Source organism: Phyllobates terribilis, unplaced genomic scaffold, assembly GCF_046119375.1.
Source record: "Phyllobates terribilis strain yellow unplaced genomic scaffold, ASM4611937v1 Scaffold_1__5_contigs__length_1240528914, whole genome shotgun sequence".
NCBI lineage: Eukaryota > Metazoa > Chordata > Amphibia > Anura > Dendrobatidae > Phyllobates > Phyllobates terribilis.
The window spans coordinates 615,188,749-615,310,644 of NW_027362761.1; the positions used below are offsets into that span (position 1 = coordinate 615,188,749).

The 121,896-nt window shown below is 47.2% G+C and overlaps 2 protein-coding genes and 1 long non-coding RNA gene across 3 annotated transcripts; 2 read left to right on the forward strand and 1 right to left on the reverse strand.

Moving 5' to 3' along the window:
• The first annotated feature begins 7,405 nt into the window (after positions 1-7,405).
• On the forward strand, positions 7,406-33,870 carry LOC141153510 (uncharacterized). Its single transcript, XM_073638427.1, has 4 exons — positions 7,406-7,744; positions 10,054-10,236; positions 12,075-12,198; positions 32,293-33,870. The coding sequence occupies exons 1-4, from the start codon at positions 7,406-7,408 to the stop codon at positions 33,534-33,536; spliced, it is 1,890 nt and encodes a 629-aa protein (XP_073494528.1). The 3' UTR covers positions 33,537-33,870.
• Positions 33,871-52,739: 18,869 nt separating this feature from the next.
• On the reverse strand, positions 52,740-71,966 carry LOC141272828 (uncharacterized). The gene is made up of 3 exons (XR_012322033.1): positions 71,862-71,966; positions 70,059-70,298; positions 52,740-53,874 (listed from the first exon to the last, which is right to left on the reverse strand). It is a non-coding gene; the product is annotated as an uncharacterized lncRNA (long non-coding RNA).
• A 13,692-nt stretch (positions 71,967-85,658) lies between these two features.
• On the forward strand, positions 85,659-105,291 carry LOC141272797 (uncharacterized). Its single transcript, XM_073683869.1, has 3 exons — positions 85,659-85,751; positions 85,873-85,990; positions 101,735-105,291. Exons 2-3 carry the CDS (start codon positions 85,924-85,926, stop codon positions 102,517-102,519), a joined length of 852 nt encoding a protein of 283 aa, XP_073539970.1. The 5' UTR covers positions 85,659-85,751; positions 85,873-85,923; the 3' UTR covers positions 102,520-105,291.
• Positions 105,292-121,896: the final 16,605 nt, after the last annotated feature.

Genomic DNA, 121,896 nt, shown 5'->3' on the forward strand with positions numbered 1-121,896 from the left:
TTGTTCATTAATACCTCCAGGTGTTAGGGATTCAAGCCAGAAAATCCATCTGGATTCCCGCTGCAGAATTCTCCTATTCCAGTCTCCCTGGCGAGCTAGAGGGCTGACAACTTCAACTGAACGGAACACAATAGAATTTAAATCTCCTCCATGATGGATATTCACATGTTTAGCCAGGGGTGTGTATCTCTTGTTTCTAACATCCCCCAGATGTTCACCAATGCAAACTTTAAATTGTCTCTTAGTTTTTCCCACGTAGTCTTTTGGACAAGTGCATGTGCACATATAGACAACACCCATGGTTTTACAGTTGGCAAAGTGTTTATTCCTGTACGTGCGTTTAGTTACCGCACTCTCAAAAGTATCCGAAGGTGAGACATATTTACAGAAAATACATTGGCCGCATCGAAAAGTGCCTACCGACCTTCTATCCAGCCAAGAGCCCTCTTTTTTAGGGGGAACAAAGTGGTTATGCACCAGATGATCTTTAACTGATTTTCCTCTCCTAAAAGTAACGGATGGATAGTCTGTAATCCACTTAGATATATCAGGGTCAGTCCTCAGAATGCCCCAGTATTTTCTCAAAATTGTCATAACCCTTGGGTGTTGGTCATCATACGTCCCAATCAGTCTGGTAAAGGAGATCTGTTCAGACCTAGCTCGTGGTACGAGCAATTTAGACCTGTCCTGCTGTAAAGCATAATTGTATGCTTTATTAATCACCTTAGTGGGGTAGTCTCGATCAATGAACCACTCCTTTAAATCCTAGGCCCTATGGAGAAAGTCAGATCCAGATGAGCAGTTTCTCCTCAACCTTAAAAATTGGCCCTTGGGAATTCCTTGCTTCAGAGGGGTAGGGTGATAACTCCCCCATCTTAACAAACTATTTGCCGCTGTCGGTTTCCTAAAGATAGATGACCTCAAGGAGCCAGATTCATCGATTGATATAGTGACATCCAAAAAGGCAATCTTATTGCCACCTATCTCATAGGTAAATTTTAGACCTAGATCATTAATATTGAGACGCTGTATGAACCTAATAAAAGACACCTGGTCTCCTGTCCAGAGGATGAGGATGTCGTCGATGTAACGGCCCCAAAATTGTATATTTGGGCCTCCCGACGACATCCCCGTCCCCAAAGACCACGGTGTCTTCCCACCAGCCCAGGAGCAAATTGGCATAAGTGGGGGCACAGGAGATCCCCATTGCCGTGCCCCTGAGCTGGTGCTAGAACTTGCCATGAATAAGAAAAAAATTATGCTTCAGGACATAATCAAGTAATTGGAGAATAAATCTATTGTGTGGGATCAAGTGATTTCCCCTAGTGCCCAGAAACGTTTCCACTGCCAGTAGACCTGCTGCATGATGAATACTGGAGTATAAAGCCTCTACATCGATTGAAACCAGTATGGTACCTGGATCAACCGTGATACCGTCCAGCTTAGTTAGTAGGTCTGTTGTGTCCCTCAAGTACGACGGTAAAGCTGTAACAAACGGTCTAAGCATCCAATCCAAATAAATACTTGAATTCTGGCTTATTGCATCTATCCCTGAAACAATTGGTCTCCCCTTCAGGGGAGGGTAACCCTTACGCACCTTAGGGAGGGTGTAGAAAGTTGCAATGACAGGGAATTTCGGAAGGAGAAAGCTAAACTCACATGATGAAATTAATCCATCCATTCTAGCTTGTTGTAAGATATCAGATAGTATTCTAGTAAAATTCGATGTGGGGTCCTTCTGTAGTACCTGGTAAGTTGCAGTGTCCGAGAGGATCCCCATACACATCGACACATATTGGTCACAATCCATGAGTACTATATTCCCTCCCTTGTCGGATGGCTTAATGACAAGGAGTTATTATTTAATTCCTGTAATGCTCTCTGTTCATCAAACGTGAGATTAGGGTCAACCCTAGGTGTCCTAGGGTTGATTCTCCTAATCTCCTCAGTGACTAGTGACGAAAAAATGTGGATGCTACTGATCTCCCCTATAGGTGGCATTTTGACACTCTTAGGTATTAAATCCGAAAAAGGACCCTCCCCTGGTGTCCGGGTACCCTCATCCGCAAGTTCAGACAGTACATGAAGATCCTGAAGATCCTCCATTGAAATACCCAGTTGTTGACATTTAATTTTATCATTAAGAGCAAAAACCTTTTTCCATCTCAGCTTTCTCAGGAAAAGGTGAACATCCTTGACCCATACAAAGGGATCAAACCGGGTTGTGGGCACAAAGGACAAACCCGTCCCCAAAACTCTTCTTTCAATCCCTGTGAGGGTATGTGCTGACAAATTTATAATGCTATATTAAATTAAATGCTAAATTTATAATGCAGTGGCTGTTGATTTTGCGGGACATTTGATGGATAGATGTCCTTTTTGCCGGCAAGACCAACATTCTACATTGCTGTAATCTCTATTTCCTCCTTGGTGGTTACTCCCCCCCCCCCCCCCCCATCTTCCCTACCTGGGCTGCACAGGAGCCAACTTAACCCTTTTCTTTGACATGCTTTCTAGTTCAGCACCTTGGGCTATTTCCTTTAAATCAACCCATTGCATATTGCGCCACTCCGGGCGACTAGTGTGTTCGGCAGTCTGAAGGTAGGTTTAAGACCATTCATAAAACACTGCAACAATAATCTGCGATCCTTATCATCATTATGCTTATATCCAAAATCCAACCATGTTTGTTCTAATACAGAGGCATATTCTGAGACTGACTGAGCCTTATCCTGTTCTACAGTTTGTAACAAGTCTTGTTTTTTTATCCTGCTCTGCCCATGCCCAGTTTTGCATCCTTTGTATACACACCTGACCCGACTCTGATGTATTTTTAATGGCTGGTTCCTGGCCTGGCAGCATCTGAGTAATTTCCATAAGTAAGGGGTCACTGCCTTTCTGCAGAATGACAGAAACTAGATTCCATGTGGCCCGATATGCCTCCTGAACACCCTGGAGGCGCATTCTGAATGTTAAGGGTTTTTTTCGGGGATCTGGGAGCTGTGTAGCGAGGGCAATAAGTTCACTGGGGGACCAAGGCCGATATGTTTCTATTGGCCATACGTGGGGTGGATCGTGTACCTGAACATTATCAACCATCCTAGGAGGTTGAAAGTGTACATGACTAGTGGTCCTCATAGGGAACAGAGGCACCCTGGGTGTTGTCCCTGGGTGTGAAGACCCACAGGACCTGCAACAATTAACCCCAGGTGGATTCTGATGACCACAACGTCTGCAAGTCCATGCCATTGACCCAGCATAAGGCGGGGGTGCTGAAGGGGGTGCAGAATTTACATCAGGTACAGAGACTACAAGGGTTTGAGAGTTTTTCAAACTATCATAGATTACATAGACAGTTCCATGCCTGGTTTCTTCTGATTTATGTTCACTCATTGAGAGACGTTTTGCTACCTCTAACCACATCCTAGCCTGCTCTAGTTTGTTTTTATCTTTCAACCATCCTTCCCAACTGCAGATATATTTCTCCCATTCCTTCTCCTCCAAATTTCCCCACACCAAATTTCCTCAATATTATTTCACATCCCTCTACTGCTTCTTTCCCTTTCAGTCTCTCCACTATCTCACATGCTGGAACTGGGGCCACGCCCTTTAGGTTAGTCAATTCCTTACTGTTGCCAGTCCCCATGACTGCAATCACTGTGCCAGAGTTACCGCAGAACTCTCTTCAGCACACCTAGAGCCTCTCAGACTCTCAATTTGATCCCGTCCCAGTCTCCTCTGATCCTCGAAAGACGGATCTGATCCTGTCCCAGTCTCCTCTGAGCCTCGGAAGACAGATCTTTAAGGAAGTACTAACACAGATTTTCCAGCCCTGTGAGCTAGGGAGATTCTTACACACTTCCAAACAAATAACAATACCAAGCCTACTGCTCCACTTACTATTGCAATTATTTCTACATGATCATATAACATTTCCCAGCTCAAAGGTTTTCCTTCTACACCTTGTAAAGGCACTGTGTGACAATTATATCTGCAATAAGTGTTACTTGTTATACTATATGTTTCCCAGTCTGGGTATACAGCCTAACCCTAAGCAAGAACTTCAGCTACTATGATTTTCCCTCTCTTGAGCTTACACAAAACAGAACACAGACACTGAGGACAACGATTCTGATTAATCAAAAAGACTTAACAATATGTCAATCATTCATCTAAAAACCACATTGAAACATATAAGACAACAAATTCAATCACTGGCAAGGGTTCAAAAATGATTGTCTTGTTAGGACCACCAATTACCCATCTTGGAGCCCTCTAGGTAGCACTGAATTAGTAGTAATACAAGGGATTACTTACCGCAGATTTCATTCAGTAATTCCCAGAGAGATCCTTGTTGACGGGTCCAGAGGAGGTCCGGTTATGACAATCCCAGGTTTCAGGCACCATGTACTGTTATGGAGACCCTCTTTGTTTTAAGGAGAACTTTAGAATAGACAGCAAAGGGTCTTCACATTGCCAGCAAGATTCAAATTAAGATACTTCATCGATGAAGGAAGAGAGACAGAATACATGTGACATGCATTGTCAGCAGGTAGAGTCTTCCTCGTGTGGCAGCAAAGACTCGCCATATTTATTAGCTAGACAGAACAGAACTTCATTGTTACAGAAAACCGAAATAGACTTATTAGTAACAAATTTCCCTTGGCCCAGCGTAAACCTTCTTGTCAAGGACTTTTCAGGAAACAAGTATCTTAGTCAGACATTCCACAATGTAAAATTAGAAAACACTCAAGCAGACTTCAGGCATAGCAAAAATATAAATTGTTTTTATCTAAATTAATAATGATATCTAGATATTAAAAAAATTAACCACAACACCCTATATAAGGTACCTCCTCCAAAATGGAGGTGCTTGTGCAAGGTTATTGTTCCATGTGCTAAACACTTGCTCCAGCCCTCAGGTCCCGCCGTCTGTCAGTTCTGTCCTCCAGTCTGTCTACAGTTATGCCCACCAGCTTACTTACATGGAGCACCTGTCTGTTACCTATTGTGCCCGCCAGCCAGCCTGCCTGGAGCACCTGCCGTGGCAGCCAGCCTGCCTGGAGCACCTGCCTGTAACCTGTCATGCCCGCCAGCCAGCCTACCTGGAGCACCTGCCTGTAACCTGCTGTGCCAGCCAGCCTGGAGCACCTGGCTGTAACCTGTCGTGCCCGCCAGCCAGCCTACCTGGAGCACCTGCCTGTAACCTGACGTGCCCGCCAGCCTACCTGGAGCACCTGCCTGTTACCTGCTGTGCCAGCCCGCCTACCTGGAGCACCGGCCTGTAACCTGTCGTGCCCGCCAGTCTGCCTACGTGGAGCACCTGCCTGAAACCTACCGTGGCAGCCAGCCTGCCTGGAGCACCTGCCTGTAACCTGCCGTGCCAGCCAGCCTGCCTGGAGCACCTGCCTGTAACCTGTCGTGCCCGCCAGTCAGCCAACCTGGAGCACCTGCTTGTAATCTGCTGTGTCCGCCAGTCTGCCTACCTGGAGCACCTGCCAGTTACCGGCTGTACCCGTCTGCTTGCCTACCCGGAGCACCCGTCTGGCTATCTGCCAAACCAGCCTGCTTATCTACCCGGACCACCCGTCAGCCTTCCTGCCGTGCTCATCCACTGTACCGGTCAGTTCCTGCCATCTGACCCGTGGGAGTCACCTGCTCTCACACAAGGTCGGTCCCAGAGTGGCACCTGGTTCACCTGCCCGGTCCCTCCCTGGTTCACGGAGTCGACTAAGCCGCCGTGTGACCTTGGTCAGGCCAAGTAGGCACTTAGTTACGCTCCTCTGGTCCCTCCTTGCACCGAAGCACAGAGGTTTCACCACCCGGACGCGTAACACTCAGCGGGTAGAGGAGGCTCAGGTGGTGAGTGTACCTGCAGGTGGAGAAGGCTCAGGGGTTCGAGTGATCCCGCAGGTGGAGGAGGCTCAGGGGGCAAGTGATCCCGCAGGTGGAGGAGGCTCAGGGGGCAAGTGATCCCGCAGGTGGAGGAGGCTCAGGGGGCAAGTAATCCCGCAGAAGGAGGAGGCTCAGGGGGCGAGTGATCCCGCAGGTGGAGGGGGCTCGGCAGGAAGGAGGAGGCTCAGGGGGCGAGTGATACCGCAGGTGGAGGAGGCTTGGCAGGTGTAGGGGGCTCAGGATGTGAGTGACCTGCAGGAGGAGGAGGCTCGGCAGGTGGAGGAGGCTCAGGATGTGAGTGATCCCGCAGGTGGGAGGAGGCTCAGGGGGCGAGTGATCCGGCAGGAGGAGGAGGCTCGGCAGGTGGACGGGGCTCAGGATGTGAGTGATCCCGCAGGTGGAGGAGGGGGCTCAGGGGGCGAGAGATCCTGCAGGAGGCTCAGGGGGTGAGTGATCCCGCAGGAGGAGGAGGCTCGGTAGGTGGAGGGGGCTCAGGATGTGAGTGATCCCGCAGGTGGAGGAGGCTCATGATGTGAGTGATCCTGCAGGTGGAGGAGGCTCAGGGGGCGAGTGATCCCACAGGAGGAGGAGGCTCAGGGGGCGAGTGATCCTGCAGGTGGAGGAGGCTCAGGATGTGAGTGATCCTGCAGGTGGAAGAGGCTCAGCAGGAGGAGGAGGGGGCTCGGCAGGTGGAGGAGGAGGCTCGGCAGGTGGAGGAGGAGGCTCGGCAGGTGGAGGAGGAGGCTCGGCAGGTGGAGGAGGGGGCTCGGCAGGTGGAGGAGGGGGCTCGGCAGGAGGAGGGGGCTCGGCAGGTGGAGGGGGCTCGGCAGGTGGAGGCTCGGCAGGAGGAGGGGGCTCGGCAGGAGGAGGGGGCTCGGCAGGTGGAGGGGGCTCGGCAGGTGCTGGGGGCTCGGCAGGTGCTGGGGGCTCGGCAGGTGGAGGGGGCTCGGCAGGTGCAGGAGGCTCGGCAGGTGCAGGGGGCTCGGCAGGCGGAGGGGGCTCGGCAGGTGGAGGAGGAGGCTCGGCAGGTGGAGGAGGAGGCTCGGCAGGTGGAGGAGGAGGCTCGGCAGGAGGAGGGGGCTCGGCAGGTGGAGGGGGCTCGGCAGGTGGAGGGGGCTCGGCAGGAGGAGGGGGCTCGGCAGGAGGAGGGGGCTCGGCAGGAGGAGGGGGCTCGACAGGTGGAGGGGGCTCGGCAGGCGGAGGGGGCTTGGCAGATGGAGGCTCGGCAGGTGGAGGGGGCTCGGCAGGTGGAGGGGGCTCGGCAGGAGGAGGGGGATTGGCAGGTGGAGGAGGCTCGGCAGGTGGAGGAGCGGGCTCGGCAGGTGGAGGGGGGCTCGGCAGGTGGTGGGGGGCTCGGCAGGTGGAGGGGGGCTCGGCAGGTGGTGGGGGGCTCGGCAGGTGGAGGGGGGCTCGGCAGGTGGAGGGGGGCTCGGCAGGTGGAGGGGGGCTCGGCAGGTGGAGGGGGCTCGGCAGGTGGAGGGGGCTCGGCAGGATGAGGGAGCTCGTCATGATGAGGGAGCTCGACAGGTGGAGGGGGCTCGGCAGGGACAGGGGGCTGCGGCGCTCTCCTAGGCTGCGGCGCTCTCCGCCCAGCAGTCACTCATGGCCGGGCTCATTGGGGCTTTGTGCTGAGATTCTTATGGAGACACTTCTTGTACTGACCAGAGCTGAGGGGAAGAAGGGAGAAATGGTGAATATCCATCTCAGGAAAACATGGAAGAACGTCCTCAATATTCCTCCATATTCCCTGACACCCCAGACCTCAGTGTACAGCGACTGGCTGATACCAGAGAGAACAAGACGTCACCAGGGAGACAGAGCAGATCTGCTGCACGGTGTAGAAGGACCTGTGATGACGTCACCGTCATGTGATCAGTGCGGGAGGGGGCGGAGCTCAGGGGAGAACTGGTGAAGGACCTAGAATCATGCGGGGATCACATGGTACTGACGTCACCACAGGAACTCCACCACTTCTCTCCTGAGCTCCGCCCCCTGATCACATGGCGGTGACGTCACCACAGGTCCTCCCGCTCTCAGTGCAGCAGCTCCGTCCTGGGTGTGCGCAGCTCTTGCTCTCTGGTATCAGCCAGCAGCAGGTTTCCGCTTCCCGCCATTCCGGTGAGATTACAGGGAGGGTTTGTGGTGAATCTGTGAGAGGAGAGTGTGGGGTGAGATCAGAGCTGTTCCTGTGGAGGCTCCTGCTCCATGTGACTGCGGCTCCTCAGTGTTGTATGGGGGATGTGCAGCGGCTCCTCCTCACCTCACCGCCCCCGCTGGAGGTGGAGTTACCACGGTGACCGTCCCCCGCTGGAGGTGGAGTTACCACGGTGACCGCCCCCGCTGGAGGTGGAGTTACCACGGTGACCGCCCCCCGCTGGAGGTGGAGTTACCACGGTGACCGTCCCCCGCTGGAGGTGGAGTTACCACGGTGACCGCCCCCCGCTGGAGGTGGAGTTACCACGGTGACCGTCCCCCGCTGGAGGTGGAGTTACCATGGTGACCGCCCCCGCTGGAGGTGGAGTTACCACGGTGACCGCCCCCCGCTGGAGGTGGAGTTACCACGGTGACCGCCCCCCGCTGGAGGTGGAGTTACCACGGTGACCGCCCCCCGCTGGAGGTGGAGTTACCACGGTGACCGTCCTCCGCTGGAGGTGGAGTTACCACGGTGACCGTCCTCCGCTGGAGGTGGAGTTACCACGGTGACCGTCCCCCGCTGGAGGTGGAGTTACCACGGTGACCGTCCTCCGCTGGAGGTGGAGTTGCCACGGTGACCGACCCCCGCTGGAGGTGTAGTTACCACGGTGACCGTCCCCCGCTGGAGGTGGAGTTACCACGGTGACCGTCCCCCGCTGGAGGTGTAGTTACCACGGTGACCGTCCCCCGCTGGAGGTGGAGTTACCACGGTGACCGTCCTCCGCTGGAGGTGGAGTTGCCACGGTGACCGACCCCCGCTGGAGGTGGAGTTACCACGGTGATCGTCCCCCGCTGGAGGTGGAGTTACCACGGTGACCGTCCTCCGCTGGAGGTGGAGTTGCCACGGTGACCGACCCCCGCTGGAGGTGTAGTTACCACGGTGACCGTCCTCCGCTGGAGGTGGAGTTACCACGGTGACCGTCCCCCGCTGGAGGTGGAGTTACCACGGTGATCGTCCCCCGCTGGAGGTGGAGTTACCACGGTGACCGTCCCCCGCTGGAGGTGGAGTTACCACGGTGACCGCCCCCGCTGGAGGTGGAGTTACCACGGTGACCGTCCCCCGCTGGAGGTGGAGTTACCACGGTGACCGTCCCCCGCTGGAGGTGGAGTTACCACGCTGACCGTCCCCCGCTGGCGGTGTAGTTACCGCGGTGCCCTCCCATCCCCCCCCCGCTGGCTGTGCAGTTACCACGCTGACACCCCCCGCTGGCGGCGTAGTTACCGCGGCAACCGATCTCTGCTGGCGGTGTAGTTACCGCGGTGACCGTCCCCCGCTGGCGGTGTAGTTACCACGGTGACCGTCCCCCCGCTGGAGGTGTAGTTGCCACGGTGACCGTCTTCCCACGAGGCTGATAATGAGCGGTCAGATCGGTGGAGGAGGCCGCGGTGGAGTTTGTGGCTTTTCCTCCAGATTCTTCCTGATAAATGTTGGATATTTGGGGCAGAATTCAGTGATTGTCGTTATATTGTCCCCTGTGATCTCCATCTTCTCCTTTATCATGAAGACGCCGGCGGGACGAGATCCCTCCAGCTGATCCAGTGTTCATCCCTCCTTCTCCTGAATGACCCCAAAGATGGATGAGGATGAGACCACCAGAAGATTATTACACTTCACCCTGGAGATCATCTCCCTGCTGAGCGGAGAGGTAACTCCTCTACATTTCTATCAGCTTTATTGTGTTATGTAACAAGTCCGACATCGGGAAGAGGAAATCCAGAAGAGGAAGAGAAGGATTCTTTACTGTAAGTGCAGTGATTGTGTGCAGCTCTCTGCCAGGAGGAGTTGTCATGGGGATTCCCTATAAGAGCTGTAGAGGGGCCTGGCTGTCTGTCCTGAGTGTAATAATATTCCAGGTTATGGCCCCAGATTACTGGAGACGGTTATTGATCCCGGGATTTCTACTGATTGTCAGATCTGGAGTCGGGAAGGAATTCTTCTCCCTAAGTGTCTCTCTCCATACACAGGATTACACAATAGTGAGGAAGACACCGGGGGAGGGTGTGACTCCCATCATCCATCTCCAGGAGTCAGGAGGGCGAAGCCTGGGCCCCATCACAGGGCCTCCCCCGCACCCCCCCATACATGAGAGGAAGAAGAAGAAGATCCTAGAGCTCAGCAACAAGATGATTGAGCTGCTGAGCGGAGAGGTGACTGCTGGGACATTATACAGGACAGCACTGGAGGATTCTGGGTGATGACCGGAGAGGTGACTGCTGGGACATTATGCAGGACAGCACTGGAGGATTCTGGGTGATGATCGGAGAGGTGACTGTTGGGACATTATACAGGACAGCACTGGAGGATTCTGGGTGATGAGCGGAGAGGTGACTGCTGGGACATTATACAGGACAGCACTGGAGGATTGTGGGTGATGACCGGAGAGGTAACTGCTGGGACATTATACAGGACAGCACTGGAGGATTCTGGGTGATGACCGGAGAGGTGACTGCTGGGACATTATACTGGACAGCACTGGAGGATTCTGGGTGATGAGCGGAGAGGTGACTGCTGGGACATTATACAGGACGGCACTGGAGGATTCTGGGTGGGGACTGGAGAGGTGACTGCTGGGACATTTTACAGGACAGCACTGGAGGATTCTGGTTGATGAGTGGAGAGGTGACTGCTGGGACATTATACAGGACAGCACTGGAGGATTCTGGGTGATGACCGGAGAGGTGACTGCTGGGACATTATACAGGACAGCACTGGAGGATTCTGGGTGATGACTGGAGAGGTGACTGCTGGGACATTATACAGGACAGCACTGGAGGATTCTGGGTGATGAGCGGAGAGGTGACTGCTGGGACATCATACAGGACAGCACTGGTGGATTCTGGGTGATGAGCGGAGAGGTGACTGCTGGGACATTATACTGGGTGGCACTGGAGGATTCTGGGTGATGGGCGGAGAGGTGACTGCTGGGACATTATAAAGGACAGCACTGGAGGATTCTGGGTGATGACCAGAGAGGTGACTGCTGGGACATTATACAGGGTGGCACTGGAGGATTCTGGGTGATGACCGGAGAGGTGACTGCTGGGACATTATACAGGACAGCACTGGAGGATTCTGGGTGATGACCAGAGAGGTGACTGCTGGGACATTATACAGGACAGCACTGGAGGATTCTGGGTGATGACCGGAGAGGTGACTGCTGGGACATTATACAGGACCGCACTGGAGGATTCTGGGTGATGACTGGAGAGGTGACTGCTGGGGCATTATACAGGACAGCACTGGAGGATTCTTGGTGATGAGCAGAGAGGTGACTGCTGGGACATTATACAGGACAGCACTGGAGGATTCTGGGTGATGAGCGGAGAGGTGACTGCTGGGACATTATACAGGACGGCACTGGAGGATTCTGGGTGATGACTGGAGAGGTGACTGCTGGGGCATTATACAGGACAGCACTGGAGGATTCTTGGTGATGAGCGGAGAGGTGACTGCTGGGACATTATACAGGACAGCACTGGAGGATTCTGGGTGATGAGCGGAGAGGTGACTGCTGGGACATTATACAGGACAGCACTGGAGGATTCTGGGTGATGACCGGAGAGGTGACTGCTGGGCCATTATACAGGACAGCACTGGAGGATTCTGGGTGATGACCGGAGAGGTGACTGCTGGGGCATTATACAGGACCGCACTGGAGGATTCTGGGTGATGGGCGGAGAGGTGACTGCTGGGACATTATACAGGACGGCACTGGAGGATTCTGGGTGATGACTGGAGAGGTGACTGCTGGGACATTATACAGGACGGCACTGGAGGATTCTGGGTGATGACCGGAGAGGTGACTGCTGGGACATTATACAGGACAGCACTGGAGGATTCTGGGTGACGACCGGAGAGGTGACTGTTGGGATATTATACAGGACAGCACTGGAGGATTCTGGGAGAGACCGGAGAGGTGACTGCTGGGACATTATACAGGACAGCACTGGAGGATTCTGGGTGATGACGGTGTCGTTGTTGTCAGGTTCCTATAAGGTGTCAGGACGTCGCTGTCTATCTCTCCATGGAGGAGTGGGAGTATCTAGAAGGACACCAGGATCGGTACCAGGAGGTGATGATGGAGGAGCTCCGGCCTCTGACATTACCAGGTGAGAGGAGACTCTTGTTGGCTCCGGTGGATGTGATGACGTCTCTCGGCCTCGTCCTATAATAGATGATTTTTCTCCAGACTTGCTCTGGTTTTCCCTACATTTTCTCACAGCTTTCATTTTCCTGATTATTCTCTTAAAGGCTCTCTTGCCTCCTTTACACATCGGTCACATTTTGTCTGCAGATGTCCCAACTAGTGATGAATGAGCCTGCTTTCCACTGCTCAGTACTTGATCGAGTGTCCATTGTGCTCGAGTCCCCACCCTGCACGTTTCGCTGCTGGTCTTCAGCCACTAAACATGCAGGGATTGCCTGCCAATTATGGTAATTGCTGCAGCCATGTTGGTTGTAGCATTACTGTGATTGGCCGACCGTATCACTACATCGGGTTCATATAACACACGGTGACGCGATGCTCGCCACACTCTACCCTGGAAACAGAGTAGGAAGAGTTACTGGAGAAGGGAGAGTTTGCATTATAGGCCTTGCTGCTGAAACCTAAAACAAATAGTCCTTTTCAGGGCTACTTCTATGGTCGTGTGTGATAATGACCGTAATCTGGTGGCGGCTCTGAAGCTTGGCAAGCTCGGACTTGTACCATACCTGGCCCACCTACTCAACTTAGTGGTTCTTTGCTTTCTGAAAGCCTACCTAGATTTACCTGAGCTACTTGTGAAGGTACGCTATGTGTGCTTCCATTTCCCCAAGTCACCTACAGCTGCCACCAGTTTGCAAGCAGCAGTGCTTGCAAGTGCCAGCTCACCGACGTGTGCAACATGGCCACACACTTCAACTCAGCATTCTATATATTGGCACGGCTTTGAGAGCAACCGAGGGCAGTAGTTGAATACCAGCAAAAAACTTGCCCGTCGGTATTCCGGTCAGCCTTCACACATAACAACCAACGAGTGGGCATGGATATCTGACATCTGTAAGGTTCTACAAAAATTTGAGGAATCAACAAAGATGGTGAGCGGGGATGACTCCATAATCAGCATAATGATCCCTCTTCTGTGCCTACTCAAACTTTCGCTGCTCACAAGTAAAGTAGAAGCTTTGCATGTGGACCAGGTGAAGATGGTAGGAAGAAAGTACACAGGGTGATACTACATAGCCCAGCCTCATCTCATCGTGGATTGGAGGAGGAGGAGGAGGTGGCTTAGGAGGATCAGGAGATGATTGTCTGCACTATAGAGGTTACTACCCTCACCAGCTTTATCCCATCTGTTCAGGCTGAAGAGGAGGAAAAGGAGGAGATGAATAGTCATCCTCTTGTTGGCAGTCTGGCACACATGGCTGACTCTATGTTTCGCTGCCTCTCCTGTGACCAACGCTTTTTACGCGTTTTGGCCAACACTGATTACTGGTTGTTCACCCTTCTCGACCCACGCTACAAGGAGAATTTTCTCTTTTCTGTGGCAGAGGGGGCTAATAAAATGTTGCACTACCAGAAGGCCTCACTTGAACAATTAGTACAAAAATCACCATCTGACAACACTGGTGGCAGAAGTCACAGTTCCATGGACAACCAAGGTGCAGAGGCAGGGGAGCACTATCAAAGGTCTGGGACAGCTTCATTAGACCCTCCCAGCTCCCAGGCCCTGATGCGCAGGGTACTCTGACAAGGAGGGAAACGTTTTTGAATATGGTGAAGGAGTACCTTGCTGACCGTACCAGTGTCCTCCGTGACTCCTCTGTGCCCTACTACTATTGGATATCCAAGCTGGACACGTGGCACAAACTGGCTCTCTTCGGCTTGGAGGTCCTGGCCTGGCCTGCCCTGCCGCCAGCGTTTTGTCAAAGCGGGTTTTTAATGCCGCTGGTGGAATTATAACTGATAAGCGCATCCTCCTGTCAACTGAAAACGTTGACAGGCTGACTCTTATAAAAATGATCAAGGGCTGGATTGGGCCAGACTTCTCAATCCCACTGGATGACAGCAGGAGAGGAAAAAGCCAATTAAAATGTTCCTTTTTTTCTGGTCTAATCCCGTGCATCCCTTCCCATCCAAACAAGGGTATACGGTTAATGGTTTATTCTTTTTCATGTTCTCCTCATCCACCATACCAACAGTGTGATCATGAGACCCTCGCTCTTAATTTTTACAGTGTGTGGATGATTCCCTCCATCATTTTTAGAGGCCTACCTCTAAAAATCTCTTACATATCTGTATACCCCCCAGAAGTAAATGTTCATATGCACTTGGTGCATAGGCTTTACCAGTGTAGGAGTTCCATTCCTTCCAAATGGGGAATAAAAAATGAAATATTTTCTAAGGCCTTCCTCTACGTGTCTTCCATGTTGTATTGCAGTCCCTTCTAATTTCTGGCAGCCCTTGCTCTTAGTGCATAGCCTTTATGAGTCTAGGACTCCCACTACCTTACAATTGTAACAGAAGGTGTATGAGGCCTCCTTTATGTCTAATATAGGGGATTTCGGAGTCCCTCTTCCTTCTAATTTTTGGCAATGCTTAACCCCTTTAAAGCCCATGACGTACTAATACGCGTCTGTGCCCTGGGACTTAAGAGCCTGACCCTTAGTAGTACGTCATCGTGCGCGCGCACAGGCTGTGCGGGCGCGATCGCCGCCGGGTGTCGGCTGATTGTTACATCTGACACCCGGTACTATGTGCAGGGAGCGGTCCCCCACCGCTCCCGGCACATTAACCCCCGCAATGCTGCGATCTAAGTCGATCTCAGAATTGTGGGGGCAAGGGGGGAGGTGCTCGCTATACTCACCTCTCCTGCCGGCGTCCAGCGATGTCTGCCGCGGCTTCCCGGGTGTTGCCACGATGACCCGATGTAGTCATGACAACATCCGGGTCACCAGACAGCAGGAAGATTTTTTGTTTGGTCATGCGCCGTGCATGACCAAATCTTCTCACTGTGCAGCTTTGACAGCTTGTATAGCACAGGGATGGTGCTGCATCCCTATGCTATACAGGCGATCAGAATAAAAAAAATGAAAGCCCCAGAGTGGAACAAAGTAAAAAAGTAAAAAAACTCTCAAAAAGTGAAAAAAAAAAATACAAAAAAAATTGTAAAAAATAAAAAAAATAATCCACCAAAAATAAAAATAGTATGTACCCATTGACGTCACTGCTTTCTGGGTCTTCTATCCTTGGATTACCATATCGGAGAGAATGAGACACAGGACAGGATGTATGTGTCAAACAAGCTCTAACTTTATTACAAAGCATAGGGTTTATATATACCCTGAAGGCAGGAAACGGATTTACCATATATGGTCCGATTATACAATTTAGCACACAAAGACTGGTTTCTGTTCTCGTGACGCCTAGGTTTGTAGTTGAAACATTTATTCAGATATATTTTATTTGAAACATTTCATCAGACACATTCTGATGACTAGCAAGGACACTTTAGTTTCTATTGATATAGAAGGAACATTTAACTGTTGTTTTGACCTAAAGTAACTGTCAGACTTATATAGCATAGATGGGGCCTTTAAACTTGAGGGACCTCATCTTCTGCTATAACATTCCGTCCTTTTGTTCCTTCATTTATCAATATGAATTTCTATATTTTCTTTTAGTACAACGCTGAATACACATTAGAAAAAAAACTTAAAAAACCAAAGAAACTGCAAGACACATTAGCAAAACCTGAAAAATAGCTTGCACTATACCAGCCAACCACCCACCGATACCTTTAAACCAATTAGAAGTGTGTAGATATCTTTCCGACAGGGAAGGTTTAAAGGCATCACTGCTTCCTGAAGTGGCACTAAAACTTATTTTTAATCCTTGTTCAGGTATTTTCCCTAGATCAGTAATTTTTGTTTTGTTACGAGGTACCCACTCCCCTCCTTTAAATGCTATATACAACCTGGGAATTATTTGACCCGTCAGGTTCCCTTGCCATCAGGGAAATTTTGTCCACCCTACTACGGGAATCCCAACAGTGGTATTCTACAATCTCTGTGTGGCATTATTGGCCCAAGTATCTGAACAGTTCACCCAAAAGTTTATCTCTTCCCATGAGACTGGATCAGCGAGAAAGGGTATGCTAGTGGATGTCACAGGGGCATGTGTACATATCCAACAATTAGCAATAGTCTAGTTTTGCTCCTTTAGTCCATCGATTAGAGCAAGATGGTGTTTAATGAATCTATTGTCATCTCCATCTGTGGTGCCTAACGTAGTCCATGCACCTGTGGTCGCAAGGATGCAGGTAAGTATAAACAATGTCTTCATTCTTTGTCCTCTGGGTCTCCTAGTATCTTTTTGCAATGGGACGCGTGGATCCAGGCCTCTTTTCCCTCTAGCTTAACGGCTGTGCTTGTGGTCAGCAGAACTTGAAAGGGTCCGTCAAACCGTGGATCTAGGCTTTTCCTCACGTGTCTTTTTATAACCACCCAGTCTCCAGATTGCAGCGTATGGCTGCTAGAGTCTTGATCTGGATCTGGAAGAGAACTGAAGACATTATCATGTATTTGCTTAATCTTTTTGTGTAAAGCCCTCACGTAGGAACTTAGCACATGGTTGTTCATTTCTAATGCTTGCGGATAGAAACACCCTAGGCTGGGTACGTTGCCAAACAATATCTCATATGGAGAGAGTCCAGTCTTTTTGTTGGGCGTGTATCTTACTGAAAACAGAGCAAGCGGTAAACAATCCGGCCATGGTTTTCCTGTCTCAGCCATGGCTTTCTGAATTTTTAATTTCAATGTCCCATTCAGTCTTTCCACTTTACCACTACTTTGCGGGTGATATGGGGTGTGGAATGCTTGTTGAATTCCTAGAGCTGACATGACTTCATTCATTATTTCACCTGTGAAGTGTGTACCTCTGTCACTCTCAATTACCTCTGGTACCCCATACCTGCAGACCACCTCCGCAAGCAGTTTCTTTGCGGTTGCCGCAGCCGTGGCTTGGGCAATCGGGAAAGCCTCTGGCCATCCTGAGAATAAATCAAAACAGACCAAGACATATTCCCATGATCCTGACTTCGGCAGCTGAATATAATCAATTTGCAGTCTCTGGAATGGATAGAGGGGCCGGGGGGTGTGTTTGGGTGGTGTTTTAACTACTCTACCCTGATTATGTGTAGCACATATCATGCACCCTTGTACCAGGTTTTCTATACAGGTGGAGAATCCTGGTGCCACCCAATATTTCTGCATCACATTCATCACAGCCGTTTTAGATTGGTGTACCGGCCCATGTAGCATCTGGGCAGCCGCTGGGTATAGTGCCCTTGGAAGGCATTGTCGTGTCCCTTTCCCCCATACCCCATTTGATTCATTCAGGCATGCACCTTCCTTTAACCACTTATCAACCTCCTCCTTTTGAGCCTGAGCCTGCATTTGGGATAAGATGTCCTCCGACACAAAGGGGTTTTTAGGGGCACTTAACTGACGTACTGTTGGCCCTTGTTGCGGCTTACAGGCTGCTGTTTTTGCTGCTGCATCTGCCATCGCGTTTCCTCTACTCACCTATTCGGTGCGTCTGGTATGTGCTCTTACCTTTATGACAGCTACTTTTTTGGGTAGTTGTAGTGCATCAATTAACTGCTGGACCGCATCAGCATTCTTTATGGGGTGTCCTGCTGCCGTCAGGAAACCTCTTGACTTCCATATGGGACCAAAATCATGCGCTATACCGAATGCTTACCTAGAATCTGTGTAAATGTTAACAATACTACCTTCAGTTAGTTTACAGGCCTCGGTTAGAGCCTTAAGTTCGGCCTTTTGAGCCGATTTGTGTGGGAGCATTGGTTCTGCCTTGATTACTGCATTGAGGGAGACAACTGTATATCCAGTATGGAAAGTACCCGAATCGTCCTGATGACGGGATCCATCTACAAAAAAATTCGAAATCTGCATTTTGTAATTCATGTTCAAATACAGTAGGTAAACCTGCCGTTTCTTGTGCCATCATTTGTACACAGTCATGAGGAACATCCTCTCTTGGATCTTCCTTAAAAAGCACAGTACCTGACTCCTCCTTTAGATCCGAGAGAGGTAACAAAGTTGCTGGGTTCAAAGTAGTACACCTCTGTAAAGAAACATTGGGAGGCATTAACAGTGCACATTGTAACCTAAGATGACGTGCTGCTGAGAGGTGAGCGGGTTGCACTTGGTTCAATATAGTGTAGACATCATGAGGTGTTAGAACGGTGAGCGGGTGGTCAAGAACAATGTCTGAGGATTTATGGAGTAATAGTCCAACAGCATGCAGAGCACGTACGCAGGATGGTGCACCTCTGGCTACCGCATCCAATCTGCCACTAAAGTAGGCAACAGGTCTCTGATTATCACCGTGTGTTTGAGTTAAAACTCCTGCTGCATGTCCAGCTTGTTCATGAAGGTACAGAGTAAATGGGAGCTCATAATTAGGGGTACCCAAAGCTGGCGCTGCCAAAATACGGTTTTTAAGAGAATAAAAACAGTCTATTGCCTCTGATGTTAGTACAAAAGGTGTAGGGGTAAGACAGTCATAGAGGGGCTGCATTAAAACAGAGACGGCATGAATCCACTGTCTGCAATAGGAAACAAGTCCAAGAAAAGTTCTGAGGGCTGCAACATTGTTAGGGACGGTGAATGCCTGTACTGCTTGTTTGCGTGCATTTGTTAAATGACGGGCTCCTGGTGTAATGCAATGTCCCAAAAAGGTGACTGAAGATTTACAAAACTGAAGCTTATCTTTCGAAGCCTTGCAGCCAGCGTGATAGAGAAACAACATAAGCGATCTAGTTGCATTATGACATTGTTTCCTGGAGGGGGCACAAATGAGCAGGTCATCGACATATTGCAAAACAACGATATGTGGTTCAGACCATCCCTCCAGTATTTCCTGCAGACTTGCAGTGTACATTGTGGGTGAATTCTGGGCACCCTGTGGCAACACTGTCCATGTATATTGACTGCCCTGGAATGTGAAAGCAAACAGGTACTGGCAGTCAGGATGTAATGGTACACTGAAAAATGCATTTGCCAAATCAACCACTGAAAAGCAAAGAGAGTTAGAGGGTATCTATGACAGAAGAGTATGCGGGTTGGGCACAACTGGTGTTAGAAGTTCTGTGGCTTTGTTAACCAACCGGAGGTCATGGACCATTCTATATGCGGCTGGTTGTCCTGGCACACTCTTTTTCTTTACTGGGAACAGGGGAGTGTTGCAAGGGGACTGGGTTTTGACTAGGACTCCCCTGTGTAGTAGTTTTTGGACTTGTTGGGCTATGGCATTCTCCTGAGCCGAGCTAAGGGGATACTGCCTCTGTTGAGGTAAGATTGCTCCTGGTTTTAATTTCACCATTACTGGTTGAACTCTTAACCTACCGACATCTGTTTTGTCTGAGGCCCAAAAGTCATGTGGCACAGCCTGCTCTAATATCGGGGGAAACTCATTTCTCTCTTCTATTCCTGCAATATCTAGCGACATAATTTTGCAAAGGGTACTTGGTTTTAAACCTGGGGTCATGGTGACAGTGCCATCGGAATGATATTCAATATGTGATTGTAATTGGGACAACACATCATTTTCCAATAGATTACATTGGCCTCGGGGCGATACCATGAGCTGGCTATGTACAGTAGCTCCTTGAATTTGCAGGGGAATTCTCTTGGTGACAGGGAGCAGGACAGACGGGGAATTGAAGGGGGTGGCAATGACATGATGTGAAAAATCAGTGTCAGTGTATGGCCAATCACCTTGCGTAATTACTGAATTGTCGGCCCCCGTATCTACTTGGAAATCTATTTCATGTCCCCCTGGTAGGTTCACCTGCACTATACAACTGGGAGTGGGGGGTAAGGAGATGAGGGGGTTCATGTGCAAGCTACCCTTATCCTATGGGGGTGTTGTTTGGTCGGCTGGAGGACCCGTACTCTGAGCATTTGGATACGGGTTGGTCCTACAGTCCTTTCTAAAATGTCCTGGCTTTTTACATCCGTAACATAGTCTCTGTCCCCCTCCTGCAGTCCGTCCTTTGTTTCTGTTGTTTCTAGGGGTAGTCTCTACTATGTGTACTCTGGCAGCTCTCTTTGCCTGCGCTATGTCATGCTGTGCCCCCTGGGCTATTCTAGCCAAATCCTCTCCTTTCACTGATCTCCAGTCTGGTCTACTTGCTTTTACCTTCTCTGCAATCTCTTTCTTTAGTCCGTTCATGAAAGCACTTGCTAATACCCTCTCACTAGTCTTATTTTCGGGAATAAATCCCATTTCTGACCAAGTTCTCCTTAATGCCCAAAAGTAATCTTTGGGGTCTTCTTCCTTACCTTGAACCCGGTCTTCTAGTGTAACCTGCCTCTCTGCCTGTCTGTCTTTACATGCCTTTACTAACGCTGCTGCGAATAGGACTCCGGCTGCTGCATCATTAGATTCTGCATCTACGGGTCCGGTCCTATTGGCATACTGTTTTTTTCTCTCATCAATCAACCTATCATAGCGGGCTTAATCTGCCAATTTTCCCTTAATTACCCCTTGTAAATCCAACCTAGTTGCATTATACGTATCCTGTATGGTTCTTATCATTCTGGCAAAACCCATCGGGGACTGGGATGATCTGGCAACTGGGAAATCAACGCCAATTGTTCTGAGGGACTCCATGGTCTATACATTAACATTGTACGGGCTTCTTGACCTGGAACAACTGCGTCCCCCCCTGCTGCTGCTGCTCCCGGTGCTCCTGGCACAACTACTGTCCTCATTGGGAATAGTCTAGCTGGGTGGGGTCTCGGTCCTCCACATGCCACACAGATATCTACTGTCAAGGGGTTCTGCTGTCCACATCTGGGGCAAACCAAGCAATTGGGTTCCTGGGAATTCTGGTACTGGGGTGGGGGTGACGTCGGGGGCAGATAGGGAGAAAAATCTGTCATTCCTGTTTTTGTCAGTCTGTAACATCCGTCTCCATGTTCTTCAATCTTTCCTTCAAAATGAGCGCATGCATTCATCCATACATCCACTGTCTTCAACAGACCCTTATCTTTCAGCCATCCATGATAAGTGTTAAAGAAGGATTTCCATTTCTCTCCGTTCATCTCTCCATTTTCATTCATTCCCGCTTTACACAATATTTTGTCAATTCCAATCAGTGCCTGTTTCCCTTCTCTGCGTACTACTAAGTCTTTGGCAGTAATGCCTTCTTTGGCATTTTGGTTCCCCATTCTTTCGGTTCTCCTCACTTAGAGTAGACTCCTCAGTCACTTAGACAATGGTCTCCTCACTCAGAGTAGACTCCTCAGTCACTTAGACAATGGGCCACAAAGGTTTCTGAACCATACCACTACTTGCCCTCCAGGACTTATACGCCAACCAGAAAAACAGACCAAAAACACCGATCCCAATACACACCCACAACACAGTCATTGGATCCATACTGTCATTCTTAAGTTTCCAAAGGATAGAAGGCAGGACTGACAATTTATCTGAGGGGGTTCTACTGGTTCAAAGGGACCTGAGCCAGACAGCAATCTGTGAATTACCTGGGAGCCGACCGCTCGGGGGTGAGGGAGTCTCTTCTATGTAGTGATATAATTTAGGTAGAATATAACAGTTATTCTTACCTCAGCGCTGTATATATCACCAACAGAGAGCTTCGCTCGTCCCACGTCTCGGACCGGTCGAGCACCCCTGGGCAGATTAACTCAGGTCCCTGTTCGCGAGCCAGCTGACGTCACTGCTTTCTGGGTCTTCTATCCTTGGATTACCATATCGGAGAGAATGAGACACAGGACAGGATGTATGTGTCAAACAAGCTCTAACTTTATTACAAAGCATAGGGTTTATATACACCCTGAAGGCAGGAAACGGATTTACCATATATGGTCCGATTATACAATTTAGCACACAAAGACTGGTTTCTGTTCTCGTGACGCCTAGGTTTGTAGTTGAAACATTTATTCAGATACATTTTATTTGAAACATTTCATCAGACACATTCTGATGACTAGCAAGGACACGTTAGTTTCTATTGATAAGGAAGGAACATTTAACTGTTGTTTTGACCTAAAGTAGCTGTCAGACTTATATAGCATAGATGGGGCCTTTAAACTTGAGGGACCTCATCTTCTGCTATAACACCCATCAATAAATATTATTATGAAAAAAAACAATAAAAGTACACACATTTGGTATCGCCGCGTCCGGAACGACCTGACCTATAAAACTGTCCCACTAGTTAACCCCTTCAGTGAACACGGTAAAAAAAAAACGAAGCAAAAAACAATGTTTTATCATCATACCGCCAAACAAAAAATGGAATAACACGCGATCAAAAAGACGAATATAAATAAAAATGGTACCGCTGAAAATGTCATCTTGTCCCGCAAAAAACAAGCCGCCATACAGCTTCATCATCCGAAAAATCAAAAAGTTATAGCTCTCAGAATAAAGCGATGCAAAAAAATATTTTTTTCTATAAAATAGCTTTTATTGTGTAAAAGCACCTAAACATAGAAAAACGATATAAATGTGGTACCGCTGTAAACGTACTGACCCGAAGAATAAAGCTGCCTTATCAATTTTACCACACGCGGAACAGAATAAAAATTAAAAAAAAAAAACAATTCCTGAATTGTTGGTTTTTGTTTATTCTGCCTCCCAAAAATCAGAATAGAAAGCAATTAAAAAATGTCACATGCCTGAAAATGGCACCAATAACAACGTCAAGTCATCCCGCAAAAAACAAGCCATCACATGACTCTGTCGGACAAAATATGGAAAAATTATAGCTCTCAAAATATGGCGATGCAAAAACTAGATTTTACAAAATATGTGTCTTTTAGTGTGTGACAGCTGTCAGTCATAAAAACCCGATATGATTCTGGTTTCTCTGTAGTCGCACCGACCCGAAGAATAAGGTCGTCTAATCACTTATACCGCACTAGGAACGGCGTAAAAAATAAGCGTTAGGGCTGGGGTTGGTGTTAGGGTTGTGCTAATGTTTGGGTCAGGGTTAGGGTAGGGTTAGGGTTGTTTTTTTTTTTCAAAAAAGACGATATGGCAACTAGTGTTGAACGCAAGTGCTCGCTACTTGAGTTTGCATCGGGTGTTCGGGTATGCATTGAGTATCGCGGGTGCTCGAGTCTCCGCCCCATATGCTTCGTGGCCAAAAAAACCTCGTGTGGATTGCCTGCCATGCACGAGCGATCCCCGCATGTTTTTTTTGGGGTGTCTAATAACCGTGAAACATGCGGGCGGCGACTCGAGCATTTCACTTCAGCACCCGCGATACATGGTGCATACCTGAGTACCCGATGCAAACTCAAGTAGCGAGCCCTTGCGCTCAAGACTAATGACAACTTATTCAATATGATGACGTATTGTCATCAAATTCTGTGTCGTACCTCTGGGTTCAAAATGTTCACTATACCCCTTGATAAAATCCTTGAGGGGTGTAGTTTCCAAAATGGGGTCACTTGTGGGGAGGGGTTTCCACTATTTAGGCACATCAGGGGCTCTCCAAACGCGACATAGCGTCCGCTCTCGATTCCAGATGATTTTGCGTTCAAAAAGTCACACAGTGCTCCTTCCCTTCTGAACTCTGCCGTGCGCCCAAACACTGTATTTTCCCTACATATGGGGTATTGGCGTACTCAGGAGAAATTGCACAAAAGTTTTTGGGGTCCATTTTCTCCTCTTACCCTTGTGAAAATAAAAAAATTGGGGCTAAAACATCATTTTTGTGGAAAAAGTTTGATTTTTTTATTTTCATGGCTCCATGTTATAAACTTCTGTAAAGGACCTGGGGGTTCAAGGTGCTCACCACACATCTAGATAAGTTCCCTGAGGGGTCTAGTTTCCAAAATGGTGTCACTTGTGGGGGGTTTCCACTGTTTAGGCACATCAGGGGCACATCCGCTAATTATTCAAGCAAATTTTACATTCAAAAAGTCAAATGGCGCTCCTTCCTTTCCGAACCCTGCCGTGCGCCCAAACAGTGGTTTTCCCCCACATATGGGGTATCTGCTTACTCAGGAGAAATTGCACAACAAACTGCATGGTGCAATTTCTCCTGCTACCTTTATGAAAATGCAAAATTGGGGGCTGAAAAACATTTTTGTGGGAAAAATGTGAAAATTGTATTTTTACGGCTCAATGTTATAAACTTCTGTGAAGCACCTGGGGGTTCAAGGTGCTCACCACACATCTAGATAAGTTCCCTGAGGGGTCTAGTTTCCAAAATGGTGTCACTTGTGGGGAGTTTCCACTGTTTAGGCACATCAGGGGCTCCCCAAATGCAACATGGCGTCAGCTAATTATTCAAGCAAATTTTACATTCAAAAAGTCAAATGGGGCTCCTTCCCTTCTGAACCATGCCGTGCGCCCAAACAGTGGTTTTACCCCACATATGGGGTATCTGCTTACTCAGGAGAAATTGCACAACAAATTTTGGGGTCTATTTTTTCTTATTACCCCTGCGAAAAAAAAAAAATGAGAAATCGCTGGTCAACTTTTAACCCTTATAGCTCCCCAATAAAAAAAAATATTGGTTCCAAAATTGTGCTGATGTAAAGTAGACATGTGGGAAATGTTATTTATTAACTATTTTGTGTGACATATCTCTCTGATTTAAGGGCATAAAAATTCAAATTTTGAAAATTGCAAAATTTTCAAAATTTTTGCCAAATTTCCATTTTTTTCACAAATAAACGCAAGTGATATCGAAGAAATGTTACCACTATCATGAAGTACAATATGTCACGAAAAAACAGTCTCAGAATCAGGGGGAACCGTTGAAGCGTTCCAGAGTAATTACCTCATAAAGTGACAGTGGTCAGAATTGTAAAAATTAGCCTGGTCATTAACGTGCAAATCACCTTGGGTTGTAAAGGGGTTAAGTAAAGAAAAAAAAGAGGTCAATTACGCCCTTATAGCTTGTTTACTTTCTGCAGGAGTGTTTCTTTCTGGGAGTACTACTCTGCAGGGAGATTTGATTGAATTTCCGGTATTTGTGGATTGTGGTTCCACACTTAATGTGATTGATAAAGGGTTTTTGGAAAACCTTAAATTGAAATCCAAACCTTTATCATCACCTATTTCTGTGGTTGCAATTGATAACACTCCTTTGAAATGTATTACTCAAAAGACTGCTGCATTTCCTCTCACTATCAATTGAGGTCACCAAGAAATTTTGGACTTTGTTGTTTTGGATAATTTTCCCTCTCCAGTTGTTCTAGGATTGCCTTGGTTAAAACTGCACAATCCTTTATTGGACTGGTCTGCTAATGTGATTAAGTCTTGGAGTCCGAAGTGCTATGATAAATGTTGTAATGGTTGCATTGCGGCTGTGGAAAAAGGGGAATTACCTGTACCTATTCAAGATTTTTGGAGGTTTTTTTCGGAGGAGTCACAAGTTTTACCTCCTCATAGGGATTATGATTGCGCCATTGAGTTTGTTCCGGGTGCTACTCTTCCCAAAAGTCGCTTGTTTAATCTGACTATCCCCGGTACTAAGAATGTTAAAGCCGATGCTTTATCTCGCAGCTTCTCTCCTACGGTCGGTGCCGAGGAGGAGGAGAGCATTTTGCAGAAAGGAGTTGTGGTGGCGGCATTGGACTCCGTTTTGGAGAATGGGATTCTGAATGCTCAAGATGATGCTCCATCTAACACTCCCCATGGGAGGTTGTTCGTTCCTAGAGCCTTTAGGAGATATTTGTTTGAGGAGTATCATGAGTCTCGGTTGGCAGGTCATCCAGGAGTTTCGGAGACTAAGAGACTTATCAGTCGCAGTTTTTGGTGGCCTGGATGGCAGAAGGAAGTCATCAAGTGGGTGCGTCAGTGTACTGTGTGTGCTAGGTCAAAGGCTTCACATACTCCTGCTGCGGGGTTGCTTTGTCCTCTGGAGGTTCCTAGTGCGCCTTGGACGCATCTCACTATGGATTTTACTACTGATCTTCCTGTGTCCGAGGGTTTTACTGTCATCTGGGTGGTCGTGGACCGTTTTAGTAAGATGTGTCATTTGGTTCCATTCATTGTTACCCTCCACCAAGACACTCGCTAAGGCGTTTGTTAAGGAGATTGTCAAGCTCCATGGCGTTCCTACGGATATTGTTTCTGATAGATGACCTCAGTTTGTGGCTTAATTTTGGCATGCTTTTTGTGACAGGTTGGGAGTCCATTTGTTATTTTCGTCTGGTTATCATCCGGAGTCGAGTGGACAGACTGAAAGAAAGAACCAGGATGTTAAACAGTTTTTGCGTTGTTTTGTGGCAGTCAATCAAGAGGTGTGGTCTGAGTTTCTGCCTCTCGCAGAATTTGCTCTTAACAATCATACATCCTCCTCTGCTGGGTGTTCTCCTTTTTTTAGTTTTACTGGGAGACATCCGTCTTTTGGTTCGTTCTGCAGATTGGGGTCGGCGGTGCCGGAGGAGGAGAATTTTTCCGGTGATTTTTTTCTGTCTGCTGTTAGGTTGGATGTCCCTACTTCCTGGAAGATTAATCCTGTGTTTCATGTTTTCTTGTTGAAAAAGGCTGACGTTTCTAATAGGGACGCCACTGTCTCAGTTCCTCCTGTGGTGGAAGACGACGAATATGAAATTTCTCGTATTTTGAATTCTAGATGGCATAGAGGGAGATTACAGTATCTTGTCCCCTGGAAGGGTTTCGGTCCCGAAGACAACTCCTGGGTAAGGACGGATGATGTCTCTGCTCCTAGGCTTGTTAAAGCTTTCCACAGGAGGTTTCCTGATAGGCCTGGGCCTGGAGGATCCGGAGGATCCTCATAGAAGAGGAGGTACTGTTAGAACCCTCCTGTTAGTTTTTGCTATCTTGTGTTTTGCGGTCACGTGACCATTTGCCTATTGTTATGCACACGCCCGGACTGACTGGCGTGTGCATGATTAGTGATCCCACTGTGCCTTGAACCGGAGAGTGCCTGGAGGGGCGTAACTAAGTATCAACCCGATCCCAGGTCGCACGCCGGCTACGACGCCGTGCACCAGAGAGGAACCGAGCAGAGGGACCAGGTGCCACTCCAGGTCAGACACCAGACACGGATGTTGACCCACACCGGGGAATACAGGAACAGGCAGGTTAGAGCACAGGCTGGGTAGGATCCAGTACAGACTGGGAGACGGGTTCAAAGCCGCAGATGCGGTAATCAAGCAGAGTAAAGCGAAACCGCAGGTGCAGAGGACAAGGCTGAGCAGAGCGAAACCGCAGGTGCGGTGGACAAGGCTGAGCAGAGCGAAACCGCAGATGCGGTGGACAAGGCTGAGCAGAGCGAAACCGCAGATGCGGTGGACAAGGCTGAGCAGAGCGAAACCGCAGATGCGGTGGACAAGGCTGAGCAGAGCGAAACCGCAGATGCGGTGGACAAGGCTGAGCAGAGCGAAACCGCAGATGCGGTGGACAAGGCTGAGCAGAGCGAAACCGCAGATGCGGTGGACAAGGCTGAGCAGAGCGAAACCGCAGATGCGGTGGACAAGGCTGAGCAGAGCGAAACCGCAGATGCGGTGGACAAGGCTGAGCAGTGCGAAACCGCAGATGCGGTGGACAAGGCTGAGGTGAGTGAAACCGCAGATGCGGTGGACAAGGCTGAGCAGAGCGAAACCGCAGATGCGGTGGACAAGGCTGAGCAGAGCGAAACCGCAGATGCGGTGGACAAGGCTGAGCAGAGCGAAACCGCAGATGCGGTGGAGAAGGCTGAGCAGAGCGAAACCGCAGATGCGGTGGAGAAGGCTGAGCAGAGCGAAACCGCAGATGCGGTGGAGAAGGCTGAGCTGAGCGAAACCGCAGATGCGGTGGAGAAGGCTGAGCTGAGCGAAACCGAAGATGCGGTGGACAAGGCAGAGCGAAACCGCAGATGCGGTGGACAAGGCAGAGCGGGCAGGAACCGCCGGAGCGGTAAGTAAGGCAAAGCAGAGATAAACCGCCAAAGCGGTGAGCAAAGACAGAGCAGAGGGGACAGGGCTCTGTTCACACGGAACAGACTGGAAGGGAAAGGCAGAACCAGATACACACAAGGTACTTGCAAAGAAGTAGCGAGTGGACTCCAAACTCACAAACGGAAGTACAGCGACAACGAGTAGGAGGTGCAGGTTCAGACACTGCAGCAAAAGGGAGGAAACGGACATAGAGACAAAACAAGTAACAGGTTAGGAGACAGTTCAGACAGGCACTGTTACTGCAACAAAATACAGGAACGAGCCTAGGTATAGCCAAGTGCTGGTTCAGACACTGCAGAAAAAGGGAGGAAACGGACATAGAGACAAAACAGGTAAGAGGCTAGGAGACAGTTCAGACAGGAACTGTTACTGCAGCGAAATACAGGAACGAGCCTGGGTATACGGCCCCCAGAGGCAGAAACGAACAGGCTAGGAGCGTGTTCAGACAAGCCTGGGAATGCAGCCTCCAGGAAGGCGGACAGGCAGGAAAAAACAGAACAGGACCTGGCACATCAGAGGCAAAAATCCCACTGAGGATAAGAGGCATCAGCTCCAAAGTGGAGCTGGTTTAAATATCCAGTGACAGACAGCAATAGGCTGGAGATGCATTAGGGGTGTGCCCACAGCAGCTACAAGAAACAGGAAGTAACCGGGCCACCGCCCTAAGCAGTCAGAACAGAAACAAACAAACAGCATGAATAGAAGCCAGGCTAGCTGACTGGACTGAAGATCAAGCTTGCAATCTTGCATAGTGAGAGATGGTGCACCATGCAAGCCCGCCACCAGGTATGTTACACCTATATATTCTTGCTCCGCCCTTCTGGATTTGCTGGACTTCAGTGTTGTTTGACTGTCTTTCTAGCCAGGTGCTTCGGTGCCTATCTCTGTCAGTTTGCTTGGTCCTCTGGGACCTTTAGTACTTTTTGTCAGTTTGTCCTTTTTGCTCTGCAACAACTTCTGTTTAGGAGATGTCCCATTTTTGTCCCAGTCCTTAGTTCATTTAGGGACCCCTCCCTTAATTCTATAGGTCTTCGTTCAGACTAGCCGAGGACGAAGGCGGGTCTGTTCACAAGGAACAGGCAGCCCGCTACATCGTAGGGATTCAGCTTAGTCTTACTGTAGGGACAGCTTTCCCCTATCTTCCTTAATTTATGTTGCAGATCATAACAGCGGAGACTCTTCACTGATCCTAAAATGCAGTGGGAATATGCAAATTATCTCCTCAGGACTCCTCCCCTGGTTTACCGATGTCCTCCTTTCAGCTCCAAGGGCCAAAATCCAGTGTTCTTTGAGCTTGCGGAGACTCTTCACACTTATCCCAAAATGCAGTGGGGATATGCAAATTATCTCCTCAGGACTCCTCCCCTGGTTTCACTCTCACTTTCACACAGTGAGAGTGTCGGCAGCAGAACGGGACAGCGCTGGAAGAGAGAGGAGGTGAGTATGATTGTCTTATTTTTTTTTTTTGTGGGCAGCATGATGGGGGCTCAAGGGATGCCATACATACCAGGATGGGGGCTCAAGGGGTGCCCTACATACCAGGATGGGGGATCAAGGAGTGCCCTACATACCAGGATGGGGGATCAAGGGGTGCCATGCATACCAGGATGGGGGATAAAGGGGTGCCATGAATACCAGGATGGGGGATCAAGGGGTGCCATGCATACCAGGATAGGGGATCAAGGGGTACCATTCATTCCAGGATGGGGATGAGGGCCACGTATACCAGGAAGGAGGGGCCATACATACCAGGATGGAGGATATTAACAGAATTGGGGGACATTACCCAAATACCAGTGTCAGCAGCAGACCCCCTCCCCCATAACAGGGCATCATGACCACATTTTTTGCTTAATTTTTTTTCCTATTTTCCTCCTCTAAAACCTAGGTGCGTCTTATAGTCCGGAAAATACGGTAGTTGCCTTGATAAACGTTTGACCATTTTTCCTGCTTCCAACACAAATTTTAAAGAGGACTTGTCACTTGCTCCAAAAATTTAGTTAAACATCTTGTATAAAGCCCTGAGCTCCCCTGATTCTTCCGCTGTTTTCCGTTTTGCACTGCGTCACTCTATTGCAGAGATATTCAGATTTGTTCCTTCTGGAGTGCACCATGTGAAATCTCTACTTTGCAGGCCAGCTGGGCTTTCTTCAGAGTCACCCCTCCCAGATGTTGCTAATCACAGCTCGGGATCTGGGAAGACTGGAAAAATCATTTGTCTCTAGAGATGACTAAAAAACGCAGAGATTTCACATAGTGCGCTCCAGGAGGAATAAATGTGAATATCTCTTCAATGGAGTAAGCGCAGAACAGAAAAGAGCAGAATTAGCAGAGCTCAAGGATTTTACAAGGTATTTAACTCCATTTTTTGTTTTCTAGCCAGTGACAACTCCTTTTTAAAGTGAGACTGTAATTAGGATTTACCCCCTTAATGTGCATTCTGTGCTATTTCAGTCTTTTTCTAAGGTTTCCTATCATGCCCTTAGGTGTGCTGTAGACATTATTACGGGGGCTCGAGGTCGACTACTTGTGGATGTAGGTCCGCCTTTGTGACTAGTCAATCTCATTTGCATACGGCAATTGTCAGGGATTCCAAGACAGTGACGACACTGGGGAGATCATGCGATATCTCACCGTGGTGTCACGGTGTCAGTGTTTTGTCCGGAATCGCGAGCACACGATCCAGACTACTCGCTACGTGGATATCGGCAAGCGACCAGTGAGCGTATGGCGTCACACCTCTGGGTTCCAAAGCCTGGAATCCGTGTTTAAAGCCCTCCTTACGATCACTGTCAGCTTAACGATATCCCAATTATTAATATTCTCTGCCAACACCGGCCGAGTTTGAAATATAATACTGGCCTGGCCGGACGCCTGCGTTTTGGTAGCGTATACGGCTTCGGGGAGGGGAACGATTACAGAACAAAAGAAGCAGGACTATTACATTTTATATTTAATCCAAAAGGGAGGAAGTGTTTAAGAAAAATTTAGACAAGTATGTTACAAAGGAGACATTAAAAATACATAAGCAGTTACATAAAATAAACAGGATAAAAAGGTGAAACTTACACTATAAAGTTTTCTGTGACGACTCAGTATAGGTGGAGGAGGGGTTCCCCAGTTTGATTATGCTGTTATCGAACAGGACCCGTTGCTTATAATTCTTATTCTCCTCTGGCAATGAGTGACTCTGTAATGTCCATGAGTTCTCTTTATACCTAAGGGGAGATCTAGCCACACGCCCCCTGTGGTGACATCACGTGGGCCGGTCTCCAGCCTGTACATTTTTATTAAAAACACTAACTTCTGCAATAACTCATCACTCGCTGATCGCAGAAGCATGCAAACTACGCCATTTTTTCCCTTATGTCTTTATCTTCATTTAGAGACCACACATCGCATTGCTGCAGTCTGCTATACTGATGTTTTTGTGCTACAGCTCTAGGTAGCGTTTTTCAGCGCCAGAAAAATATCCCTAGTTGATTCTATCTCTAAAGATATAGGTCCAGTTATTGTCGGACGCATGGACCTTACAATATTTTATATTTTGTTTCGGAGTCAGCGTGGTTACAAATTTTCCTTTGATGCTCGGGAAGTAGCCTCACGGTTACACGCAAATTAGTGCAAGCCTGCTTTTTAATTACCTCCTGCGTCTTTCAGGGACAAGATGCTTGCTTCTTAACGAAGTTATAACACTCCTTGGCTGGCATTTGTTTGTGTAAGCTATTTCTCAGGCGTGTATTAATTGGGGCTTTTGTGCTGAGCAACAGGGAACAGCTTGGTGCTGACGAGTGGTGAGGGGAATAAGGGAGGGGGGTGAATATCTATGTCAGGCAAATATGGAAGAACATTTTCCTTACAGTAATGAAATATTAAAACTCCTTTGTTAATTGCTTGAACACTTTTCTACACTAAGGGCATGATGGGAAGCTTGCTTCAAGAGTGAAATGCCACTGATGGTATATTAAGGGGTAAAACCTGATGACAGGTTCCCTTTAAGAACGATTTATTTGCTGTCTAATCTCTGCCACCCCTGACTTGTGCCAATGTCACCAGTTTATAAGTGTTATTCCCTTTACCCGTCATTGTGTTAATGTTATGGTATGTTGTTGTCTTCCTTATTACTGGTACTTTCACAGACTAGGGTCTTCATTGTGAGCTTCATGAAATAAATGTCGAAATCTCTTTTGTGTGGTAGATTAGATGTGATTTTTTTTTTGTGTCATTCATTCTTATAGGAAATCCTTGTGAGAATAACGGTTTATCACTAAATTGTAAAAAAGAAGATATCAGCAAACACTCTAATGGAGAAAACCTCATCACCCTTCCTGCACCTCCTGGACTTCACAGCACTTCACTTTCTTATAATCCTCCTAATCATGAGGAACCCTCTCCTGAGCAATCTCACATTGTTACCACAACTCCAAGTGACAAAGTGGATAAAAGATTTCTGATGTCAGAAAAGCAACTTACTAAAAGCTCAGCTCAGACACAAAAAAAGCCCAAAGGAGAAAAGCCATACTGCTGTTCAGAATGTGGGAAATGCTTTACAAGTAAATCAAAATTTGTTATACATGAGAGAATTCACACAGGAGAAAAGCCATTTTCATGTTCAGAATGTGAGAAGACCTTCACAGATAACGGGAGTCTTACTAGACATCAGAGAATTCACACAGGAGAGACTCCATTTTCATGTTCAGAATGTGGGAAATGTTTTACAGCTAATGCGAGTCTTATTTTGCATCAGAAAATTCACACAGGGGAGAAGCCATTTTCATGTTCAGAATGTGGGAAATGCTTTACACAGAAAGGGAATCTTATTTCACATCAGATAATTCACACAGGGGAGAAGCCATTTTCATGTTCAGAATGTGGGAAATGCTTTACACAGAAAGGAAATCTTATTTCACATCAGATAATTCACACAGGGGAGAAGCCATTTTCATGTTCGGTATGTGGGAAGTCTTTTACAGTTAAAAGGAGTTTTATTACACATCAGAGAAGTCATACAGGAGAAAAGCCATTTTCATGTTCAGAATGTGAGAAGTCATTCACAAATAAAAGGAGTTTTATTACACATCAGAGAATTCACAAAGGAGAAAAGCCATTTTCATGTTCAGAATGTGGGAAATGCTTTACAGTTAAAGCGAGCCTTATTTCACATCAGAGAATTCACACAGGGGAGAAGCAATTTTTATGTTCAGTATGTGGGAAATGCTTTACAAAGAAAAAGAGTCTTATTAAACATCAGAGAATTCATACTGGAGAAATGCTATTTTCATGTTCGGAATGTGAGAAGTCCTTCACAGATAAATGGAGTTTTATTACACATCAGAGAATTCACACCGGGGAGAAGCTGTTTTCATGTTCAGAATGTGGGAAATGCTTTACAAGTAAATGGAATATTATTAGACATCAGAGAATTCACACAGGAGAGAAGCTGTTTTCATGTTCAGAATGTGGGAAATTCTTAACAGGGTAAGCAAATCTTATTGCACATCAGAGAACTCATACAGGAGAGAAGCCGTATTTATGTTCAGAATTTGGGAAATGTTTTAGAAGAAAAACAGATCTTGTTAAACACCAGAGAATTCACACAGGAGAAAAGCCGTATTCATGTTCACACTGTGAGAAATGCTTTACAGATAAATCAAATCTTGTGGGACATGAGAGAATTCACACTGGCGAGAAACCGTATTCATGTTCACTGTGTGAGAAACGTTTTATACAAAAATGGAATCTTGTTTTACATCAGAGAACTCATGAATTAGAGAAACTGTAATTATATTCAGTGTTTTACAAATATTAATAAACTGTGGAAGACCTGAGAGTGTCGTAGATGTATTTCCAGGGTAGTTGAAGGTGTTGGAACACTTTACACTTTAAATTTTTGCTGAATCGATTTGGTTCCCAATCAGATTTTGTGGTCAAATCTAATCCAAAACAAATTTGGGGAAGAAAATGTGAAAAAGGAAAAAAATGAAATGATTTGGATGTTTAAAAACCCTAGAACGCATACCTGGGGCCTCGCAGGCCCGCCCTGTTAATTGTTTTCTATTTTCTGCAAGATTACTTTAGTTAGAATTTTAGTTAGAAGACCTTCCAGCAGCTTGAGCATGTTAAACTGGTCACATCATGGAAGAGTGGCTGCAAAGCTCAATAAAATGACCTTGAGCAGCCTTAAGCAGGCACCAAAACGGGCGCACATACAGCCTGTGTAACTGTACTGGGGCCCGGAGGTGGAGGGGGGCCCTTGCAGGCACATACTGCCCATAGCAGCATCCCACACAGCCATTATGGAGACACTCATTAAAGATTATGGGCAGGAGTGAAAGGGGCCCAGTGTCAAGCAGCATGGGGCTGCTCTCACCTCCACTGGTAACCATTCTGACACCCAGAGCTGGGGAGAGAGCAGTGTGCAGAGGGCAGGACTGTGGACTTCAAAAAGATGGTGTATCATGCAGGCAGAGAGACGCTGGCCAATGAACGCTTTCCTCACCAGACTGGTGAACACTCACTGACTGCAGCTTCTGTCCTCTTGCATGACACGTCCCAATGGTGAGTGTTCTCACTGACTGCAGCCTCTGTCCTCCTGCATGGCACGTCCCAATGGTGAATGTTCACCTGTAGTCAGGGGGCCCAGGCTGCCCAGAACACTGGGGACAATAGTGGTGGAAGAGCAGAACTTACAGTATTTCTCCTGCTCCCGCCACTGTTCCATTCCCAGCATGATATCATAAAGAAGAGGTCGGGCGAGGAGGCTCACTGCACAGGACAACTTTGCATGATGTGGCCAGCCACCTCCATAGTTCATCTGAACACCTGATATAGAAGAGTAGTATTTGTGTATGTGTTTATGTAGGTGTGTGTATCTTTGTGTATGTTTGTACGGTATATGTGTATGTATATGCATACATGTTTATGTACAATGTATGTGTGTGTGTATGTACAGTGTGTGTGTATTTACGGTATGTGTGTATGTATATGTACATTGTGTGTGCATGTACGGTATATGTATCTGTGAATGTACAGCATGTGCATATGTATGGTATATGTGTACTTGTGTATGTACGTTGTGTGTATGTATGTACGGTATATGTGTGAGCATGTACGGTATATGTGTATGTAAATGTGTGTGTATGTATGTGTATCTGTGTATGCCCGGTGTATGTGTGTATACGGTATTTGTGTGTGTATGTATGGTATGGTATGTGTACGTACATTATGTGTTTGCATGTACGGTAAATGTGTGTGAAAATGTGTGTATGTACGGTATATGTGTTCTGCTGCTATTCATTGGTATATATATCTCAATCATCTACATTTTTTAAGCCATGACGCTTTAAGGTCATCACACTTACTTGACCAAGTTTTATGATCCATGTAGATCTGCTAGTCTGTTTTTGTTTCTGCAGTTTTATTGTCTCCTCTTGTCTTCAGCTAGCTGATTGCTAACGCGCTAAATCTGTGTTAGATCTAAGCACATATGACTCGCCCCCTGGGCCGTGGGGCACTCGGAACCGTGCAATAGGGAGACTATGGGGGTAGTAGTGGCAACCCGGTCCGTGGCTCAGGGTGGTCAGACCAGTGGCAGTCCTTTATAAGTTTTAAGTGATGTCCGACTACGCCACCCGTGGATTGCGGTCAGGGCTAACCGCCGCTGCAGTGCAGACTGCTGGGGCTGATATAAATGTGCGGCACTGAATAGTTCAACTCCCCACGGGAGGAGTATGGCCCCAGGGCAGAATATATAATGGATGATGGAGGGGATGATTCCGACCGCGATAGCCAGGAAACGGAGGCCTCTTAAACAGTTCAGGGTCTTTATTAGAACAGGTAATATGACCCAGAAACAGGCCCGGCTAGGAGGGGGGCCTGGATGTCTGAGAACAAGTGGGAGGCTGGCCCTGGTCAGGGTGAGGGTGTAGGCCTACCGTGCTCTCTGTGCTCCTTTTGGCTATTTCCCTCCTTGTAGTGTAACAGCCCACATTCCCGAGCTCACCGTGTCCTCTCGCCCGTATGGCTTGCAACTTGGGTCCCTTTCTACTCCCGGCCTGGTACGGCTTTGCTGGTCCCTTCTGCTGTGGCGGAGCCTCCGGGCTTCTTAGGCCAAGGAACATACAGTCCCCTGCGGACTGGTTATCTGCTGTAGGACGTGGAATCCTCACAGCCCCAGACACCAAAGTCTGCTAGATTAGTCTCTTTGTCTGCCAGGACAGGCGCACTTCGCCTCTTGTCCCTGGCTCGTGGCTCTCCTACTGCCACACGTCCTCTTCGGCTGCAACACAACTGTCTGTCCCTGCTCTGGGACACTTCTCTATCCAGAGACAGGTTGTCCAGTTCTCCCTAACCCTGCCCCCAGCTCCAGCTTTTATAGGGGCAGCCTGCTCCCCCTACTGGCCTGAGACAGGAGGTATTGCATGCTAATGTTCCTTGACTAGAGAACCTCCCCCTTGCTCTCAGACACAGCTATATTATATTTGTGGCATCCAGGCCAGGGTGACACATTCCCCCCTAGTAGAATTTAGTACTCTGGGACTAAACAATAAACAAAGATAATATGCATGACCATAAAACATTAACAGACAGACGACGCACAGGTTGAGTTCTTAAGGTCACAGTGTGGTCTGTGACTGGGTGTCCATATCACCAACGCAATGGGGAGCCTTAACCAGGTGGGGGTCTGTCCTAGCCCCAAGTCCTTTACAGTCTTAGTTCATCCCTTGGTCAGGCTCCGAACGCAGTCCATACAAAGTCCCGGTTATTAAAAGTCCATAACCTTTGAGTCCGTACGGTAACTGTAAGAAACTGAAACACAGAATTACCAATCATGCATGTAACTTTGCAAACATTTCAACACTTGGCGACAGGGTTATTTACAGTTTTAGTGCACCCTATATTCTCCAGCGAGCGGGTATCTGCCCCTTTGTGCTCCTAGTTGACCTCCTTAACCCACTGTCTGGTGGTGGACCGACTTGGCTTTCCCCACTAGCGTTAGGGGTACAGCTACCAGCTGGACTTACAGGCAGGGCAGGCAGCTCTCTGCGGGTCCTTTGGCTTACCGCAGGCATGGCAGGCTCACTGTCAGCAGAGGGTTGATTCTCCTGGGCTGCTGGTACCGGCTCTTCTGCCTCTGGAACTGCTTGCTCTTCTTCACCTTCCGGCTCTGGTGTAGGTTGTTGCTGAGCCGGTTGCAGGAAATGCAGGACGGGTACCACTATGGCATCGTTTATTCGAGTCCAGGACTGAGGGAACTCTCCGAGAACGGTGCTGATCATTTCTTCCTTGTCCTCTGCGGGTTCAAGGTTACTTTGATCCTCTTCTGCACTATGGAGTTGCTCGGGGCACCTTTTTAGGTGGTCTCTGGAGACGGTACTAGTGGTTTCTCCTCCATCCTTGGTGATCACGCACACCTTCGGGTTGTCGTGATCAGACTGCAGTACGGTGTAGGGTTCCCTTTCCCACTGGTCATCCAACTTGTGAAGCCTTCTCTTTCGCTTCAGGACCTGCTCACCAGGTTCTAGGGGACCAGCAGGGGCGTGTTGGTTGAAGAGTTTTTCTTGCCTCTCTCTCACCTGGGCCAGGCTCTTCTCCACACTCTCCTGTACCTTCTTGTACTGCAGTTGCCTTTCCGTATCCCAGTCCGCATCCGGGGAGGTGTCCTCAGGTGTTAGGAATCCCATCTCCAGGTCTACGGGCAGCTTACCTGGTCTGGCTCGCATCAGGTAAGCCGGGGTGCAGTTCGTAGCATTCACCGGGATATGGTTGTATAAGTCTATTAGATCCGGCAGTTTTTCTGGCCACAGGCTGCGTTCCTCCAGGGGCAACGTCTTCAGGAGATCAATGACTATATTGTTCATTTTCTCACACATCCCGTTGGTTTGTGGGTGGTAAGGCGTTGTACGAATTTTCTTACAGCCATAGAGGTTGCAGAACTCTTGGAAGATTTCGGCTTCGAACGCTGGACCCTGGTCTGTCAGGACCTGTTCCGGATACCCGTGTGGACGGCAGAAGTATTGCTGGAAGGCTCTGGCCGCCATTTGGGCTGTCAAGTCTTTCACCGGGACCACCACTAGAAAACGGGAATAGTGGTCCATGATTGTCAGGGCGTAGATGTATCCTGACCGGCTTGGAGCCAATTTGACGTGGTCCAGAGCTACCAGCTCAAGAGGCTGCTGGGTGACGATGGGCTTCAAGGGTGTCTTCTGGCTGGTGCGGTCTTTTCTCCTTAAGTTACCAGGACCACAGTCCCTGCACCACTTCTCTGCAGCCCCTCTCATGCCGACCCAAAAGAACCGTCCTCTTAGCAGGAACTCCAGTTTATTCCAACCGAAGTGCCCCGCTCTGTCATGGTAAGCCCCCAGGACCATAGCTGCATCCCGCCTTGGGACCACGACTTGCCAGGTCAGCTCGTGTGTCCGGTGGTTGACAAGTCTTCTGCACAACTTGCCTTCATAGAGGAACAGCTTGCTCTTCTCTTTCCATAGCTGCTTGGCTTCCTCTGGAGCATCCGGATCTAAGCGGGCGTCTTCCTGGGTCAGCAGATCTTTCACCAGGCGGATTGCAGGGTCACTATCTTGGGTCTCGGCCCAGCTGTGGTGAGGTAGGGGATTGATCATAACGGTTGTTAAATCTTCCTCCTTCACGCGGTGGGAGTATTGAGCGGCTCCGTACTGGTGAAACGCGGGGAGTTCTACCTCCTCCAGCTCTTCTGGGTCTTCGTCACCTTCAGGTAAGTGAGGCATTCTCGATAGGGCGTCAGCGTTGGCATTGGTTTTGCCTGCCCGGTACTTGATCACAAAGTCATAATTGGAGAGACGGGCCATCCACTGCTGTTCCAGGGCACCAAGTCTTGCACTGTCTAGGTGTGTTAACGGGTTGTTGTCCGTGTACACAGTGAATTTTGCGGAGGCCAGGTAATGCTTGAAGCGTTCCGTTACGGCCCACACCACCGCCAAGAATTCTAGCTTGAAGGAGCTGTAATTCTCCGGGTTCCTCTCGGTGGGCCTCAGCTTCCGGCTGGCGTACGCGATCACCCTTTCTCTGCCCTGTTGGTTTTGTGACAGTACGGCTCCCAGTCCCACATTACTGGCGTCTGTGTGGAGAATAAAAGGCTGGCCATAATCAGGGTAGGCCAGGATCTCATCCCCTGTGAGGGCCATGTTCAACTGGTGGAAGGACTCCTCTTCCGGTTTATCCCACTTGAAGGGTGGCTTTTGGCTTCTGGACTTAGACTGTCCTATCAGGAGGTCCTGCATAGGAGCTGCCATCTTAGTGAACCCGGGGATGAACCTTCGGTAGTAGCCTACCAACCCGAGGAATTGCCTCACTTCCGTGATGTTCGAAGGGCTTGGCCAGCTCTTGATTGCCGTGACCTTGTCAGGGTCGGGGGCTACTCCTTCCGCACTTACCACGTGCCCTAGGTACTGGACCTTCGGTTTTAACAGGTGACACTTTGATGGTTTCACCTTCAGGCCATAGCCTGCCAGGGCTTCGAACACCTCGGCCAGGTGCTTTAGATGGTCCTCGTAAGTCTTCGAATAGACGATCACGTCGTCCAGGTAAAGGAGGACCTTCTCGAAGTTTCGGTGCCCTAGACAGCATTCCATCAGCCTCTGGAAGGTCCCTGGTGCGTTGCAGAGCCCGAAGGGCATACAGTTGAACTCGCTCAGTCCCATCGGGGTGGTGAAGGCGGTCTTCTCCTTGTCAGCCTCTGCCACAGGAACCTGCCAGTACCCGCTAGTAAGGTCCAAAGTAGAAAAGAAGTTAGCTGATTTTAGTGCGGCTAAAGACTCCTCTATTCTAGGCAGCGGATATGCGTCTTTGTGGGTGATACGGTTGATTTGTCTATAGTCCACGCACATTCTCATGGTGCCGTCTTTCTTTTTTACCAGAACCAGGGGGGCTGCCCAGGGGCTACAGCTATCTCTAATGACCCCAGATTCTTTCATTTCTCTTAGCATGCCCTTGGCGTTCTGATACTGTGCAGGGGGTACAGGCCTGTGTCTCTCTTTTATTGGTGGGTGGCTCCCCGTGGGGATATGGTGTTCTATCCCTTTTACTCTGCCGAAGTCTAGCGGGTGCTTACTAAAAATTCTCTCGTACTCCTGGACCACCCGGTAGACTCCTTGTTTTTGGTGCAGGGGAGTGGAGTCAGCACCCACATGGAGTTTCTGACACCAGTCCTCCTTTTGTTTCTGGGAGCCATTACCCTCCACCTGTGGAGATTGAGGCAAAGGCTCCACGGCCCTGATAGCTTTGTGTTTGACAGCAAACAGTTTGGCAAGTGTAGCGTACCTGGGTAAGTGTACCTCCCTCTCCCCAATGTTGAGAATGCGGACGGGCACCCTCCCATGATGGACATCAACCACCCCCCGGGCTGTCAAAATGGTGGGCCTGCTGTCTGAGTACACGGGTTCTACCATGGCTTGGTAGTCTCTACCTCTCAACCCGATTGCAGTCCGACACCAGATCATCATTTCACTTTTGGGAGGCATGGAAATGGGGAATGGGTCACTCAGTCTTACGCTACCGATCTCACCACCGGACAGTTCTACCTGCTGCCGTCTCATCAGGGCGTTTATCTCTTTGTTGAAGACTCTCTGTTGGCTGGAACTAGCATTCACCGCCACCTGTTGTAGAATTACAATTACCTGTGAAAGACAATTTTCAATCACGTTAGTACCCACAGTTATTTTAGGGTGACTTTCACAATGTCCACAATAATTACTCCCTGTGCCGGTAGTTCAACTTTACCAATTTTATCCCCTTTACCCCCGAGGGTGGTTTGCACGTTAATGACCGGGCCAATTTTTACAATTCTGACCACTGTCACTTTATGAGGTAATTACTCTGGAACGCTTCAACGGATCCCCCTGATTCTGAGATTGTTTTTTCGTGACATATTGTACTTCATGATTGTGGTAAAATTTCTTCGATATCACTTGCGTTTATTTGTGAAAAAAACAGAAATTTGGCGAAAATTTTGAAAATTTTGCAATTTTCAAACTTTGAATTTTCATGCCCTTAAATCAGAGAGATGTGTCACACAAAAGAGTTAATAAATAACATTTCCCACATGTCTACTTTACATCAGCACAATTTTGGAACCAAAATTTTTTTTGTTAGGGAGCTATAAGGGTTAAAAGTTGACCAGCGATTTCTCATTTTTCCAACAAAATTTACAAAACCATTTTTTTAGGGACCACATCACATTTGAAGTCACTTTGAGAGGTCTTTATGACAGAAAATACCCAAAAGTGACATCATTCTAAAAACTGCACCCCTCAAGGTGCTCAAAACCACATTCAAGAACTTTATTAACCCTTCAGGTGCTTCACAGGAATTTTTGGAATGTGGAAGAAAAAAATGAACATTTAACTTTTTTCACAAAAATGTTACTTTAGACCCAATTTTTTTTATTTTCACAGGGGTAACAAGAAAAAATGGACCCCAAAATTTGTTGTGCAATTTCTCCTGGGCACGCAGATACCCCATATGTGGGGAAAAAACACTGTTTGGGCGCACGGCAGGGCTCGGGAGGGAAGGAGCGCCATTTGACTTTTTGATCGTAAAATTTGCTTGAATAATTAGCGGACGCCATGTTGCGTTTGGAGAGCCCCTGTGTGCCCAAACATTGGAGCTCCCCCACAATTGACCCCATTTTGGAAACTAGACCCCCCAAGGCACCTATCTAGATGCATAGTGAGCACTTGGAACCCCCAGGTGCTTCACAAATTGATTCGTAAAAATGAAAAAGTGAAAAAAAAAACACTTTTTCATTTTTATAAATAAATTTGTGAAGCACCTGGGGGTTCCAAGTGCTAACTATGCATCTAGATAGGTGCCTTGGGTGGTCTAGTTTCCAAAATGGGGTCACTTGTGGGGGAGCTCCAATGTTTGGGCACACAGGGACTCTCCAAATGCAACATGGTATCCGCTAACAAATTGTCGGCTCAAATTGTTAGCGGACACCATTTTTATGAATCAATTTGTGAAGCACCTGGGGGTTCCAAGTGCTCACTATGCATCTAGATAGGTGCCTTGGGGTGTCTAGTTTCCAAAATGGCGTCACTTGTGGGGGAGCTCCAATGTTTGGGCACACAGGGACTCTCCAAATGCAACATGGTATCCGCTAACAAATTGTCGGCTCAAATTGTTAGCGGACACCATGTTGCGTTTGGAGTTTATAGCGCCAATGGTTGAGGGGTCACAGATCACCCTTATGGCCCTGTCCTTGAATTGGGCAAAGGTCAGATTAGGGTTCTGAAAGAACATGAGGCGCAGCTGGGTCCTGGGTCGGAGCGTGACGCCGATGATGGCGTCCGATGGCGGGAAAACGGCTGAAGATGGCGGGAACCGACGGAAGATGGCGGGAGACAGCTGGAAATGGCGGGAAACGGCTCCGGATGGTGGGAAACCTTTTTTCAGGTGCGTGTACAGTCTTTTTCAGTCACGCAATACCCGTTTGTGGCGGGTTGGTTACTATCCTACCGACTACGCCAAAGCTGACTCGCCCCCTGGGCCGTGGGGCACTCGGAACCGGGCAATAGGGAGACGATGGGGGTAGTAGTGGCAAGCCGGTCCGTGGCTCAGGGTGGTCAGACCAGTGGCAGTCCTTTATAAGTTTTAAGTGATGTCCGACTACGCCACCCGTGGATTGCGGTCAGGGCTAACCGCCGCTGCAGTGCAGACCCCTGGGGCTGATATAAATGTGTGGCACTGAATAGTTCAACTCCCCATGGGAGGAGTATGGCCCCAGGGCAGAATATATAATGGATGATGGAGGGGATGATTCCGACCGCGATAGCCAGGAAACGGAGGCCTCTTAAACAGTTCAGGGTCTTTATTAGAACAGGTAATATGACCCAGAAACAGGCCTGGCTAGGAGGGGGGCCTGGATGTCTGAGAACAAGTGGGAGGCTGGCCCTGGTCAGGGTGCGGGTGTAGGCCTACCGTGCTCTCTGTGCTCCTTCTGGCTATTTCCCTCCTTGTAGTGTAACAGCCCACGTTCCCGAGCTCACCGTGTCCTCTCGCCCGTATGGCTTGCAACTTGGGTCCCTTTCTACTCCCGGCCTGGTACAGCTTTGCTGGTCCCTTCTGCTGTGGCAGAGCCTCCGGGCTTCTTAGGCCAAGGAACATACAGTCCCCTGCGGACTGGTTATCTGCTGTAGGACGTGGAATCCTCACAGCCCCAGACACCAAAGTCTGCTAGATTAGTCTCTTTGTCTGCCAGGACAGGCGCACTTCGCCTCTTGTCCCTGGCTTGTGGCTCTCCTACTGCCACACGTCCTCTTTGGCTGCAACACAACTGTCTGTCCCTGCTCTGGGACACTTCTCTATCCAGAGACAGGTTGTCCAGTTCTCCCTAACCCTGCCCCCAGCTCCAGCTTTTATAGGGGCAGCCTGCTCCCCCTACTGGCCTGAGACAGGAGGTATTGCATGCTAATGTTCCTTGACTAGAGAACCTCCCCCTTGCTCTCAGACACAGCTTTATTATATTTGTGGCATCCAGGCCAGGGTGACACACATACTTCCCTATATATTGAGACATAGCTAGGGGGCAGCATTTATGCATATTTTTTCGAAGTCCCATCTGTTTTCAAAGTCCCGGCACAGTTAGACATGGCAGTTGGACAGGGCAGGAGACAGGTAAGACATGCAAGACAAACAAACTTGCTTCCAGGTCATCTGTTTTGCAAACAGTGTTCACCATTTGTATTTGTGGCATTTACATTCTGGCTGCTACAATCATCCACATTCACCGTTCTCTCACAAACTCGGCACGCTTCATCCATATTATTAACCCTTCTCTCCTCTCTTCTACTATGTACAGCTTTCCTGCTCTCTTTGCAGTGTTATACTTCACAGACCCATTCATTCCCACCATACAACACAAGAAACGCTCTCACAAATCACTCAACCATCTGCTCACTCTATTTTCCTAATATTAGTCGCAAGTGATATTTCTCCTAATCCAGGACCTTCTTGTAATAAAAATATACAGTGCTGGCCAAAAGTATTGGCACCCCTGCAATTCTGTCAGATAATACTCAGTTTCTTCCTGAAAATGATTGCAATCACAAATTCTTTGGTATTATTATCTTCATTTAATTTGTCTTCAATGAAAAAAACACAAAAAGAATTGTCCTAAAGCCAAATTGGATATAATTCCACACCAAACCTAAAAAAGGGGGTGGACAAAAGTATTGGCACCCTTTGAAAAATCATGTGATGCTTCTCTAATTCGTGTAATTAACAGCACCTGTAACTTACCTGTGGCACCTAACAGGTGTTGGCAATAACTAAATCACACTTGCAGCCAGTTAACATGGATTAAAGTTGACTCAACCTCTGTCCTGTGTCCTTGTGTGTACCACATTGAGCATGGAGAAATTAAAGAAGACCAAAGAACTGTCTGAGGACTTGAGAAACCAAATTGTGAGGAAGCATGAGCAATCTCAAGGCTACAAGTCCATCTCCAAAGACCTGAATGTTCCTGTGTCTTCCGTGCGCAGTGTCATCAAGAAGTCTAAAGCCCATGGCACTGTGGCTAACCTCCCTAGATGTGGACGGAAAAGAAAAATTGACGATAGATTTCAACGCAAGATTGTGCGGATGGTGGATAAAGAACCTCGACTAACATCCAAACAAGTTCAAGCTGCCCTGCAGTCCGAGGGTATGACAGTGTCAACCCGTACTATCCGTCGACGTCTGAATGAAAAGGGACTGTATGGTAGGATACCCAGGAAGACCCCACTTCTTACCCCGAGACATAAAAAAGCCAGGCTGGAGTTTGCCAAAACTTACCTGAGAAAGTCTAAAACGTTTTGGAAGAATGTTCTCTGGTCAGATGAGACAAAAGTAGAGCTTTTTGGGAAAAAGCATCAACAGAGTGTACAGGGAAAAAAAAGAGGCATTCAAAGAAAAGAACACGGTCCCTACAGTCAAACATGGCGGAGGTTCCCTGATGTTTTGGGGTTGCTTTGCTGCCTCTGGCACTAGACTGCTTGACCGTGTGCATGGCCTTATGAAGTCTGAAGACTACCAACAAATTTTGCAGCATAATGTAGGGCCCAGTGTGAGAAAGCTGGGTCTCCCTCAGAGGTCATGGGTCTTCCAGCAGGACAATGACCCAAAACACACTTCCAAAAGCACTATAAAATGGTTTTAGAGAAAGCACTGGAGACTTCTAAGGTGGCCAGCAATGAGTACAGACCTGAATCCCATAGAACACATGTGGAGAGATCTCAAAATGGCAGTTTGGAGAAGACACCCTTCAAATATCAGGGACCTGGAGCAGTTTGCCAAAGAAGAATGGTCTACAATTCCAGCAGAGCATTGTAAGAAACTCATTGATGGTTACCGGAAGCGGTTGTTCGCAGTTATTTTGGCTAAAGGTTGTGCAACCAAGTATTAGGCTGAGGGTGCCAATACTTTTGTCCGGTCCTTTTTTGGAGTTTTGTGTGAAATGATCAATGATTTGATTTTTGCTTCATTCTCTTTTGTGTTTTTTCCTTGCAAGCAAATTAAATGAAGAGAATAATACCAAAGAATTTGTGATTGCAATCATTTTCAGGAAGAAACTGAGTATTATCTGACAGAATTGCAGGGGTGCCAATACTTTTGGCCAGTACTGTACATGCCATTGACACCCAGAAATTCATGAAAACGTTGCAATTATCATTGGCCCCAATCTCCTCCCTCTCATCTCCTGACTCTGAAGCATTATAATGAAACATTGCAGAGCGCCCTGGATGAAGCCGCACCTCCTACACAGAGAACAACTCGGCACAGACGGCGACAACCCTGGCACACGCTGCAAACACGTTTTCTCTAGCGTTGCTCCACGTGTGCCGAACGGCTTTGGAAAAAATCTAATCTGGCCGAAGATTTCCTCCATTATAAATTTATGCTTAAAACATATAACTCCGGCCTTCACCTCTCCAAACAAACCTACTTTATCAACCTCATCATCTCACTGTCCAATAATCCTAAACGCCTCTTTGACACGTTTCATTCTCTCCTCAATCAAACAGCACAGGCCCCGACCACCACCTCAGCGCTGACGATCTGGCCAATTATTTCAAAGAAAAAATTGATCATATCCGACAGGAAATTTTCTCTCAATCCCCAAATGTTATGCATGCTCCTCCCTCCCACATTGCATCTTGCTCACTTTTTGACTTCAAACCAGTCACAGAAGAAGACGTGATCCGGCTCCTTGCTTCCTCTCGCCCTTCCGCCTGCACCAGTGACCTTATTCCCTCACATCTCCTTAAGTCCCTTTCTCCAGCTGTCACCACTCACCTAACTAAAATATTCAACCTCTCCCTCTCATCTGGTATTTTTCCCTCCTCTTTTAAACACGCCAGCATACATCCATTACTTAAAAACCATCCCCCGACCAGAACTGTGCTGCTAACTACAGACCTGTTTCCAAATCTTGCCTTTATCTCTAAACTTCTGGAACGCCTGGTCCACTCCTGTCTAATCCGCTATCTCTCAGATAACTCTCTTCTTGACCCTTTACAATCTGGTTTCCGCTCTTTACATTCTACTGAAACTGCACTCACGAAAGTCTCTAATGATCTACTAACAGCTAAATCTAATGGTCACTGCTCCCTGCTGATTCTCCTAGATCTCTCTGCAGCATTCAGCACTGTGGATTACCAGCTCCTGCTCACTATGCTCCGCTCTATTGGCCTCAAGGACACTGTTCTCTCCTGGTTCTCCTCCTACCTCTCTGACTGCTCCTTCACTGTGTCTTTTGCTGGCTCCTCCTCCTCTCCCCTTCCCCTTATTGTCGGGGTTCCTCAAGGATCAGTCCTAGGCCCCCTTCTTTTCTCCTTACACACCGCTCTTATTGGACAAACAATCAGCAGATTCGGTTTTCAGTACCATCTTTATGCTGATGACGCCCAATTATACACTTCTGCTCCTCACATCACCCCTGCATTATTACAAAATACCAGTGATTGTATTTCTGCTGTCTCTAACACTATGTCCTCCCTGTGTCTAAAATTGAATCTGTCAAAAACTGAACTACTCGTATTTCCTCCCTCCACTAACCTACCTGTGCCCGATATTGCCATCTTCGTTTGTGGCTCCACCATTACTCCGCAGCAACAAGCTCGCTGTCTTGGGGTCATACTTGATTCAGATCTTTCCTTCACTCCTCACATCAAATCGCTCGCTCGTGTCATCTACACCTCAAAAACATCTCTAGAATCAGAACTTTTCTTACCTTTGACTCGGTAAAAACTCTTACTGTAGCTCTTACTCATTCTCGTCTGGACTATTGCAACTCTTTACTAATCGGTTTCCCTCTTTCTAAACTTTCTCTCTCCAATCCATCCTGAACGCAGCAGCCAGGATCATATTCCTCACGAACCGCTACACCGATGCCTCTTCCCTGTGCCAGTTATTGCACTGGTTGCCCATCCAATACAGAGTTTAATACACTGCTCAAAAAAATAAAGGGAACACTGAAATAACACATCCTAGATCTGAATGCATGAAATATTCTCATTGAATACTTTGTTCTGTACAAAGTTGAATGTGCTGACAACAAAATCACACAAAAATCATCTATAGAAATCACATTTATTAACCAATGGAGGCCTGGATTTGGAGTCACCCCCAAAATTAAAGTGAAAAAACACACTACAGGCTGATGCAACTTTGATGTAATGTCCTTAAAACAAGTTAAAATTAGACTCAGTATTGTGTGTGGCCTCCACGTGCCTGTATGACCTCCCTACAACGCCTGGGCATTCTCCTGATGAGGTTGCGGATGGTCTCCTGTGGGATCTCCTCCCAGACCTGGACGAAAGCATCCGCCAACTCCTGGACAGTCTGTGGTGCAACGTGACGTTGGTGGATGGAGCGAGACATAATGTCCCAGATGTGCTCAATCGGATTCAGGTCTGGGGAACGGGTGGGCCAGTCAATAGCTTCAATGCCTTCATCTTACAGGAACTGCTGACACACTCCAGCCACATGAGGTCTGGCATTGTCCTGCATTAGGAGGAAGCCAGGGCCAACCGCACCAGCATATGGTCTCACAAGGGGTCTGAGGATCTCATCTCGGGACCTAATGGCAGTCAGGCTACCTCTGGCGAGCACATGGAGGGCTGTGCAGCCCTCCAAAGAAATGCCACCCCACACCATTACTGCTCCACTGCCAAACCGGTCATGCTGAAGGATGTTACAGGCAGCAGATCGCTCTCCACGGCGTCTCCAGACTCTGTCACGTCTGTCACTTGTGCTCAGTGTGAACCTGCTTTCATCCGTGAAGAGCTCAGGGCACCAGTGGCGACTTTGCCAATCCTGGTGTTCTGTGGCAAATGCCAAGCGTCCTACACAGTGTTGGTCTGTGAGCACAACCCCCATCTGTGGACGTCGGACCCTCATACCACCCTCATGGAGTCGGTTTCTAACCGTTTGTGCAGACACATGCACATTTGTGGCCTACTGGAGGTCATTTTCCAGGGCTCTGGCAGTGCTCCTCCTGTTCCTTCTTGCACAAAGGCGGAGGTAACGGTCCTGCTGCTGGGTTGTTGCCCTCCTACGGCCCCCTCCACGTCTCCTGGTGTACTGGCCTGTCTCTTGGTAGCACCTCCAGCCTCTGGACACTACGCTGACAGACACAGCAAACCTTCTTGCCACAGCTCACATTGATGTGCCATCCTGGATGAGCTGCACTACCTGAGCAACTTCTGTGGGTTGTAGAGTCCGTCTCATGCTACCACGAGTGTGAAAGCACAACCAACATTCAAAAGTGACCAAAAACATCAGCCAGAAAGCATTGGTACTGAGATGTTGTCTGTGGTCCCCACCTGCAGAACCAGTCTTTTATTGAGGGTGTTTTGATAATTGCCAATAATTTCCATCTATTGTCTATTCCATTTGCACAACAGCATGTGAAATTGATTGTCAATCAGTGTTGCTTCCTAAGTGGACAGTTTGATTTCACAGACGTTTGATTTACTTGGAGTTATATTCTGTTAAGTGTTCGCTTTATTTTTTTGAGCAGTGTATAAACTTATCACTCTTACCCACAAAGCTATCCACGATTCAACACCACTCTACATCTCCTCCCTCATCTCAGTCTACCACCCATCCCGTGCCCTCATTCTGCTAATGACTTCAAACTAAAATCCTCTATTATCCAAACCTCCCACTCCCGTCTCCAAGAATTCTTGCGTGCTGCGCCAATTCTTTGGAATGCACTACCCAGGACAATTTGATTAATTCCCAATACCCACAGTTTTAAGCGTGCCCTAAAAACCCATTTCTTTAGACTGGCCTATCAGCTCAACACGAAAATTCTAAATCATGGTCAAACCATCCATGCATGGAATAGCCTGCCTGTACTGTATACATACTGGCTGGCGACCAGTTCATGTAGTGTTATGTACTTACCTTATTTAGTATATTAAGGCTGTATTATACAATATTTGTACATTTTACCTTTTGTGTCTCCCCTATTTCCTTATAGACTGTAAGCGTGCGAGCAGGGCCCTCACTCCTTTTAATATTTGAGTTATGCTTATTCTGTATTTTTTTATCTTCAAGCCCCCTAAAATTGTAAAGTGCTACGGAATATGTTGGCGCTATAAAAATAAAAATTATTATTATATGTACACACGTGGTCAAAATTGTTGGTACCCCTCGTTTAATGAAAGAAAAACCCACAATGGTCACAGAAATAACTTGAATCTGACAAAAGTAATAATAAATTAAAAATCTATGAAAATGAACAATGAAAGTCAGACATTGCTTTTCTGCTTCCACAGAATTAAAAAAAAAATAAACTCATGAAATCGGCCTGGACAGAAATGATGGTTCTTCTTAATATTTTGTTGAACCTTTTGAGGCAATCACTGCAATCAGACGATTTCTGTAACTGTCAATGAGACTTCTGCACCTCTCGACAGGTATTTTGGCCCACTCCTCATGAGTAAACTGCTCCAGTTGTCTCGTGGTTGAAGGTTGCCTTTTCCAGACGCCATGTTTCAGTTCTTTCCAAAGATGCTCAATAGGATTTAGGTCAGGGCTCATAGAAGCCACTTCAGAATAGTCCGATGTTTTCCTCTTAGCCATTCTTGGGTGTTTTTAGCTGTGTGTTTGGGTCATTATCCTGTTGTAAGACCCATGACCCGCGACTGAGACCAAGCTTTCTGACACTGGGCCGCACATTTCTCTCTAGAATCCCTTGATAGTCTTGAGATTTCATTGTACCCTGCACAGATTCAAGACACCCTGTGCCAGATGCAGCAGAGCAGCCCCAGAACATAACAGAGACTCCTCCATGTTTCACAGTAGGGACAGTGTTCTTTTCTTGATATGCTTCATTTTTCCGTCTGTGAACATAGAGCTGATATGCCTTGCCAAAAACTTCCATTTTTGTCTCATCTGTCCATAGGACATTCTCCCAGAAGCTTTGTGGCTTGTCAACATGTAGTTTGGCAAATTCTAGCTTTGCTTTTTTATGATTTTTTTCAACAATGGTGTTCTCCTTGGTCGCCTCCCATGAAGTCCACTTTGGATCAAACAACGACGGATGGTGCGATCTGACACTGATGTTCCTTGAGCTTGAAGTTCACCTTTAATCTCTTTAGAAGTTATCCTGGGCTCTTCTGTTACCATTCGTATTATTCGTCTCTTTGATTTGTCATCAATTTTCCTCCTGCGGCCACGTCCAGGGAGGTTGGCTACAGTCCCATGGATCTTAAATTTCTGAATAATATGTGCAACTGTAGTCACAGGAACATCAAGCTGCTTGGAGATGGTCTTATAACCTTTACCTTTAACATGCTTGTCTATACTTTTCTTTTTAATCTCCTGAGACTACTCTTTCCTTTGCTTCCTCTGGTCCATGTTGAGTGTGGTACACACCATGTCACCAAACAGCACAGTGAGTATCTATAGCTCTATATACAGGCCCACTGACTGATTACAAGATTGTAGACACCTGTGATGCTAATTAGTGGACACAACTTGATTTAAGATGTCCCTTTTGTCACATTATTTTCAGGGGAACCATCATTTCTGTCCAGGCCCATTTCATGAGTTTAATTTTTTTTTTTAAATTCTGTGGAAGCAGAAAAGCAATGACTGACTTTTGATGTGGAAACCTATATGAAAAGTTTTAGGAGAAGCTCAAGAGGTTTCACACGTTTGCCAGTTTTGATCAAATCAGGGAGTCGATCGATCGGAGACAAGAGAACACAAAAACAATTCTGTGTCCCAGACTCGTCTGAGTCTCAGATGCCTGGTCACATATCTTTATTACAAGCAAAGAAATAAGGAAAAAGGGGGAATGTCTTTACAGGCTTTACCTAAAAAGGAATATTTAAGTTTGGGAAAAACATGGTCGTAAATCATGGAAACTGTTAAATTCCTAGAAAACTGGTTCTACCCAGCTTTCTAGGCCTTCTTCTGTAACAAAGAAACTTAATACAAAGATGTCTCTATATCAGAGACAACACCCTGCTTTTCTGAATAACACTTATAAAGCTAATATTAAAGTACAAAATTATCAAAGATATGTGAATTGTCTAAATAATAAAGCAAAGTATAAATATTTACCTTAACAATTCCTCCCTTTTTATTATTTATAGACAATTTATCCATCAGCTACTTCCCCATGCTATGGGAGCCTGGAGGGGACAGATCCCGTTCACTGATGGACATCTTGTCTGTAAATCTCTTCATATATGATTACTGGAGGAGCACTGTGATATTTTGCAGATGTGATAAATAATGGTCTATGACGTCTGATCTTACGCATCTCTTTACATGGTGTCGTCATAACAAATACATCAGTTCTAGCAGTTACATACACTAGTAGTACCAACATTTATGTAATGCAAGGGTAAATGCATATACTCTTATTCCCTATCCCCATTTCCACTATATGAGGTCTATCATTCGGTCTGGGGCGATTGTCTACAGCTCATGTATATAGGGAATGTTTGGGGACAGCATTTGTATCTAGGTCACCATGCGGAAGTTTGAAGGTATGAAGGTACCGGCGTAAGGTGTGCTAAGGTGCAGGTTCCTTCTGCCCCCGGGGGAAGCCATTTATAGGCCTGGTGACCACATACTAGATATAAATCCTTGGGCAATATGCAGGGTATGATGTCAGTGAGTCTCCCAAGACAACGTATACAAGTCAAAAGTCCTTATATCGGAGGTTTGGCACATCAAGTTCGGTTATTTTGGAAACCAACCTCATTCCTTCGGCATGACTTAGACTCAAAAGGGTAGTCAAATGGGTCAAATTGTTCACAAGTCAGGGCAGAATCAAAAGTCTCTTTGTGGAAAACAGCTATAGTTGAAAGCCTCATATGGGGTTGGGGTCAGTGCGAGATATGACATAGTATCAGCGGATATTGGGCTATGGGTGTGTTATGGAGACCCTCTTTGTCTTAAGGAGAACTTTGGAATAGACAGCAAAGGGTCTTCACATTGTCAGTGAGATTCAAATTAAGATACTTCATCGATGAAGGAAGAGAGACAGAATACATGCGACATGCATTGTCAGCAGGTAGAGTCTTCTGGTGTGGAAACAAAGACTCACTATATTTATTAGCTAGACAAAAAGCGGAACTTCATTGTTACATACAACAGAAAACCGAAATAGACTTATCAGTAGTAAACACATTTCCCTTGGCCTTCTTGTCAAGAACTTCACAGGAAACCAGTAGCTTAGTCAGACATTCCACAATGTAAATTTTAAACACTCAAACAGACTTCAGACATAGCAAAAATATAAATTGTTTTTTTTCTAAATTAATAATGATATCTAGATATTAAAAATTAACCATAACAATTCCTCTCTTTTTATTATTTTACAAAACAATTTATTCATCAGCTATTTCCCCATGCTATAAAAGCCTGGAGGGGACGAATCCCGTTCACGGACAAATATCTTGCTTGTAAATCTCACCATATATGTTTATAGAAGTGGTATTATATTTTGCAGTCCTGTGATGCTTAATCTTGCGTGTTTTCTTGCATAGTCTCTTAATAGCAAATATACTAATCCTGGCAACTATATACACTAGTAATATCAAAATTCCTATTTGTAGAATACCTTGTAGGATGCCCATTAGCCATCCACCTATACCCTTGAACCAATTGACAGGATTAAGAAATGAGAAAGTGTCGCTCCACCAGGAATCTTTGTTGACATGATGTTCTTGGAGCCGCGCATCCCTCATTTCTCTAACTATCTCTATCTTGGTCTTTACCTGGAAATTTCCTGCAGGGTCTATGTAGTGGCAACAGGTAGGGCCTATTATCTGACACATCCCGCCCTCTCTAGCAGTCAAGTAATCTAGCACTATGGTGTGTTGGTTACTTAAGTAAAACATTTCTTTCAAACTCACTGGAATAGCTAAATAAGGCATAGTATTGGAGGATATTGGACTGTGGGTGCATATCCAACAGTTCTTAGGACGGTCATTAGAGTTCATGTCTTGGAGTAAGACTTGGTGATGCTTTATCAGTTTGTTATCACAGTTCTCTTTAAGTACTTAATGGAGAGTTAGGGCAAGGGGTACGGTTGCTATCACCATAGTCCAAACAAACAGGGTCATCATCTTTGCTGCTGCTGCGGTTCAAAACCTTTTTACAATGGCTGGCGTGGAGCCAAGTGTCCTTGCCTTGAAGCTTGACAGAAGTGGCAGTGGTTAACAGCACTTGGAATGGTTCACTGTATCTGGGCTCCAGTGGTCTCCTCATATGTCTCTCTACCACGACCCAGTCTCCTGGTACCAAAGTGTGAGTGCCGCTGAGGGAATTGGGGTCTGGGATGGAGGAAAGAACACGGTTATGAGTAACAGTCAAATGTTTATGCAACTCCAGAACATATTCAGTGAGAGAACCATAGGAGACCTGCAGCTGCTGTGGGAAATACAACCCTGTCTTAGAGACACTACCAAACAGTATTTCATATGGGGACAGCTTCTCCCTCCCCCTTGGGGCGGTCCTCACTGAATACAATGTGTGTTTCTTCCATGCACTTTTAGATTTTTAGTTTCAAGGTACCATTGAGACGTTCCACCTTCCCACTACTTTGTGGATGATAGGGAACATGGAAAGCCTGTTCTATCCCAAGAGTGACCATGATTTGTTTAATTAGTTCCCCAGTAAAGTGGGTTCCTCTGTAACTTTCTATAGTTTCGGGCCCCACATATCTACAAACCACCTCACTGATCAATTTTTTAGCAGTAGTTTTTGTGTTTGCTTTAGTCGCCGCCCAAGCATTTGGCCACCCAGAGAAAAGGTCAATGCATACCAGGGCGTATTCATAAATACCCACCTTAGGTAGCTGTATGTAGTCCACCTGCAGTCTCTGAAATGGGTAATCTGGTTTTGATGTGCATTTTCGTGGAATTCGAATAGGCCTACCAGGGTTATGTTTTGCACAAACTAGACATTCTTGAACATACTTTGCAGCTGTATTCGGGAACTCTGGGGCACACCAGTTTTGTAGCAACACTGCACACATAACACCCTTTGAATTATGCACCGGAGAATGTGCAAGGGCAGCCATCATGGGGAACAGGCAGCGTGGAAGGCAAATACGTTTGTTTACCTGCCATACCCCTGACTGTACGGAGCCCGCTTTGACCCATGCATTCTGCTCGTGTGGGGGAGCCTGGGTCTGGAAGACCTGCAGTAGTTCGAGGTCCACGGCCACTGGGACCGGTGCAGGGGATGTCTCCTTATTTGAAAGGGGCTTCCTGCACTCCCTGACTGAGTCTCCTGGGGTTTCCGCACTTGCAATAGCCAGTATCTCTGTCAGAGGTAAACGTGCTGCTTCCTTAGCCGCCTGGTCGGCCAAAGCATTCCCTACTGCAAGGGGAGTTTGTTCCCGAGTGTGTGCTGACACTTTGACTATGGCTGCCCTTCGGGGAAGGATGAGTCCTGTGAGTAGCTGCTCTACCGCTTGTGCATTCCTCATAGGTTTGCCAGCAGAGGTCAAGAAATGACGGCTTCACCAAATGGCGCCAAAGTCATGTGCAACACCATAAGCATATTGCGAGTCAGAAAATACATTAATTTCTTTACCTTTTCCCAGATTACACGCTGCAGCGAGTGCTTTAAGCTCTGCCTCTTGCACAGAGCAGCTGGAGGGGAGTGGTTCTTGTGTCACTGCCTTACCATTGTGGTCTACTGCATACCCGATCAGCAGAGGGGTTAGTGAGTGGTACATCAGTAATATTTGCCAAGCCCTTTATTTCAGCTTCCATCAATGCTTGACAATCATGTTCATGTGCCATATCAAATTGAGCTTCCTCATCTGCTAATTTGAAAAACAGGGGCAAATCTTGGCTCATGGTCCCTCCCTCTTCCCCATCCTGATACTTTCCTCCCTTTCCTAAATCCACTGGAAGTAGTGTAGCTGGATTTATAACATTACAGCTTTTGATAATTATATGGGGAGGTGTAAGGAGTGAGACTTCATATTTTGTCAACCTTGATGCTGGGAGGTGAAGGGTCTGAGCCTGTTGAAGTATTTCAGATACAGCATGAGGAACTTGAAGTGTGAGGGGGCTTCCTAACACTATGTCCTCTGTCTTTTTAACAAGTTCTGAAGCAGCTGCCACAGCTCTAACACAAGTAGGAGAACCCATAATGACTGGATCTAGGGTTACAGAGTAATACCCTGGAGGGCGCTGCCTACCACCATGTTCTTGGGTAAGGACACCAGACGCATGTCCAGCCTGTTCGTGGCAGTACAATGTAAAAGACTTGTCATAAGTAAGGGGTCACTGCTAGTGTTGAGCGAGCACTAAAATGCTCGGGTGCTGGAAGCTCAGGCCGAGCTCACCGTGATACTCGGGTGCTCGACACGAGCAACGAGCCCAATGTTAGTCTATGGGAGACCCGAGCATTTTTGCGGCGGCACCCCCGGCAGTCTGTAGAAAGTCTAAAAAGTGCCCAAAACGATAGTCACAGTGCTCAAAAGACATGGGGACACCATGGGGATCGCCCCAGGAAGCATTTCTGACACCCAGGTCACTGCTGTCAACAACGTGGTCAGAGGTATTAAGCCACTTTTACGGGCTCACAATAAAACGTTCAAAAATGAAACTGAAACGGTTTTCCTGTGAAATATGTTAAGGAATTTCTTTTCCAGGGTAAAGACTTGTGTATAAGGTAAAATAAATAACCAAAAACAAAAATACTCCTCCACACCTTGGGTTATGTTCACAAGTAGCATTTTTTATGCGTTTTTGCACTTTTGTATTGCTTTCAACCGTGACAAATGCATTCACCGGGAAATGTCATTTTAACATTTTACAACCTTATCTGGCCATGTGCTGTGTGACACATGCATACAATGCTGAAAAGACATGGGAACAGCATGGGGAAGACCCCTGGAAGCATCTCTGACACCCTGGTCACTGCCTAAAAGTGTGCCCATCAGAAGTGATCCTTGCCGCATCAGAAGATGCAGACTTGCAACTATCCCCGTTCAAGTCATTGTCCCAGGGCAGTGCTCAATTGTACCTCCCCCATTCCTTGCAATGCAAGCGCAAATATGCAGCCAACCACCCACCCACCCGCAGGCTGCAATATCATACTGCTAGCTTGCACTTGAAATGGGGCCTTTTAGTTTGGAGGAGGCCGAAGCTGGCCACTACCTCATGGCTGCTTCGGCAGCAAGGTATCCATACTCAGTCCCCAGCCGCCCGGCGGCCGGGTGTCCACGCTCGGTCCCCAGCCGCCAGGGGGCGGCCGGGTGTCCATACTCGGTCCCCAGCCGCCCCGCGGCCGGGTGTCCACACTCGGTCCCCAGCCACCAGGGGGCGGCCGGGTGTCCATAAATGGTCCCCAGCCGCCCCTATTTCTCCTGTGACCTTCCCCCACACTTTTCTTAGCCTGGCCTGCTTAGCGGCCTGGTATCCATACTCAGTCCCCAGCCGCCCAGCGGCCGGGTGTCCATACTCGGTCCCCAGCCACTCCTATTTGTCCCTGTGTGCCTTATACATAAGATTAAGCGCGCATACCAAAACATTACCTGTGCCCTCCCCAGTGCATTTAGTGGGAAGGCAGCCTATTCCGCTGTAGTGTGTGCATGCCAACCCCCCCGTTCATGGCACATGCTTAGATGCCTCCCGCCCTGCACCTGTCGTTGCAGACTTGCAACTATCCCCGTTCAAGTCCTTGTCCCAGGGCAGTGTTCAATTGTACCTCTCCCATTCCCTGCAATGCAAGCGCAAGTACAGTGCTGGCCAAAAGTATTGGCACCCCTGCAATTCTGTCAGATAATACTCAGTTTCTTCCTGAAAATGATTGCAATCACAAATTCTTTGGTTTTATTATCTTCATTTAATTTGCTTGCAAGGAAAAAACACAAAAGAGAATGAAGCAAAAATCAAATCATTGATCATTTCACACAAAACTCCAAAAATGGGCCAGACAAAAGTATTGGCACCCTCAGCCTAATACTTGGTTGCACAACCTTTAGCCAAAATAACTGCGAACAACCGCTTCCGGTAACCATCAATGAGTTTCTTACAATGGTCTGCTGGAATTATAGACCATTCTTCTTTGGCAAACTGCTCCAGGTCCCTGATATTTGAAGGGTGCCTTCTCCAAACTGCCATTTTGAGATCTCTCCACAGGTGTTCTATGGGATTCAGGTCTGGACTCATTGCTGGCCACCTTAGAAGTCTCCAGTGCTTTCTCTCAAACCATTTTATAGTGCTTTTGGAAGAATGTGTTTTGGGTCATTGTCCTGCTGGAAGACCCATGACCTCTGAGGGAGACCCAGCTTTCTCACACTGGGCCCTATGTTATGCTGCAAAATTTGTTGGTAGTCTTCAGACTTCATAATGCCATGCACACGGTCAAGCAGTCCAGTGCCAGAGGCAGCAAAGCAACCCCAAAACATCAGGGAACCTCCGCCATGTTTGACTGTAGGGACCGTGATCTTTTCTTTGAATGCCTCATTTTTTTTTCCCTGTACACTCTATGTTGATGCTTTTTCCCAAAAAGCTCTACTTTTGTCTCATCTGACCAGAGAACATTCTTCCAAAACGTTTTAGGCTTTCTCGGGTAAGTTTTGGCAAACTCCAGCGTGGCTTTTTTATGTCTCGGGGTAAGAAGTGGGGTCTTCCTGGGCATCCTATCATACAGTCCCTTTTCATTCAGACGCCGACAGATAGCACGGGTTGACACTGTTGTACCCTCGGACTGAAGGGCAGCTTGAACTTGTTTGGATGTTAGTCGAGGTTCTTTATCCACCATCCGCACAATCTTGCGTTGAAATCTCTCGTCAATTTTTCTTTTCCGTCCACATCTAGGGAGGTTAGCCACAGTGCCATGGGCTTTAAACTTCTTGATGACACTACGCACGGAAGACACAGGAACATTCAGGTCTTTGGAGATGGACTTGTAGCCTTGAGATTGCTCATGCTTCCTCACAATTTGGTTTCTCAAGTCCTCAGACAGTTCTTTGGTCTTCTTTCTTTTCTCCATGCTCAATGTGGTACACACAAGGACACAGGACAGAGGTTGAGTCAACTTTAATCCATGTTAACTGGCTGCAAGTGTGATTTAGTTATTGCCAACACCTGTTAGGTGCCACAGGTAAGTTACAGGTGCTGTTAATTACACGAATTAGAGAAGCATCACATGATTTTTCAAACAGTGCCAAGACTTTTGCCCACCCCCTCTTTTAGGTTTGGTGTGGAATTGAAGACAAATTAAATGAAGATAATAATACCAAAGAATTTGTGATTGCAATCATTTTCAGGAAGAAACTGAGTATAATCTGACAGAATTGCAGGGGTGCCAATACTTTTGGCCACCACTGGATGCAGCCTGCCACCCACCCACCCCCAGGCTGCAACACCATACTGCTTGCTTGCTTGCACTTGAAATTGGGCCTTTTAGGCATGTGGAGGCGGAATCTGGCCACCACGTCATGGCTGCGTCGGCAGCCTGGTATCCATACTCAGCCCCCAGCCGCCCCGCAGCCGGGTGCCCACACATGGTCCCCAGCCGCCTGGGGGCAGTCGGGTGTCCATAAACGGTCCCCAGCCGCCCCTATTTCTCCTGTGACCTTCCCCCACACTTTACTTAGCCAGGCCTGCTTTAGGGCAGCATTGGACGAGCCCACCAGAGAACCAGACTCCTGAAACAAAGCTTCAGGTGATGAATGATGGATGAGGTGGTGGCAAAGGAGAAAGAGCAGGAGGAACAGGGACCATTCACATCACTATCAGGCCAGTCAACCACACATGTGTTGTAGGATATGTTTCTGTACCAAAAGGAGCGGTTCAGCTACACAGTTATAAGGCATACAGTGAGTGCAATGCCTACCAAAAATTTCGAGGCACTCCAATGCCCCTTGGAAGTGACATGGAGGTCAGAGGGCCTTAATTAAACCGTTTTTTTCCATTTATAGCAACTGGGTCTCCTGTACACTGTTGGCCTAAGCAGTGAATGGAAGGCTTTCCAAAAATTATGAGGAACTGCAATGCCCCTTGAAACAGACGTGGATTACAGCGTACTAAAAACCTTCTAACCATTATTGGGGAGTGGGTCTCCCTTAGTTTTCGCCTTTGCATTGAAAAGCAAAAGCTGACTAAAATTAGGAGGAAATGCAATGCCCGTTGGAAGAGTCGTGGAGGTTAGAGGTAATTAAAAACAACATTTCAATGCCCCTTGGAAGAGCTGTGGAGTTCAGAGTGGTTTAACAAGATGGTTTTAATGCCCCTTGGAAGAGTGGTGGAGGTTGCAGTGGAATAAAAAGACAATATCAATGCCCCGAGGAAGAGACGTGGAGGTCACAGTAGCTTAACAAGACGGTTTTAATGCCCCTTGGAAGAGCTGTGGAGGTCACAGTAGCTTAACAAGACTGTTTTAATGCCCCTTGGAAGAGCTGTGGAGGTCACAGTAGCTTAACAAGACTGTTTTAATGCCCCTTGGAAGAGACGTGGAGGTTGCAGTAGCTTAACAAGACGGTTTTAATGCCCCTTGGAAAAGTGTTGGAGGTCGCAGTAGCTTAACAAGACGGTTTTAATGCCCCTTGGAAGAGCTGTGGAGTTGAGAGAGGTTTAACAAGACGGTTTTAATGCCCCTTACAAGAGCCAAGCAGTACAGCATATTACAAACATTATTCCCATTATTGGGGAGTGGGTCTCCCATAGTCTTTGCTTATGCCTTCCAAGCAAAAGCTGCCAAAAATTAGGACGGAGGAACTTGCAATGCCACTTACAATAGCCATACAGTACAGCATCTTAAAAACATTATTCCCATTATTGGGGAGTGGGTCTCCCATAGTCTTTGCTTATGCCTTCCAAGCAAAAGCTGCCAAAAATAAGGACGGAGAAACTTACAATGCTGGCAACACGGACCACGGTCACCCTGGTGGTATAGTGGTGGTGGAGGCTGATGATAAGGAGAAGAGCATAAAACAGCCGAAATGAGGAAGCGTATACCCATGTGTGGGTGTGAAGCATGTGAATACACCTCCCAAAATAACACAGTAGATTTGACTTTATGTTACTCTGCTGTCATTTGGTGGTGATGAGAAGTCTGGCCCAATCCAGCCCTTGTTCATTATGATAAGGGTCAGCTTGTCAGCATTGTCAGTTGACAGGCGAGTGCGCTTATCAGTTATAATTCCACCAGCGGCACTAAAACCACGCTCCGATAACACACTAGCGGCAGGGCAGGCCAGGACCTCCAAGGCGTACAGAGCGAGTTCATTCCAAGTGTCCAGCTTGGATACCCAATAATTAAAAGGCACAGAGGAATCACAGAGGACGCTGGTACGGTCGGCAAGGTACTCCCTCACCATCTTTTGAAACTTTCCACTCCTTGTGAGAGTACCCCGCGCCTCAGGGCCTGTCTGAAGGGAGGGTCTGAGAAAACTCTCCCAGAATGTTGACAGTGTTCTCCTGCCTCTGGTGGATTGGAGTTGCGTCTCTCTCGCCTGTACGCCTTGGTTGGGCAACGAACTGTGACCTCTGCTGCTAGCGTGTTCAGATGGGAATTTTTTTAACAGTTCTGCAGCAAGGGCCTACTGGTACTGCCCCGTTTTTGTAGACCTCTCCACCTCAGGAATAAGAGAGTGAAAGTTCTCCTTGTAGCGGGGGTCTACAAGTGTCACCAACCAGTAATGACTGTCAGCCAACATTTTGACAACACGAGGGTCACGGTTAAGGCAGCGTAACATAAAGTCAGCCATGCGTGCCAGACTGGTAACGGGCAAGATTTCCGTGTCCTCACCAAGATGACGACTGACCATGCTCTCCTCCTCCTCCCCCCTGTCCTCAGGCCACCCACGCTGAACCAACTGTATGACAGTTGTACAGGTACTACCGTCTACAGCGCATGATACCAGCTCCTGTTCTTCCTCCTCCTCCTCCTCTCCCTCATTGTCCCCCAATGCATGTTGGGATGAGATGAGGCTGGGCTGTGTGTAATCGACCGCTACGGCTTCTTGATCCATCTCATCATACTCTGGCTGCAATGCCTCCTCTTTAATTCTCTGCAGAGAGCGTTGCAAAAGACAGACCAGTGGAATGCTGACGCTAATGATGGCATCATCGCAACTCACCATCTGGGTGGACTCCTCAAAGTTTGTCAAGATGGTACATATGTCAGACATCCAGGTCCACTCCTGAGGTCTTATGTGTGGAGTCTGACCTGAATATCGATGGCCTTGTTGCAGCTTGTACTCCACAACTGCTCTCTTCTGCTCACAAATCCTTTGCAACATGTGGAGGGTAGAGTTCCAACGTGTGGGGACATCACACACCAGTCGGTGTGACGGAATGCCTCAAAAGCTGCTGCAACACAGAAAGGGCGGTGGAAGCTGTAGCCGACTTGCGAAAATGAGCTGACAGGCGGCGTACTTTGACGAGCAGATCTGGCAACTCGGGGTACGATTTAAGAAACCGCTGAACCACGAGGTTAAGCACATGAGCCAAGCATGGTACGTGTGTGATCTCGCCTCAGAGCCGCCACCAGGTTACGGCCATTGTCACACACGACCATGCCTGGATGTAGGTTCAGCGGTCTCAGCCACAGATCTGCCTGCTCTTTCACAGCTGTCCACAACTCACAAGCAGTGTGAGGTTTATCACCTAAGCTTATGAGTTTCAGCACAGCCTGTTGCTGCTTGGTGGAGGCAGTACTACAGTGCTTCCAGCTTGTAACTGATGTGGTGATATCTGAGATGGAGGCTGAACATGAGGAGGAGGATGATGCGCAGGAACTGTACACTGTGGGGGCAACTCTGACTCACATAGGGCCCGCAATCCTCGGTGTGGGGAGGATGTGTTCCGTCACAAGGTCCGACTGGGTCCCGGCTTCCACTATGTTTACCCAGTGTGCCGTCAGGGAGATGTACCGTCCCAGGCCACAAGCACTTGTCCATGTGTCCGTTGTCAGGTGGACTCTCCCAGTAACTGCGTTGTTGAGGGCACGGAAGATGTTTTGGGACACGTGCTTGTGTAGTGCGGGGATGGCACACCGGGCAAAATAGTGTTGGCTGGGGACCGAGTACCGAGGGACGGTCACCGCCATAAGGTTGAGGAAGGATTCCGTCTCCACCAGCCTAAAAGGCAGTATTTCCAACGCAAGCAGTCGGGAAATGTGCGAATTTAGGACTGTGGCTTGTGGGGCGTTGGCTGCGAATTTGCACTTTCGTTCAAAGGTCTGGGATATGGACAATTGAACGCTGTGGTGGGACGTGGATGCTGTTTCTTGAGAAACTGCCATAACAAGTGAAGACTGAGAGGAGGGGGCATCTTTGCATGCAGTATGGACAGGGGATTGCCTTGCACACACAACAGGGGGTTCTATTGCACGCACAACAGCGGAAGAAGCAGTGGTGACACCCGCTGACACTGGTCGTGGACCCTGGGGTTCACCCCACAAAGTTGGGTGCTTTGCTGCCATGTGCCTGATCATGCTGGTGGTGGTCAGGCTGGTAGTTTTGTCACCCCTGCTGATGCTGTCATGGCAGGTGGTACAAATCGCCTTTTTGGGGTTATCAGCAGAGTCTTTAAAAAAATTCCAGACTCTGGAAGACCTACAGGTTGTACTGGCAACGTCCCTCGTGTTGGTGTTACGGGGAACTGTTGCCTGCCTTCTGTGTGCGGCCACCACACTGCTTCTTCCTGCCTGTTGGGGTACTCTGCCTCCCTCACCCTGTGTGCTGCTGGCCTCGCTCTGCATGTCCTCCTGCCACGTTGGGTCAGTTACTAGATCATCCACCACCTCCTCCTCTTCCACTTGTGCACCACGATCCTCCTCCTCACTTCCTGGCAATTGTGTCCGTCATCGTTCACCTCTTGTGACAAATTGCCAGCGTCGACTTCCTGTGGCCGTGGCAGTTCAAATATTTGGGCATCGCTATATGGGATCTCCTCTTCCACCACTTCAAGCGGAGCAGGCGAGGGGCACAAATCTGGAAATGGACCAGTGAACAGCACTTCAGAGTGTCCAAGTGTGGCATCAGTTGCTGTCTGACGACACTCGGCATGATGGGAGGAAGGAGCATCAGGGTGAGGAGGAGTATGCGGTCGACACTCACGACTACTAAGATTTGACCGTGTTGAAGACAGACCGGAGGTGGTGGTGCCCAGGTACCTGGAAGTATTATCTGCTATCCAATTAATAACCTGTTCACACTGATCAGTTCGCAATACTGGTGTTGTTCTGTGCTTCCCTAGTAATTCGGTCAAGAACTGGGAGTGAGAAGATGTGGCTGTTGGTTGTGGCACATTTTCACCTTGGCCACGGCCACGGCCACGGCCACGGCCCCGTCCTCTGCACGCACCATCACCAGAACGTCCATTGTAAATGAAGTAAAATAGCTTACAATCGCACTATCAATGGAAAAAGGGTAATATAAAGTAGATTAGAACCGTGGAAGAGGAAAACCACAGTTCTATTTCTCTGGCCTACACCCGACTCTTTTAAACAATTTGAACAATCAGGGAGAAACTATTACAGTTTTTCTTTACGGAAAAAATACCAAAAGCTGAATAATAGATATTTTTTAGCGTGGGAAGGCAAAACCACAGTTATTGTTTACTGGGGTATACCAGACAATTTTAAATAGATATATTTGCGGCTGAACAGTGAGTGACACACTCAAACTGTTTTTTTTTAGGTAAAAATGGCCCAAAAGTGGATACTACAGAAGTTTGACCCGTGGAACTGCAAAACCACACTTCTATTTCTCTGGCCTACACCAGACTCTTTTAAACAGATATATTTGTGTCTGAACAATCAGAAGACACTATTACTGTTTTTCTTTACGGCAAAAAATGGCAAAAGCAGGATAATACAGAGATTTGACCCCTGGAACTGCAAAACCACACTTCTATTTCTCTGGCCTACACCAGACTCTTTTAAACAGATATATTTGTGTCTGAACTGTCACAGACACACTTTTTTTTTACATTTTTTTTAGGGGGGGGGGGGGGGGGACACCAAAAGGTTAATAAGATGGGTATTTGTACAGTGTGAAGGAGGGAAAAAAAAAAAAAGAGGATTTAGAGGATTAAAAAAAAGTTTTTTTCCTGGCCCCCAAAACCTGCAGCTAAGTCCAGCAATTTCAGCAACAGGAGCAGCACACAGGACTGTAATGCAGCGTTTGCTGGTATAACCACTGCGTCTCCTATACAGCCTGCCTGCCTGATATCTGGGATGGATATTAGTCCTGATAAGGACTGTTTGTTTGATTTTGCAGGCTTTAGAGACCCTACACTACCTATTTCGCACTATACATCTCACCTTAGCTCAGCAGCACTTTCCCTACACTGATCCTGGCCGTCTGTGTCCAAGATGGCGGCGCGCGGTTTTAAATACTCGAGGTGACGCTGTGCGGCCAGCCAATCAATGTAATGTCCACAACCAACATGGCTGCGGCATTACAGTGACTGGCTGGCAATCCCTGCATGTTCATTGGCTCTGTAAAGAGCGCCAAACATGCAGGGCGGAGACCCGAGCTCCCGCCCGAGTAACCCGGAAATGCTCGGTGCTCGCCGAACATCCCAAGTAGCGTGATGCTCGGGCGAGTACCGAGCAGTGTCAAGCATGCTCGCTCAACACTAGTCACTGCCTTTCTGTAGAATGACAGAAACTAGATCATCGCATGTGGCCCGATATGCCTCCTGAACACCCTGGAGGCGCATTCTAAATGTTAAGGGTTTTTTTCTGGGAGCTGGGTAGCGAGGGCAATAAGTTCACTGGGGGACCAAGACCGATATGTTTCTACTGGCCATATTTGGGGGGGATCGTGTACCTGAACATTATCAACCATCCTAGGAGGTTGAAACTGTACATGACTAGTGGTCCTCATAGGGAACAGAGGCACCCTGGGTGTTGTCCCTGGGTGTGAAGACCCACAGGACCTGCAACAATTAACTCCAGGGGGATTCTGATGACCACAATGTCTGCAAGTCCATCCCATTGACCCAGCATAAGGCGGGGGTGCTGAAGGGGGTCCAGAATTTAAATCAGGTACAGAGACTACAGGGGTCTGAGAGTTTTTCAAACTATCATAGATTACATAGACAGTTCCATGCCTGGTTTCCTCTGATTTATGTTCACTCATTGAGAGACGTTTTGCTACTTCTAACCACATCCTAGCCTGCTCTAGTTTGTTTTTGTCTTTCAACCATCCTTCCCAATTGCAGATATATTTCTCCCATTCCTTTGCTTCCAAATTTCCCCACTTTCCCATAACAAATTTCCTCAATATTATTTCTCATCCCTCTACTGCTTCTTTCCCTTTCAGTCTTTCCACTATCAAACATGCTGGAACTGGGGCCTCGCCGTTTAGGTTAGTCAATTCCTTACTGTTGCCAGTCCCCATGACTGCAACCACTGTGCCACCGCAGAACTCTCTTCAGCACACCTAGAGCCTCTCAGACTCTAAATTTGATCCCGTCCCAGTCTCCTCTGATCCTCGAAAGACGGATCTGATCCTGTCCCAGTCTCCTCTGAGCCTCGGAAGACAGATCTTTAAGGAAGTACTAACACAGATTTTCCAGCCCTGTGAGCTAGGGAGATTCTTACACACAACCAAACAAATAACAATACCAAGCCTACTGCTCCACCTACTATTCCAATTATTTCTGCATGATCATATAACATTTCCCAGTTCAGAGGTTTTCCTTCTACACCTTGTAAAGGCGCTGCGTGACAATTATATCTGCAATAAGTGTTACTTTTTATACTATATGTTTCCCAGTCTGGGTATACAAGCTAAGCAAGAACTTCAACTACTATGATTTTTCCTCTCTTGAGCTTACACAAAACAGAACACAGACACTGAGGACAACGATTCTGATTCATCAAAAACAACTTAATAATACATCAATCATTCAAAGCACATTGCACAATCGCTTATATTAATCCCCCTACTGTATTCGGGCTACAAACTGCATTCAATTACCCCTTTCTTGAGGGTGCCCTTATCAATTTACAGGGGAATTCAATACCCTCAGAGTACTATCTTACCGTGAAGGATTCCTCTGTTATAGGCAATCACACTTCCCTGATCCTCTTACGGACCGATTTTCCTCTCCACCACATGTGAAGGAACACACCTAACGGGATCCCTTATCAAGCAGAGACCGTAGTCCCTTATTGGTCAATCAAAAATCATTCAGTCCCACATTCAAGGATCCTCATAGTTTACAATATTATACCAGACATTTATGACGTAGACAAAACAAACAACATAAAACAATCCTCCGACTCCTGAAATATACAGAAGAAATGCGGAGGTGCCTAATCCCGACACGCTGGGCAAGGTTGATATTTTGCACACGCCCGGACTGGCTGGCGTGTGCGTGATTAGTGATCCCACTGTACCAAGAACCAGGGAGTGCCTGGAGGTGCGTGACTAAGTATCAACCCGATCCGATCAAGGTCGCACGGCGTCTCAGTTGACTCCGTGCACCAAGGAGGAACCGAGCAGAGGGACCAGGTACTACTCCTAAGTCAGACCCCGGACACGGCTGTTGACCCACACCGAGAAATGCAGGAACAGGCAGGCTAGGCTGGCTCACAGACAGGTGGGTATTGGCAGGCATGACTGGTATGCAGACAGGTGGGTACTGGTAAGCACGGCTGGTATGCAGACAGGGGGGTGCTGGCAAGCACGGCTGGAGTGCAGACAGGGGGGTACTGACAGGCACGGCTGGCGTGCAGACAGGGGGGTACTAGCAGGTTGGAGCGTAGGCTGGATAGGGTCCAGTACAGACTGGGATAAGGAACAGAGCCGCAGATGCGGTAGACAAGCAGAGCAGAGCGAAACCGCAGGTGCGGTGGCCAAGGCAGAGCAGAGCGAAACCGCCGGAGCGGTGGACAAGGCAGAGCAGAGAGGAACTGCCGGAGCGGTGGACAAGGCAGAAACGCTGGTGCGGTGAGCAAGCAGAGCGAAACCGCAGATGCGGTGAACAAGGCAGACCTGAGAGAAACTGCTGGAGCGGTGGGCAAGGCAGAGCAGAGAGGTACCGCCGGAGCGGTGAGCAAGGCAGAGCAGAGAGGAACCGCCGGAGCGGTGGGCAAGGCAGAACTGCTGGTGCGGTGAGCAAGCAGAGCGAAATCGCAGATGCGGTGAACAAGGCAGGCCAGAGAGGAACCGCTGGAGTGGTGGGCAAGGCAGAGCAGAGAGGTACCGCCGGAGCGGTGAGCAAGGCAGAGCAGAGCAGAACCGCCGGAGCGGTGAACAAGGCAGAGCAGAGGGGAACCGCTGGAGCGGTGAGCAAGCAGTGCGAAACCACAGGTGCGGTGGACAAGGCAGAGCAGAGAGGAACCGCCGGAGCGGTGGGCAAGGCAGAACCGCTGGTGCGGTGAGCAAGCAGAGCGAAACTGCAGATGGGGTGAACAAGGCAGACCAGAGAGGAACCGCTGGAGCGGTGGGCAAGGCAGAGCAGAGAGGTACCGCCGGAGCGGTGAGCAAGGCAGAGCAGAAAGGAACCGCCGGAGCGGTGGGCAAGGCAGAACCGCTGGTGCGGTGAGCAAGCAGAGCGAAACCGCAGATGCGGTGAACAAGGCAGACCAGAGAGGAACCGCTGGAGCGGTGGGCAAGGCAGAGCAGAGAGGTACCGCCGGAGCGGTGAGCAAGGCAGAGCAGAGAGGTACCGCCGGAGCGGTGAACAAGGCAGAGCAGAGGGGAACCGCTGGAGCGGTGAGCAAGCAGAGCGAAACCGCAGGTGCAGTGGACAAGGCAGAGCAGAGAGGAACCGCCGGAGCGGTGAACAAGGCAGAGCAGAGAGGAACCGCCGGAGCGGTGGGCAAGGCAGAACCGCTGGTGCGGTGAGCAAGCAGAGCGAAACCGCAGATGCGGTGAACAAGGCAAAGCAGAGAGGAACCGCCAGAGCGCTGGACAAGGCAGACCAGAGAGGAACCGCCGGAGCGGTGAGCAAAGCAGAGCAGAACAGGGCGGAAGGTGCAGGCAGAGAGGACAGGGCTCTGTTCACATGGAACAGACTGGAAGGGAAAAGCAGAACCAGATACACACAAGGTACTTTCAATGAAGTAGCGAGTGGACTCTAAACTCACAAACAGAAGTACAGAGACAACGAGTTGGAGTTAGGGACAGGTTCATACACTGCAGGAAAAGGGAATGTACGGACATAGAGACAAACAGGTAATGAGCTAGGACACTGTTCAGACAGAGACTGAACCAGGAACAAGGTAAAGGAACGAGCCTGGGAACTCAGCCCCCAGGGTGGCAGAAACAGACAAGAAGTCACAGGTAACAGGTCTGGGCATGCAGCACCCAGAAATGGCGGAAACAAACAAGAAGTCACAGGTAACAGGTCTGGGAATGCAGCCCCCAGAAATGGCGGAAAAAGACAAGAGGTAGAACTGGACCTGGCAACTTCAGAGTCAAAAGAGCACACTGAATGTTAGTGTTGCTCAGGCCCCTCCAACAGGGTGGAGTGGGTTTAAATATCCAGTGACTCACAGCAATAGGCTGGGGACACATTAGGAGTGTGCCCACAGCAGCTATAAGAATCAGGAAGTAACCGGGCCGCCGCCCTAAGCAATCAGACCAGAGGCATGCATACAGTATGAACAGGAGCACGGCTTGCAGACTGGACTGAAGGGTAAGATTGCGATCTTGCATAGTCGGAGGTGGTGCACAATGCAAGCACGCCGCCAGGGATGTTACAGTTGGTTACTCGTCACTTCATTCAATTATCATTCAACCGTCAATTATACATCTAAAAACCACATTGAAACATATAAGACAACAAAATCAATCACAGGCAAGGGTTCAAAAAAATGATTGTCTTGTTAGGACCACCAATTACCCGTCCTGGAGCCCTCTAGGTAGCACTGAATTATTAGTAATACAGGGGATTACATACTGTGGATTTTATTCAATGATTCCCAGAGAGATCCCTGTTGACGGGTCCAGAGGAGGTCGGTTATGACAATCCCAGGTTTCAGGCACCATGTACTGTTATGGAGACCCTCTTTGGTTTAAGGAGAACTTTGGTTTAGACAGCAAAGGGTCTTCACATTGCCAGTGAGATTCAAATTAAGATACTTCATCGATGAAGGAAGAGAGACAGAATACATGTGACATGCATTGTCAGCAGGTAGAGTCTTCTGGTGTGGCAACAAAGACTCACCATATTTATTAGCTAGACAAAAAGCGGAACTTCATTGTTACATACAACTAAACAGAAAACCGAAATAGACATCAGTAACAAACACATTTCCCTTAGCCTTCTTGTCAAGGACTTCACGGGAAACCAGTATCTTAGTCAGACATTCCACAATGTAAATCTTAAACACTCAAGCAGACTTCAGACATAGCAAAAATATAAATTGATTTTTCTAAATTAATGATATCTAGATATTAAAAATTAACCATAACAAAACCATCTCAAATTTTGCTTTAAACTTTGGTCACGGCCCAAGCTTCAGGCAACCAAGGAACAAGATCGATGCATACCAGGACGTATTCATAAGTACCCACCTTAGGTAGCTGTATGTAGTCCTCCTGCAGTCTCTGAAACGGGTAATCTGGTTTTGGTGCATTTTGTGGGACTCGAGTAAGTCTACCGGGGTTATGTTTCCCACAAACTAGACATGCAGTGGGTACGGAAAGTATTCAGACCTCTTTAAATTTTTCACTCTTTGTTTCATTGCAGCCATTTGGTAAATTCTAAAAAGTTCATTTTTTTCTCATTAAAGTGCACTCTGCACCCCATCTTGACTGAAAAAGAACAGAAATGTAGAAATTTTTGCAAATTTATTAAAAAAGAAAAACTGAAATATCACATGGTCATAAGTAAGGTAAGTATAATGTTTATTTTATTCTTTTTTTTACAGGTTCTAGGGTACCCGGGTTTGGAGGAGAGTTTCCTCTTCTCCAGACCCGGGTACCATCTGCACATTGAATCGCTTAATATCCGCATGTGCAGATGCAGTGATGCGGATATTATGCGATTCAATGCAAGTCAATGGCGGCAATTACGCTGCGTGTCCGCAAAATTAATGGACATGCTGCTTATTTTTCCGCAATGATAATCCACAGCGGAAACTTCCGCATCATGTGCACAGCACATGCGGATTATCATTGGGGACCATGGGGCACGTATTACCAAGCGTTTTCGCTGCGGAAATTCTGTGGCAAAAAACGCTTGAAAAACGCATAGTGGGCACGCAGCCTTATAGGAACAGCGGCTCCATCAGCTGAGGTGGCAGCACCGGCCCCGGGGGAGTGACCACAGTATGAGGCTGTGTGCCCACTATGCGTTTTTCAAGCGTTTTTGCCGCGGAATTTCCGCAGCGAAAACGCTTGGTAATACGTGCCCCATGGTCCCCAATGATAATCCGCATGTGCTGTGCACATGATGCAGAAGTTTCCGCTGTGGATTATCATTGCGGAAAAATAAGCAGCATGTCCATTAATTTTGCGGACATGCAGCGTAATTGCCGCCATTGACTTGCATTGAATCGCATAATATCCGTGTCAGCACATTTACACACACGGATATTATGCGTTTCAATGTGCGGATGGTACCCGGGTCTGGAGAAGGAGTCGCTCATCCAGACCCGGGTACCCTAGTACCTGTAAAAAAAAGAATTTAAAATAAAAAATAAAGATTATACTCACCTTCCGATGGCCCCCGGCCTCCTCAGAGATGATAGTGTGTTGGGCGGCTCGCGGTGGTGTGAGGACCTGACGTCGGCGGTCGCGTGACCTGTCACATGACTCAATGACATCATCGCAGGTCCTTCACACCACGAGACATCGGGGAGACCGGACACATCGGAGGAGACCGGGGGCTATAGGAAGGTGAGTATAATCTTTATTTTTTACCATTCGTATTCTTTTTTTAACTATTACTTGGTCACACTATATAAATCCAAGCCGTTTGCATGGATATACAGTATATAGTATGACCAAGTTGTCAAGCACTTTCCAAGTGATGCTAAAATCGCTTGATAACCTGCATGCGGATATGCATGTGAAGAACGCTTCTACCTGGCGGGAAAAACGCATGTACAATCCGCATGTACGATCCGCATGCACAATCCGCAAGTACAATCCGCAAGTACAATCCGCATGTACGATCCGCACGCACAATCCGCAAGTACAATCCACGTGTACGATCCGCACGCACAATCCGCACGCACAATCCGCACGCACAATCCGCGTGTACAATCCACGTGTACGATCCGCACGCATTATTCCTGCCAGGGTGAAGTGGAGAAAATCTGCAGCATTTCTGCATGGTGGGCACTAGGCCTGAGGCTCCGCCGCCCTCCTCACCATCATCTCTCTGGGCAGCAGCTCTAGTATCCACTGTGCGGCCTCATGTGTTACCATGGTGACGGCGGCCTCACTGCAGAGCAGAGGAGTCACGTGATGGATGAGCCGATATCAGTGTACAGCAACTGGCTGATACCAGAGAGAACAAGACGTCACCAAGGAGACAGAGCAGACCTGCTGCACGGTGTAGAAGGACCTGTGATGACGTCACCGTCATGTGATCAGTGCAGGAGGGGGCGGAGCTCAGGAGAGAACAGGTGAAGGACCTAGAATCATGCGGAGATCACATGGTACTATCGTCTTCACAGGAACTCCACCTCATCTCTCCTGAGCCCCGCCCCCTGATCACATGCTGGTGACGTCACCACAGGTCCTTCACCACTTCTCTCCTGAGCTCCGCCCCCTGATCACATGGCAATGACGTCACCACAGCTCCTTCACCACTTCTCTCCTGAGCTCCGCCCCCTGATCACATGGCAGTGACGTCACCACAGGTCCTTCAGCACTTCTCTCCTGAGCTCCGCCCCCTGATCACATGGCGGTGACGTCACCACAGGTCCTCCCGCTCTCAGTGCAGCAGCTCCGTCCTGGTTGTGCGCAGCTCTTGCTCTCTGGTATCAGCCAGCAGCAGGTTTCCGCTTCCCGCCATTCCGGTGAGATTACAGGGAGGGTTTGTGGTGAATCTGTGAGAGGAGAGTGTGGGGTGAGATCAGAGCTGTTCCTGTGGAGGCTCCTGCTCCATGTGACTGCGGCTCCTCAGTGTTGTATGGGGGATGTGCAGCGGCTCCTCCTCACCTCACCGCCCCCGCTGGAGGTGGAGTTACCACGGTGACCGTCCCCCGCTGGAAGTGTAGTTACCATGGTGACCGTCCCCCGCTGGAGGTGGAGTTACCACGGTGACCGTCCCCCGCTGGAGGTGGAGTTACCACGGTGACCGTCCCCCGCTGGAGGTGGAGTTACCACGGTGACCGCCCCCCGCTGGAGGTGGAGTTACCACGGTGACCGTCCCCCGCTGGAGGTGGAGTTACCACGGTGACCGTCCCCCGCTGGAGGTGGAGTTACCACGGTGACCGTCCCCCGCTGGAGGTGGAGTTACCACGGTGACCGTCGCCCGCTGAAGGTGGAGTTACCACGGTGACCGTCCCCCGCTGGAGGTGGAGTTACCACGGTGACCGTCCCCCGCTGGAGGTGGAGTTACCACGGTGACCGTCCCCCGCTGGAGGTGGAGTTACCACGGTGACCGTCCCCCGCTGGAGGTGGAGTTACCACGGTGACCGTCCCCCGCTGGAGGTGGAGTTACCACGGTGACCGTCCCCCGCTGGAGGTGGAGTTACCACGGTGACCGTCCCCCGCTGGAGGTGGAGTTACCACGGTGACCGTCCCCCGCTGGAGGTGGAGTTACCACGGTGACCGTCCCCGCTGGAGGTGGAGTTACCACGGTGACCGTCCCCCGCTGGAGGTGGAGTTACCACGGTGACCGTCCCCCGCTGGAGGTGGAGTTACCACGGTGACCGTCCCCCGCTGGAGGTGGAGTTACCACGGTGACCGTCGCCCGCTGAAGGTGGAGTTACCACGGTGACCGTCCCCCGCTGGAGGTGGAGTTACCACGGTGACCGTCCCCCGCTGGAGGTGGAGTTACCACGGTGACCGTCCCCCGCTGGAGGTGGAGTTACCACGGTGACCGTCCCCCGCTGGAGGTGGAGTTACCACGGTGACCGTCCCCCGCTGGAGGTGGAGTTACCACGGTGACCGTCCCCCGCTGGAGGTGGAGTTACCACGGTGACCGTCCCCCGCTGGAGGTGGAGTTACCACGGTGACCGTCCCCCGCTGGAGGTGGAGTTACCACGGTGACCGTCCCCCGCTGGAGGTGGAGTTACCACGGTGACCGTCCCCCGCTGGAGGTGGAGTTACCACGGTGACCGTCCCCCGCTGGAGGTGGAGTTACCACGGTGACCGTCCCCCGCTGGAGGTGGAGTTACCACGGTGACCGTCCCCCGCTGGAGGTGGAGTTACCACGGTGACCGTCCCCCGCTGGAGGTGGAGTTACCACGGTGACCGTCCCCCGCTGGAGGTGGAGTTACCACGGTGACCGTCCCCCGCTGGAGGTGGAGTTACCACGGTGACCGTCCCCCGCTGGAGGTGGAGTTACCACGGTGACCGTCGCCCGCTGAAGGTGGAGTTACCACGGTGACCGTCGCCCGCTGGAGGTGGAGTTACCACGGTGACCGTCGCCCGCTGGAGGTGGAGTTACCACGGTGACCGTCCCCCGCTGGAGGTGGAGTTACCACGGTGACCGTCCCCCGCTGGAGGTGGAGTTACCACGGTGACCGTCCCCCGCTGGAGGTGGAGTTACCACGGTGACCGTCCCCCGCTGGAGGTGGAGTTACCACGGTGACCGTCCCCCGCTGGAGGTGGAGTTACCACGGTGACCGTCCCCCGCTGGAGGTGGAGTTACCACGGTGACCGTCCCCCGCTGGAGGTGGAGTTACCACGGTGACCGTCCCCCGCTGGAGGTGGAGTTACCACGGTGACCGTCCCCCGCTGGAGGTGGAGTTACCACGGTGACCGTCCCCCGCTGGAGGTGGAGTTACCACGGTGACCGTCCCCCGCTGGAGGTGGAGTTACCACGGTGACCGTCCCCCGCTGGAGGTGGAGTTACCACGGTGACCGTCCCCCGCTGGAGGTGGAGTTACCACGGTGACCGTCCCCCGCTGGAGGTGGAGTTACCACGGTGACCGTCCCCCGCTGGAGGTGGAGTTACCACGGTGACCGTCCCCCGCTGGAGGTGGAGTTACCACGGTGACCGTCCCCCGCTGGAGGTGGAGTTACCACGGTGACCGTCCCCCGCTGGAGGTGGAGTTACCACGGTGACCGTCCCCCGCTGGAGGTGGAGTTACCACGGTGACCGTCCCCCGCTGGAGGTGGAGTTACCACGGTGACCGTCCCCCGCTGGAGGTGGAGTTACCACGGTGACCGTCCCCCGCTGGAGGTGGAGTTACCACGGTGACCGTCCCCCGCTGGAGGTGGAGTTACCACGGTGACCGTCGCCCGCTGGAGGTGGAGTTACCACGGTGACCGTCGCCCGCTGGAGGTGGAGTTACCACGGTGACCGTCGCCCGCTGGAGGTGGAGTTACCACGGTGACCGTCGCCCGCTGGAGGTGGAGTTACCACGGTGACCGTCGCCCGCTGGAGGTGGAGTTACCACGGTGACCGTCCCCCGCTGGAGGTGGAGTTACCACGGTGACCGTCCCCCGCTGGAGGTGGAGTTACCACGGTGACCGTCCCCCGCTGGAGGTGGAGTTACCACGGTGACCGTCCCCCGCTGGAGGTGGAGTTACCACGGTGACCGTCCCCCGCTGGAGGTGGAGTTACCACGGTGACCGTCCCCCGCTGGAGGTGGAGTTACCACGGTGACCGTCCTCCGCTGGAGGTGGAGTTACCACGGTGACCGCCCCCCGCTGGAGGTGGAGTTACCAAGGTGACCGCCCCCCGCTGGAGGTGGAGTTACCACGGTGACCGTCCTCCGCTGGAGGTGGAGTTACCACGGTGACCGTCCCCCGCTGGAGGTGGAGTTACCACGGTGACAGTCCTCCGCTGGAGGTGGAGTTACCACGGTGACAGTCCCCCGCTGGAGGTGGAGTTACCACGGTGACCGTCCCCCGCTGGAGGTGGAGTTACCACGGTGACCGTCCCCCGCTGGAGGTGGAGTTACCACGGTGACCGTCCCCCCGCTGGAGGTGGAGTTGCCACGGTGACCGCCCCCGCTGGAGGTGGAGTTGCCACGGTGACCGTCCCCCGCTGGAGGTGGAGTTACCACGGTGACCGTCCCCCGCTGGAGGTGGAGTTACCACGGTGACCGTCCCCCGCTGGAGGTGTAGTTACCACGGTGACCGTCCCCCGCTGGAGGTGTAGTTACCACTGTGACCGTCCCCCGCTGGAGGTTTAGTTACCACGGTGACCGTCCCCTGCTGGAGGTGTAGTTACCACGGTGATCGCCCCCCGCTGTTGGTGTAGTTACCACGGTGACCATCCCCTGCTGGTGATGTAGTTACCACGGTGATCGCCCCCCGCTGGCGGTGTAGTTACCGCGGTGACCGTCCCCCTCTGGCGGTGTAGTTACCACGGGGACCGACCTCCTACGAGGCTGATAATGAGCGGTCAGGTCGGCGGAGGAGGCCGCGGTGGAGTTTGTGTCTTTTCCTCCAGATTCTTCCTGATAAATGTCGGATATTTGGGGCAGAATTCAGTGATTGTCGTTATATCGTCCCCTGTGATCTCCATCTTCTCCTTTATCATGAAGACTCCGGCAGGACGAGATCCCTCCAGCTGATCCAGTGTTCATCCCTCCTTCTCCTGAATGACCCCGAGGATGGACGAGGACGAGACCACCAGAAGATTATTACACTTCACCCTGGAGATCATCTCCCTGCTGAGCGGAGAGGTAACTCCTCTACATTTCTATCCGCTTTATTGTGTTATGTAACAAGTCCGACATCGGGAAGAGGAAATCCAGAAGAGGAAGAGAAGGATTCTTTACTGTAAGAGCAGTGATTGTGTGCAGCTCTCTGCCAGGAGGAGTTGTCATGGGGATTCCCTATAAGAGCTGTAGAGGGGCCTGGATGTCTGTCCTGAGTGTAATAATATTCCAGGTTATGGCCCCAGATTACTGGAGACGGTTATTGATCCCGGGATTTCTACTGATTGTCAGATCTGGAGTCGGGAAGGAATTCTTCTCCCTAAGTGTCTCTCTCCATACACAGGATTACACAATAGTGAGGAAGACACCGGGGGAGGGTGTGACTCCCATCATCCATCTCCAGGAGTCAGGAGGGCGGAGCCTGGGCCCCATCACAGAGCCTCCCCCGCACCCCCCGATACATGAGAGGAAGAGGAAGAAGATCCTAGAGCTCAGCAACAAGATGATTGAGCTGCTGAGCGGAGAGGTGACTGCTGGGACATTATACAGGACAGCACTGGAGGATTCTGGGTGATGACCGGAGAGGTGACTGCTGGGACATTATACAGGACAGCACTGGAGGATTCTGGGTGATGACCGGAGAGGTGACTGCTGGGACATTATACAGGACAGCACTGGAGGATTCTGGGTGATGAGCGGAGAGGTGACTGCTGGGACATTATACAGGACAGCACTGGAGGATTCTGGGTGATGACCAGAGAGGTGACTGCTGGGACATTATACAGGACAGCACTGGAGGATTCTGGGTGATGAGCGGAGAGGTGACTGCTGGGACATTATACAGGACAGCACTGGAGGATTCTGGGGGATGACCGGAGAGGTGACTGCTGGGACATAATACAGGACAGCAGTGGAGGATTCTGGGTGATGAGCGGAGAGGTGACTGCTGGGACATTATACAGGACAGCAGTGGAGGATTCTGGGTGATGAGCGGAGAGGTGACTGCTGGGACATAATACAGGACAGCAGTGGAGGATTCTGGGTGATGAGCGGAGAGGTGACTGCTGGGACATAATACAGGACAGCACTAGAGGATTCTGGGGGATGACCGGAGAGGTGACTGCTGGGATATTAGACAGGACGGCACTGGAGGATTCTGGGGGATGACCGGAGAGGTGACTGCTTGGACATTATACAGGACGGCACTGGAGGATTCTGGGTGATGACCGGAGAGGTGACTGCTGGGACATTATACAGGACGGCACTGGAGGATTCTGGGTGATGAGCGGAGAGGTGGCTGCTGGGACATTATACAGGACGGCACTGGAGGATTCTGGGTGATGACTCGAGAGGTGACTGCTGGGACATTATACAGGATGGCACTGGAGGATTCTGGGTGATGACTGGAGAGGTGACTGCTGGGACATTATACAGGGCAGCACTGGAGGATTCTGGATGATGACCGGAGAGGTGACTGCTGGGACATTATACAGGGCAGCACTGGAGGATTCTGGGTGATGACCGGAGAGCTGACTGCTGGGACATTATACAGGACAGCACTGGGGGATTCTGGGTGATGAGCGGAGAGGTGACTGCTGGGACATTATACAGGACAGCACTGGAGGATTCTGGGTGATGACCGGAGAGGTGACTGCTGGGACATTATACAGGGCAGCACTGGAGGATTCTGGGTGATGACCGGAGAGGTGACTGCTGGGACATTATACAGGACAGCACTGGAGGATTCTGGGGGATGAGCGGAGAGGTGACTGCTGGGACATTATACAGGACAGCACTGGAGGATTCTGGGTGATGACCGGAGAGGTGACTGCTGGGACATTATACAGGACAGCACTGGAGGATTCTGGGTGATTAGCGGATAGGTGACTGCTGGGACATTATACAGGACAGCACTGGAGGATTCTGGGTGATGAGCGGAGAGGTGACTGCTGGGACATTATACAGGACAGCACTGGAGGATTCTGGGTGATGAGCGAAGAGGTGACTGCTGGGACATTATACAGGACGGCACTGGAGGATTCTGGGTGATGACCGGAGAGGTGACTGCTGGGACATTATACAGGACAGCACTGGAGGATTCTGGGTGATGAGCGGAGAGGTGACTGCTGGGACATTATACAGGACGTCACTGGAGGATTCTGGGTGATGAGCGGAGAGGTGACTGCTGGGACATTATACAGGACAGCACTGGAGGATTCTGGGTGATGAACGGAGAGGTGACTGCTGGGACATTATACAGGACAGCACTGGAGGATTCTGGGTGATGACGGTGTCGTTGTCAGGTTCCTATAAGGTGTCAGGACGTTGCTGTCTATCTCTCCATGGAGGAGTGGGAGTATCTAGAAGGACACCAGGATCGGTACCAGGAGGTGATGATGGAGGAGCTCCGGCCTCTGACATCACCAGGTGAGAGGAGACTCTTGTTGGCTCGGTGGATGTGATGACGTCTCTCGGCCTCGTCCTATAATAGATGATTTTTCTCCAGACTTGCTCTGGTTTCTCTACATTTTCTCACAGCTTTCATTCCCTGATTCTTCTCTTCTGATCTGTGAGTCGCGGTTTCTCCGCTGTCGTCTTCATCAGTCTTGAGTCTTCGTCCTCGGCGGCTTCTTTCAGAATCTTTCATCTTCCTTAGAGCATCGGTCACATTTTGTCTGCAGATGTCCCAGCTGGTGATGAATGAGCCTGCTCGCCACTGCTCCGTACTTGATCGAGTATCCCTTGTGCTCGAGTCCCCACTCTGCATGTTTCGCTGCTGTTCTTTAGCCACTAAACATGCAGGGATTGCCTGCCAATTATGGTAATGCCGCAGCCATGTTGGTTAATTTCATTACTGTGATTGGCTGGCTGCATCACTTCATCGGGTCTATATAAGACCCTGTGATGCGATGCTCGCCACACTCTACCCTGGAAACAGAGTAGGAAGAGTTGCTGGAGAAGGGAGAGTTTGCATTACAGGCCTTGCTGCTGAAACAAAATAGTCCTTTTCAAGGCTACTTCTATGGTCGTGTGTGATAATGACCGTAATCTGGTGATCTGGTGGCGGCTCTGAAGCTTGGCAAGCTCGCACTTGTATCATGCCTGGCCCACCTACTCAACTTAGTGGTTCAGTGCTTTCTGAAAGCCTACCTAGATTTGCCTGAGCTACTTGTGAAGGTTCGCTGCGTGTGCTTCCATTTCCGCAAGTAACCTACAGCTGCCGCCAGTCTGGCTGTGCTGCAGCAGTGCTTGCAAGTGCCCGCTCACCGACTGGTGCGCAACATGACCACACACTTCAACTCAAATTATATATGTTGGCACGGCTCTGTGAGCAGCTGAGGGCAGTAGTTGAATACCAGCTACAACATGCCCGTCGGTATTCCGGTCAGCCTTTGCACATAACAACCGAAGAGTGGGCATAGATATCTGACATCTGTAATGTTCTACAAAAGTTTGAGGAATCAACAAAGATGGTGAGCGGGGATGACTCCGTAATCAGCATAACGATCCCTCTTCTGTGCCTACGCAAACTCTCGCTGCTCACAAGTAAAGTAGAAGCTTTGCATGTGGACCAGGTGGAGATGGTAGGAAGAAAGTACACAGGGTGATACTACATAGCCCAGCCTCATCTTATCGTGAATTGGAGGAGGAGGAGGCTTAGGAGGATCAGGAGATTATTGTCTGCACTAGGGATAAAGCTGGTGTGGGTAGTAACCTCTCATCTGTTCAGGCTGAAGAGGAGGAAAAGGAGGAGATGAATAGTCGTCGTCTTGTTGGCAGTCTGGCACACATGGCTGACTCTATGTTTCGCTGCCTCTCCTGTGACCATCGCTTTATTCGCATTTTGGCCAACACTGATTACTGCTTGTTCACCCTTTTCGACCCACGCTACAAGGAGAATTTTCCATCTCTCCTTCCTGTGGCACAGAGGGCTAGTAAAATGTTGCAGTTCCAGAAGGCCTCAGTTGAACAATTAGTACAAAAATCACCATCTGACAACACTGGTGGCAGAAGTCACAGTTCCATGGACAACCAAGGTGCAGAGGCAGGGGAACACTATCAAAGGTCTGGGACAGCTTCATTAGACCCTCCCAGCCCCCAGGCCCTGATGCGCGGGGTACTCTGACAAGGAGGGAAATGTTTTTGAAGGTGGTGGAGTACCTTGCTGACCGTAGCGATGTCCCCCGTGATTCCTCTGTGCCTTACAACTATTGGATATCCAAACTGGACACGTGGCATGAACTGGCTCTCTTCTGCTTGGAGGTCCTCGCCTACCCTGCCGCTAGCGTTTTGTCAGAGCGGGTTTTTAGTGCCGGTGGTGGAATTATAGCTGATAAGCGCATCCTCCTGTCAGCTGACAGGCTGACTCTTATAAAAATGAACAAGGGCTGGGTTGGGTCAGGCTTCTCACCGAATGACAGCAGGAGAGGAAAAAGCCAATTAAAATGTTCCTTTTTTTTCTGATCTATTCCCTTGCACCCCTTCCCATCCAAACAAGGGTATATGGTTAATGGTTTATTCTTTTTCATGTCCTAATCATCCACCATACCAATAGTGTGATCATGAGACCCTCGCTCTTAATTTTTACAGTGTGTGGATGATTCCCTCCATCATTTTTAGAGGCCTACCTCTAAAAATCTCTTACATATCTGTATACCCCCCAGGAGTAAATGTTCTTATACACTTGGTGCATAGGCTTTACCAGTGTAGGAGTTCCATTCCTTCCAAATGGGGAATAAAAAATGAAATATTTTCTGACACCCTCCTCTACGTGTCTTCCAGGGTGTATTGCAGTCCCTTCTAATTTCTGGCAGCCCTTGCACTTAGTGCATAGCCTTTATGAGTCTAGGACTCCCACTACCTTACAATTGTAACAGAAGGTGTATGAGGCCTCCTTTATGTCTAATACAGGGGGTATCGGAGTCCCTCTTCCTTCTAATTTTTGGCAATACTTAATAGAGATAAGAAAATATGCAAACCCCAAAAAGGAATTTTGTTTTTAGGTTGCAGCTGTACTTAGTGCATAGGCTTTACAAGTCTAGGAGTCCCACTCCTTACAAGTGGGGAAAAAACTTTATAAATCTCAGGCACAAGATTATTTTTTTCCTGACTGAATTGGAAAATTGCTGCATTTTTTAAAGAAGCAGAATGTCAATTTTTTGCAGCATTGAAATCAATGAGAGAGTGCAAAAACGCTTCTTGTGAACACATCCTAAGGGGTGGAGGAGGCGTTTTTTTTTCTTCACTTTCTCCGTACTGAGCACAAAGTCCTGGATAAATATCGGCACCGGACCGTCCCTCAGACCCCGAAACACGAGTCCTGACATAAAGATGGAGCGTGGTGGAGCCGATCACGCCCCAGAGCCGGACATGGAGGCTCCAGCAGTTCTCGGCCCCCGCGTCTATTCACCACTCGCTCTGCAGGCGGAGAAGCACAGAACTTTCCCTACTGGAGGAGAAGGTCGGATCACCGCGCACTCCTCTCTATAGGGGGAATGTTTCTCCTGGAGGAGAAGGTCGGATCACCGCGCACTCCTCTCTATAGGGGGAATGTGTCTCCTGGAGGAGATCGGCGATTCTGAGTACAGAGAGTTATAGGCCTTTCTACTTTTTTTTTTCTCTTAAATATTTCCCTTTCCACTCGGCCCACACAATACAGGTGTAAAAGCTCCACTTACACATCCTCCTGGGGAGAAGAATATAATAATAATGGCCCATTGTGAAGAAGCCGCTGTTCAGCAGAGGAGGCCGACAGTTTTTTCGGTAGAGGCTGAAATTGGCTTCTTCAGTGAGGATATAATAAATCTTATGGCGCCCAGACATATCTATACGCCCAAAATCCCACATCATCATCATCATCATCATCCCCCAGATGGACCCCTGTAAATGCAGCAGAAATGATGATAGTTTGGGGCCTCGTGCTGCATATGGGCACAGTGAGTAAACCAGAGCTTCAGCAATACTGGATGATATACACTGCGCACTTAGTTTTTTTTTAACCATAAGTTTTTATTGAATCAAAACGTCATATTTTACATCATATTAACAATCAGTTTATATCGTGATGACATCATAGATTCTTAATTTTCTTTTGGTAATGCAAGGATTAAACGATAAAACAATAGTAACTCTTTATTAGTGTTGATCGAGCACTAAAATGTTCGAGTGCTCGGGCCGAGCTTACCGTGATACTCAGGTGCTCGACCCGAGCAACGAGCCCAATGTTAGTCTATGGGAGACCCGAGCATTTTTGCGGCGGCACCCCTGGCAGTCTGTAGAAAGCCTAAAAATTGCCCAAAACGATAGTCACAGTGCTCAAAAGACATGGGGATCGCCCCAGGAAGCATTTCTGACCCCCAGGTCACTGCTGTCAACAACGTGGTCAGAGGTATTAAGCCACTTTTACGGGCTCACAATAAAACGTTCAAAAACGAAACTGAAACGGTTTTCCTGTGAAATATGTTAAGGAACATCCTTTCCAGGGTAAAGACTTCTGTATAAGGTAAAATAAATAGCCAAAAACCAAAATACTCCTCCACAGCTTGGGCTATGTTCACAAGTAGCATTTTTTATGCGTTTTTGCACTTTTGTATTGCTTTCAACCGTGACAAATGCATTCACCGGGAAATGTCATTTTAACATTATACAACCTTATCTGGCCATGTACTGTGTGACACATGCATACAGTGCTGAAAAGACATGGGAACAGCATGGGGAAGCATCTCTGACACCCAGGTCACTGTCTAAAAGTGTGCCCATCATGAGTGATCCTTGCCGCATCAGAAGATGCAGACTTTCAACTATCCCCGTGCAAGTCCTTGTCCCAGGGCAGTGTTCAATTGTACCTCCCCCATTCCTTGCAATGCAAGCGCAAGTATGCAGCCTGCCACCCACCCACCCCCAGGCTGCAATACCATACTGCTAGCTTGCACTTGATATGGGACCTTTTAGTTTGGAGGAGGCCGAAGCTGGCCACTACCTCATGGCTGCTTTGGCAGCGAGATATCCATACTCAGTCCCCAGCCGCCCGGCGGCCAGGTTTCCACGCTCGGTCCCCAGCCGCCCCGCAGCCAGGTGTCCATAAACGGTTCCCAGCCGCCCCTATTTCTCCTTGGAAGTTCCCCCCACACTTTTCTTAGCCCGGCCTGCTTTAGGGCAGCATTGGATGAGCCCACCAGAGAACCAGACTCCTCCGGTGGGCCCTGGCTTCTCCATCAGGTGAGTTGAAAGTGCCAAGGTGAGGAGCATGATGATGATGATAGAAGTTAGCATCTGCTTTTTTTTCTTGGAATGCAAGCGTAAGTGTGCAACCTGCCACCCACCCACCCCCAGGCTGCAATACCATACTGCTAGCTTGCACTTGAAATGGGGCCTTTTAGTTTGGAGGAGGCCAAAGCTGGCCACTACCTCATGGCTGCTTTGGCAGTGAGGTATCCATACTCAGTCCCCAGCCGCCCGGCGGCCGGGTGTCCACGCTCGGTCCCCTGCCGCCAGGGGGCGGCCGGGTGTCCATACTCGTCTGGGTGTCCACACACGGTCCCCAGCCGCCCCCATTTGTCCTTGGAAGTTCCTCCCACACTTTTCTTAGCCCGGCCTGCTTTAGGGCAGCATTGGATGAGCCCACCAGAGAACCAGACTCCTCCGGTGGGCCCTGGCTTCTCCATCAGAGGAGTTGAGAGTGCCAAGGTGAGGAGCATGATGATGATGATAGAAGTTAGCGTCTGCTTTGTTTTCTTGGAATGCAAGCGCATGTATGTAGTAGCGGCTAGGCCTGAGGTGGTCAGCGTTTTGGCGCATATCCTACCTACTACGAGGATTGCTGGATGTTTTCCTGCTACTATCCCAGTTCTATGACTTCCGTTAAAACAAAGCTTCAGGTGATGAATGATGGATGAGGTGGTGGCAAAGGAGAAAGAGCAGGAGGAACAGGGACCATTCACATCAATATCAGGCCAGTCAACCACACATGTCTTGTAGGATATGTTTCTGTACCAAAAGGAGCGGTTCGGCTACACAGTTATAGGGCATGCAGTGAGTGCAATGCCTACCAAAAATTTTGTCCCAAAATCTGGTATGCATGGCCCCCACCCCTCGTCCCCAATCCTGGTATGCATGGCCCCCACCCCTCATGCCCAATCCTGGTATGCATGGCCCCCAATCCCTCGTGCCCAAATCCTGGTATGCATGGCCCCCAATCCCTCGTCCCAAATCCTGGTAAGCATGGCCCCCACCCCTCATCCCCAATCCTGGTATGCATGGCCCCCACCCCTCATCCCCAATCCTGGTATGCATGGCACCCACCCCTCATCCCCAGTCGTGGTATGCATGGCACCCCAATCCTGGTATGCATGGTCCCCAACCCCTCGTCCCCAATCCTGGTATGCATGGCCCCCAGGATTGGGGATGAAGGGTGCCATGCATACCAGGATTTCGGTTGAGGGGGCAATGCTTGGGAAATTTACCAGTAGCTGCTGCATTTGCCACCCTAGGCTTATGCTCAAGTCAATAAGCTTTCCCAGTTTTTTGTGGCAAAATTAGGTGCCTCAGCTTATGCTTGGGTCGGTTTATACTCGAGTATATACGGTACTGGTAAATGGTAACCGTCCCCCCCCCCCCCAATCTCCATAACGGGGAATTAGGAGGGAAGAAACTGATGGATGGAAACGTGGAGCTTTCTCCAGCTCCTCTGTGGTTCGATCCCTGGTGGAGACGAATTTTAGAGAAGTTGTGTTTCTTAGTACGGCTCCTTCATCTGACTGACGAGGGTCTTCTCTGTCCCTCTCCTTGGGGTCCTCATCCTCCGAGTGCAGAGCAGAGAGCATTAGGCTTTGGCCTCACTGATTATTACTTCATATTTGGGGCCCACAATGTGCTGGGACCTCTGTACCGGTGGTGAGGACCACAACAATGTAATTTATTCCCTGATACATAAACATAGAATTACCGGTTCTGAGAGACGAGTCTCATATATAGACAGATACACGGCAGGTCATGTATTCAGTCTCTGTGTCTCCACAGATAGATCCAGGAGGAGAAATCCACCAGAGAGATGTCCCCGTCCTCTGTATCCCCAGGACTATCCAGAGGAGAATCACAACATCCCGGAGGATCATCAGGTAGATGACACTGAAGTCCCCACAACATCTGACCATGAAGTGATTGGACCTGAGCTCATCTTACATTGTTCTTTTTAGGGTGAAGATCTGATTGATATTAAGGTTGAGGTTATACATGGAGCACAAGAGGTGACCGCAATATGGGCCGATCAGCAGGGTGAGGAGGGAGACTGTCATGTCTGTTCTTGGTCACCTACTACTACTCCCATCATCTCATCACATGACCCAATCTATTCCGTCACTGTGTGTTTCCTACAGATGGATCCAGGAGGAGAAATCCACCAGAGAGATGTCCCCGTCCTCTGTATCCCCAGGACTGTCCAGAGGAGAATCACAACATCCCGGAGAGTCATCAGGTAGACGGTGCTGAGCCCTGTACCGGATCTGTATATGGGGGACATATCTGATCGAGGTCATAGATGTCACAGATTTTGGTGGTTTCTTGTATTGTGCTGATTGTAACATCTGATATATCAGGAGGAAGATCCAACTAAGAATAAAGTGAAGCATGAGACAGAAGAAGAAGCGATGACGAGGGGGGATCAGCCGTGTGTGAGTGACGGGAAGGAGGAGATTCCGGTAGATGTTTCCACAGGTGTGTAATAATGACCGGCGTGTGATGATGATGATGATGACCGGCGTGTGATGGTGATGATGATGATGACCGGTGTGTGATATCATGTGGAGTCTCCGGTGCAGTGAAGCTTTATCCGCTGTCGACATCACGGCAGAAGCGTCCGGTGATGGCGCGGCTGCTCCTGTAGAGTCCGGCTGTGCACTGATGAATAATGGGGCCGCCTTCACACCTCTTCTTAATGATTTAGGAAGCACATACAGTGGGTACGGAAAGTATTCAGACCCCTTTACATTTTTCACGCTCTGTTTCACTGCAGCCATTTGTTAAATTCTAAAATGTTCATTTTTTTTCTCATTAATGTCCACTCTGCACCCCATCTTGACTGAAATCAAACAGAAATGTATAAATGTTTGCAAATTTATTAAAAAAGAAAAACTGAAATATCACATGGTAATAAGTATTCAGACCCTTTGCTCAGTATTGAGTAGAAGCCCCCTTTTGAGCTAGTACAGCCATGAGTCTTCTTGGGAATGATGAAACAAGTTTTTCACCCCTGGATTTGGGGATCCTCTGCCATTCCTCCTTGCAGATCCTCTCCAGTTCCGTCAGGTTGGATGGTGAACGTTGGTGGACGGCCATTTTCAGGTCTCTCCAGAGATGCTCAATTGGGTTTAGGTCAGGGCTCTGGCTGGGCCAGTCAAGAATGGTCACACAGTTGTTCTGAAGCCGCTCCTTTGTTATTTTAGCTGTGTGCTTAGGGTCATTGTCTTGTTGGAACGTGAACCTTCGGCCAAGTCTGAGGTCCAGAGCACTCTGGAAGAGGTTTTCATCCAGGATATCTCTGTACTTGGCTGCATTCATGTTTCCTTCAATTGCAACCAGTCGTCCTGTCCTTGCAGCTGAAAAACACCCCCGTAGCATGATGCTGCCACCACCATGTTTCACTGTTGGGATTGTATTTGGCAGGTGATGAGCAGTGCCTGGTTTTCTCCACACATACCGCTTAGAATTATCACCAAAAAGTTCTATCTTCGTCCCATCAGACCAGAGAATCTTATTTCTCATATTGTGGGAGTCCTTCATGTGTTTTTGAGCAAACTCTATGCGGGCTTTCATATGTCTTGCACTGAGGAGAGGCTTCCGTCGGGCCACTCTGCCATAAAGGCCCGACTGGTGGAGGGCTGCAGTGATAGCTGCCTTTGTGGAACTTTCTCCCATCTCCCTACTGCATCTCTGGAGCTCAGCCACAGTGATCTTGGGGTTCTTCTTTACCTCTCTCACCAAGGCTCTTCTCCCACGATTGCTCAGTTTGGCTGGACGGCCAGTTCTAGGAAGACTTCTGGTGGTCCCAAACTTCTTCCATTTAAGGATTATGGAGGCCACTGTGCTCTTAGAAACCTTGAGTAATGCAGAAATTCTTTTGTAACCTTGGCCAGATCTGTGCCTTGCCACAATTCTGTCTCTGAGCTCCTTGGGCAGTTCCTTTGAGCTCATGACTCTCATTTGATCTGACATGCACTGTGAGCTGTGAGGTCTTATATAGACAGGTGTGCGACTTTCCAAATCAAGTCCTATCAGTTTAATTAAACCCAGCTGGACTCCAATGAAGGAGTAGAACCATCTCAAGGAGGATCACAAGGAAATGGACAGCATGCGATTTAAATATGAGTGTCTGAGCTAAGGGTCTGAATACTTATGACTATGTGATATTTCAGTTTTAATTTTTTAATAAATTTGCAAAAATTTCTACATTTCTGTTTTTTTTTCAGTGAAGATGGGGTGCAGAGTGGACTTTAATGAGAAAAAAAAATAAACTTCTTAGAATTTACCAAATGGCTGCAATGAAACAAAGAGTGAAAAATGTAAAGGGGTCTGAATACTTTCCGTACCCACTGTATTTAGTTTTCCTTTACCTTCTATGATCTTCCTTCCATCCTTTATATCCATATTTGTCTTACACAAGTCCCTGCTACCACATAAATGCCTATGGGTGACCGTACATGACAGATGTTTAGTCCTCTGTGCCGGGTGGAGAATTGCTTCATCATAAAAGGGATTAGGAGCTCGTATCTACAAACAGCTGCGATGGCCGCATCTAGAGTTGTCGTTATCTGACATCATGTCGGTGTTTGAGTTCTTGTTCAATCAACGTATAAACATGGAGACAAGATACTGCCAGAGGGGGCGCCCTTCACCATGCACGGATTATATCCCCTGTCACCGTGTTATTTATGGTGGAGATTCACTATATGGAGAATAGTATTGGGCCACACGCATTAATCACTGCATTCTGGCTTCTCCTTCAGGACCCGTTGCCCTCCCAGTGTATAACATCCAGCCCTGTTGCCCCTGGCATGTAACATCCAGCCCCGTTGCTCCCCCAGTGTATAACATCCAGCCCCGTTGCTCCCCCAGTGTATAACATCCAGCCCTGTTGCCCCTCAGTGTATAACATCCAGCCCTGTTGCCCCCCCAGTATATAACATCCAGCCCCGTTGCCCCCCCAGTGTATAACATCCAGCCCCGTTGCCCCCCCAGTGTATAACATCCAGCCCCGTTGCCCCCCCAGTATATAACATCCAGCCCCGTTGCCCCCCCAGTGTATAACATCCAGCCCCGTTGCCCCCCCAGTGTATAACATCCAGCCCCGTTGCCCCCCCAGTGTATAACATCCAGCCCCGTTGCCCCCCAGTATATAACATCCAGCCCCGTTGCCCCCCCAGTGTATAACATCCAGCCCCGTTGCCCCCCCAGTGTATAACATCCAGCCCCGTTGCCCCCCCGGGCATATAACATCTGGCTCCTCGCTGTATATTGGCTCCAGTGGCCTCTGCTGGGTATATAGACCCCGGGGGGCATACTCAGGGGGCGATGTGTGCAGAACAGGCCAGATGTTATACAGGGGTTATATTCACAATAACCAGGGTGTACTTTATTATAAGAGCACATTGTGATTTGGGGAACGTCCCTTTAGAAGAATCTTCACTCACGGTCTCTGACATGATAACTGGGTGTTACCGTTCTCCATACATGTGTCCCCACACTTCTGACACTCAGCGCTGATTGGACAATGTAGGGGAACAATGGTAACGCCCAGTTGTCGGTATTTCCTTACATTTATAGGGTGAATAGCAGAAGAGCTGCACAGCTTAGTGACCAATAACATTATGACTCCGGAAATGAGAGGAGGAAAAATAAAAAAAATCAACTAAAAAATGTGTCTGTAAGGCCGATAATGGGGGAAATGTTTCCACAAGAATCAGCTCTAGTTGTAGATGAAAGACGTCACACAGGAGAGAAGCCGTACTCCTGTTCACAACGTGGGAAATGCTTTACAGTTAAGTCTTGTTACACATGAAAAAGTCACAGAAGAACGAAGCTGAAATCATTTTCATGATGTGGGAAATGTTTTATAACTAAATTGCATCATATTAATCTCTTAAAGGGATGTAACGCTGGTGGGAGCGGACCCCACAGGCCGGTCTTATTCTGGAGGGGCGTGACTAAGTGTCTACCGGTATTCACTAGAGCCTCTGATGGTGGATAGGCTGGGCTGCCGGTAGACACCAGGTACCTCTCCAGGGCAGTCCCGGGACTGCGGCAGCTGAGCGGAGGGTCAGAGACTCGGGTACGGGGTACAGGTGGGAGAGGTAGAAGCGTAGTCAGATGGTCCGAGGTCAGGGCGGTCAGCACTGGTTCAGAATTCGTAGCCGAGGTCGGGAGCGGAGAGATCAGGATAAAAGAGCAGACAAGCCGAGAGATAACAGGAGGGATAAACAGCAAAACACCTTAACTGGGAACTAGATGCTGACAGCAAACTGTGACCTGAGCTCAGGCGAGGTGTGGAGGGCGACGCTGCCTGATAGAGCAACTTAAGCCAAACCAGCAAAAGAAATGAACTGCATGCAAAATAGAAGCCTGTTCACACTGGCCTGAAAACAGACAAAACCCAAAACAGAAATAAAATAAATACCGTGCTGCAAATAAATAAGTAACAGTGCATAGAAATAACATTGGGTAATTAGTAAACACAGTTTTTGATCAAAAAAAGCGTAGAAGCCATCCCAGCAACGTCAAGGTGTGCCCAAGTTCAGGATGGTCCTAACCTCTAATATTAAGGCTATGTGCACACGTTCAGGATTTTAATGCAGAGAATTCCTTAAGGTTTCTGCATCTCTTGGCAGGAAAAACACTGCAGAAAAAAATGTGCTTTTTGCTGCGATTTTGATGCGTTTTTTATGCGGTTTTGTATATCAATCAATGCTTTTTGAAGCTAAATAAAGATATTTGAAAAAAGAAACTTGGGGCATCTCTAAAAACCCTTGGATTACCTTCAGACCTGGGGTGAGTATATTGGTTAATTTAAATGATTTAAGAATGTGTCTGTTGTATTTCAAAAACAGTATTTTATTCTCTGTGTGTGTGTGTTTATTTAACTCTTTACTTTATTTAGGGTTAGTAATGAAAGGGTCTGATTGACACATTTTCATCACCAAACAAAAGAGCTAGGTGTCAGCTAAACCCAATCTCATTGCATTCCCATTCATGTCATTTCTGGGGCAGCTGAGAGCTGCTATTTTTAGCCTAGGAAGGTGCCATTAGGCAAACATGTTCCCTGGCTATTAATAACAGCTCACAGCTGTTTCGTTAGCCGCTATGTCCCCACGATCAGCAACCACGAGCGCTTTGGACACAGCGTATTTTAGCTGCATCCAAAATGCTGTGTTCTAATGCCGCACTTTTGTCAATACATGCGGATCCACCGCATATAATGACATTTCAATCAGTCAAAATCTGCAGCAGAGACTAGCGTGTCCGCTACATAAATTGACATGCTGCGGGTAAGTTTGGGTACGTGCCCATGATCAGGAGCCGCTGCTGGTTTGAAGCTACGTATTTATGCGGAGTCCAACCTGCAGCGTCCAGTTGTTGTAGTGGATGCACTATGCGTGCATCTGAGGCTGCGGATCACCCGTGGACACTGACATGCCGCGCGTCTTTCAGGACCGCAGCATGACAAATTCTCTTGCGGAGTCGCATGCAGTAAATCCACATGGTTCAGTGAACACATGCGGATTTACTGATGTTCAATAGAAATCAACCTTTTGGGCGCAGTAAAAATATGCTGTATCCAAAGCGCAGCTACGTCCGGATCATGGGCACATAACCTAAAATTAAAAAAAAATGTCATTGGCTCCCTTGTCATTTTCATAGCCAGTTGAGGGAAAGCCGACCCGTGGAAGCTGATATTAGTAGCCGGGGAAGGGGCCATTTGCCAAAAAATGTTCCCTGGCTATTAACAGCCCACAGCTGTTTGCTTAGCCTTTACTATCTAGATTACAGGGGGACTCCAGAAAAAAAATTGATGTAGTGTCCCCCTATAAAATCTAACCAGAAAAGGCTAAACAGACAGCTGCAGGCTGATATTAATAGCCAGGGAAGGTGCCATGGATACTAGCCCCGTCCGTGGCTAATAATATCAGCTCTCAGCAGCCCCAGAAATGGCGCATCTACAGGATGCGCCAAATCTGGCGCTTAGCCTCCGCTGTTCCCACTGCTGTTTAGTGGTAGCGAGTGGGGTAATAAGGTTGGGGTTCATGTCAGCCTTGTATTGGCGGCTGACATGAAGCCCAGGTTAGTAATGGAGAGAAGTCTATAAGACACCCCCATTATCAACCACATTGTAAAGGGTTTTGACGGATTTCAATAAACACATGGCCAGAGTAAAGTCTTTTATTTAAATAAAATTCCACACGGTTTTCATAATTTATTTAAAAAAAAATAAAAATTGTATACTCACCTAACTCCCAATCCCCGAATCCCTCGTCTCCTGTAAAAAAATAAAAAACAACCATATCCCTCACCTGTCCGCCGTCATGACATAATCCCAGTGTCCCACGGTGAAATTTTCCACGCTGCATCGGTGCCGTAAATGAGGTCCCGGAGCTCTCAACTGATCTCCAGCTGATGAACTCAGTCCCGGCAGCGCAGCGATGTACACTGTCGGGAGCGGTCACACTCCTGTCAGTGCACCGCCGGGTGATTTGGTCGCCATGGGACATCGGGAGGACGGCGGACAGGTGGGTATTAAAGGTATTTTTATTTTAATATAGATTTTTGCTTGCTTTTTTTAAAAAATTTTTAACACTGCGTACAGACGCTGGCTGATGAGACTACTTCTCTCCTCAGTCGCGCATGCTCTCGCTGTTATCAGCGGGAGCAGCGGTCGGATGATGGGTGGAGTAGTCTTCTTCCCCGGCCCGGGTACCATTCTTGGTGCGTTTTTGCGGCGTGAATTGAGTCAGTCAGAATCGCAGCAAACATCCGCAGCAAATCCGCAAATATTTTTATACCTTCGTTTTTGCTGCAGATTTAACTGACTCAATTCAAGTCTATGGGTGTAAAACGCTGCAGAAACGCTAAAATGAATTGACATGCTGCAGATTTAATCGCAATGACAATCCTGACAGGAATCCTGACATCAGTGACTGCTGATGTGACTGTTCTATCAATGATCCGATCGTTTTGGGACAATCTGGATTATTTCATCACATCGGACAGGCGAGTATTATCTTTCCTTATTTCATTTTTGTTACAGGAGACATGGGCTTCAGTGGATTAGGCATTGGGTAAATATCATTGTTTTTGGTTAATTCAGAATCTTAAATAAAGGACTGTGTCATTATTACAAATAAATTACTTTATTCTGGGTGTTTGGTGTTTTTTCTTACAATTTTACTATGGGGTTAGTAATTGGGATGTCTTAGACTCCTCTCCATTACTAACCTGGGCTTCATGTCAGCTGCCAATACAAGGCTGACATGAACTCCAACCCTATTACACCACTTGCCACTGCAGCAGGGCAAGTGGGAAGAGCGGAGGCTAAGCACTGGAATTGGCGTATCTTATGGATGTGCCATTTCTGGGGCGGCTGTGAACTGATGTTTTTAGCCTCAGAAGATGACCAATATCCATAGCCCCTTCCTAGTATTCCTTAATATCAGCCCACAGCTTTCTGCCTAGCTTTTGCTGGTTATTAACCCCTTTCCGACGAGGTCAGTAATGGTACGTAGCTGCGCCCTGGGACTTATGGACCAGCTACGTACTATTACGCGTGCGGCTATCGCTCCCGCACAAAAGCGGTGTGGGGCGATCGTCACCGGGTGTCAGCTGATTGCCACAGCTGACACCCGGTGCTATGTGCAGGGAGCGGTCCCTCACCGCTCCCTGCACATTAACCCCCACAATGCTGCGATCGAAGTCGATCGCAGCATTGTGGGGGCAAGGGGGGAGGTGATCACTATACTCGCCTCTCCTGCCGGCGTCCAGCGATGTCTGCGGCGGCTTCTGGATGTTGTCATGATGACCCAATGCCATCATGACAACATCCGGGTCACCAGGAGGCAGGACGTTACTTTGGTCATGCTCAGTGCATGACCAAAGTAATGTCTCCCCTGTGTGCAGCGCTGACAGTCTGCATGGCATAGGGAACTGCTGCTCTCTATGCCATGCAGCCGATCAGGCTGCAAAAAGTGAAAGTCCCATAGTGGGACAATGTGTAAAAGTAAAAAAAAAAAGGGCAGGAAAGTGAATAAAAATTTGTAAAAATATAAAAAACAAAAATGAAAAAAATAATCCCCAAAAAATAAAAATATATTGAACCCATAATATTTATTTATTATGAAAAAAAACAATAAAAGTACACCTATTTGGTATCGCCGCATCCGGAACGACCTGACCTATAAAACTGTCCCTCTAGTTAAACCCCTTCAGTGAACACGGTAAAAAAAAAAAAAAAAAATGAAGCAAAAAACAATGCTTTATCATCATACCGCCAAACAAAAAGTGGAATAACACGCGATCAAAAAGACGAAAGTAAATAAAAATGGTACCGCTGAAAACATCTTGTCCCGCAAAAAAACAAGCCGCCATACTGCTCCATCAGCCGAAAAATAAAAAAGTTATAGCTCTCAGAATAAAGCGATACAAAAAAATTATTTTTTCTAGAAAATAGTTTTTATTGAGTAAAAGCGCAAAAACATAAAAATACTATATAAATGTGGTACCGCTGTAAACGTACTGACCCAAAGAATAAAGCTGCCTTATTAATTTTACCACACGCGGAGCAGAATAAAAAAAAAACCATAAACCAATTCCGGATTTGCTGGTTTTTGTTTATTCTGCCTCCCAAAAATAGGAATAGAAAGCGATTAAAAAATGTCATGTGCATGAAAATAGTACCAATAAAAACTTCAACTTGTCTCGCAAAAAACAAGCCGTCACATGACTCTGTCGGCCAAAATATGGAAAAATTATAGCTCTCAAAATATGGCGATGCAAAAATTAGTCTTTGCAAAAAAAAGCGTCTTTTAGTGTGACAGCTGTCAATCATAAAAACCCGATATGATTCTGGTATCACTGTAATCGCACCGACCCGAAGAATAAAGACGTCTAATCACTTATACTGCACGAGGAACGGCGTAAAAAATAAACTGTAGGGTTAGGGTTGGGTTTGCGGTTAGGGTTGGGCTAGGGTTAGGGTTGGGGTTGCGGCTAGGATTAGGGTTGGGGTTAGGGTTGGGATTTTTTCAAAAGTAAAGAAAAAAAATGATGACGATATGGCGACCAGTGTTGAGCGCAAGTGCTCGCTACTTGAGTTTGCATCGGGTGCTCGTGTATGCACTGAGTATCGTGGGTGTTCGAGTGACATGCTCGAGTCTCTGCCCCATATGCTTTGCGGCCAAAAAAAACGTTGCTGGGATCGCCTGCCATGCACGAGCAATTCCCTGCATGTTTTTTTTGGGTGTCTAACAACCGTGAAACATGCGGGGCAGGGACTCGAGCATGTCACTCGAGCACCCGTGATACATGGTGCATATCCGAGTACCCGATGCAAACTCAAGTAGCGAGCACTTGCGCTCACGACTAATGACAACTTATTCAATATGATGACCTAATGTTATCAAATTCGGTTTTACCTCTGGGTTCAAAATGTGCACTATACCCCTTGATGAAATCCTTGAATGGTCTACATTCCAAAATGGAGTCAGTTGTGGGGGGTTTCCACTGTTTAGGCGCATCAGGGGCTCACAAAATGGGACATGGGGTCCTCTCTTGATTCCAGCCAATTTTGCGTTCAAAAAGTCACACAGTGCTCCTTCCCTTCTGAACCCTGACGTGCGCCCAAACACTGTATTTTCCCCACATATGGGGTATTGGCGTACTCAGGAGAAATTGCACAACAGTTTTTAGGTTCTATTTTCTCCTCTTACCCTTGTGAAAATAAAAAAATTGTGGCTAAAAGATCATTTTTGTGGAAAAAGTTTGATTTTTATTTTTTATTTTCAAGGCTTCATGTTATAAACTTCTGTGAAGCACCTGAGGGATAAGGGTGTTCACCACACATCTAGATAAGTTCCCTGAGGGGTCTAGTTTCCAAGATGGTGTCACTTGTGGGGGGTTTCCACTGTTTAGGCACATCAGGGGCTCTCCAAACGCAACATGGCGTCCGCTAATTATTCAAGCAAATTTTACATTCAAAAACTCAAATGGCGCTCCTTCCCTCCCGAGTCCTGCCGTGCGCCTAAACAGTGGTTTTCCCCACATATGGGGTATCTGCGTGCTCATGGGAAATTGTACAACAAATTTTGGGGTCCATTTTTTCCTGTTACCCCTGCAAAAATAAAAAAAATTAGGTCTAAAGTAACATTTTTGTAAAAAAAAGTTAAATGTTCATTGTTTTCTTCCACATTCCAAAAATTCCTGTAAAGCACCTGAAGGGTTAATAAACTTCTTGAATGTGATTTTGAGCACCTTGAGGGGTGCAGTTTTTAGAATGGTGTCACTTTTGGGTATTTTCCGTCATAAAGGCCCCTCAAAGTGACTTCAAATGTGATCTGGTCCCTAAAAAAATGGTTTTGCAAATTTTGTTGTAAAAATGAGAAATCGCTGGTCAACTATTAACCCTTATAGCTCCCTAACAAAAAAAATTTTGGTTCCAAAATTGTGCTGATGTAAAGTAGACATGTGGGAAATGTTATTTATTAATTATTTTGTGTGACATATCTCACTGATTTAAGGGCATGAAAATTCAAATTTCTAAAATTTCAAAATTTTCGCCAAATTTCTGATTTTTTTCACAAATAAACGCAAGTGATATCGAAGAAATTTTACGGCTATCATGAAGTTCAATATGTCACGATAAAACAGTCTCAGAATCAGTGGGATCCGTTGAAGCGTTCCAGAGGTGTTACATCGTAACATATAGACCAGGAGAATTTTCTTTCGTTGTTGAATTCCAGGAGCCATCTTCTATTTCTCATTACTGACCTCGCTGTACGAGGAGGTTTTATGGGGGATGAATTTTATTTGTCATCTTATTACTTTACTTCATCAACTTTATTCTTCTATTATTATTAAATTATATTCTCTTCATGAGCTGCACAAGTTGAGTGATAAAACGACCGTCCACCCTGAGACTGAGAAGTGACTATACGGTTATCATATATAGACTCCCTTCCTTGTGTCCTCCATTTGCCTCCTGTAAAGGTGAACCGATGGAGGAAACCTGGCAGTTCCTAACAATAAGGCATGCACAGACTTTAAGGCGCCATTTAAGGGTGCCATACATACCAGGATGGGTGCTCAAGGGGTGCCATGCATACCAGGATGGGTGCTCAAGGGGTGCCATACATACCAGGATAGGTGATAATAAGGCGCCTGCTGCAGCCTACGCTGTGCCCGCTACTAAAGTAAATGAATATTCCCTGCTCCCCACGCCAATGGGTGTGGAGAGCAATTAATAATAATTTTCCTCAATAGCCGGCACTCTCATGGGTTGTAGTGAATATTCATGGTCTGTAATAGCGGGCACACTGACTGCCGGCCGCAGCTGGAGCCGCGCTGTGGTACAGTGTGCCGGCTATTGAAGAGACTGAATGGTCACTGCTCCCCACGCACAGAGTCCCGGCGCGGGGAGCAGTGACTATTCCTGCACAGCATCTAACACTGTGTGAGGGCGCATGGCAGGAACGCCATGAGCGGCTTACACAGTGAGAGTCTTGGCAGCAGAGCGGGACAGCGCTGGTGGAGAGAGGAGGGGAGTACGATTGTTTTTTTTTTCTTTTGTAGGCCGCATGATGGGGGCTCAAGGGTTGCCAAACATACCAGGATGGGGATCAAGGGGTGCCATGCATACCAGGATGGGGGATCAAGGGGTGCCATGCATACCAGGATGGGGGATCAAGGGGTGCCATGCATACCATAATGGAGGATCAAGGGGTGCTATGAATACCAGGATGGGGGATCAAGGGGTTCCATGTATACCAGGATGGGGGATAAATGGGTGCCATGTATACCAGGATGGGGGATAAAGGGGTGTCATTAATACTAGGATGGGGATCAGGGGTGCCATGCATACCAGGATGGTAGATCAAAGGGGTGCCATGAATACCTGGATGGGAGATCAAGGGGTGCCATGCATACCAGGATGGGGGATCAAGGGGTGCCATGCATGCCAGGATGGGGGATCAAGGGGTGCCATGCATTCCAGGATGGGGATGGCGGCCACATATACCATGAAGGTGGGGCCATACATACCAGGATGGAGGATATTAACAGAATTGGGGGACATTACCCCAATACCAGTGTCAGCAGCAGACCCCCTCCCCCATAACAGGGCATCATGACCACATTTTTTGCTTAAATTTTTTTTCCTATTTTCCTCCTCTTAAACCTAGGTGCGTCTTATAGTCCGAAGAATCCGGTAGTTGCCTTGATATACAGTACAGACCAAAAGTTTGGACACACCTTCTCATTTAACGTTTTTTTTTTTTGTATTTTCATGACTTTGAAAATTGTACAATCACACTGAAGGCATCAAAACTATGAATTAACACATGTGGAATTATATACTTAACAAAAAAGTGTGAAACAACTGAAAATATGTCTTATATTCTAGGTTCTTCAAAGTAGCCACCTTTTGCTTTTATGACTGCTTTGCACAGTCTTGGCATTCTCTTGATGAGCTTCAAGAGGTAGTCACCGGAAATGGTTTTCACTTCACAGGTGTGCCCTGTCAGGTTTAATAAGTGGGATTTGCTGCCTTATAAATGGGGTTGGGACCATCAGTTGTGTTGTGCAGAAGTCAGGTGGATACACAGCTGACAGTCCTACTGAATAGACTGTTAGCTGCTTTTTTCTTGCCATAATACAAATTCTAAGTAAAGAAAAACAAAGTAATGATGGCCACTTAAGAAATGAAGGTCAGTCAGTGCGAAAAATTGGGCAAACTTTGAAAGTGTCCCCAAGTGCAGTTGCAAAAACCATCAAGCGCTTCAAAGAAACTGTCTCACATGAGGACCGCCCCAGGAAAGGAAGACCAAGAGTCACCTCTGCTCCTGAGGATAAGTTTATCCGAGTCACCAGCCTCAGAAATCGCAGGTTAACAGCAGCTCAGATTAGAGACCAGGTCAATGCCACACAGAGTTCTAGCAGCAGACACATCTCTACAACAACTGTTAAGAGGAGACTTTGTGCAGCAGGCCTTCATGGTAAAATAGCTGCTAGGAAACCACTGCAAAGGACAGGCAACAAGCAGAAGAGACTTGTTTGGGCTAAAGAACACAAGGAATGGACATTAGACCAGTGGAAATCTGTGCTTTGGTCTGATGAGTCCAAATTTGAGAACTTTGGTTCCAACCACCGTGTCTTTGTGCGACGCAGAAAAGGTCAACGGATGGACTCTACATGCCTGGTTCCCACCGTGAAGCATGGAGGAGGAGGTGTGATGGTGTGGGGGTGCTTTGCTGGTGACACTGTTGGGGATTTATTCAAAATTGAAGGCATACTGAACCAGCAATGTTACCACAGGATCTTGCAGTGGCATGCTATTCCATCCGGTTTGCGTTTAGTTGGACAATCATTTATTTTTCAACAGGACAATGACCCCAAACACACTTCTAGGCTGTGTAAGGGCTATTTGACCAAGAAGGAGAGTGATGGGGTGCTACGCCAGATGACCTGGCCTCCACAGTCACCAGACCTGAACCCAATCGAGATGGTTTGGGGTGAGCTGGACCGCAGAGGGAAGGCAAAAGGGCCAACAAGTGCTAAGCATCTCTGGGAACTCCTTCAGGATTGTTGGAAGACCATTTCCGGTGACTTCCTCTTGAAGCTCATCAAGAGAATGCCAAGAGTGTGCAAAGCAGTCATCAAAGCAAAAGGTGGCTACTTTGAAGAACCTAGAATATAAGACATATTTTCAGTTGTTTCACACTTTTTTGTTAAGTATATAATTCCACATGTGTTAATTCATAGTTTTCATGCCTTCAGTGTAAATGTACAATTTTCATAGTCATGAAAATACAGAAAAATCTTTAAATGAGGTGTGTCCAAACTTTTGGTCTGTACTGTACGTTTGACCATTTTTCCTGCTTCCAACACAAATTTTAAAGAGGACTTGTCACTTGCTCCAAAAATTTAGTTAAATACCTTGTATAAAGCCCTGAGCTCCCCTGATTCTTCCGCTATTTTCCGTTTTGCACTGCGTCACTCTATTGTAGAGATATTCCGATTTGTTCCTTCTGGAGTGCACTATGTGACATCTCTGCTTTGCAGTCCAGCTGGGCTTTCTTCAGAGTCTTCTTTGGGGACATTCGCTTTCACCCCTCCCAGATGTTGCTAATCTCAGCTCGGCATCTGGGAAGACTGGAAAAAGCACTTGTCTCTAGAGATGACTGAAGAACGTAGAGATTTCACATAGGGCTCTCCAGGAGGAACAAATGTAAATATCTCTGCAATGGAGTAAGCACAGAACAGAAAAGAGCAGAATTAGCAGAGCTCAAGGATTTTACAAGGTATTTAAATCCATTTTTTGTTTTCTAGCAAGTGACAAGTCTTCTTTAAAGTGAGACTGTAATTAGGATTTACCCCCTTAATGCGCCTTCAGTGCTATTTCAGTCTTTTTCTAAGGTTTCCTATCATGCCCTTAGGTGTGCTGTAGACATGATTACGGGGGCTCGAGGTCGACTACTTGTGGATGTAGGGCTGCCTTTGTGACTAGTCAATCTCATTTGCATACGGCAATTGTCAGGGATTCCAGACAGCGACGACACCGGGGAGATCACGCGATATCTCACCATGCCGTCACGCTGTCAGTATTTTGTCCAGAATCGTGAGCACGCGATCCAGACTACTCGTTGCATGGATATCGGCAAGCGACCAGTGAGCGTATGGCTTCACATCTCTGGGTTCCAAAGCATGGAATCCATGTTTACGCCCTCCGTACTGTCCGTTTCATGATATCCCAATTATTATTATTATTCTCTGCCACCACTGGCCCGAGTTTGAAATATAATACAGGCCTGGCCGGACGCCTGCGTTTCGGTAGCGTACACGGCTTTGGGGAAGGGAACGATTACAGAACAAAATAAACAGGACTATTAAATTTTATATTCAATCCAAAAGGGAGGCAGTGTTTAAGAAAAACTTATACAAGTATGTTACAAAGGAGACATTAAAAATACATAAGCAGTTACATAAAATAAACAGGATAAAAAGGTGAAACGTACACTATAAAGTTTGCTGTGACTATTCAGTATAGGTGGAGGAGGGGCTCCCCAGTTTGATTATGCTGTTATTGAACAGGACCCGTTGCTTATAATTCTTATTCCCCCCTGGCAATGAGCGAGTCTGTAATGTCCATGAGTTCTCTTTATACCTAAGGGGAGATCTGGCCACACGCCCCCTGTGGTGACATCATGTGGGCCGGTCTCCAGCCTGTATATTTTTATTAAAAACGCTAACTTCTGCAATTACTCATCGCTCGTTGATCGCAGAAGCATGCAAACAACGCCATTTTTTCCCTTATGACTTTATCTTCATTTAGAGACCACACATCACATAGCTGCAGTCTGCTATACTGGTGTTTTTGTGCTACAGCTCTAGGTAGTGTTTTTCAGCGCCAGAAAAATATCCCTATCATTCCCTAGTTGATTCTATCTCTAAAGATATAGGTCCAGTTATTGTCAGACGCATGGACCTTACAATATTTTATATTTCGTTTCGGAGTCAGCGTGGCTACAAATTTCCTTTGATGCTCGGGAAGCAGCCACACGGTTGCACGCAAATTAGTGCAAGCCTGCGTTTTAATTACCTCCTGCATCTTTCAGGGACAAGATGCTTGCTTCCTAACGAAGTTATAACACTCCTCGGCTAGCATTTGTTTGTGTAAGCTATTTCTCAGGCGTGTGTTAATTGGGGCTTTTGTGCTGAGCAAAAGGGAACAGCTTGGTGCTGACAAGTGGTGAGGGGAATAAGGGAGGGGGGTGAATATCTATGTCAGGCAAATATGGAAGAACATTTTCCTGACATTAATATTTCCTGACAGTAATGAAATATTAAAACTCCATTGTTAAATGCTTGGACACTTTTCTACACTAAGGGCATGATGGGAAGCTTGCTACGAGAGTGAAATGGCACTGGTGGTACATTAAGGGGTAAATCCTGATGACAGGTTCCCTTTTAAGAACGATTTATTTCCGGTCTTATCTCTGGCCCCCCTGACTTGTGCCAATGTCACCAGTTTATAAGTGTCATTCACTTTACCCATCATTCTGTTAATGTTATGGCATGTAGTTGTCTTGCTTATTACTGGCACTTTCACTGACTAGGGTCTTCATTGTGAGCTCCATGAAATAAATGTTGAAATCTCTTTTGTGGGGTAGATTAGATGTGATTTTTTTCTATCATTCATTCTTATAGGAAATCCTTGTGAGAATAACGGTTTATCACTAAATTGTACAAAAGAAGATATCCGGAAACACTCTAATGGAGGAAACCTCATCACCCTTCCTGCACCTCCTGGACTTCACAGCACTTCACTTTCTTATAATCCTCCTAATCATGAGGAGCCCTCTCCTGAGCAATCTTGCATTGTTACCACAACTCCAGGTGACACAGTGAATACAAGATTTCAGTGTGACAAGCAACTTACTAAAAGCTCAGCTCAGACACAAAGAAAGCGCAAAGGAGAAAAGCCATACTGCTGTTCAGAATGTGGGAAATGCTTTACAAGTAAATCAAAATTTGTTATACATCAGAGAAGTCACACAGGAGAGAAGCCATTTTCATGTTCAGAATGTGAGAAGACCTTCACAGATAACGGGAGTCTTACTAGACATCAGAGAATTCACACAGGAGAGAAGCCATTTTCATGTTCAGAATGTGAGAAGACCTTCACAGATAACGGGAGTCTTATAAGACATCAGAGAATTCACACAGGAGAGAAGCCGTATTCATGTTCAGAATGTGGGAAATGTTTTAGAAGAAATACAGATCTTGTTACACACCAGAGAATTCACACAGGAGAAAAGCCGTATTCATGTTCACACTGTGAGAAATGCTTTACAGATAAATCAAATTTTGTGTCACATGAGAGAATTCACACTGGAGAGAAGCCGTATTCATGTTCACTGTGTGAGAAACGTTTTATACAAAAACATAATCTTGTTTTACATCAGAGAACTCATAAATTAGAGAAACGGTAATTATATTCACTGTGCTTTACAAATATTAATAAACTGTTGGAGGCCTGAGAGTGTCGTAGATGTATTTCCAGGGCAGTTGAAGGTGTTGGAACACTTTATACTTTCAATTTTTGCTGAATCGATTTGGTTCTGAATCAGATTTTATGGTCAAATCTAATCCACAACAAATCTGGGGAAGAAAATTTAAACAAGAAAAAAATAAATTATTTAGATGTTTAAAGACCTTCCAGCAACTTGAGCATGTTAAACTGGTCACATCATGGAATAGTGGCTGCAGAACTCAATAAAATGACCTTGAGCAGTCATAAGCAGGCACCAAAACGGGCGGACATACAGCCGGTGCAACTGCACTGGGGCCTGGAGGTGGAGAGGGGCCCTTGCAGGTGCATACTACCCATAGCAGCAGCCCACACAGCCGTTATGGAGACACTCAGTAAAGATTACGGGCAGGAGTGAAAGGGGCCCGGTGTCAAGCAGCACGGGGCTGCTCTCACCTCCACTGGTAACCATTCTGACACCTAGAGGGCAGAACTGGGGACTTCAAAAAGACGGTGTATCATGCAGGCAGAGAGATGCTGGCCAATGAACGCTTTCCCCACCCGACTGGTGAGCACTCGCTGACTGCAGCCTCTGTCCTCCTGTATGGCACGTCCCAATGGTGTGTGTTCACCTGTAGTCAGGGGCCCAGGCTGCACAGCACACTGGGGACATTAGTGGAGGAAGAGCAGGACTTACAGTACTTCTCCTGCTCCCGCCACTGTTCCATTCCCAGCATGATATCATAAAGAAGAGGTCGGGTGAGGTAGCTCACTGCACAGGACAACATGGCAGCAGCAGGGGCCTATGTGTCCGCTCTGCTGTGTCCCCAACCCCCTCAGTGGTTTCTGTGGCCCTCTCCAGCTGATCTTTGCACTATGTGGCCAACCACCTCCATAGCTCATCTGAACACCTGATATAGAAGAGTAGTATTTGTGTACGTGTTTATGTAGGTGTGTGTATCTTTGTGTATGTTTGTACGGTATATGTGTATGTATATGCATTTTATTATTATTATTATAGCGCCATTTATTCCATGGTACTTTACATGTGAAGAAGGAGTATACATACAAGAACAACTACAATAATCTTGAACACACTGTGACGGCGACTGGTACAGGAGGAGCGAGGACCCTGCCCTTGAGGGCTCACCGTCTACAAGGGATGGGTGAGGATACAGTAGGTGGGGGTAGAGCTGGTCGTGCAGCGGTTTTGGTGGAGTGGTGGTTACTGCAGGTTGTAGGCTTCTCGGAAGAGGTGGGTCTTCAGGCTCTTTTTGAAGGTTTCCACGGTCGACGAGAGTCTGATGTGTTGGGGTAGAGAGTTCCAGAGTAAGGGGAAAGCATGGGAGAAATCTTGTATGCGATTGTGGGAGGAGGAGATTAGAGGGGAGTAGAGAAGGAGATCTTGTGAGGATCGGAGGTTGCGTGCAGGTATGTAGCGGGAGACTAGGTCAGAGGTATATGGAGGAGACAGGTTGTGAATGGCTTTGTATGTCATGGTTAGGGTTTTGAACTGGAGTCTCTGGGCATTAGGGAGCCAGTGAAGAGATTAACAGAGAGGGGAGGCCGGGGAATAACGGGGGGACAGGTGGATTAGTCAGGCAGCAGAGTTTAGGATGGATTGGAGGGGTGTGAGAGTGTTGGAAGGGAGGCCACAGAGCAGGAGGTTGCAGTAGTCAAGGCGGGAGATGATGAGGGCGTGCACTAGTGTTTTTGCAGATTCATGGTTGAGGAATGTGCGGATCCGGGAGATATTTTTGAGTTGGAGTCGGCAGCAAGTGGAAAGGGCTTGGATATGTGGTTTGAAGGAGAGTTCAGAGTCCAGGGTTACCCCAAGGCAGCGAGCCTGAGGGACTGGGGAGAGTGGGCAGCCATTGACTAAGATGGATAGGTCAGTTGAATGAGATGGCGGAAAGATGATGAATTCTGTTTTGTCCATGTTAAGTTTTAGAAATCTAGCAGAGAAGAAGGATGAAATAGCAGACAGACATTGTGGGATTTTGGTTAGTAAGGAGGTGATATCGGGTCCAGAGAGGTAGATCTGTGTGTCATCAGCATAGAGGTGATAATGAAAGCCGTGAGACTCTATGAGCTGTCCCAGGTCTAAGGTGTAGATGGAGAAGAGCAGGGGTCCTAGAACTGAACCTTGGGGGACACCGACAGATAGGGGGCGAGATGAGGAGGTGGTCTGTGAGTGAGAGACACTGAATGTCCTGTCTGTTAGGTATGAGGAGATCCAGGATATAGCCAAGTCTGTGATGCCGAGAGATGAGAGTTTGTAGTAAGAAGGAATGGTCCACTGTGTCGAAGGCAGATGACAGGTCTAGGAGGAGGAGGACAGAGTAGTGTTGCTTAGATTTGGCGGTTAGTAGGTCGTTGGTGACTTTTGTCAGTGCAGTTTCAGTAGAATGGTGCGGTCGGAAACCAGATTGTAGGCGGTCGAAGAGGGAGCAGGAGGAGAGGTGGGAGGACAGCTCAGAATGGACGTGTTGTTCCAGTAGTTTTGAGGCATAGGGGAGAAGTGATATGGGGCGATAGCTAGACAGAGAGGATGGGTCAAGGGAGGGCTTTTTGAGGATGGGTGTGATTGAGGGATGTTTGAAGCATGAGGGGAAGACACCAGTTAGTGACAGGTTGAAGAGGTGGGCTAGGGGTGGATGAAGATAGTGGTAAGGTTAGGGATGAGGTGAGACGGGATTGGGTCAAGTTTACAGGTGGTGAGGTGTGATTTGGAGAGTAAAGAGGAAAGTTGATCTTCCTTAATGGTGGAGAAGGTGGTTTTGGAGGAGGAGGGTTGAGTAGGTGTGGGGAGGGGCTGTGGGGGCTTTAGGCAAAAGCTTTGTCTGATGGTATCAATCTTCTGCTTGAAGAATGAGGCAAAGTCTTCGACTTAAATAAGAGGAGAGGGAGGAGGCACTGGGGGACAGAGGAGAGAATTGAAGGTGTTCATTAGTTGTTTGGGGTTGTGAGACAGGGAGGATATGAGAGATGAGAAGTATGTTTGTTTTGCTGCAGTGAGTGTGGACTTGAAGGTAGTGAGGGACTGTTTGAATGCGATGAAGTGCTCATTGGAGTGGGACCTTTTCCATCTACGCTCGGCAACCCTGGAGGCCCGTCGCAGTTCTTTAGTTAGGCTGGTGTGCCAGGGTTGTCTGTTGATTGTGCGAGCTTTGGTATGTGTGAGGGGGGCGACCGAATCGAGAGCTGCAGCTGTTGTGGTGTTGTATAAAGTGGCAGCAACATCTGCATCATGTAAGGAACTAATGTCTGTAGGAGGGAGAAGGGATTCAGAGAGTTAGTGTAGGTCAAGGTGTTTGAGATTTCTGCGAGGGTATGCAATTTTTTGGAGTGGGGATTGTTGCCCTGGAGAGGAGAGGGTAGAGAATGTAAGTAGGTTGTGGTCAGAGAGAGGGAGAGGTGAGTTAGAGAGGTTCGATAGGGAACAGAGGCGGGTGAAGATGAGGTCCAGCGTGTGGCTGTCTTTGTGGGTGGGTGTGGAAGACCACTGGGTAAGACCGAAGGAGGAAGTGAGGGATAGAAGCTTAGAGGCAGCTGAGAGGGAAGTGTCAATGGGGATGTTGAAGTCGCCCATGAGGATAGTGGGGATGTCAACGGATGCATACATGTTTATGTACAATGTATGTATGTGTGTGTGTATGTACTGTGTGTGTGTATTTACGGTATGTGTGTATGTATAGTATATGTATCTGTGAATCTACAGCATGTGTATATGTATGGTATATGTGTACGTGTGTATGTATGTTGTGTGTATGTATATGTGTGAGCATGTATGGTATATGTGTATGTAAATGTGTGTATGTATGTGTATCTGTGTATGTGTGTATGTATGGTATTTGTATGTGTGTGTATACGGTATTTGTGTGTGTATGTATGGTATGTGTACGTACATTATGTGTTTGCATGTACGGTAAATATGTGTGAAAATGTGTGTATGTACGGCATATGTGTTCTGCTGCTATTCATTGGTATATATATCTCATTCATCTACATTTTTTAAGCCATGATGCTTTAAGGTCATCACACTTACTTGACCAAGTTTTATGATCCATGTAGATCTGCTAGTCTGTTTTTGTTTCTGCAGTTTTATTGTCTCCTGTTGTCTTAAGCTAGCTGATTGCTAACGAGCTAAATCTGTGTTAGATCTAAGCACATACTTCCCTATATATTGAGACACAGCTAAGGGGCTGCATTTTTATGCATATTTTTTCAAAGTCCCGGCACAGTTAGACATGGCAGTTGGACAGGAAAGGAGACAGGTAAGACATGCAAGACAAGCAAACTTGCTTCCAGGTCATCTGTTTTGCAAACAGTGTTCACCATTTGTATTTGTGGCATTTACATTCTGGCTGCAACAGTCATCCACATTCACCGTTCTCTCACAAACTCGGCACACTTCATCCATATTATTAACCCTTCTCTCCTCTCTTCTACTATGTTCAGCTTTCCTGCTCTCTTCACAGTGTAATACTTCACAGACCCATTCATTCCCACCATACAACACAAGAAACGCTCACAAATCACTCAACCATCTGCTCACTCTATTTTCCTAATATTAGTCGCAAGTGATATTTCTCCTAATCCAGGACCTTCTTGTAATAAAAATATACATGCCATTGACACCCAGAAATTCATGAAAACGTTGCAATTATCATTGCCCCAATCTCCTCCCTCTCATCTCCTGACTCTGAAGCATTATAATGAAACATTGCAGAGCGCCCTGGATGAAGCCGCACCTCCTACACAGAGGACAACTCGGCACAGACAGCGACAACCCTGGCACATGCCGCAAACACGTTTTCTCTAGCGTCGCTCCACGTGTGCCGAACGGCTTTGGAGAAAATCTAATTTGGCCGAAGATTTCCTCCATTATAAATTTATGCTTAAAACATATAACTCCGCCCTTCACCTCTCCAACAAACCTACTTTATCAACCTCATCATCTCACTGTCCAATAATCCTAAACGCCTCTTTGACACTTTTCACTCTCTCCTTAATCAAACAGCACAGGCCCCGACCAGCGCCCTCAGCGCTGACGATCTGGCCAATTATTTCAAAGAAAAAAATTGATCATATCCAACAGGAAATTTTCTCCCAATCCCCAAATGTTATGCATGCTCCTCCCTCCCACATTGCATCTTGCTTACTTTCTGACTTCAAACCAGTCACGGAAGAAGACGTGATCCGGCTCGTTGCTTCCTCTCGCCCTACCACCTGCACCAGTGACCCTATTCCCTCACATCTCCTTAAGTCCCCTTCTCCAGCTGTCACCACTCACCTAACTAAAATATTCAACCTCTCCCTCATCTGGTATTTTTCCCTCCTCTTTTAAACACGCCAGCATACATCCATTACTTAAAAAACCATCCCCCGACCAGAACTGTGCTGCTAACTACGGACCTTTTTCCAAATCTTCCCTTTATCTCTAAACTCCTGGTCCATTCCTGTCTAATCCGCTATCTCTCAGACAACTCTCTTCTTGACCCTTTACAATCTGGTTTCCGCTCTTTACATTTTACTGAAACTGCACTCACGAAAGTCTCTAATGATGTACTAACAGCCAAATCTAATGGTCATTACTCCCTGCTGATTCTCCTAGATCTCTCTGCAGCTTTCAACACTGTGGATCACCAGCTCCTGCTCACTATGCTCTGCTCTATTGGCCTCAAGGACACTGTTCTCTCTTGGTTCTCCTCCTACCTCTCTGACTGCTCCTTCACTGTGTCTTTTGCTGGCTCCTGTTCCTCTCCCCTTCCCCTTATTGTCGGGGTTCCTCAAGGATCAGTCCTAGGCCCCATTCTTTTCTCCTTACACCTCTCTTATTGGACAAACAATCTGCAGATTCGGTTTTCAGTACCATCTCCATGCTGATGACGCCCAATTATACACCTCTTCTCTGGACATCACCACTGCATTATTACAAAATACCAGTGATTGTCTTTCTGCTGTCTCTAACACTATGTCTTCCCACCATTACGCCCCAGCAACATGCCCGCTGTCTTGGGGTCATACTTGATTCAGATCTTTCCTTCACTCCTCACATCCAATCGCTCACTCTTGTCATCTACACCTCAAAAACATCTCTTGAATCAGAACTTTTCTTACCTTTGACTCGGTAAAAACTCTTACTGTAGCTCTTATTCATTCTCGTGTGGACTATTGCAACTCTTTACTAATCGGTTTCCCTCTCTCTAAACTTTCCCCTTTCCAATCTATCCTGAAACATGGCGTCTGGAAAAGGCAACCTTCAACCACTCATGAGGAGTCGGCCAAAATACCTGTCGAGAGGCGCAGAAGTCTCATTGACAGTTACAGGAATCGTTTGATTGCAGTGATTGCCTCAAAAGGTTGTTCAACAAAATATTAAGTTAAGAAGAACCATCATTTCTGTCCAGGTCGATTTCATGAGTTTATTTATTTTTTAATTCTGTGAAAGCAGAAAAGCAATGTCTGACTTTCATTTGTTCATTTTCATAGATTTTTAATTTATTATTACTTTTGTCAAATTCAAGTTATTTCTGTGACCATTGTGGGTTTTTCTTTCATTAAACGAGGGATACCAACAATTTTGACCACGTGTGTGTATATGTACAGTGGGTACGGAAAGTATTCAGACCCCTTTAAATTTTTCACTCTTTGTTTCATTGCAGCCATTTGGTAAATTCTAAGAAGTTAATTTTTTTTCTCAGCAAAGTACACTCTGCACCCCATCTTGACTGAAAAAAAACAGAAATGTAGAAATGTTTGCAAATTTATTAAAAAAGAAAACTGAAATATCACATGGTTATAAGTTTTCAGACCCTTCGCTCAGACACTCATATTTAAGTCACATGCTGTCCATTTCCTTGTGATCCTCATTGAGATGGTTCTACTCCTTCATTGGAGTCCAGCTGTGTTTAAACTGATAGGACTTGATTTGGAAAGGCACACACCTGTCTATATAAGACCTCACAGCTCACAGTGCATGTCAGACCAAATGAAAATCATGAGCTCAAAGGAACTGCCAAGGAGCTCATAGACAGAATTGTGGCAAGGCACAGATCTGGCCAAGGTTACAAAATAATTTCTGCATTACTCAAGGTTCCTAAGAGCACAGTGGCCTCCATAATCCTTAAATGGAAGAAGTTTGGGACCACCAGAAGTCTTCCTAGACCTGGCCATCCAGCCAAACTGAGCAATTGTGGGAGAAGAGCCATGGTGAGAGAGGTAAAGAAGAACCCCAACATCACTGTGGTTGATCTCCAGAGATGCAGTAGGGAGATGGGAGAAAGTTCCACAAAGTCAACTATCACTGCAGCCCTCCACCAGTCGGGCCTGTCCTCAGTGCAAGACATATGAAAGCCCCCATAGAGTTTGATCAAAAACACATGAAGGACTCCCAGACTATGAGAAATAATATTCTCTGGTCTGATGAGACGAAGATAGAAATTTTTGGTGATAATTCTAAACGGTATGTGTGGAGAAAACCAGGCACTGCTCATCACCTTCCCAATACAATCCCAACAGTGAAACATAGTGGTGGCTGCATCATGCTATGGGGGTGTTTTTCAGCTGCAGAGACAGGACGACTGGTTGCAATTGAAGGAAACATGAATGCAGCCAAGTACAGAGATATCTTGGATGAAAACCTCTTCCAGAGTGCTCTGGACCTCAGACTTGGCCGAAGGTTCACCTTCCAACAAGACAATGACCCTAAGCACACAGCTAAACTAACAAAGGAGTGGCTTCAGAACAACTCTGTGACCATTCTTGACTGGCCCAGCCAGACCCCTGACCTAAACCCAATTGAGCATCTCTGGAGAGACCTGAAAATGGCTGTCCACCAACGTTCACCATCCAACCTGACGGAACTGGAGAGGATCTACAAGGAAGAATGGCAGAGGATCCCCAAATCCAGGTGTGAAAAACTTGTTGCATCATTCCCAAGAAGACTCATGGCAGTACTAGCTGAAAAGGTGCTTCTACTCAATACTGAGCAAAGGGTCTGAATACTTATGACCATGTGATATTTCAGTTTTTCTTTTTTAATAAATTTGCAAAAATTTCTACTTTTTTTCAGTCAAGATGGGGTGCAGAGTGTACATTAATGAGAAAAAAAATGAACTTTTTAGAATTTACCAAATGGCTGCAATGAAACAAAGAGTGAAAAATTTAAAGGGGTCTGAATACTTTCCGTATCCACTTTATGTAAGTATATGTGGGAGAATGGTGAGTTGTGTGAATCTATGAAAGAGGGTGTGGTTGTGCTTGTGTATAAGAAAGGTGAGAGAAAGTGTTTAGAGAATTGGAGACCTATAACTTTGTTGAATTCAGATTACAAAATCTACAGCAAATTGTTGGCAAATCATATGCATGAAGTGATTGGTAGTGTTGTGGGTGAGGATCAAGTGTGTGCTGTGCCTGGAAGGAGAATGAGTGATAACTTGTATTATTAAGGGATTTGATTGGAGACTGCATAGTGATGAAACAGAAGTGTATGGTTCTTGCAACTGATTTTGAGAAAGCGTTTGATAGGGTCTCGCATGTGTTTTTGTTTAAAGTTCTGGAGAGAATGGGATTTCCTCAAAAAATTGTGAATGGGATAATGTCTCTGTATGATCATGTGTCAGGTGAGTTTCTTGTTAATGGGTTAATGGGTGGTTGAGTGAGAAAGTGAATATTATGTCTGGTGTAAGGCAGGGGTGTCCCATGTCCACTGTCTTGTTTGTACGTGTGATTGAACCTTTGTTGTGCTAAGTGAGACGTGATAAAATGGTGCGAGGATTGTTGGTACCTGGGAGTGGCGGGAAGCATGTGAAAGTTCTTGGATATATGGATGATGTCATGGCTGTGAGTGAAAGTGTTGCGTCTATGAGTAGGGTTAAGTTGCTTTTAGATTTTTTCTGTGGTGCGTCTGGCTTTAGAGTGAATTGGAATAAATGTAGTTTTAAATGTTTTGGAGATGACAGGGTTAAAATGGATGGGGTAAAGTGTGAACAGGGCGCTATCAAAGTGCTGGGAGTATTATTTAATAAGGATTTGGAAGGTAAGGAGAGCTGAGAGGAGTGTGGATTGCGCATAGGACGTAAGTTACATTTTTGGCGCCTGAGAGACTTAACCTTGAGTGGTAAGGTTTTGATCATAAAAGAGGTGATTCTTCCGATTTAGCTTTTTATTGCAACAGTTTTTCCACCGTCTTATGGAAAAAGCAAAAGAGTGGAGAAGATGGTTTTTACTTTTTTCTGGAGCAGTAAAATAGAGAAACTTAAGAGAGAAACCCTTTTCAAGGCTTGTCACCATGGTGGCATGGCCCTTCCAAACATTGAGATTTTTCTGGGGCTTCAGTAGATCAAGACAGTAGTTATGTTGTTGAATAAAGAGAGTAAAGGAGCCTATATGGCAAGTTATTCAGCTGGTTGGATGTTGTATGGATTATGTTGGAGAAAGAGGGATGCTAGAGTGCCGGTTGCTTTCAAGTGTCCGGTCTGGTACTGTTAGAACCCTCCTGTTAGTTCTTTTTCTATTTTGTTGGTCACATGACTTTCTGCCTATATAATCCAGCTCCGCCCTTCTGGCCCTGCTGGACTTCAGTGTTATATTTACTCTTAAGCTAGCCAGGTGCCTTGCACCTAACTCTGTAGTTTGCTTGGTCTTTGGACCACTAGTACTTTTTGTTTGTTTGTCTTTGCTCTGCTACAATTTCTGCTAGGAGGTGTCCAACTATATCCCAGTCCTTAGTTCTTGTAGGGACCCCTCCCTTATATCTATAGGTCTGCGTTCAGACTAGCCGAGGACTTAGGCGGGTCTGTTCACAAGGAACAGGTTCCCCGCTGCATCGTAGGGAATTAGTTTAGTCCTATTGTAGGGACAGTTTTCCTATCTTTCCTTAGTGCTTGTAGCAGTTCATAACAGTAAGTCCAGCCCTAAATAAAACACTCTAAGGAAAGTAATCCAGATATCAGCATGGTGTCGGTTCAGGAGTTGGCTCAACGCCTGCAGGGACTGCCTTTGGAGGTGGCCGAGCTCCAGCAACACGTGAGTAGCTGTACTTGTAGTAGTTCATAACAGGTATGAGGCGATTGAAAAGTTTGTGAGGAAGCATGATTTACTGAGTGCGCCAATGAATGATTTTAGAATTTCTAAGAATGTGATGAAAATAATATGTAAAAATGAGGTGGAGAGTAATATTGTGGGGTTGGGAGGGAATGAAGTTTCGGTTGCATGGAAGAGTTTGGGAACGCATGGGATGTCTAATAGACAAAGGGATATTGTATGGATGTCCTTGCACAATATTTTGCCTGTGAGACAGGTTCAGAAGAGAAGAGGTCTGACAAGAACGGATGTGTGTTCGAGAGAATGATGTGGTGGATGTGAGACTGTGTGGCATACTATGTGGGACTGTGATTACACGTACAGTGTGTGGAAGAGTGTAGGGGGTTTGTGTAAAGAGTTAGCGGGTGTGAGTTCTCTTGATTGCCGTGTTGCAATGATTGGAATTGGTGCATGTAGTTGTGTGAAAAATAGAGTATTATGGTTAATTTTGGCATGTGTGATGCAGAGTTTGTGGGATGTGAGGAATTTAGGACTTTTCAAAGAGAAGCATCTATCTGTGAATTAGTGTGTCAGGCTGATCCTTTGTAGGTTATTCTTGATTTATAAATTAGACAGCAAAGGCGGTGGTGGTTCTGATGCAGTAGGTGGTGGTTCTGATGCAGGCGGTGGTGGTTCTGATGCAGGCGGTGGTGGTTCTGATGCAGGCGGTGGTGGTTCTGATGCAGGCGGTGGTGGTTCTGATGCAGGAGGTGGTGGTTCTGATGCAGCAGGTGGTGGTTCTGATGCAGGCGGTGGTTCTGATGCAGGCGATGGTGGTTCTGATGCAGGCAGTGGTGGTTCTGATGCAGGCAGTGGTGGTTCTGATGCAGAGGGCGTCTGGAAGTTTAAAAAATGGCAGCACCTGATCAAATATCAGTGAGTTTTATTGATGCTTAGCTAAGGGGTCTTTTTTTTCCTAGAGAATTTAGGATGTATTTTCTGTGTTTACCTTTGGTTTGTTATACTGGAATAAATATGAACCATGATGATGAGAGTTTGAAACAACGACATTTAAGTTGATGAGCTTATATTGAGTTGTTTATAACTAACCTGAATGGCTTTAAAAAAAAAAAAAAAAGAAACACCGTGTCTGCAAATTGAGTTTCTGGTTCTGGCTTTTATCCTAAGTCATGTGACAAGGCTCGTTAAAGGGTCAATATTGACTTTTAGGATTGCTACTTCCAATAGGTGGTGCTAGAGCTCAAGTTATCTTCCTTTCTGAAGAGACAATTTGCATATTTCCCAGATGAGCATTGCGGCTTGAAATTTCTTTATTACTCAAACTTTATTAACTAGATATATTTATTAAACCAATAGTATCAAAGAATGTATACTCATGAACCAAATAAATAAATATATGAATGTATGAATGAAAGAATGACTTGTTATATTTACTCAGAAAATTGGAACTGTGAAGGTTCTGGCTGTGCTGGACTTCAGTGTTCTACTGTCTCTCTAGCCTGGTGCTTCTGTGCCTTTCCCTGTCAAGTTCGCTTGGTCCTCTTGGACCTCTAGTACTGTTTGTCAGTTTGTCTTTTTGTGTTCTGCAACAACTTCTGTCTAGGAGGTGTTCCTTTTTTGTCCCAGTCCTTACTTCTTTTAGGGATCCCTCCCTTAATTCTATAGGGGTTCATTCAGAGTAGCTGAGGACTAAGGCGGGTCTGTTCACAAGGAACAGGCAGCCCGCTACATCGTAGGGATTCAGCTTAGTCTTACTGTAGGGATAGCTTTCCCCTATCTTTCCTTAGTATATGTTGCAGATCATAACAGTAAGTCCAGCCCAAAAAACAAAAAAAACTAAAAGGAAAGAAATTTGGGGATCAGTATGGTTTCCATCCAGGATTTGGCTTAACGCCTGCAGGGATTGTCTCTGGAGGTGGCCAAGTTCCAGCAACACGTGAGTAGCTGTTCTGGAGCGCATTTTGTCGAACCCAAGGTAGGACTGCCTGATGTTTGTTTATGGCAAACAGCAAGATTTTTTTTCCTTTAAAATTGCTTGTTTGTTATATTTTCGTTAGAGACCAAGATCCTCTGGGAATGAATAACAGCGCATTGGTTTTATTATGTCACTTTTGCGCAAAGAACCACAGGGGTGGGCCTTTTCTCTCCAGCCTAATGATCCGTGTTTAAGTTCTGTTGAATAATTTTTTTCTGCCGTAGGGCTATTATATGACTATCCTGATCGAATCTCATCTGCTGAATCAGAACTTAGACATTTGAATCAGGGGTCAGATGATGTTGAAAATTATTGCACACACTTCAGGAGATGGGCTTCAGAAGTTAAGTGGAATGATTCGGCGCTGAGATGTTTATTTCTTGCTGGTCTGAGTGAAAGGGTTAAGGATTTGCTAATTGCATTCCCTACACCTGAGACTCTGCAGGAAGCTATGCAGTTAGCTGTTCGTATAGACAGGAGACTGAGGTGCAGGTTCAATGAGGTAAAGACTCATGTAATGTCAGGTCCCAGTCCCCAGAAAATCTGCTCTGACGGTGGGGAACCGATGGAGGTTGGGGGAATGTCACTCCGCTCTCAGGAAAAAGACCGGAGATTCGCCGAGGGTTTATGTCTTTATTGTGGTAAAGCTGACCATTTGATTAAGTATTGTGAGCGTCGTTTAAGTAAAGAAAAAAAAAGGTCACTTACGCCCGTATAGCCTGTTTACGCTCTGCAGGAGTGTTTCTTTCTGGGAGTACTACTCTGCAGGGAGATTTGATTGAATTTCAGGTATTTGTGGATTGTGGTTCAACCCTTAATGTGATTGATAAAGGGTTTTTGGAAAACCTTAAATTGAAATCCAAACCTTTGTCATCACCTATTTCTGAGTTTCCAATTGATAACACTTCTTTGAAATGTATTACTCACAAGACTGCTGCATTTCCTCTCACTATCAATGGAGTTCACCAAGAAATTTTGGACTTGGTTGTTTTGGATAATTTTCCCTCTCCAGTTGTTCTAGGATTGCCTTGGTTAAGACTGCACAATCCTTTATTGGACTGGTCTACTAATGTGATTAAGTCTTGGAGTCCGAAGTGCTATGATAAATGTTGTAATGGTCGCATTGCGGCTGTGGAAAAAGGGGAATTACCAGTACCTATTCAAGATTTTTGGAGTTTTTTTTCGGAGGAGGAGTAGCAGGTTTTGCCTCCTCATAGGGATTATGATTGCGCCATTGAGTTTGTTCCGGGTGCTACTCTTCCCAAAAGTCACTTGTTTAATCTGACTATCCCTGAAAGAAAGGCCTTGGAGGAGTACATAGAGACTAGCCTGGCTGCTGGTCACATTAGACCTTCTAAGTCGCCTGTGGCAGTTGGATTCTTCTTTGTTTAAAAAAAAGGATGGCGGTTTACGTCCATGTCTGGATTTTCGTGAAATTAATAAGATTACCGTACACAATTTCTACCCATTACCGTTAATTCCTGACTTGTTTAACCAGTTAGTGGGAGCCAAGTGGTTCTCCAAAATTGATCTCCGGGGGGCATACAATTTGTTATGTGTGAAGGAGGGAGATGAATGGAAAACTGCTTTTAACACTCCGGTAGGTCATTTTGAGAATCTGGTGATGCCTTTTGGTCTTACCAATGCACCTGCATTTTTTCAGAACCTTATTAATGACATCCTGAGACCTCTGATTGGTAAGAATGCGGTTGTGTATTTGGATGACATTTTGATTTATTCACCAGATCTAGAGTCCCATTGGCAGAGTGTACGTGAAGTTTTGCAGTTATTGAGTGATAATTCACTGTTTGCTAAGCTGGAGAAATGTAAGTTCGCTGTGCAGAAAATTAGTTTTTTGGGCTACATTGTCTCCAGCGAGGGCTTTGAGATGGACCCTGTGAAGGTTCTGGCTGTGCTGGACTTCAGTGTTCTACTGTCTCTCTAGCCTGGTGCTTCTGTGCCTTTCTCTGTCAAGTTCGCTTGGTCCTCTTGGACCTCTAGTACTGTTTGTCAGTTTGTCTTTTTGTGTTCTGCAACAACTTCTGTCTAGGAGGTGTTCCTTTTTTGTCCCAGTCATTACTTCTTTTAGGGACCCCTCCCTTAATTCTATAGGTCTTCGTTCAGACTAGCCGAGGACTAAGGCGGGTCTGTTCACAAGGAACAGGCAGCCCGCTACATTGTAGGGATTCAGCTTAGTCTTACTGTAGGGACAGCTTTCCCCTATCTTTCCTTAGTATATGTTGCAGATCATAACAGGAACATTTTTCTTATAGTGGAACCATATCATTATATTTAATGAAGCAATATTCTTGTACTAGACATTACTTTATTAAATATTGATGTGATTTCTCAATTGAGACGTTGAACTGAAATAAAATAAAAAATGAGAATTAAAATTAAAAAATAAGAATAAAATTAAAAAATTAAAAATAAGAATAAAAATGAAAATAAAAATAAGGCCTTTATATATTATTATGAACTGCAGAGTAGTTATGTTCTCATTAACATATACCCTTATATTTTCATTATCTGGATGATTTCATATTTGTTATAACCGTGTATTACCAAAAATAATTAAATTATGTAACTTTGCATATAATACCCTTCTTAGTTATACCATTGTACCTTATTAATATTTTTCCTTTATTAAAATGTGTGAAAAATAATTATTGATTATATAATCAGGATCAAAAACACATTTTTCCCCTTAATGCCAAAAAATATTATTATTTTATGTAATAATTCATGTATCAGAACCTAAATTAAAAATAATTATTTTATAAATATTTTGCATAAATTTCATATCAATTTGTAGCATATATTTGTCTGAAGATGAGTGTACTCACCTAGGAAAGCATTAAAAAATAATAACCTTGAATTCTATAAAATTATCATGTGGAAAAATTATTCTAAATGTAAATTTACTTTATAAATCATTATTTTGATCTGTGGTTGCACAGATCTTGGTTGATCTGTGGTTCTTTATTTTCTCAGATGCTAATGCTGCCCATTCTTCTTGGCAAAAAGCCTCCAGTTCCTGTAAATTCCTGGGCTGTCTAGCATGAACTGCGTGCTTGAGATCTCCCCAGAGTGGCTCAATGATATTGAGGTCAAGAGACTGAGATGGCCACTGCAGAACCTTCACTTTGTTCTTCTGTAGCCAATGACAAGTCGACTTGGCCTTGTGTTTTGGATCGTTTGTCATGTTGGAACGTCCAAGTACGTCCCATGTACAGCTTCCGGGCTGATGAGTGCAAATTTGCTCCAGTATTTGCTGATAACTACAGTATTTGCTGATAACGTGCTACATTCATCTTTCCTTCAACTTTTACCAAGTTTCCTGTGCCTTTGTAGGTCACACATCCCCAAAACATCAGCGATCCACCTCCGTGCTTTACTGTAGGAATGGTGTTCCTTTCATCATTGGCCTTGTTGACCTCCCTCCAAATGTAACGTTTATGGTTGTGGCCAAAAAGTTCAACTTTGGTCTCATCACTCCAAATTACCGTGTTCCAGAAGTTAGGAGGCTTGTCTCTGTGCTGTTTGGCGTATTGTAGGCAAGATACTTTGTGGCATTTGCGCAGTAATGGCTTTTTTCTGGCGATTCGACTATGCAGCTCATTGTTCTTCAAGTGCCTCCTTATTGTGAATCTTGAAATAGTCACACCGCTAGTTTGCAGAGAGTCCTGAATTTCAGCTGATTTGTGGGGTTTTCTTTGCATTCCGAACAATTTTCCTGGCAGTTGTGGCCGAAATTTCCCTTGGTCTACCTGAGCGTGGTTTGGTTTTTACAGAGCCCCTTATTTTCCATTTGTTAATCACAGTTTGAGCGCTGCTTATGAATTCCTTGGATATTTTTTTTGTATCCCTTTTCTGTGTTATACAGTTCAACTACTTTTTCCCGTAGATCCGTTGACAAATCTTTTGCTTTCCCCATGACTCACAATCCAGAAACATCAGTGGCTGGATGAAAGATGCAAGAGTCTGTCTGGATCCCAGAAACTCACTCAGCTTTTATGCACACACACTGATTACAAGCAAACAGGTCACAGGTGAGGATGTTACCTTTAGTAGCCATTCAAACCCATTTGTGTCAAATCCTGTACATGTTATCAGGCCAAAATCACCAGGATATATGAACTTTTTATCAGAGTCATTTGGATGTTTTTGGTTAACATTAAGATTTAAAAAGAGAAAACACAGTAGTTTGACAATAAATGGCTTCACCCAACCAATAACCATGAGTGGAGAAAAAGTTTTTTTTGTTATCATTCATATTCTCTGAAACAAGGCCAAGAAAGGAAAAATTCTGCCGGAGTATGTAAACTTTTGAGCTGTAACTAGATGAAGAAATAGTAATTGCTACAGAAATATATATAAATATATAATATATATATATAATATATATACAGTACAGACCAAAAGTTTGGACACACCTTATTTAAAGATTTTTCTGTATTTTCATGACTATGAAAATTGCACATTCACACTGAAGGCATCAAAACTATGAATTAACACATGTGGAATTATATACTTAACAAAAAAGTGTGGAACAACTGAAAATATGTCTTATATTCTAGGTTCTTCAAAGTAGCCACCTTTTGCTTTGATGACTTCTTTGCACACTCTTGGCATTCTCTTGATGAGCTTCAAGAGGTAGTCACCGGAAATGGTTTTCACTTCACAGGTGTGCCCTGTCAGGTTTAATAAGTGGGATTTCTTGCCTTATAAATGGGGTTGGGACCATCAGTAGTGTTGTGCAGAAGTCTGGTGGATACACAGCTGATAGTCCTACTGAATAGACTGTTAGAATTTGTATTATGGCAAGAAAAAAGCAGCTAAGTAAAGAAAAACGAGTGGCCATCATTACTTTAAGAAATGAAGGTCTGTCAGTGCAAAAAATTGGGAAAACTTTGAAAGTGTCCCCAAGTGCAGTTGCAAAAACCATCAAGCGCTACCAAGAAACTGGCTCACATGAGGACCGCCCCAGGAAAGGAAGACCAAGAGTCACCTCTGCTTCTGAGGATAAGTTTATCTGAGTCACCAGCCTCAGAAATCGCAGGTTAACAGCAGCTCAGATTAGAGACCAGGTCAATGCCACGCAGAGTTCTAGCAGCAGACACATCTCTTAAACAACTGTTAAGAGGAGACTTTGTGCAGCAGGCCTTCATGGTAAAATAGCTGCTAGGAAACCACTGCTAAGGACAGGCAACAAGCAGAAGAGACTTGTTTGGGCTAAAGAACAGAAGGAATGAATATTAGACCAATGGAAATCTGTGCTTTGGTCTGATGAGTCCAAATTTGAAATCTTTGGTTCCAACCACCGTGTCTTTGTGCGACGCAGAAAAGGTGAACGGATGGACTCTGCATGCCTGGTTCCCACCGTGAAGCATGGAGGAGGAGGTGTGATGGTGTGGGGGTGCTTTGCTGGTGACACTGTTGGGGATTTATTCAAAATTGAAGGCATACTGAACCAGCATGGCTACCACGGCATCTTGCAGCGGCATGCTATTCCATCCGGTTTGCGTTTAGTTGGACCATCATTTATTTTTCAACAGGACAATGACCCCAAACACACCTCCAGGCTGTGTAAGGGCTATTTGACCAAGAAGAAGAGTGATGGGGTGCTACGCCAGATGACCTGGCCTCCACAGTCACCAGACCTGAACCCAATCGAGATGGTTTGGGGTGAGCTGGACCGCAGAGTGAAGGCAAAAGGGTCAACAAGTGCTAAGCATCTCTGGGAACTCCTTCAAGATTGTTGGAAGACCATTTCCGGTGACTACCTCTTGAAGCTCATCAAGAGAATGCCAAGAGTGTGCAAAGCAGTCATCAAAGCAAAAGGTGGCTACTTTGAAGAACCTAGAATATAAGACATATTTTCAGTTGTTTCACACTTTTTTGTTAAGTATATAATTCCACATGTGGTAATTCATAGTTTTGATGCCTTCAGTGTGAATGTACAATTTTCATAGTCAGAAAAATCTTTAAATGAGAAGGTGTGTCCAAACTTTTGGTCTGTACTGTATATAATGTAGATAATACTTAATTATGTATCATAATATTCTCAGAATTAAACATATTTCTACGTCTTCACATAAAAAGAGGGTTTTTTTCTCTAGCATTCACTCAGTCACACAAATCTTAGCAGCTGCTTATTTACTCATCTGTAATTTCACTCTGACTGTCACAGATCTGTTCAACCCATACATTCAACAGATGAAGGTATGAGTACACATATATATGTATATATATATATATATATATTTAACCCCAAATTATTGTATCATAATTATCAATGCGCATTGTAAACTATTAAATTTAACATCTTAATATTTCTTAGAATATTCCCCAAATACATATACACTACCGTTCAAAAATTTGGGGTCATTTAGAAATTTCATTATTTTTGAAAAAAAGCACATTTTTTTTCAATGAAGCTAACATTAAATGAATCAGAAATACACTCTATACATTGTTAATGTGGTAAATGACTATTCTAGCTGCAAACGTCTTGTTTTTATTGCAATATCTACATAGGTGTATAGAGGTCCATTTCCAACAACCACCACTCCAGTGTTTTAATGGTACATTGTGTTTGCTAACTGTGTAAGAAGGCTAATGGATGTTTAGAAAACCCTAGAAAACCCTTGCACAAGTATGTTAGCCCAGCTGAAAATGGTTTGGCTGATTTGAGAAGCTATAAAATTGACCTTCCTTTGAGCTAGTTGAGAATCTGGAGCATTACATTTGTTTGTTCTATGAAACGCTCAAAATGGCCAGAAAAAGAGAACTCTCATGCGAAACTCGACAGTCTATTCTTGTTCTTAGAAATTAAGTCTATTCCATGCTAGAAGTTGCCAAGAAACTGAAGATTTCCTACAACTGTGGAACAGAGGAGAGCACAAACAGGCTGGAACCAGAGTAGAAAGAGAAGTGGGAGGCCCCGCTGCACAACTGAGCAACAAGACAAGTACATTAGAGTCTCTAGTTTGAGAAATCGACGCCTCACAGCTCCTCAACTGGCAGCTTGTACAGTATAGTACACGCAAAACGCCAGTGTCAACGTCTACAGTGAAGAGGTGACTCCGGGATGCTGGTCTTCAGGGCAAAGTGGAAAAGAAAAAGCCATATCTGAGACTGGCTAATAAAAGGAAAAGATTAATATGAGCAAAAGAACACAGACATTGGACAGAGGAAGATTGGAAAAATCTGTGAGACGCAGAACAACTGAAAAGATGCTGGAAGAGTGCCTGACGCCATCTGTCAAGCATGGTGGAGGTAATGTGATGGTCTGGGGTTGCCTTGGTGCTG

Coding starts and splice junctions, on each gene's coding strand:
- LOC141153510 (XM_073638427.1), top strand. CDS start 7,406: ATGAGGGAGCTCGACAGGTGGAGGGGGCTCGGCAGGGACAGGGGGCTG. Junction 7,745..10,053: donor TGCACGGTGTAGAAGGACCT/GTGATGACGTCA, acceptor CTCCATACACAG/GATTACACAATAGTGAGGAA. Junction 10,237..12,074: donor TTGAGCTGCTGAGCGGAGAG/GTGACTGCTGGG, acceptor CGTTGTTGTCAG/GTTCCTATAAGGTGTCAGGA.
- LOC141272797 (XM_073683869.1), top strand. CDS start 85,924: ATGACGAGGGGGGATCAGCCGTGTGTGAGTGACGGGAAGGAGGAGATT. Junction 85,991..101,734: donor TCCGGTAGATGTTTCCACAG/GTGTGTAATAAT, acceptor TCATTCTTATAG/GAAATCCTTGTGAGAATAAC.